The sequence below is a fragment of the Anser brachyrhynchus genome (assembly GCF_964034855.1).
Source record: "Anser brachyrhynchus genome assembly, chromosome: 2".
Lineage (NCBI taxonomy): Eukaryota > Metazoa > Chordata > Aves > Anseriformes > Anatidae > Anser > Anser brachyrhynchus.
This window is the reverse complement of record NC_137695.1, coordinates 69,574,793-69,696,688: the sequence shown is the minus strand read 5'-3', so window position 1 is coordinate 69,696,688 and position 121,896 is coordinate 69,574,793. Positions and strand designations below refer to the sequence as shown.

The 121,896-nt window shown below is 38.3% G+C and overlaps 2 protein-coding genes and 1 long non-coding RNA gene across 6 annotated transcripts in view; 1 reads left to right on the top strand and 2 right to left on the bottom strand.

Moving 5' to 3' along the window:
• The first annotated feature begins 699 nt into the window (after positions 1-699).
• On the top strand, positions 700-44,845 carry LOC308189334. The gene is made up of 3 exons (XR_013946299.1): positions 700-1,865; positions 5,262-5,300; positions 34,001-44,845. It is a non-coding gene; the product is annotated as an uncharacterized lncRNA (long non-coding RNA).
• Positions 44,846-44,994: 149 nt separating this feature from the next.
• LOC308189331 (uncharacterized protein) lies at positions 44,995-75,678 on the bottom strand. Of its 4 annotated transcripts, XM_080579263.1 has the most exons (3): positions 74,796-75,677; positions 65,178-65,304; positions 44,995-47,068 (listed from the first exon to the last, which is right to left on the bottom strand). In XM_080579263.1, the coding sequence occupies exon 3, from the start codon at positions 47,041-47,043 to the stop codon at positions 46,249-46,251; it is 795 nt and encodes a 264-aa protein (XP_080435389.1). In that variant the 5' UTR covers positions 47,044-47,068; positions 65,178-65,304; positions 74,796-75,677; the 3' UTR covers positions 44,995-46,248. The 4 variants fall into 4 exon arrangements, with proteins under 4 accessions (XP_080435389.1, XP_080435391.1, XP_080435392.1 ...); XM_080579265.1 differs by lacking the exon at positions 65,178-65,304 and having other exon boundaries at positions 74,796-75,678; XM_080579266.1 differs by lacking the exons at positions 65,178-65,304; positions 74,796-75,677 and adding an exon at positions 59,332-59,597.
• An 8,396-nt stretch (positions 75,679-84,074) lies between these two features.
• LOC308189328 (uncharacterized protein) overlaps positions 84,075-121,896 on the bottom strand; it is a 301,527-nt gene continuing 263,705 nt past the window's right edge. Inside the window, exons 21-23 of the mRNA XM_080579258.1 lie at positions 106,568-106,774; positions 96,735-96,879; positions 84,075-95,753 (exon numbers count right to left, since the gene is read on the bottom strand). Coding sequence (XP_080435384.1) covers positions 95,725-95,753; positions 96,735-96,879; positions 106,568-106,774 — 381 coding nt within the window. The 3' untranslated portion in view covers positions 84,075-95,724. The remainder of the gene's footprint in view (positions 95,754-96,734; positions 96,880-106,567; positions 106,775-121,896) is intronic.

Genomic DNA, 121,896 nt, shown 5'->3' with positions numbered 1-121,896 from the left:
CCTTTCTCAGATGTTTCTTTCTCAGAAGTTTGGAGATAAGAACATCCCCTAGTTTTGTACCCCTCTTTCCCTTCTGGCCAGCTGCTGTGCTGCAGGTATAATTTCTCTGGCAAGGAGCACAAGCCATATACAACAAGTATATAAACAAGTAATAAAGTTCAGCCCATGTTTGCTCTGGGGAACATAACGAGGCAATTGCTTCAATAGTCTAAATATGTAACCTGCAACATAGTGATGATGACTCATTTGGCATTTTCTTTTTACTAGAAACCCACCAATTCCAACTGCTAACTCACTGTCTGTGTTGCTGGGATCGAAACCTGTATGAATGAAACACAGTTCAGACCTCACAAAAGCCTTCAGTCAGGGGGGCAGCCTTGATAGCTGGTCTCACAATAGAAGAAATCTGTCTGGTTTTATTTCTGGTAAGTCACTTTTTGAGAAATTGGGTCTATAAAACTGCAGGGCATGAAACAATGATAATAAATGCATAGAAGCTTTCATATTTATTAATTGCACATATTATAAGATGGAAACCAGCCAGAGTAGTTTTCTAAATTGGGATCAAGATTTTTTAAAGCAGAAGCTCTTTTAGCTATAGATTCTCACACAAAGCCCACCAGTGAGGTTTCTGAGTATCGAGAGACTGTGAATTGTATTAGTATCTAAGATCAGTTAAACCAGACTATCATGTGAAGCACATAGCTCCTTAAAATTACCTTGTTCATATCTCCCAAGATAGATATTAAAAAACAAGAAGTGACACTTCCTAAAGTCTTGTCCCAAACTAGTCAGTGAGAAGTGACTTCTAGACATTACCTTCTCAGAAATTGCTTACATGTTCCTGTTTACTGATATAAAACCTGGATAATAGGTGGCAACAAGCTGCTGTTATTCCTAGCTCAAAAAAAGCAGAAACTCAGGTGCAGAAAGTTGATTTTTTTTTTCTTCAGACCTCACAAAGGACCTGGGAACAAAACCCCTATCTCTAGCCTCCATCCATTTTCCAGAAATGGGAGATGTTAATGTGATACCTGTGATGTTCTCCTTAGAGTGGGGAGAACCCACTCCCGCTCCCACCCTATTTTCTTGATATTTCTACTTTGATCTTTCTTGTCAAATCACCTCTTGGTGCTGTCAACAGTACATTGAAAAAACAAAATGTGTAAGATAGCCAGGCCATATAGCAGGTAAAATAAAACATAAAAAAATAAAAAAAGAACAGTTTAAGGATTCATGCAAATACTAAAACATACCTCATATATTTGACCTGGTGTTTTTGTGTTGCATTGTTCAGCAGTATTTCATTGTTTCCTACAAAACTATAAAGGATACCTAAAGGATACCTATTTTTTTTCCCCCCAGTAATCAGTCACGACAGACATTTAGACACATGCAGAGTAAGATCTCCCCACGTTTTCTTTTGACATTGCTTGAATCAGGCTCTATGCTAAAAGAAAACATTTTCCTACACTACTTCCCTGTATTTTAAAATGAATGTCATCCAAATGGCGTTGCCATTTGAACACTGCAATGAAAATTCATTGCATGTTCACAGAGCAGTGTGGGAATCTCTAAAATTGTCCCCCGCAGGTCTGAATGCAGCTCCCGCAGGTTCACTTGAGCTTCATTTCGCTAATCACACAGGGACAGTTATTTTTTGTTCTCACTCAGCTCCTCTTTCACATGCGGGCGCACACACGCCACACACTCTCAGGCTGAGTCTCTCCCACTCCGTGGCACTTAAGTCCAGATTAGCTCTGACCATTCCCGCACGCAAGCAGAGAGTGAGCGGCACAGCACCCCAGTGCCTAAGACCTTAGGTGTGTCGTTTGCTTCGAGCCAATTCACTCACGTTTGAAATGGTAAGATTGATTTTTATCCTGCATTTCTGAGTTTGTTTAACTGATTTCAGAAGCTGCCACAGAGGTGGGGGCAGAGATCGTCTTCAAGGTTGCTGTCATCTGGAATTTTATGTACTTCATTTTCTTTCACTCTGTATGCCTGTCACATCGGCTTAACTGTGAGTAGCGTACTAGCCAGTACCTCTGGCATACTGCTGTATATTAATAGAATATTGATATAGCCCAAATACTGTTGTGGGATTCATCATTTGGTAAATTCTCTGCCGTCTGCAGTTTTACAGAGCCATTTAATTAGCAATTTTACAACCTCCTATTCTCTCATTAAATTAATTAATAATTAAGTTCAAATATAGGCATCTTTAATGTCATAATTATATTTCAGTTTTATGGTCACCAGAGTTTAGCTCATTAGGCAAGGTAGTCATAAACCATAGCTCTATTTAGGGGCTGAGGCACTTCCATGCAGGTAGTCCACTTCTGCTGGGTATTGTTATCTTTCTCACTTGCTCCTCTCCCCCCACCTTTGCTTCTCCCGCTCCCCTCCCTCCCATTGCACTGTGCTAGCACTGGCGTTTTCCTGGGGCTGCCCTTTCTCATTCCTATGTAAGAATTAAAAAAATCCCTAGCACACACCCTTGTGGCCCCCCCATCACTATCTGCGGAGTGGCAACACTGGCCTGTTGTAGACACTGCTTCCTCGCAAGCCTCAGGGACCATCACCTTCAGCATTTGGCACCCAGCAGTGGTGCATTTTCCGTAGCATAGTGTCTGTGACATCGTACTCCTGCTTGACTGCATGATTTACCAAGGCACAGGACTTAGTAATGGCATTTCACACAGTCTGATATGTTGTGCATTGTTTTATATGGAGTGGATTTATTTCAGTCATTATCACTGATTAAACCAACTTAGTTGAAAAGGCAAAGCAAAACTTGACTTTGAAATTGTTCTTATTTAATTTTGTTTGTGCTCACATAACCCAGGACAGCACTAATTATCTCTTTAGTGTAGCTCATATTTCTAATGTAATTCATATGTAAAGTGTAATTTAATTCATATGGGAATGTTTGTGTTCCTTGCATATTCTCAGTAAAGAGCACAAACAGTGAATTAAAACTGTTTGGAAATGAAAACTTTATGTTGCCTTTTTTGAACTGTGTTTGATTTGTTTTGCCTTGTTGTTTCTCTCATGAATCTCAATTCAATTGGATGGCTACAGCCAATACACTCAGTCTGCTGTCTCCATATTCAAGCACCTTGCTCACTGGCCTGCTTTTCCTTCTCAGTTTGGGATAGGTGGGGTAGCTTTCTGCATGCTCACTACCTTTGGGGAAAGAAAAAAAAAAAAAAGAAAGGTTGTGCTATTACTATTATTAATAACGAATAATTATAGGGCAAGTCTGTATGACTACAGTGCCAACAACAATGGCATGGCACTATTTGTGCCACTTTGCTATGCAAACAAAATTGGAAGAGAGCACGGCAAGGCTTTAGGAGTGTTATTTCTGGTTCAACATATCTGACAATATTAGGTTAAAATTTTAAGGCCAAACTAATTTTTCCAGTATGAACTTTTTCTTTTTTATTGCCTTTTTTAAATCATCACATTGCTCAACGCAGTATCACTGCCATCTGCAAAGAAATTCTGCTGCTGAGTCAAAACTAATTGTTATTGGTAAAGTGTAGGAATGTAAAAGTTTTTCCTGGACTGCTGAGTTTTTAGGGCATGTTTGCCTGCTGTATGTGGAAATAATGCTAAAGTACAAAACAACAAAAGAAGAACTAAAAGTAACAGCAAGTGCAACAAGCTGGGTGTCACCTGGAAGGTGAACATGAGAGCACCTAGAACTACTGGGAGCAGTGCCAGCAGCACCAATCAGCTGGTGCAGCAGAAATTGGGAAGCAAAGGACCTGATGAAAACAAGAAGGGTATAAAGGTCAAATGAAAGGATAGGTAACACTGAAGAGTTGGCAAGTTACTAAATGATGATGCAAATTACAGCCCTCTGTATGCCCCTCATATTTCATAGCCTCAACTCTACATACAACATCAGGGAGATGATAACTGCCTATTTCTCAAAAAGATCTGTGGCTGGCCCATGGAAAAAGAAGCCACCTGTGTTGTAAGGACTGAAGTCAAGCCCTGAGTCACTGCTTCGCCCTGGCAAAACACAACACAGGAGTCAATGTGCAGTGGTGCTCCCAAGTTTGGTGGGCATGGTGCAGGAGATTTGTGACACAATGATCCCGAGAACCCCTTCCAGTGGGCAACTGCTGCTCAGGGTGGTATGGAAAGCCCTCTGGGGAAACATCCTGAATTCCCTGCCATCCCCTCTGTCCCTCCTAGGTACAGCTGTAACCAAGAGAGAGGCAGGATTTGAAGACTCGTATCTGTGCATTGGTCCCTGCTGCTCTGTTGCCAGCTCTGGGACAGGGCATCATGGCTTTCCAATGGAAAGTGTTGCATGTACCAAGAAAAGAGGCAGAGGGGTCAGAGCAGTGAATGGGCACATGTACCTCATACCATCTCTCTGCTGTCCTCAGCGTTACAAAAAGCGCTCACTGTTTTATAGCCATCTCATATTTCTCAAGCTTTTGGGACCTCCACCCCATCCAAAGAAGCTCCCTTTGGGAAGCCCCAGCACCATGGTGTTGTTTAGCAGAGCTGAGCAGAGGGCAGCCAAAGTGGGAAAGAGCCTTTGGCTGTGGCCACGCAGCCCCCTTCTTCCCTGCAGTGAGGTACCCTCTGGAGACGGATGCTGCCACATCTAGGGCATGCACTGGAGACATGCATGCACACACATCCACACTCCTACCTTATGACAGTACAAGAGCTGTCCAAAACTATTTTCAATAATTGATTTGCTGTTTAATTGAACATCATGACTGACTAACATAGCTCATTACTTTACTCATTAGTTAATTATCGGAGAAAGTAGGACAAGTCAATAAAATGGAAGGCTGTAAATTCCAATACTAATTAGCACCATTTCCTCAGAGACATATTTAAGGGCAGATTGGCTACCCGAACATCCCCGGACCTTGTAGATGAAGGAAAAGGGTAGACTTACCATAAATCTAGATTACCGGCAAGCAAGGCTCATCAGCAGTAAGTAGTCAAGTACACAGGTGCTGAGCTACTGCCAGGCACCCTGTTTGAACTGGCATATTGGAACGCAAGCAGCACTGGAATTCCTATTTTTACAAGAAAAGTGATGGGGGGGGTGGGGAGGAGGGAGGAGCAATGGAGGGAGCACTCACACACCAGAGAGGATGCATATTTGAAATAAATTATGCAAACCGAATTACTTTTGCAAAGCATGTTTGCTTTTCCTGAGCTCTCTCTGTTCCAGTCTCTCACATAAACTCACTTCCTCCTCTTTTTTTTTCCTCTAGTCCAAATCCAAGTCAAAAGTTCAGTGCATCTTTTCTGAGGTACGTACATTTTTTACACATGGATTCTAATTTATATGTGCTATTCTATGTTTTTTAAAAAAAAAAAAAACTCATTCAGTAATGGCAATTATATTCTCCTATTATTGTTAGTACATTCTGTATTATCTTAAAATAAGTTTGAAATACCATCTGAGGCAGAATTTAATAGCTCCAGCAGAGCTTTAATTAAGCCCCCCAAAAAGATTTAAAACAAATAAATATAAAGATAGACCCAAGGAAGTCTGGAGAAGAGGATGAACAAAGACTGTATATATGTTTCTTTTCATGGCCTATGATTTATATACACATGAACTTATATATATACAATTACATATACACTTAAATAAATGGCTATATATGTGTGTATATATAGAAATATATGCAGATGCATACATACATATCTACTGAAATATACAGACTTCTTGTTGCTCACTTAGAGGAAATCAGCAAACCTTGAGTGCTGCACTTTAAAAGCCTCTAGGTCTTACTGGCTTCCTTTTAAAAAACAACAAGAGGGCTCAGAGTATGAAAACGCTCTGGTGATATACTACTACTATGCTGTTAAACAATTTGCCTAAACTAATGACAAACAATTTCCCATCACTGAGGGATAAGGAATGATTTGCTTTTTGAGTTTCTTTTGTTGAGACACATCTTGTATGTCTTCCTCTCTACAGCTATACACATTTGAAAAACTAATTTCCAGTTATGTGAATGAAAATGGAGATCAAAAGCATTACCTAAGATCAACTACGCAAATAAATCACCTTAATAATAGCTCTCAGTCTGGAGCTTTAAATATTTAGCATTTCTAAAAATATATTAATAGATTAATGTAACAAAAAAAAAAATCTATTACTTGACCTACTATATATTGTGCTTGCAGTTCTGATTTTTAAGCCACAAGCTTTGATTTATTTTCACGTGTTTTAAAAAAGCACTCTGCAAAAGTATTCTAAAGATTGCATGGATTTATTTATTTTTTAATCAGCAGTTTTGAGAATCCGGCCTCTGGTGCTAATAAAGTAAGACTGAAATTTAGGGCAGAAGGGGGAAATATGGTTGTTTTGCTTCTTATGGCTGTCTTTGCTTTTCTGTTTTGCTTAACAGACAGCTCCTCATAGAAATAATGCAAAGAAAAATCTCTAATGGTTTCAGTAAAACAGAACAAACCAAACAACAACAACAACAAAATAACCCACCTGTTACACTGTCATATTTCATTATCCAATGTTTGGGAGGGCATATTGTGATGTGACGTTCTCTAGGCATTAGTGAAGGAACAAAAAAATACCCATTATGTAAAACTGACCTGGGACAGAACTGAGAGAAAGAAATGTTCTCAAAGTGGAGTTGGTTCAGCATAGGTGTAGGTAAAAGGTGCACGCACCATACATGAGAAAATCATGCTTGTTAGCTTTTGGAAGTTACAAACAAAAACAATCAGAACAGCAGATGTGATTTCTCTCTTCTTTCCAGACAGCACTAAGCACTTTTTGATAGTGAGATATTTTTTTTTTAAATGATTCTGGTTAGGTTTTCAGAACTGAGGCAGGCTGGATCACTAGCTAGGCTTGAGTGCCTTGGCTACATAAATATAGGTAAGAGCCCCCAAACTGAGCAGCCAGCATGCTCCATCCACAAAGGTTCAACCTATGTGCTCAGCCATCTAATGAAGTCAGCGCTCCCAGACAAGCACCCCACCATGGCTTGGGTGCAGACATGATGAGGTCTCAGCTCCTTCCAGGCAGTCACACAGCCCAGCCACAATGGGAGCAGAGCAGGAGTGGCGAGCAGGGTGACGGTGACAGGCTCCCAGCACTTACACTCAGCTGCCTTCATAGCACAGCATGAAAGGATTATTATGGTATAAATAAATTTTATGGAAACGGGGAGGAGGCTGGTAGAGGACCCAACCATAAGCTTTGAGCCACAAATGGCTCTAAACTTTACACTGAGGCTCAACATTTGCAGTGCTTACATCTTACACTACTGCTTGTCGTACACAATGCAATGTACATACATAACGTAATGCAATTCTCATTTGCATGTTTAACTTCTTGTTTGTTTCTGTTATCAAACACTCCAAAATCGGAGGCAGAAGTTGATTATTGAGTGTGATACCTAGAACACTCTGTGCCAGACAATGTAAAACACACAGGCTGCAAGAGCTCTGGTGAATTTGCAGTGGTCCTCTTTTAGAGATGGGGCCCCCAGGCCCCTGCAGCCTTTAATCAGCTGTAACTGGAGTGAAGCTGTCAGCTCCTGCTTGTATTCTGTCAGCTTTAGTACCACTTAGAGCATCCCTGACAAACACACAGCGCACATTTAACAGTCAATCTGTGAGTGAGCATTTCATTTTGGAAGAAACTTTCTCAGGTTCCACTTCCTACAAGGGAAAACTTGTAAATTATTAGGGAGGAAAGGGGAGCAAAACATCCTTCAATCACACTCGCTTGTTTTATGGAGAAACCCACTTCTTATTTTTCCCTTAGCAGAATGATAGATTGGCTCAGTCCAAGGTGAAATCCCAGGCAGTGCAGGAGAGAGCAAGGACTATCATCATATGACAGTGACACCTCTCCTGCTCCATCAGCCAAACTGCGCTAGCCAAATCGTGAATTGCAGCAGCTCACTGCTATTGGTAGTATTGTCATATAAAGTGTGAAATATTTGCTCTGCTCTGGTGTGTTCATAAGTTTCCCATTAAGAATTCAAATATAAAGATCTTTTCCAGCTGCACAAATTTCCCTTAATACCTTTCCCCCACTCACTTCCATCTGGTATTGCCTCAATTGCATGGAGGTGTAACTGGTTGCCTGGGATAAGCAACCTGGAGCAAAGCTGCTCCTATGTTTTGAACATAGTGCATTTTAAAATAAGGCAACCTCCCACCCACACCCAAGAATTCTTTCTTACATACCAATTTTTTTAAAACTTTTTTCTTATCCATTTCCTTCCTGATATGTGGCTGCTTTGCTGCCTTTTTTTTTTTAATTTTTTTTAATGGGCACTTTATGGGCTAGGCCTATTATTCACTAATTAAAGGTCCTTCCTTATCCCTCTGGGAGTTTATAAATCTGAATATTACGTCTTCACAGAGCTCATTCCTATGACACCCCTGCTTTAAAAGCAACTGAATCTCATCTAATGGTGATAAAAATAAGGCCAGGGCATGCCTGGGCAGATTGGAAGGATAGTAGAGGAGGAAGGGACAAACACAGCTTCTTCACAAGTCAGAATGGTCTGCAACATTCAGTTTTCCCCCAATCCCTAGGGTAATGTCATTGCAAGAGGGAAATTATTGTAACATTACGACACTGAGCTCCAATAACTGCTCTGACCCCTGGGGATTTTGCTGTTTGCTGTCCCACAACATGGAAAATTCCCCGAATAGGCTCCTTCCCTAACCCCATTACAAACACAGTTTTCCCAAGGAGAGGACAAACTTCCTTGAGGTCGCTCTAGGAGTTAGAGTCCTCAAATGACAGTATTTTGAGCCTTTTTATTCCATTTTCGTAAAATGGAAATTAAAACACTTCTGGTCTCTCACAGGTCTCTTAAAGGAAGCTTATGACAACTGCATTCAGACATAAATTAGGAAATTAATTCTAAATTAATTAGAAATTAAATTAAACATTGAAGTAATTAATATTTGTGTGGCACCAATATGTAACTATTTACTACTACTGGTGTTACTGGTTTTGGCATTACAATTATTGTTTTATTTTTTTATTTTATTTTTTCATTAACGTAGCACTTAGAGGCCCTAGCCGGAAACAAGAAGGCTGTGGCACCAGGTACTGTAGGATGCAGAACAAAACAAGGTCCTTCCTTCAAAGGTTTATGGGGCAGTGACAACATCTGTGGAGGCAATTCTGGTCCTAGCAATACAGAGAGTTACCTAGTAAAGTTTGGAAGATTTTTTAAAGGAAAAAGTATTAATTCATATTGATTTTAGTTGGAGTTAGATACCTAACTTGCATTACAATCCAGGCCTGGATTAGGCAATTGCAGTTAATGACAAAGAACATTTACTGGCAGGCTCAGCAAACTGAAGTGCAAAAAGCAGCTTTAGAAAAAAAAAAATAATAAAAAAAAGCAGCAAAACCTTCTGCAGACTTAAATGTGGGAATGTTTCCAGTCATACTTCTGAAGAGAAAATGTTTCACACAAAGCCAGGGCTGCCCATCTTGCACAAGTCCAAGGAAATAGACCATGCCAAAAGGAGTCAACATAAAACCACACATCTCCATTTCACATGAAGACAGACAAATGAGGAAAGAAATAAATATTTGTCCATATATTTGAAAGGCCCTTCTTTCCTGCAGTTAACATTCATCAAATCTCACTGCCTCTCCCAGTCAATTCTCTCCTTCAATTAACCAATAAGTCAATTTGTCCCTTCCCCATTGGAAAAAAATCCTCTCAGCAAAAACCCATCACTTCACTATCAGATTAATTAACCCTTCCTTCTTGCAGTGGAATCAATATACTCCTTCACTACATCTGTTTAACAACAAGCAGAACAGTGGAAAGAAACCTACCAAGGAAGCTTCTCTCCTTTTAATTGGCAGACTACATATGTATGGATGGCTCAACGGACATTTCTTCTGAGCATGCAAGCACAACAGCCACCTAAAACAATGCTGTAGAGAATCAGGTTTAAAGGTAACAAAGGATACAAACTGAGCTTTTATCAATACCATTACATCTGTTCTGATAATCACAGAAATAGTACTTTAAACCAGAAGGGCATGGAAAATTTCACTATACACAAGCTAACAGAAACTTGAGGATGCAGTAAGAGTGCACCATTTGTAGACAATATACAGATTATACAAAACATTCTATTCCACCAAGATATTCTGATTTAGTTAGGAAAAAATAAAAAAATTAAAAAATTAAAGTGCCCATACACAAAGCTCTAGACATCCTTATGTTGCAAATGAAGATGGTTATGCAGGGAAAAAAAAAAAAAATCAAACCCTGCACTCAAATAAAGAATGACTATAAAACAGGGTTAATTCATTCCACTTCAACAGAAACATTCAATAAAATTCAGTAAATTCAACATGTTTGCAAGTCAAAAATGTAATCAAATATGGTACTAAAAAACACAAGCTTAATAGGCGGTCACACCTGCTATTCAAAACATATACACAGGCAAACTCAAGAGACTGCCTCAGGATAGGCAAGCATCCATCCATCTGTGGGTGAAATGGTTACCATAAAACTAAGCAAAATGACAATGAACAGCAGATTAGGGCAAGAAATGAAAATTCTGAGTAGTTTAGATTACAAAAAATAATATAAATACCCAAACTGGTCAGGACACTGACTCCCGGAAAAGAAAGAACAAGGAGCAGAGCTGAGTTTCACCAGAAACTTTAGGAAAACTGCAGTAAGCACTCCACATGGTAATTAGGAAATGAGCTTTGCACAATTGTATTTTGGGGGTTTTACCAAACATCTAGGTGTGTAAAGACCTGAAAGAAGAACTGCTAAACACAATGAAACGTCCACTTAATTCTTCTAAAAAGTTCTGCCGAGTGCCTTTTCACTTTGGTGGTGCTGTTTGTTTTTGTTGTGTTGTTTTTTTTTCCCACTTCTACTACTTTCTGTGGCAATGAGACTGAACACCAATTTTGTTTGTTACACCTGGACTGCATGACCAGGGTTGACACCAAATGTGTATCAAAGCAAAAGTGAAAATTACACCACTTTCTCTGTGAAACATGCAGGAAAACTTAAGATTTGTGAACATTTTCTTAAGTAGAGCACTATTTGAATATTTATGATTATTCATCCATAGAGTACTGAAGAGTTTAACATTATTATTATTAACCAGTCTGTTTCTTAACCTGTTTTGCCATTAACTAGTAATCTCAATGTCCAAGTTAGTCTTGGGCAAAAAGCTTTGGCTGAATATTTTATTTAGGAAAGAATGAAAATTTGGGCCAAGGCAAACTATTCATAAACTTGTGCTGAGTTTTGTTACTAGGTCACCTGAAACTAAAAAGAAAGAAATTCACTCAAGTCAGGCTGCCCCTTTCCACTCATTTCAATACCATGATTCCAGTTATTGTCTTTAAATTCTCCTCTATTCCAGTGAGAACCAGGTCTCAGTTTAACCCACTTAACTACTTTTTGAGCATCTCCAAGTTTAGGTACCAGAATCTCCCTAAAAACACTAAGGGACCTGTGGTTTCCTTTGGGAGCCCAACTGCTTCAAGTGCCCCGTAGCTGAGCACATTGCTTGCGTCAAAGAACTCCTGGCATAAGGGCTCCTCCCTGCAAGGATGCTGCATCCCAGTTTAGGCACTGACAGCTCCATTGCAATGAGTCAGTCATACAGCACCTCCAATTTAACCCTCCACGGGATAAAAGAGACTGAGGTTGGAGCTCTAAAGAATGCTACAAGACCTACAAATACTAGTGGCCTTTTCTTCTGAAAAGCTAGAATATTATACAGCTTCTTTGAGACAATTTTTTTCCTTTTTTGAAACAGTTTAAATCTATAACGTATCATACATATGTATTTTGCATTATACATTCCATGCTATGAACATACACCTGATCATTTCTGATATAGCTTCTTTTGAAATCATCACACAGAACCAGAGACATACATGGACAGTGTCAGCACTGCAGCTCAGTTCACCACTGATTTTCTAAGCATCGCAAACAGACGTTTTGAAGACTGAAAACTCTGAGGCAGCTGAAAGTGCAGTTGCTCTAGCCTGATCTTCCATAATGTAAATGTATGTTTATTTTGAATCACAGCTGATATGTATGCACCATAGGACTCCTACATCACAAAACAGCTCCGATTGAAGTAAGCCCTCCTTGCTCTATTGAGCTGCCAAGATGGATCTTTTCACAGTGTTACCCCAGTGCCGTAAGAGCTGCATGGTGGGGAAGGAGTGGAGAGCTGATCTGTTTGCAAGAAGGTTCCAGAGGGAAGAGAAGGTGGCAGGACACACACTGCACCTACTGCACTCTTTGTGGTCATGATTCAATGGGTCTCCCTTAATCTGGGAAGGCAGAGAGAAAACTGAGAGGACACAAGGCCAAACAATTTACTTCCACATTGCATGGCAACAGGGAACAATACCGATGTGTAAGTTGACCAGAAAGATGTGTTCACACTGTTACCCTTGAAATCCTTGGTATTGTTGATCACAGCATTTGCAGCTTAGCTCCCGGTCCTCTCCACCCCCTTCCTTTCAGTTCCTCCTTACACGGAAGGCTGTGGACACCCTGCTCTCGGCCTTGGGGAGGAAGCAGCAGAAGGCTCTCCTTATTTACCTTAGCCATTTCCCCGTGTAATCTGGTTAATCATGTGGCTAATAGGCGGCGCAGACAAGCCCCTCACACTGTCATTCACAATGCCGACCCATTCATATTTCATACAATAGAGCATTTAAGTAACCCCATGCCTTGCCAAGATGATTGGACTCCCTTTTTTCCATCGTTTTGGGTAGGGGTCTCCTGCCCTACCCGCTCTTTGATACTGGCATATGTTCTAGCTCTTGCCTGCTGCAGCTGGGCAAGAGCTGTTAGTTTTGCTTTGTTCCCCGAAACCAATTAATCGATTGTGGTGGTGTGAAATGTGGGTTAAAACAGTCCCCACATATATGCATACATTAACCATTTGCTATGTTTCAACTTAACGGCAAGGTGACTGAGAAGGCAACAGTGTTCATGCCCTCACATTTAAAATGGGCAATCTGTTGAGCACAAACAAAATCATAAATAAAAGACTGACTGCATGCATTGTTTCAAAAATGTTTCGCTGTGCTATATCAAAGCAAAATACAAGTGTCTTTACCCTCAATGTACTGCAACCATAAAGAAAGCTGAAAACCTGGTCTGTAACACAAAATCACAGAAAGCTAAAATGCATTCACATGGCTATTAAATATTAAATATTCAGACTACATTCCTGCAATAAAGATTTCTATTGCGCACACATCTTTACTTGCTGTCCCTCTCACATTTGGGATATATTGAACTCAACAGCCTTACAGAAGCGACAGGATCTGATCCTGTCTTTATATAAATAAAGGCAAAATATCCCAAGTAAACAGTTGTGGTTTGGGATTTACATCTTATGTGTATTGACCTGTGGATCGGAACTGGCACAGGGATAGTGCCACCTTCTGCTAGACTAAACCATCAAATCTCTACCAACCCTGGGTGGCAGTGATAAAAAGTCAATTCTCTCCAAAAACTCTTTTGTATCTTGTGCAAAATGAATCTTGTGCCTCCGTTTCTCTCCAGAGGTGTAGAGAAATGACACTCAGAACAGTTTCCTCAAAATGAGTATTACAAGCCAAGGTTAAGACCTAGAACAGAAATGCCTTGTTTATTTTTATTTTTAAGAATAACCTTAAATGCGTTACAATGTAAGTCAGTTTATAAAAAAAATAAAAAATAAAAAATAAACGATTTAATGACAAGATAGAAAGCACCATTCATTCTTAGTTCAGGCTCACGCCACTCTGCACACTGATACTGAAACATGTCACTTGTGGCTTTTCTCCTAGAAATGCCTGAGACGTTCTTTGGCTTGAATTCAGAGTTTGGAAGTTCATACCCGTGCTATGTATTACAGATTTGTTTCATTTTTACTCTAGAACAGGAAAAAAAAAAAATGTTTTGAGCAGTCTTTCACAGCCTGGAGAGCCAATTTTCCACAGAAAGCTTAGCTTTCCATGGAGAGTTAATTAATTAGTGCACATGCAAGATTTTACAGACTTAATAATAGTACTGTATTGTTTGATGTAGTCAAAATGAAAAAAAAAAAAAAACTGTAGAGCAAGCTCACCCAGCTATTTGAGCGCTTTCCTGTAAAGCTGGAAGAGAAGACAGGAAATTCAAAATCTTGAGGGGAGCAGAGGATAACACAGATGTGTTTAAAAATTTTGTTTTGACTGATCAAAGAAGGCACAATATTTTGTTTCAAAATCCAACCTTTTGATATCAGTATTTTGAAACCTCTACTTTTTCCTCTTCTCAAAATCACAGAATAACAAAAACACAAACCTTCTCAAAGCTGATCTTTTAGGCCAGACTCCAATACTCTTGTGCACAGCAGCAAATCATCTATCTGTACATCTCCCACTGAAGTAAAGCAGATTTTCTTGAAATTGATATCAATAGAATTTATACCGCTGATTTATACTAATACAGCTAAATTTGTAAATGGTTACCTCCTCCAGCACCCAAGCAGTAGGGATGCAGCTAAAGCAATATAAATGTGCTAATCCCAGCACGGCGTATTCCCACATCTCCCTGTATCAAATCATTCTAAAGGGTTTTCAATATACAAGTTAATTAGCTACAATGAAGCAGCAGAGTAACATCTAATGAAGACCGGGGCTTAAAATACCAGAAGTGGCCTGTTATACTCTTTCCCCTTTTTTAATATTGACATATTATTTTGATTTGGTTATGGATATGGTACAAGTTTAGTTTAACATGAGATAGAAGTTAAAGGATTGTTTTTCTTACTTGGTAAACACACTGGACACATTTAACAGATACAGAATATAATCTCTGTGTCTCAAAATGCTGCTGTCATAAAGTATCTATCTATAAATATATTTATACTTGTAATGCTGAACAAGATGACACTTTTGATATTGAATGTGTATAACATTATCTTTTAATTACACACTCAATTTCTCATTTCTTAAAAAAAAATAGTGCACAGGAAAACAGTTATATACATTCTATTCAAAATAAATCTCTCTAAAACTTACTGTACAAAGTTAAAATAATACAAGCAATCAATGCTGGTAAAGTGAAACTTGCAGAGAGAAGATAGGAAACAGCAAAGTAGAGTAAACTACCTAAGAAATACCTGCTGCTTTCAGGAACTGAACCCCCCCCCCCCCCCCAAAGTAACCCATTTAGACATAGTATAATCACCAAGTTAAAGAAACTATTTATGCAAGTAAAAGCAAAAAGTTAGGGCCCTTTATCACTCACATATTTTTTTTTTTAATAGAGAATATTTTTCTGTTAAAAACCCCAAATATTTCTGATTGTTTCTTTTCCTCTGCAACAGCATGAATAAGATCATCTTTTTCCATTAAAAATCCCATTTTAGACATGACCATGCTTACTATTTGAATGGATTTCCCAGAGGATGTGCTGGCTCTCTAAATACCACATTGCATTTAAACTACACATTAAAACAAAGCAACAAAAAGAAAAAATTAAACTTGTGTGTCTTGCCCAAGTTCACATGTTTCAAGACTTAATAGCTGTTGACCACAAGAATGGAACATGGAGTCATACAGAGCACATCTGCCAGCAGTGAAGTACACTCAGTATTTGTGTTACACAACTCCCTATTTAAAGGGAGGAGGGAAAAAAAAAAAAAAAAAAACACTTTTCACAGTAGGTAGCAAAGACAGAAATATCTCAAAAGAGCACAAATGTGCTATTGTACTTATTTGATAGTGACATTCTTTGCATTGCTGGATTTTTGTATCATATTGGGTTAAATATATGCACAAGGAACATGCTCAGCACTAAAATAATATAAATGGTGATCTTTCTGTAAGCTGTCTATTCACTTTTGTTAATTCTGCTTCAAAAAATAAAAAGGACAACAAAAAGAAAACAACTCTCCTCTCCCTACTCTAAAACCCACATAAAAGTCAGTCTCTTGATTATACTTTCTTCCAAAACTAAGTGCTCTACCTTAATCAGCAAAAATTAAGAACTCTAACAAATGCCTAATCTTTAATTGTGTACTGGATACATTATAATATAAATCTAGGATGAATGTTTAACCTTCCTGTATTCATCAGGAGTGTTCAAGGTTATTTTACAGGACCAGTATTTCACATTTTAATTTTCAAGGATTACACATTTCCCATGAAGAAAAACTGCTGCAGAAAATTCAGTGATTGGCTCTTTGAATTTTACTGTGGTTGAAAGAACTTCAAACAGCTTGAGCAATATTCTGATTCTTCCCTTCCTTTTAACCATGCCTACATAGAACTTTTGTATGAGCATTTTGTTTGCTTGTTAAAAGAAGTCTGAAGATGATGTGAACCTTTAATTATTTTTTTATTATTGGATATCACTAGAAAAGGAAAAAAAAGCAAATACCTATGGAATTAGTTGTTCAAAAGTATGACCGCTTTTTATAGCATGCATAGTACATGCTTAGTTCATTTCCAGGAAAACACAGGTTCTTTCACTTTACCTCCACAGGTTAATACAAAGTACATCTGTTCCTTTCTAAGAACATTGTTTTGTCTTCTGCAAAAAGACATCCTGCTATTTGGATGGAAGTCTCTGTAGACCCTATTTTTAAAAGCTACTAAATTTATCTTCACTAGTTTGGGTTTTACAATGCTTTAAGTAAGGCAAGGCCCACATGTGGTCAACGTAATTTCAGTCTGATTGACTCACCTCAGTTTAGGTTAACCAGTACCTAAACAGCTTGGCTTACCTGAAACAAATTGGCCTATGTGGAATGCTCACACCAGCTGCAACAGGTAAGTTGATGAGCAAGACAGAACTGGTATCCCAAACATTCATTACCACTAGACTACTAGTGGTAGCTGGAGGTGGGAAGATGCATGCAAAGTCTTTGTTGACTGAGCAGTCACTTCTAAAATAAATGTCAATGCCTGCTTCAAATGGTCTGCTCGAACAAATACAGCCGTAAGAAATGTTATCTGGCAACATTTGCGGAACCAATCACACCTGGACATTAGAAGATGGGTACTAAGAAACAGAAGGCACCGTAAAGGCTTTGAGACATACTGGCGCAGTGAGATGTGGTTGGAGATGTTTCTCTCCCTTTGTCAATCTAATAATTCAAAATTTGGTTCCCACAACATATAATTGCCTTCCTACAATAGAAAACTATTGAATAGCCCATCCTGGAAAGAGACTGGCTGACTGCCCATAATCTACTGACTATGATTTAGGTAAATCATAAGGAGAGGTAGATTTTTGGTTAAAAAAACATAAAAAATAAAAAATAAACCAACAATCAATCAGTCAAACAAAAATGTTAAATTATCCCTGCTTGCCTGGGCAGCCTTTCCAATGATTTGAGATAATTTTATTTTACATCAGAAAACATGGACTCTCATGTTGGATGGCCTTTAAATTTCAGTAGAAGTAAATGTCAGACAAATTTTTATGGCTAAGACATTTCACGCTGTTGAGATCCAGGACTACTCACAGATCAGAATGGAATTGTCATCTAGTTTCCACGCCACTGAAATTTAAAAAGTATGGATTATCTTGCAAAAAACAATTCTGTGGAGACCCCAAAATTCACAAGAACAGCTTTGAGAAAAACTGTATCAAAGAGCATAGCCCTTATGCAAAATGTGAAACAGCACCTCAGAAGAAAGGACACTGAATGACTTGAGGAGGGGGATCTCAGTGTACTGTAGTGCCAAACTGGGCTAACTTGATGGTACAGACAGAAAAATATCCTGAAGAAGCAAGTAGGTCATATATGATGATGTCCATACGTAAAGGATGGGACAGATCATTTGAAAATTTTAAGAGAAAAATCACAAAATTAAAGAAATGAAAAAAAAGTTGGAAATTTTAAATTTCTCCTGGAGGTAAAAAATCAAGTGTGAAAAGGGAAATTAGAAATAGAATTAGCTGACAATAGTTAAACTTAGAGCTGAAGGAGGGCATATTTTTTAGTATGGACATACCTTTTCAACAACTACACAGAAAATGTTCAGTAACTGATCCATCTACACATATAGAGCGCTGCATGGTTTTCACAAAAGATTTGCTCTTTCCAAGAACAGCATCAGCAGAATCAGCTCCAGAGGTCATATCTGATGATGCCATCTGATGATGACAGTGACCAGCTGTAGGCTTCTCATCTCTCTAACAAGTATACCTGACCCTTCTGATTTTCTCCTACTACCTGAATAATTCCAGGATTTCTCCTCCTCCCAAAGTCTTGGCTTCACAGCCCATTGCTCTGGAGTATAACAACCAGGCATGACATGTCTGCTGTGCACCAAAGGCCCCTTCTCAAATAGCTGTAGTAAACTAGCCTGAGGATACCACAGCACAAGATCACAAAGAAATAAAGCTCGTCTTTTCCTAAAATATATGTTGATATAATGCATTGGTGTTAGCAGGACTTCCAGTTCAAGAGACAGCTGTTTGGATAGGCAAAGCTCCTGATGTTCTGATCAGATTGATAGCTTTGCTCAGAACTCTGGCATTTGGATTAAAGTAGTATAGAAATGAATCTTATATTTGACATTTAAAACACTTTCAAAGGGAACCTTTTCCACTGCCTGTAGTTTCTTAAATCATAGCAGTAAGAACTGCCATGGCAGAATGGTGTGAGAAATTACTCTCCAACTGCTTCACTGTTTTCCCACATCATGACTGAACACATTATTTCCTGAATCATTTTACATCCTGGCATTATGTGCAACAACACAGCAAGTATTAAACAGATGATGCAACAGAAAGAAAATTTGAAAATGTTTCTCCTTTCTTTTGGACAACATCTAGAATATAAATGTGGTTTGTAGCAGCTTCATTTGAAAGAAAAGAAAGGGCTGCTTTTGGAGGGCTAGCATGACTAAAAACTTTGGATTTATACAGTCTGACTCTCATTTCCTGAGCGACCTTGGCAAAGTCACTTATTGTAACATTTTCAGAAATGGATGCTATTTCCTCAGGCTTCCATTCTACTTCTCATCTCCTGAGTATCTGAGTCTTTTGCATGTATAACCAATAGCAAAAGTAAATGTCTCAATAGACTTTATGGAATCTCTGGTTTTTGACCCTTTCAGGGCTTCAGAGCTGTTTGATATAAGTTATATATGGCATGATTTGATAGCTTGTTCCAGAACTTAGTCCACAACACTTTAGGTTTTACAAAAAGTCTTTATGGACTGCCAGAGTTTTGCAAGCCCTGTTTGAGACCACTAAACTACACAGATGAAGTCAATGGGAGATAAAGTAATTCTGAAATATAACATCTTTTTCCAAATTAATTTCTTCCTGCATTAAAAGATGTATTTAACAACAGAAGGACACAAAATGAAAATTGTGTGTTTCATCTCTCCCATATTTCTCATCTCTCAATGGGGGAGTTTAGCTGTTTAGGAACAATGAGGCAGGAGACATCTTTCTAGGAGACAACCACCGAACAAGTGCAAGACCTTCATACTTTGAGGAAATGAAGTATTATATTTAACACATATGATTTACACATTTGGTAGCAACTTGCATTAATTCATAAAGAACATCCTCTCAAGCCCAGATAAGTTAAATGAGCATTTGCAATCTTACCTAGCTGCTGTGTTACATAAATATTACATACTTTATGACTGAAAGATTCAATCCAGCAAGGAATAACTACATGTCCAGGTTTCAGCTGCGATAGAGTTAATTTTCTTCCTAGTAGCTGGCATGGTGCTGTGTTTTGGATTTGGGATGAGAATAACAGTGATAACACACTGATGTTTTAGTTGTTGCTGAGCAGTTCTTACACTAAGTGAAGGACTTTTCAGCTTCCCACACCGCTCTGTCAGGAGACTGGGGTTGCACAAGATGCTGGGAGGGGACAGAACCAGACCAGCTGACCCAAACTGGACAAAGGGATGGATGTCCTGTACCATGTGGCATCATGCTGAACAATAAAATCAGGGGGAGTTGTCCAGGGGGTGGTCTGCCACTACTTGGGGACTGGCTGTGCATCAGTCAGCAGGTGGTGAGCAAGTGCATTGTGCATCACTTGTTTTCTATATCTTTTATTATTATTACTACTATTTTGCCTTCCTTTTCTATTCTATTAAACTGCCTTTATCTCAACGAGTGTTTTGTTTTGTTTTGTTTTGTTTTGTTTTATTTTCCCAATTCTCTCCCCCATCTCATTGTGGTGGGGGTGGGGGTGGGGGTGGGGGAGTGAGGGAATGTCTGTGTAGTGCTTAGCTGCCTGCTGGGTTAAACCACAACGCTATGTCTGATTATACATGCGAACAGACAGAAACCATGATAATCTGTCAAATTAACAAGTGTAGGAGGTTCAAATACACTGCATACTGCCTCTCTATCTTCACCAACCTTTTGCTTGCCAGTGTTCAGACTGAGGTAAGCCACAGACCCATGCAATCATCAGAAATCACATTCTGATGAATCTTCAGGCAAGTCTGGCAGAGCATGGAAATCCAAAGTGCTCTATCAAGGCTTGGAAAAAACATCAGGTTCTCTGCTAGCGTTCATCCCACCAGCCTCAGATATTCACTCTTTTTTTTTCCCTTTTTTTTTTTTGATCTCAGGACAATTTCAGTGTTGCCATCTTATGATTCTCACCGAATTTTTCCACGTATGTGCCTTACATTTTACAGTGCCATAGGAAATGTCATTTCACATTGCCATGGCTTGAACATTCATTTTCACTTTCCTCTCAACTACGTGCACAAGAAGCCTTCATTGGCTCATGTTTCTTCTTTTTTTTTTTTTCTCCAGAATATATGTAAGCATGACATCACTTACATGCTCTACATAGCCCTTTAAAGATGTTCCATTAAGTTTTCTATCAAAACCATGCCTAGATGAAGACATCTCTTGCCTTACATGCTATATCATAAAACAGTTTAGCCTTTCTTAAAATTTTGGACAAAAGATTTACTCGTAAAAATTGAGAACACTAACAAGCTTCTCATGAACCTATTCTTTACTTCCTTTGGGCAGCTCTAACAGCCAGCAGCAGCACTGCAGACAGTCGTTCCTCCTGCCCTTACCAACAAAACCTACACAGGGACAATAACCAGAAAAGTAATTAAAATACATGCATTTATCCCAGTAGTTCAACTAAAATTAAGTGGACTGAAAATCTTTTGTACAGGTGAATATAAAATTGCATATCCTTTGGTGAAATAAGGACAAGTGCATCAATAACTGTTCTTGTACTGACTGTCTTTTATACTGGCAAAATCCAGTTTTACTTAGGTTAGCCAATAACAGTAATGAAAACAAATGACTGAACTATGATGTGGGTCTCAAATACATAACTATAAACTAAACTATCAGGGAAAAAACAAAACAAAAACAAACAAACAAAAAAAAATAGAAACCTGAAAAAACAAGATCTGAATAAAATCAGATGAATTAGCTATGGCATTCATTTCAGATTTCCTCAAAAATAATGAAAGATATTATTTGTAAAAAATAGTGACTTGACTCCAACAGGTTACTTAACTTTCATTTCCTAATATTTTAGTAACAAAGCAACTGCAGTACAGAAGTTGTTTGAGCTGAATGGGAGCACAAACTTTCTAACACCCCAGTAAATACTTGAAAGAGAGCGTTACTCTAATACCTGTAAATCAGAGCACTTTGAATTAACCCCATGTTCATTAAAAAGGTTTCTGATTTTATGTTTTTGTTATCATTCTGATATAAGTCAGAAAACAAACGTGCTTAACAATTCCAGTCAAATCGGATAAGGGCATTAATTCTAGTTTGGATTCAAGAGCAACATAAATCAACTGTTCCAAGCTAACAATTTAAAGAGTGCACAGCACGTTATGTTAAATAAAGTATTAACACTGAGTTAAGAACACCTATTAAGGGACTTTGAGAGTTCTGGCTCACATTACCTTACACTGGTTTTGAAATTACCTTATTTCAGGTTTTTAATCCTATAATTATTCCACAACAGCATTGTCAGAAAACTCCATTACTTTTAACAATTTATAGCTCTAAGACGTTACGTGAACCACTTCAGTTAAGTTCTTGTACTTAATCATATTATCAGCCTTGCCCACATTAGCAACTTATCTTTTAAGTTTTAAGATATCTAAATTTGCAATTGCAAGATAGATTATCAAGTCCAGTTTATTTAACCAAGTCTGTGTTTTTTGAAACAAACAGCTGAAATACTGAAGAAAAAAAAAATCAAATATTATGTGTGCGTGCACATATGCACATACAGACATATTTAATTGTAATTGGCATTCTCTCATTTAGCAAAATGTTTTCTTCTCAGTATTTTCAAAGTTTATGGGTCAACTATTTGAGGCTGTTATTTTAGGACATCAGTTTGCTCTCAGAGTTGTTTTCTCCTGGTCTATTCCCAGTATCAAGGAATGTACTAGATCCACTACTGCACAGATACTCATATTAAAAGCAGAATTAATTCAGAGCCTTTCTTACTGACTGCAACAAGTGCCTGAGATGCCTAGAGGAAAGTGTAAAAATTCCTTAGCGGTGAGCCTGACCTGGCAGAAGAAAGGAACATTGGACAGCACCAGCATGTTCATGAAATCAGGTATTGGGCATGAAATTAGGTATTGGGCTGTATACCTGGTCAGAGATGCCATACCCATCTGTCATTTGTAGGGTGTTTTTTTGTTTGTTTTTCTTTTTACAATAAAGGTCACTACTATGAAACAAACCCAACAAACATATCTATGTTACAGCAGTTGTTGCAGCTAATAACTAATTACCTTGAAGCAGCAGGTCTCTTAATACATATGGTTTTTGGCCATAAGAAAGATGGAGACAAACTGGAGAGTGAAGACCATCCGGTTAGGCTGAGAGCTGGAGCTATATGTGGGAGTTGGACTAGATGACAACAATGTCCTTTCCAGCCTGAATTATTCTGACTCCTTCTGGGAATTCTTTTCACTAGAAATTTGGAATAACACCAGAATAATACAAAGAGAATGCAGGCCGTGAGGATCATCCTGGTCTGTTCCTTTTCAAACCCCACCTCAGCCAGATTTTCCATCTGACATAACTCACTGCAACTCCACCGACCTCCATAAAGCTTTAAGCTAGCTAATAATCCAGCACCCAACTCTATTGGATTTAAGCACATTTGTCACAAAAACTGACTGGAATAATTAACTGAATAAATAGACACAGCATATCTTTAAGTGCCATAAAAATGACATGACTGCAGGTAAATCATACGAATAATTACAACCAGGAGTCAGGTTTTCCAATCACTCTCTGTACACTTTGAATTGCTAGGCCTTCTGGTGACTAATTTGCCACTTTTTGCAGAGAAATTAAAGAACAGATTTGCTGTGATGGCCAAGCCATAAGGTAACAGTGAATAAACAGTAAAAATACTCAGATATTACACTTCCAAGAAAATGAGTTTATCTTCTTACTTCTCACAAATATGATAATGTGAGTACAGTGTCAAGACAATGAATATTTATTTCTTGAACCAAGATACATTTGTGATATGAAAATAATTTTGTGAAACAAATAATCCTTATTTCAAGCAGAAGTGAAAGAAGTTTATAAAAACCTTACCCATTCAGAGAAAATAAGAAACTGAATGATTTAGATAAAAACTTCATACAATCAGATTGGTTAATTCTCAAAGGAATGTTCCAAGCACAGAATCATTCCAAGAACAGAATCAGTGAGCAAAATCAAGTTAATACTCTTTGCATGATATGCAATTGATTTTTTTGACATTTTAGATAAAAATTCCATTCTGAAAAAAAAAAAAAACGATTTTATTGAAATTGTTCTTTGTCAGTTTAAAATAATAATAATAATAAAAAATCATAAAAAAATAAACAGAGAAAAATAACATAACATTTTCCCCCTTTTAGCAAGTAGTTTGGTTAGCTTTTGAAGTGGGAAAATTCTGAAAATCTCTGAATATAATTTTAACTACATGTAATTTGTTTAAAGAGAAATTTTTCAATGCCTGACCTCTGAACCAACTCTACTTTTCAACAAAATGTCTGTGTACAAAAATAATAAAATTTGCACTAAAGAGGTTACTTATCATTGAAAAAGAGAGGAAAACATTTTCTGTAAGTAATAAGTTGCTCTTACAGATAGATTATCCAGCACAAGACTTTACTGAAGACAGTATCTCTTACACCCTCCAATTATTTAATTTTATAGTTTGGATTTCTGATCTAAAATTCTTCTTTATATACATATGCAATGTGTGTATGTGTACATGCGTATAAATTGGATGAATAATCCTGAGACGAACTCCAACAGACAAGGAAACTTGATATGACAATATTGGCTAACCTCTTCTTTCTCCTCTTTTGGCTTGTTTTATTTCTGATTAACACAATTATTTCCCCACTGACTTTAATTATTTTTGATTTTCTGTTTTCTAACAATTTTAGTAAGACCTGAATTCTACAACAATCCATGACTGTAATGGAATGTGCCAGGATATCCTCTTGTAAAGGATATTGTAAAATAGAAGGCTTGGACTATTTGGGAGGAGGCTTTTTTTTTTGCACCTTCTCCATTTCTGCTGAAAATTACTGTTGTGAAATGTAGCTGAACCCATACTTTGAAGTGTCAAAGGGAGAAGATGCATGTTTATATTTCAGAACTGAGTCGCAGCTTGGCCAAGAAACCCAGAAACACGTCCCACCATTGTTGATTTTCTGTCCCTTTGAATGTGATCTTCCTCTAGACACGTTCACAGCCTCAGTTGTGAGCAAATCCATTTGAAAATGCCAGGGGACAAAAAAGAACAACAACAACAAAAAGCTTTCCATTTTAAATACATTTGTTTGGTCATTGTTACTTGTGGAAAATGGGTTATAAACTAATGTTAGTGATTCATAATGCATTCAGACATTCAGTTTATATAAACATGCAAAATCTGGAGGGTAACCCAGCGATTGTCAGCCTTGAAATCTGGCGAGAATTCACTTGCTGGGTCTAGCTTCCAACCACATTTGTGTCAGGCCCTCAGCTTCTGAATGAAATCAGAATGAGTTGCCAAAAACAACAGAAAGAGATAACTAGATGTTTTTCAGCCTCAGGAAAGAAAAATGTAGTTCAGATGGGTACATCCTGAAATTTGGACCACGCTTCAGATCTGTTATTTTATCTGGACTCTGCCTACCTGAGAGACATGAAGGATTCAGATTATTTCTTATATTTGCCAAAATAGTGCTAATATCAGGTCATCGAACATGAACAATTTAAAATAAGCCTCACTGAATCTTGGCCTAAACAGGAAAGAGAAAAATCTGTAAAACCTGCAAGGCTAGCAATAAAGCAGACTGCAGTTACTCTAGCAGAATAGTAACACTGATACTATACTAAGCACAAAGGTTATGGAACTCCTCAGGCTTCCAGAATTTATTCACTACATCCACCTATTCACTTTATTTTCATACATTAAATGCTAGCTTCTGGAGGCAGGGACCTTCTTTCCTCATACAGATTTTCAGTTCCTAATGCAGTGGAGTTCTGCTTCTCAGCCAAATCCCATGTTAGTTCAAGAGATCAAATACTCATGGACAATGTAATGAGTGAAGGAAGACAGGCTTCCCAGCCTCTTCCTTTCTTTTTTTTTTTTTTTTTTCACAGAGTTGCAACAGAACATCCAATGGCTTTAACTAGGATGAGGAGATATCAAGACAGCAATTAAGTTCCCTTTAGTTTGAAGCAGCATTTTAAACACCATTTAAGAAAATTAAAATAAAAATAAAAAATAAAATAAAAAAAAATAAAAAATAAAAAAGAGAGAGAGAGAAAAAAAAGGAACAAGTAAGGAATAAAGTAACAGCAATTTTAGTCCAAACATTTGCAATTCTGCCCATTTACAGCCATATCTGTGCCAGTTTCTTTCCATGTAAAATAATGTTATGCAATGTGCTTGGCTTGGGTCAAAGGCTAAAACAAAATAGGAGGGGCTTGGGCCTTTCTGAGAGTGTGTTCATTTGAAAAGGTATTTATTCAGTATATTAAATCAGTTTTCCCACTCAGGATGTTTTTGTTCTCAGTGTTCCTCTCACTTAACCGATTTGGAATTGATGCCTGATCTTGTGAGTCTCTTGCAGCTTGCCTTCAGTCTTCTCCTTAAGGAAATTATGCATGGAAATTCCTTTTTACGAGCTTTTACTGAAACCACAAGTCTGTATCTGAAATATATACTACTGCAAAATTTTGCCCAAAGCTTTGTCTTGGCTATATAAAGAAATTATAGGTGTGGACTAATTTTTGAATTAGCAAGAAAACTGCTTTTATGTGCATATGAGAAATGCCTTTGAAACATCTTGCCAAAGGCTTTTTTGTCTTCTGGTTGTTATAAGAAAACATGGTTGCCCAAAAGAAAAAAAAAAAATTGATCATGGTTCCACCTTAATCAGATTCACAATCATGTCCTAATGCAATTTGTCCTAATCCATTTGTAAGGAAGACAACCATTTATGATTTGGAAAGACATGTGGGAGTAAATGTGGCTATATGGAAATCCCCTGAGTCCTTTATGTACTATATTTTACCAGTTCATATAAAAAAAGACTAATTATATTTTAGAGAAGAAGGATTATAGATGCCTTATATAGATGCATTATAGACGCTATGTATATTCTAATACAAAAACCTTCTACCTGGGTGTCCTACAATCAAACTGTGCTCGGTTTGCAATAGTACGGTGCATTTTATATCTCTGTGGCTGGTTTTAGAATAACGATGCCATGCTTAACACATTTTAACACTGAACACACATGACTGAAAATGCTTCTATGCTTGTTTTGTCTGGTAAAAGAATGCATTCTGCTTAGTATGGCAGCAAATTGTCCTTGCAGCAAAACAGATAATTACTTGATGCCCACAGAATAAATTAAGTAATATTTGTGTAAACATCTGTAGATTCATCCATACACAAAACCCTATATCATTATATCATTAAAGTGACATGCAGCAGAGAATGAAGAGAGAGTTCAGTGCATGCAGGAATCTGCTTAGACACAACTGTCCTACCCTGCACTCTGGGAAGTGAAGAGTGGAAGAGGAAAGGGCAAAAGAAAATGCTTCAGAAAAGCTTTGGCTTTTTACATGAGTTGTCCCGTTGGAATTGTGTGAATAAAGTTAACCATAAGTGTTTTGAGAACTAGGGGCCTAAAATAATACAGCAGAGTTCCAAATGTAAAATGGACTAGGTTTATTTTGCACTGAAATTCTTTCATGTGCTATTCCCTTCCATACACACACATTAAAATATTATAAATGTTATTGTTAGGAAAAAATTTGCTGTAAACATTACTGACTCTAATGAATGGCATAAAACTGGGACAGGTCAGCAGTATAAATAATCAGAGTCTTTCTATTTACCCATTTGTAATAATTACAAGATCACGTAACTAATGAAATCATAATTATCCACATTTCATCATTTGTTTTTAACTTGGAAAGCTTGGGACGGAACGATTTTTCTTTTGCATGCATGCATCTGTGGATGATCATTTGTTCTTCATCTGCTGAAAACTGAGGTCCTAATTCAGAGTTTATCATCTGCCCTATCCTTCTTATCATGTGTTTGGTTTCATGTACTGGTAAAGCTGTTGTTGATGAAGAAACAATAGTTTTATTGGGTTTACCCAATAAAGGATATTTTTGGGGTGTTTGCCTGATGAAGTATACAGCTTCCCTGAAGTCAAAGTCTTTTCTATCCTACAATCCTGTATAAAACAAAATTGGTCCTTTTCCAAACTGGAGCAAAACCTAAAACAGTGGAGTTGTCTCTGAATGAAAATTCCATTATCTGTTCAAAACACATTGATCTTATTTTGTGCAGATATAAGCTACATCAAAACAAAATGAAGAGCTGTTGAAAATTAAAAAAAAAATGAATTGCAAAATACCAAAGCAATATTTCAATATCAAATTTCTATATTTTTTTAATAAATGCAACTTTGCAAAGCACCTCAGTTTATAAAAATATGCATATTCTGAAAAAAAGTCCTTAAAATGTCTTAAATTATCTTTAAAATTTATATAAAATTAAGTAATGTTTCATAGAAAGCTAGAATGTTATTATTTTTCTTTCATTTCTAATTATTTGCTTTTGAACAGGCAGCAGTGCAACATCCCTATTTGTTCTACTGATTCTCTGTGTAGTGCACCATATGAATGTAAAAGAATTGTTTTACCTCTTGAAACGCTATAGTCACTATCAGGGAGAATTCTGGTATTCAGAAAACTTCGTACCTTGACAGCACCACTGACAATCAAAGTTTCTGAATAATTCAGGGGGATGGGAAGGAGTGCATTATAAGAGCAAATTTACTAGTGTCTTCTAACAAGTCCCAAGATTAAAGGCCTTCCGATGCATTAACAAAACCTGAAGTAGTTAAGAATAACTGAGTGAAGTTTAGTTTCGGAGAAAATACAAAGTTTTCAACATATATAGCGATGAATGGAAAGTGAGAGACACTACATTTTTGTGTTGGTGTACTGCATGAGTACATCTCCAAACTCAAATCCTAAATAATGTAGGAATGAAACATTGCTTCAACTAATGGATTGCAAGTTACTATATGCATACACAGAATGGAACTGTAATAAAATCATAGAATGGCCTGGGTTGAAAAGGACCTTAAAGATCATCTAGTTTCAACCCCCCTGATATGGGCAGGGTTGCCAACCACTAGAGCAGGCTGCCCAGAGCCACATCCAGCCCGTTCTCCTTTTATTTTTATTATTTGCTTTTTGTCGTTGTTATATCAGATCTTGCTGTTATTTGAGTACCATTCCTCCCCACGTACTTGGTTTCAATGCACAGCATATATTTCTTATTCACATAGCACATAACATGTAGGCCTGCATCATTGTCCTAGACAATACCACTGGGCAAGTTTTGCAGAGTAAAAGAATATTAGAACTAATATAGAACTGATAGGTGGTGAGCTGATATGAAAAATACATATGAAAATAAACATACACAAAACATTTTGGAGAGGACAGTTGTCAAAGAATGGACATTCAACACTTTCTGAAATTTTGCTTTCTTTATGCTGGATGTCCAAAAATAAAGGTACCCAAAACTTACTTTTATTATTTTTTTAATTTAATTTTAGATCTATTAAATCTGAAATTTGCAGTTTTTGCAAGTTCAGCATGCTCAATATGCAACTTTGAGTACCTTTAACAAGACAAGACTGATTTTTCTATTGGGAAGATTAATTTCTCATTGCTGTTGTATAAGTACAGGCCTGTTTTCCTTTGTAATAAATAAACCTGAAGTCAGCACACATAACCACCAGTATAATACGTGCATGTTGTGAAACATGTATTGACTCAAATCTGTTTAATGGTTTTCCACTGAAAATTCAACATCTGCCAACACCACACAAATCTTGATAACTGATGTCATCATGAACCCATTAAGCCTTGGTTTTTAACATGTTAGGAAAACAAAGGGTTTATGGAAGACTGCTAACAGAGGGCTAAATCCTGGAGCCCTTATTCAACAGTAGAAATTGTTCCTTAAGTAAGGTGCAAGTTAAGAGCATCTTAAGCTTAGCATAATGTAAGCAAGCTCTTGTTCCACATTAAATTTAATTAGCCAAATCATTCATGAAAATGACACCATACAACATGAAACCTGTCACCACAAATCACCTATGTTTGTGCCTTTCGTCACTGAGGCTGATTTGGGAATGCATGTCCTGCCACACCAGCTACCAGCTTTGATGTGTCACAGCTGTGATACTGAAGCAAGGAAAAACAATTTAAATAAAGGGGGAGCTCTATAGGAGTTAGGCATTTCCCCCGGAGGATCTAAAACTTCTCAGCAGAGGCCATTCAGAGATACATATTGAATAAAAAGGTCCTCATACTAAAATCTCATAACATGCCTGCAGGATCTCTACAGCTGCAGCTGGGGGAAAAGCTGTGCAGTGCTGAAACAGTAAGGAGCATCCATCCAGATAAAGGAGGAATCCCATGTTATCTCTAACATCCACACACCTGCAAAACTGATAATGCCTTCCCAGCAGTTCGTTTCCTGGGCACATAAGTAGTTAATCAAAGTTACAACACAAGACCTGTGGGGGAGGGAGAGTCATTTAATTAATGTGCCAGATTTCCTTGCCAAAGCTTTTGCCAAGATTAGGTTCAGATTGTAAAGAAATTTCCAAGAGAAGGGTAATTCTCAACACCTGCGGGCACTTTTATTAGCTGCTTGCATAGAATAGGAAACCTTATGTTAAAGTATTTGTCTCTGCTCCATCAAACTGACCTCCCATGCTTTTATCTGTCCATAACCATAAGCAGATTTTAAAGCAGGCTGCAGAAAAGATTGCTAATGAGCAAGTGCTCTGTGGCAAATCCACTTGAATAAAAGTAACCTGTGGATAGAAGCATCACAAAGCTGTTCAAAAGGGACAACATCAAAATACTCTGTCAAGGATCAGTTCAAGTGCTCAGAGTAGGAAGAAAGTAAGAAAGATCAGTGGCATCTTTAACACACCCAGAAAAGGCATTTACCTAATGCAGTGTTATGCTAGATACAGGTCTGGGCTACCAGGGCAGAATCTTGCCCTTGTTAAGGTAAATAGTAAATATCAAAATTTCCCTTGAACCTCTACATTTCCCCCTACCTGGAAAAAAAATATATTTTTTTTTTATTCAGACGCAGTTGATTCTACAACCCTGTGCAAAATGAGGTTCAAAAGTTGAATGCATAGCCACAATGCTTTTAAGCAAACAAAACCTCTGCAAACACCTGTTATGTTTAGAAACAGATTACAATAAATCTAGAAAATGATTACATTTTGGTACTGCACAGTGTAACTTCACATTAAAAGAAACTAAAGTTAATTTAAGATTTATATATATTTTGTTGTGAAGTAATACGTTTGTATCTGAAATGAACAGTTACAACTGACTAGCAGAGTCTTATGGAGTTGTTACTTACCCTTCCAACAGCATGCACTTTTAGCATACTTATACACAAACACATGGAACTCAATTTCTGCAACCATTTGTGCCCATGGACCTGGAATTCTCAAATGTTCATTGGCCACTCTTATTGTTTTTATTCATTGAAATTACATTTTTTCTGGGATTCAGAAAACTATCTTTCTTCTTACTAAAATAACAGTAAAGAGACACTGTTTTCCATTCTTCTTGTGATAATGAAATAAAAATAACAAGTAATTTCCAATAAAACTAACAGCCACCCCCAGCTTTTCAAAGTACAGTATGAGTCTTCAGTTTGTTTGTTTGTTTGTTTTTCCAATAAGCGTTCTTGACAATTCACCCTGGGTTTTAGTGGTGTTATTGTTCTGGTTGCATATTCTTTTTCCTGTCTCAGGTATACAAGAATCGTTTTAAATAAAATGTTAATGAGAACTCACTGCTTAGAAATTTCAGGTCAGATTCCTCCTTCTTCACTCATGCTAACTCATTCTGCAAAAACGTAAGTCACTTGAATGAGTGATGGTGATAATGACTAAATGACCAGGAATTTGAGGAGAGCTGCAATGTCTGCTCAATGAAGCCGCAATGAAAAAATTCAACTGATCTGTCCTTCAATTTTTCCCAGTAAACACCACAAAAACAGTGAATCACACATTATTAATTGATAACCCTTTACATCGGGTAAGTTATGGCACCTATCACTTAGTGTGTTGGCAATGTTGCATGCTGTAAAGCACTACATGAGGTAATGAGAACAGACCTGTGATAGAGCCCTGCCACTTGCCATCATTTGCAGAGGAACTGAAGAATTGTTGGATACTGGTGTCATGCCCCTAAAATTCTGGGGACAAGGCCCTCCCATGGCATTTCTGAGAAGAAATACTGCAGCTGATCTAAAAGTGCACATACCAAAGCAACTCCTGAGCAAATATATTAGTCAATTCAGAACCGACGTTGTTTCTTAGTTTTCAGAAAGCTGAATATAATATGAATCATAGCTAACTTTGCACACTTCATACACTGTGGATCTATAACCATTATTAGTTTTGACAAAGTTGATCACTAAAAAAAGCGCATGAGTTAGGATATACCTAAGGATATTCAATTATACCCAAGAAGGTATAATTGCTGCTAAAGCTTTTATGTTATAGTTCCTAATTTTCTGAGTCACAAGAAAAAGAGCAATCTGGCACTTTCTGTTTACTGGTTCTCTGCACTCCAAATTGAAGGTGATGGCCTTCTCCTGTTATGTTACAGCTTACAGTCTGTATAAACCTATCTCTAGGAATTTACTTTGAAAATTCTTCTGAGTATATATTTTTGAAGAGCTATCCTTTAAAGGAACAAACAGCATTTAACACACCATTTTTCTGTACAGAAAAAATCACATCCAGCTATGCAGATATCCCTCCTAGGTAGCATTGCTGATACAGGTTGGTTTGGGTGACTATTCGACTTGCTACAAACAGTGGAGTAAGAAATACTGCAGACCTCTGCCAAACGTAACACACTTTCATATTCTGTGGAATTTGCTCAGGCCCCAGCCCTACAGACATTCATGTAACTGAGTTTTACACCTGACTAGTTCCGCCAGTTGAGAGATGTTTAGTCATGCGTATCAGGTTAAATGTGAAAAGACAACATAATGTTGATGAGCAAATAACAAACATGTTGCAGCACACAAGAAAAAGCAAACACCCAAGCCTGCCATAATAGCTTCATCAAAGCAAATTTGGCAAAAAGCACCATGGAGGCTGACTGCAATTTTTCCACTATAAGCCTGACCTGTAACTCATTAACCTACCACTAAAACAGCATTCACCTCTTGTTCAGTTCTTCAAAGCACTCAAAGGAAAAAGAAACCGGAATGCATTTTTATTCCTCTCCCCTGGAAAAAAGGCAAGGCATGCCACATTTGTAAAATTTCATAAACACTAGAATAAGACTATAAAAGAACCTATTACTGGCCTACTGAATATATTCATACTGCACTCAGAATGACTTTAGTGATTTTTTTCCCACATTAACACCATTAGACTGTAACTCTTCTTTGATGTTGCATTGCTCTCAGATAAAAATAAACAAACTCTTCTGTTACACCAAAATTGCAAAGGTCCCAAGACCAATGATAAAACTGCTTCTTGTTTATTTCCCTGGGTACTTGCCACCTGCCCCATGGCTAACACTGTACTCCATAACGCTTGTATTTCCACAAAGCCCACAATGCCACCAAAATGACTTCTAAATCTTTTCCTAGAATCTGAGGTCATGAATGACTATTAGTTTAGGAACTATTAAGGGGAGCCATTTGACCAAATACTAACACTGTTTTCTTTTTCACAGGATCGTGCAGAATTTAAGACAACCTATAACAGAGGGCACCATGGTTGTTTTTATATAGGTTTATCAGAGTGTGCCTAATGGAAGATAGGTCCATAAATAAAACATCAAGCATCAAGCTTTTTTTTTTAATCTGTTATTAGCCTCATTAAGACAAGATTAGATCACGCAAAAGGTCACAGTCTAAGACTGCAAAACATTAGAGTCAACCCCTTTAATTGGAGTTAAATCATTACTTCCCAAATTTTGTCAGGATTTGGAATTTCCTTGGAAATTTCCAAGCAGCTTTATGAAGAAGTTTACTCCAGCTTCTCACAACAATCACATGTTGAAGAATTTTAAGAGTTTTTTATTCCTTTAAGTATGCTTAAACCTGCCAACAGGAGCACTGCAACCTCTAGATAAAGGAGCATGGGTCCTTGCTATACTGGAATGATCATTTTTTACTTTTGTTGATAAATCTTAATTTTTCCTACTTTGAATCCCCCTATCTCACTGTTGACTTTTATATTAAGGTCAGTAACACCCAAATTTTAAAGTTGCATGCAGACTAACCAACCGCTTACCTTTCTCCTGCTCTGAAAATCATCTACCTCATTAATATATCACCAAACTCAGATTTCCAGACAGTACTTCAGTGTTTTCTGTTTTTATTTCAGACCAGAGATGACATCACTTGTCTTAAAGCTCACCTGGTTTAAAGAACGAAGATATGACTTCCTGAAGTTCTAGGCCATATTGTACAAGTCAGTTTGGAGACTGAAAATACTATGGAGCTCTTTGGGAAGAAACTTTTTTTTTTTTTTTTTTTGCTTCTGCTACCCAAGCAATGCAATTAATAAAGATATGCATAACTCTTACAAGTGACTGTTCTTCAGAATTGATGCCAAAAGTGAACCCTATTGTAATTTCTGTTCTTAAGCTGCGTAGCAAATGCTGGTCAGCCCAGTGCTCACAGACAGGTGAATTCCAGTACTAGATGAATAGTAAGAGCAAGCTCTCAATTCCTGCAGGATTCTCTCTGCTGCCAAGCCTGATTCTATAAAACATGACGTTCAAATGGAGAGTGGGCCTAATCCTATTCTGAGTTACACATGCATCATTTCAAAGCCTTGTGCTTTGGCACTAGCCACATTGAGGCAGATACTGTCTTTTGCTTACTATGCCTCCTCTTCACATACTTCTTTTCTCTCTGAGATGCAGTTGTACAACATCCCTTTGAGAAAGCACTAGTCTGAGAGAACATATTCCTGCTTGCTCCAGTAAAGCACAACCATAGAGACATTACAAACAGGATCGTTTCTTTTTGTCTTTCCTATTCTGAGAAATATTGGCTTACCATGGGTTAAAAGTCTGCTGTTAAGCACTGGCCATTTTAAGGTGTATTCTTCTCCCCTGCTGATTTGCCCTCTGACCTCTTGGGGGCCAGGGCAGTTGCAGACTTCATTTTTACTCTATTTCCTGGTCTCTCTCCTGGCTGTGCACTCAATGTTTCCACAGCAGATTAATGACAGCTAATAATATCTGATATATCTGGACATTGCCACATAATGAGTTGCAGTCCCACCGGGTGCCCGAAGTGTCACTACTAACAAATTCACCAGAGCTGCACGTAATTAGCATGTAAAGGGAGTGATCATGCAGTAAATCTGGAGGGGAAGATGGATAGCCCATGAGGAAAAAATATAAGGAAAAAAAATACTGTTCTTAACACTCATTGGTAAATGTATGTTTCTTGGCATGAATATTTTCTTGATAACAAACTGTGAACAGGTTACCTTTACAGTAACATTATTCCTTCCATGGCTGATAGGCAGAATTTCATTATGCCACTGCTAATGTTACAATATTTCTGCAAAATGTCACCATATGTAAATTAGAAGAGGTTAGGGTTTCCATTTTAGTTTTCTTTTGAGATGCACTGTCCCTTCCTGCTCTGGTTTTTAATTCTCCCTTCAACTACTTTACAGACATGCTAACATTGACCCAACCCTTGCAAAATAAAATTGGCACTGGAGGATCTTCTTTTTCAAATAGCACAGCCAAATAAGAATGAAGAAACTCAACACATGACAGAGAGCAAACATAGAAGAGTAGAACTTAGTTCCATTGATGAGATTGTATCCAAAGTACAATCTTCCCTGTCACATCAGCAAATACCCAACAAAGAAAAATGGGAAGCATACACAGTTTAAGTTACCTGATCTTAACACACATCTCCATCTCCACCTTGTGACCACCTAGCTGCCCATCATACACTAAGTACTGCCTGCAGACTGGACACATGCAGGCAAAAAGGCCTTCCCAGGAGAAAGAGGACAAGGAGCAGATGAATTGTCCTGATGGGCTGACTTCAGCCTGAAGAATCCTAAATGATGCAGCTCTAATCTAGTTTAAGTCATTCAAACCTTCCCATAGAATCCATTGACCGCCAGTGCTTAAGGCTTTGTTTTGTTTTAAAGTTTATTAGTTTTATTTGGGTTTATTTTGGCTTTTAGGTTTATTTGGGCAGTTGGCCAAAAAAATAGCTATTTCACAATACAAGTATTTTCAATCTATTTTTTACTGAACAGAGAGGTCTTTGGTCCTGAAGGCTTCAGCCTTTAAGTTGTTCTTGTGCATAACGTACTTCTGCTGTCATATGACAGGAGGGGAAAAAAAAGGAAGCCTCACTTAAAAAAAAAAAAATCCCATCAGTATAAAATATTTCTGTAACTCATATTTTTCCTGTGATAATTACTCGGAAACACGAAAGATCATAATGGCTTATTCTAATCTGTAACTTTCTGCAGAAAGAGATCTTGGCCATGAGAACCTCATGATCTGCAGGATAAGCAAACATGAGCTGACCTAAAACCATCTTCATATCAAAGGCAGAAGTTGTGAAGAAATCAAGTACCAGCCCTGGTTTGTGATGCTGATGAGCACTATCAATGAACCCATGCACTGCAAAGAGTGTGAAGGGTTGTTCAAGAGTGCAGGGAAGTGCAGGGAAATATCCTGGAAATAATAGTAGCTGCTGCTGTCCAGTACTACATTCCTGTTCCTGCCAGCATTAAGCAGCTAAGTGCACAAATCCCTAAGTTAGCTCATAAGCTGTGAAGTTTCTGACTTTGCAACTCACACCAAATTTCACCATGGTTAATGTTCTTTGGAATAATCACCTTTTGGAGTGCTTTAGCTTTTATCCCTTTTCTAAAGCTGAAGTTTCCAAACTGCATGCTGCACAGAAAAGTATAAACCCTGGAGGCTTGAAAAAAGCCCAGTTAATTAAGAAGTTAGAATTTATTAAAAAAAAAAATCGCAAGTTTTGAACCTTAGAAAGGACAGTGCTACTGGATGTTTTGTTGTTGTTTTTTAGTTAAAAAAAAATAATCTTTAAGCTTTCTGACAAACAACTACTTTAATTTTGAATCCTTTGTTCTATCACCCTGTCTGCAATGCATAATGGTAACTCCCAGCACAATTATGCATTTCAAGATTCACCTTCCTCACATCATCTCCTTGTATATAAAAAGGCTCAAATGAAAAAAATACCAAAGAAGGCGTGTATTGTTTTTCTTGTTTTTAATGAAAGAACGAACCTCACAGACTATCCAGTTCCCACAGGGGCCTTTTTTTATGCAATCTTAATGATAATTAACTGACAGTGATTGATGTCCAGTACTGAGGTAATAGAAGATATAACTATCCTCTTCTATCCAATTCACTTTTCTTACGAGTTCTTGTTTATTTCAGAATAACATCAAATAAGTTATTTGTACAATTTGAATTTTGCATTTAAAGTTCATCTAAAACACATTTGCTGAACTGCTTTGCCACCTTATTGACTGGGATTTCATAGCCTCAAATTTAATTCTGTTTTATGTTTACAGAAGGCAGCTACTTTTACATTAGAGACTAAAGAAAGCACTCACATACATTTAAATACATTTTGTGGCTAGAAGTATTTCTACTGGAATATGGGCCCAAAATTTTTGAATATGTCCACACGGAATTTTGTTGAAGAGAACATGGCTCTTTTTTAGCTTAATTTCAAAAGACTGTTATCACTGTAGACATCTTAGCGGTTTTGGTTTTTTTATTTGTTTGTTTTGGTTTTTGGTTTTTGTATGTTTGTTTTATATGAGTAATTAACATTTACAAAATCTATTATAAAATCACCATTGCTGAAAAATTCCCAGAGTTTCACAATTTTGATCTTGTAAAAATCTCACAGCATCTCATATATTGTAAAGAATGACTACATGACATAAGTACATTTTATGTTTTATCCTTCAAATCCACTGTTTTAAATAATTGTTTCCATTATGCTAGTTGTGTCAGCTTTAAAATTTTGTATATATATCAACTATTTTAAAAGCTTTTTGAAGAGGTCTCTTACTTTACTGGGAAAATGGTCCAATTTGAAATGTATGTTACACAGAACACCTCATGTTTTAAATTTCTTCATCTGACAGGTGAATTCTCTCTAGTATTTTATTCACTTGTTACATTTAAATGATATTATTTTAACTGCTTTTCTGAAAGACTCTCTCTCATTTATTGGTTAAAAGAAAAATAAGGTCTTTTTAGACATGCAGCATTCCCTTAACAGTTTCATTGCCCTTTCAGCTTGTCATCATATACAACAAAATGTACACAAAATGCATTCCTTGGGAGTTGGAGCTTATCACAGAGCAGTAGTTTCAAAGTGAGTCTTTTATGCCATTTGGCACCCTGAGGATGTGAAGTGACACCCCTGATCTCTCAGGAGACATATCACTGATTTCTTAAAGGTCTCAGTGATAAAGAAATTACTCAGTTATTGTATTTTGTAAATTCTAGCTCCCTTCTCCCCTCCAAGACAGAAGTTGTTGTAAATCTGCATCTGCCAGGGCATCAAGGCATGTTCAGTTTTTGCCTACCTTTATGCCCTCCTTGACAAGAGTAACAAATCAAGTTCAAACATCCTGCACAGAAGGGTCCTTCACTGAGTCAGACACTGCTAAACCCAGACCACTGGACAAGACTTCCATGGAGGTCTATCAACAAGTCTCAATCATCTGTACAGGTTATTGCTCAGGGACAAGGGACACTTCTTTCAGCCCAGGGGCTTCCTGCTGTCACTGAAGCATTCTTTTCCAATGCAATCAGTGGTCATTTGACACATGGGAGACCTCCAGGATTATGGACAATAAACCTTCCCCATTATGAGAAGAACAACTAATGGACATGAATCATGTATTTTCAAGCAGTAGAGACAATGGGCAATACATAAATACCTCCTCACTTAAATGATTTTTGAAGAATGCTTTCAATAAAATAGGTTGGAAAATGTCAGTCTGTGCACACAAGAGTATACCTTTGCCTCACGCAGAAGTGATATGGTCCCACTGCTTCAAAGACAACTACATATGGAAAAAACAGTTGCGGGAAAACCAAATATGATTTGTTGTTGTTCTCCTCAACTGAGGTAACAAAACAGAACCAAACAATTTTGTGTGAAAAGAAGCCTTCCAACTGACCTGACTCTAAACACTTCCTTCTCAAGTACTGAGACCAAAGCAAAGGAAACAACTGTACTCAAGTCACAATGTAGGAGCAGGGAGAGGCATTTTACCCTTCACCCTACTGACTGGCGCTTGGATGCAAAAACATCCTCTAGTGAATCCTGTTGAATTGAATGCCCCCTGCCCTCCTTAGGAAAGGATCCTGGCCATCAAGGAATTGCATATTTCAGTCTCTGGCCCAAATTCAGCTGCCTTTTTTTTTTTTTTTAATCTAATGAGAAACAAAACTAACAGAGGCTGGGGGACTTCACATTAAAGTTCAAAACCCAACAGGTAAAGGTAGGAAAAGAACTGAGCTCTGTCAAGTCCTAACCTCTGTGTAGCTGCTCTCTGTGCTGCCTAGGTATTCTTTTTTTTTTTATTATTATTTTTTTAATGTTAAAAACTTAAGTCCACAGAGTGAGGAAAAAAGAAAGGGAAGGGTCTTAATCTCATTGTGTCTCGTGTATTGCTAATTTAGAAGAATGCATCCAAAGTAGAAGTAGGCACCTCAGTACAATGAAACTAACAAAATCTGCATGCACTGAAGAATGATGCAAAAGGATAGCTGTAAATTATATTTTTCAGTCCATAGTTTCTGACCACCATGCCTGAAATTTTGGAACAAGTCTTCTTTCCAAGCTCCTATTGCATGTGCCTGCTGTGCAGGCAATGGAAAAACATCCTACCAGCTACTGATAACCTGGAGGAGACCAAGAACTCTGCCTCTGTTTTGACTCCAGGGTTCAGTTTGAGGAGCTGAGGTTTTACAGATGAAAAGCAGCAGAGATGTTCATTTCTGTTTTTTCTCAAGTACATGTAGTTGAAGGAACAACACACAAGCATCATTGCACTACCTCTGGAAAATTTATCTTCAAAACAGTAGTATTTTGCTAAAAAATAATTTTAGATATGACTGGAAAAGTTCTCTCTTATCTGAAGTAGGATGCTAACAGAATGATATGAGTGTCTGCTCCAATTAATGAGAATGGAGTTTGTTTCTTGGGAAAGGTCCATCTCCCTTTGCCCCACGGAGTCTCAGCAAGGATCTAATGCAGCTTGAAGGCTATTAGCAGGCAGGCAAACAGCCTCTTCCCAAAGCAGACAAAAAACAGTTAAAAGCACAGCTAGTGTCATGACTCCCTATATCCAATTCTATTCTTTCTGGGCATACTGCTTGCTAAAACAATACCTAGTTAGGTCCAGATATTCAGGCATCCCTGTTATGCCCACTCATACAAACACCCATAAATTCTGAGCCAATGTTACTTTGCCAATACCTTATATAGGGAAACTAGAAAAATGGAAAACAGCCCCTGTGAAACTTGGTGATTCATCTAAACAAGTTTCGCTTCAGAAAAGACAAATTTGTACCAGTCTGCAGCCCAATTACCTCAGACAAATCTGCCATGATTTGTAATTATATTATTATTTTAAATTAATCCATCCATGAATTACAGTTGTCTTTTTGTTTATTCACTTGTTTAGACTGGTCTAAAAAAATGAGCAAAGCTTTCAGCCATTTATAATAAAGGCAAAACAACTAAAAAGACCTTTCTTTCATTTGCATTAATGAGTTCATCCCAAAATATATATGCAATAATATAGGAAATTAAGTTATAAATGTAGGGATGTGCTCCAAGTCACCATAAAAATCTGCATGCAAATGCATAATAATCACAAATCTACATTATTACAATATTAAAAAATACCTACAATTAAATTATCATGTGGAAATAATCATAATGTTATTGGAAACTCAATTATTGTGGCAACCCTTGTCGGGGAATTAGCAGGCTATGGCAAAGGCAAGTCAGACCTGAATTCATCAAATATATATTATCACAATATTACATGTTCACTTCGATTCCATGCAAAGACAAACATCCTCACTCACCAGTATCTGCTCAATGCATTTGTATTATTCATGAACAACTCTGTGATCTATTATACATACAAAACTGATTGTATGCTGCTTGCCAGAGGCTACAATGCAGAGACACAGAATTAATTTTATTATATACACATGCATGATAATTGTGTAGAATTCGGTCAAATATCAAACTCTGCTCCTGTGCTGCATTATTTTACTTTCCAAAAAAGAGGTCTAAGGTCAGCAGCAATTTCTCTTTGGCGACAGTGAAACTTTGTCATTTAGAGCAGAAAGTTCCTGGGTACTAATAAGCCTGGAGCTGTGATGAATGGTCACACATTCCCTTTCCTCTCCAACCCCCACCCATCAAAGGGAGACTGTAACTTTTATTGAGATTCTCAAGAATTCATTGCCTCTCCTGCACACAGAAGTCACTTTGGGCTGCAGACTTAGAGACTTCATTTGTCAGAGATGAAGGCAACACTTTTGGCTTTGGAAACTTGACTAAAATTTTGTGAGAAGATGATCAGTGCAATTAGGGAAACTTGTTTTCAGATGTAGTTTTATTTCTGTAGGAGCTCCTGTTATTTTCCAAAAGTTTTGGTAAACTCTTCAGAAGTGTTTTCACAGGGCCATTTTCCCTGCTACAAGTTTTCATTAAGACTAAACAACTACCTGCAACTTTCTTCAACAGCGCAAGGAACTGATAGGAAGACCCTTTTCTTCTTCCAAATCTTTTGCCAGGATGACAAAGAAATCAAAAAAAAAAAAAAGTATAATGTTTTAAGACAAAAGGAGAGAAATGTATCAAACCTGAGAAGTGAGTTGAACACGGTGCACCACCTCAAAGATCTGGGCTGCATTCAACTGTTAGCGAAAGCCAGCAGGACACCTTACTTCAACACGTTTCAGATTAGGCAAAAGCTAGGTTGACTGGGGTAAGTGGCATATATGTGAATTTCAGAAACAGTAATTACTGTCAGTCATCTTCTGAGATGGGCATTGATTCCTGTGCACTGCAAGTACACAACTCACCATAGTACACATTTGGCTCCAAAATAGTTGTTTCAGGTATAAAAAAGAAAAAGCACTTCCTCAGAGCAAGAAACCTTCCAGTATACCATTCCCCATGCTGCACAAGAATCAAACTGAAATATTTTTCCTTGTAGTCCCATTCACTTCCATTCTCCATCCACCTTGCAGATATTTGGCTATCATATTTATCTGAATCTCTGAGCTTTGATGTTGAAGAAAATTTACTCCCCACCCCGTACATTCAGAGCAGGGTCCTATTCGCATATTCCAAATATACTATTATGTTACTGCACTGCTTTCAACAGTCATAAGCAGAATATGAACTCCACAACATTTATAATCTAGTTTCCCCTCCAGTCTACTCATCAGCCACATGGAGATTTAAACATCCTCATCTTTAAATCTTTTTATAGTTAATGCCATGCCCAGAGTCAATAATTTTCTCACTCCAAGAACAATACCAGATGATCTGGATTTAGTAATGCACAGCTCGCAAGTTCACGACAATATCATAAATTTGCTATAAATAGGTAAGATCATCACTGTTCTAATTAAGTAATCTGATAGATACAAAATCTCAGGAAGAAGGAAGTGAGCTAATCCTTCACACAACATGATGCTCCATCACAAGAGGTAACAAGTGAATAAAATTGGCTTTTTTATCTTGACAGATTCATAGCCATCAACAACAGAAACAGAAAAAGTCACAGCTCTGACCAGTCTCCAGGTCAGCACCCAAAATACCAGAGGTGCAAAGCAAAAGTCTTTGCATTAAAGAACTGTCAGTAATGCATTCTGCCACTAATTGTTTATAATTCCATTCTGTTCTTAAAGATCTAGTTTTTTTTGTTTGTTTTTGTTTTGTTTTTGTTTTGTTTTGTTTTTGCCAAAAGCTACATCTTCTTTAGTGATAGCAATGACTCTGAGGGTGCCAGCACCTTTTAAATATCTCATTCTTCCACAATAAACACACTTACTTTCTGCCATATGAGGCTTGCTAAGCAATTAGTTAATCAGTGGGACCTTATGGCTCAGGCAGTGTCATTTATATTCAACCTCTGCTGTAGAAGTAGGTAACAACCTGTTGGGTAATAGATTTTCTTTGAGATTGTTAGCTCAACATGCTCTGACACGCAGTAAGATAATGGGGAGAAAGACCCTACTGAAATTAATTAGTCACTATTACTTGAAACCTGCCAGTTCTTATGTACATATAAGAAATTCCAGTAGCTCAAGCTTATACCTCTGATCAGAACTAAATTCATGTGGTTTGGGTTCAGATAAAAATATAGTTTAAGAAATTTTAGTTGAACCTTATCCAAACTACCAAACCTCTTAACCATAAAAGGACATTTAAATAATTGAAAGGACATTTTTATTAAACCTGAGCTTGTAACTTTTTCTGGTCTGTCTGAGAACATCTCCATGGGTTACTCATGATGGCACTTTCCCATTTCATTCCAGCTGCTAACATATAGAAAAAATATAGACATAACATATAGAAATATAACATATAGAAAACATATAGAAGAGCATAGCTGTTAAGCCACATTTTCCAAGCTTGTAAAATATGCTTATTTAAAAATCACATAACTTTCAATTGGTTTGCCCAACCCCAATTATTAGTAGCCACACTAACACCACCAGCTAAACAGCAAATTGTTGCAAAGACAAGTGTTCTTATTTCATCGATTAACATTTATTTTGCACATATCCATAAAACACTACTTGAAAGACCATGCATACACAGAACAGATCTTGGCTTCATTTTCATGCCAGCTATCAGACAGCATTGCTCATGCACAGATCTCTTGGCATTTAGTATTCACAGTGCAGAAGCATCTACTGATTCTAATAAGGATCAAGAAATCTTATCAGAGGTGTTGTACAAAACAAAGATTGTCACAAAGCACTTACAGTTGTACAGGTTGACAACTCAACTATTGCTGCACTGTGTTTTGTGTGAGCAATATCTTTCAATGTTTTTCAAGTCACCTTTAAAACAATTGTCATTATAGGTATAGATAGCAGCATATAGCAATGGATAGGGCAATACTACAGCAGCTACTGAGGTAAAATAGCTACTTTATCTTTTGTTCTCATACAGAAAGTTCAATGACATGATAGTATTAGCCAAGTTGAATTTAATTCAGAAGAAATAAAATTTATTAATTCTTCTTCAGACACAATTTATGTCAAAATACATCTTTCAATCTTCTTCCTAATGGGAACAATCCGACACTTGATTTCAGAATTTAGTAGTTTTGCATTTATTTAGTTTTGAGAGATGTGCCCCTTCTCCAACACTTCTTTCCCCAGGAGACACAACCTAATAGTGGTCTGCTTGTGTTTGGTTTCTTTCACTCTTAACCAATGAATTTATTTATTTTTATTTTTTTTTTTAGTTCAAGCATTTAAAACAAAAAACCAAACAAAATCTTTGCACATCCCTCTTGGCCATGATCATCTTTCTTTCCTGGAGGGCAGAACAAATTACTTCTGAGCTGAATTTAGTATTTAAGTATTCTTTGGTAAACCTGCATTACTGACAGAGAACAGCCTTCCCAAGACTGAGCTGAGAGCTGGGCGGGTTCAGAACACAGGAGTAATGTCTCCCAGTCACATAGATCCCCAGCTTTCATTTTTGCAGCCCACTAAAGGTCCCTCGCAACCTAAATCCCCGAAATGAGGCAGTACAGAATGCTTCTTCAAATATCTCCTTGATGCCAACGATGTTTCTATGGTAATTCTGCATACAAAATTCCAGGCTCGTGCTGTGTAAGAGACTATGCAAAGGCCCAAGGAGATAAATAAGCCCATCTAATGTTGCACATACCCAGGGGGCTTCCATAATTTTGGGTGCAAGGAAATACAAAGATGGAACAATGACAATGTTGTGCTGTACTTCAATTGTTGAATTACTTCAATACCTTGCTCACAGATGTGCGCATGTGAATCTAATCAACCAGCTCCTCATAGACAGCAGAGATTATTTTGAGAGATTATTCCTGCTTCTACTACAGGAAATGAAGTGCCAACCTTTCACGACCACTTGTATATAGGTATATGTGCATACACAAACACACACACATCCTCCCCCTATTAGCACACAAAAAAGACAGGAAGAAAAAGTTTCCGATATATAGCATACTATTCACAGAAGAATATGACCTCTAATAATAGACTTGCCTTTTCATGTAAGGAATAGATTAAAAAAAAAAAAAAAAATTTGCTCACCTACCAAAACATTCCTAACAAACAACAGGGTAAAAGAAAAGGTGGCATCATCAGAATTGCATATGTGAAGAAAAAGAGAATTTTCCATACCACTTTAAGTCCCAGAAGAGGAAGTTTTTCCAATGTCTTTTGTTCTCAAAACATTTTTGCTTCAGATTCTAAACCAGCACATTCAACTATTCAATTTGCTGTTCAATAATAGGGACACAGATTGCCTTTTTAATGCATACAAACAAACAAACAAACAAGTTGTATCTTTCTTCTTTAATTTTCCCTGTGTGTGTTTGTTACTTACTGACATCAAATTTCCTGCAGGCATCCTAACCTTGCAATTGGAGAAACTGCTCTAGGGTTTTCCAAGTGTCTAATACACCTGGATAAAAAGTGCTAATTGTAACCAACTTCCATTAAATGACAGCAGTAAGGCACGAAATATGCTTGATTTGCAGACACTAGCGCCATTGGGAGTTAGCAGCAGATTACTAATTGTGCAGACCTTGAACATTCCCCTGGCACTGACAGTCTGGGCTTCTAACATAACGTCAGATTATAAAGCCTTTGTTTCTAGCTTGCTTTCCTAAGGAAATAAGGCTTAGGCAATTGTGCTGCTTCTCTGTACATGTATTTGAGTGTTCTACCTTCCTGCAATAATTTCTGGTCAAGATAAATTTTGTAGGAGGGTAGAGGTCAGAAGCATAAAATGGCCTTAGCAGTTTTGTGAAAAACAGGCAGCTGGGTAGATATCAAGCCTGAGCTTAAGTTCTTCAAATATCCTGGCTTTCTAGGCTTGGGTATCCTTGAGGAGACAAAAAAACAATTCTGCTGAAGTTCCTTTAATGCTGAAAGTCCAAGGGTGATTTGCCATATCACATATTTAACGGGCTGCAGCTTTGGCATCAGATCACCTTTACTGATCACGTGTCAGACTTGGTTCCCATTTTTTTTTTCTTTTTTAATACATTTATTTACTTTTTATATCCTGCTTCAGCTTAAGACCTCAAGTGTGCATCAGCCATCACCTTGCACGGATACAATCTTATTCCAGCTTCCTGCAGAAAAATTCAGGGGCCAATGCTTTACCTTCCCCTTTCTCTTGTTCTGCTGTTTCTGCTTCTGTTCTCCACACACGTGGGCACATACTCTTGGCTAGGAGGACACCACCTTATGGCATGCAAGCTTACTGATGGCTCCAGTGGCATTACAAAGCTCATTTCTACATGCAGCAACATGATTATGGAGAAGGTGAGGGCGAGGCTGAGTGAATGTGTTTCAACACTTCTTTCTTGATATTTATTACCATGCCATAACATTCCTGCAACCTGGCCTGCTGCTGCTCCAGCTGCTTGTGCAAGCTCCTGATCGAACGCAACAGTAGAAGTCTTCGGTACATAGCTAGCTGTAGCCAGTACTTCTCCTTTTCTTCCTTTTTCTTATTTTCTAAAGTCTTCGTTACTTTTGTGGTCTTCATCCAAATGGCCAGGCGCAGACTGCAAGGGGCCACAACGCCCTTAGTGCTGCTCCCCGCATACTGTGTGCTGGCACCCTGCATGTGGCAGCACCCAAGGTTCTTCACTGCCTTGGAGGGCTCACCAGCCACCTTGGACACCTCAGGGGGATGTGGTACCTCCAAATCCTGGTTGCAGTCGCAGCAGAGGCTTTTGGAGCACAGTAAAGTAATGTCCACAGGTTTACAGACTGCCAAGGGGTACGAGGAGCCCTCTGCTGGTGCATTTACAGCTGTCAGCTGGTACTTTGCCAACCCAGAGGCCCTGCTCTGTGCCTGGCTGCCACTGATGATCTCTGGGCCAGCAAGGGCTTTTGCTTGGGCCACAGCCTTGCTAGAGAGGACAGACAGTCTTTCTGGCACCACTGAACTTCCCTTGTCTTCATTAAGGCTGGCCAAAAACAGATTGGCAGGGCAACCAGGGGATGCTGTTACAACATCACAAGTGGGAAATGGGTCTTCCTCACTGTTATTTTGGATCTCCTTTTCATCTCTTGGTATTACATCTGCTTTCTCAGCCATTTATTGCATGAGCTACAGAAACTTTCTGTGAACAAAGTGAAAGCGAGAGGATTTCATTTCCACATACACACATGCATGCACACAGCAGCCCAGTGCAGAGTAACATTTGAAAAAAGAACCTGTCCTTGTATTTAACCAATGGACCTATTAGTTTTCTAATAAAGCACAACCCTTGAGTCACTTCAGGCCATTTCTTGTGATTTGCATTGGATGTTCTTCGAGACACAACATTAATCCAATAATAATTAAAATGATATACTGTACTATTAACATTCTCAAATCTTTAAAGCATAGTGATCTACCCCTGCAGCACTGGCTGTGCTGACTAATTAAAGAGAATACAGCTGTAAATGGGTATTGTAAGCACTTCTCCCATTTAAGAACACAGCTCTAGCAAGTGTAGTTTGTAGAGACGGGCAAGTTATCAGGATTGATCAGCTCTAAAGAGAGGTAGATGTACCACAAACAGCAGGTTGCATTTAAATGCCCTCTCTTAGATCAATCTGTCTGCTAGCAGTTTGTTTACAAGATTGCCTTTTCCCCTCCTATTAATTCTAACAGTAGAGCTATATTAGTACAATGCTAGCTATAGACAGGAAAAAAAAATACTCACCGAGGTTAGTGGGGGAAAGAATAAGAGTTACAGTGCATTGTGTCTGTGCATCGTGTTTTCTTGAATATGAGTCAGCAAAAACTGGAACAGAAACATCACTGTGCAGAAGCAGGAGCAACAACAGCATTACTCAGTTCCACCCAGCAACAACACAGTGAATCCCAATCACTGAGAAGTGCAGGGTTGGCTTTTTTTTTTTTTTCCTTCCTTACTAAGAAGATGTTCTTCCCTGGCATCCAGCTTTATGTCACCTTTGAGCATCAAAATGAAAATAAAGATTGGATGACACTACTTTTCAGATTCAAAAGCAAACACACCTGATCCGCTCAATCTACAGGGGGAAAATATATATGGCCCATCCTATTCCTGTCAGTCAGCAAGGAGCAAATAGAGCACCAAAAAGAGGGTGAGGCATTCTGGACTCCAGTGTATACATGTTTTTCTTCAGAGAGAACAAGCTTAGATAAACTTTAGATGTATGAAACAAAAGTGAAACAAACTTTCAGTGCCAACTGAATGCTAAGCATAAAGGCAGTCAGAAGCTGCAGATTTAACTGTCTAATGTACACCCGTATTTAACTACGCTTGCCTAATCTTTAAGAAAAAGCTCCGCATCCAACTCAAGTATCCAAGAGAACAGCAGACTTTATCCACACCTTTGATGTTTAGAAAAGCTACCTTCAGCATCCTCTCTCAGTTGTAATGCCAGAGAAAAAATTCAAAAATTGTCTATCTGCATCTACAGAGATGAAGTTGCTCCAAGGCTTTCTCTACTCCATTCTGATAATATGAATAAAAGAACCAATACAAAATACCACGCAAAATCTTCCCAGAGCTGGGAAAGAGTGAAGGTAGATATTGTCTCCACTGCTACGTATGCTACAATAAAGATGACCTTTTTTTTTTTTTTTTTTTTTAGTTTTTCATTTGTATTGGAGATCCTTCTTTCTGATTAATCTGTTAAATGGTAAATGGCATATAATTCTAATCTTGAACATCTGAACTCTAGCTAACAAATTCAGATTTATACCCCAAGGTCAAATTGAACACAGGTTCATTGTGAATTTATATATAGAGAGAGATATAGTATTGAATTGGTGAAATAACTAAACCTGCTGTGTTTATGTGCCAGATCATGCTGTAGATTATATAATTAATAATAGGAAGAGATTAATATACAGTGAGTCAATAAACTGCAAGGTTATATCTCACCAATTCTCATTTATCTGAATCATGAGTCGGGGTAATTGAAGAATATAGAATTAAGATACTAGGGATTTTACTTTATTATACTCCATGAAGGATCATTATAATACAGCATTGTACATGGTCTTTTAGCTTTGGGTGCTCTTCTCTCCAAAGCACTGCAAGCATATCTTCCATCTACAAAGAGGATAGCAGATGAGTGCTAGGTAGTACATTGTCTTCAGCTACATTTCTAACAGTGATAATATTGTTTTTCACTTCTAACTTTACAGCAGTTTGCTGCAAAAATAACTATTTTCTAATAGTCTAACGGGGCATGATAGAGCAGAGATTGTTTTTTCTTTTGTTTTTTAATTGCTGTACAGCTTAAATTTTTACAAGGCAAAAGTTTTACAGGTAGTGTTGATCTTTGAAGGGGGAGGAATGAAAAAGCCATTTTGCATAGCAAATTTGTTAAGTCAAAAATAACATTAATTTCTTATAGGTGTGGATCTGGACGGGATAAGTGACATTTGACACAATCAGCTAAATTTAGTTGACACAATCAACTAAATAAAACTACAAACAAAATCAAAACTCATTGAGCTAGATGACTTTTCATAGAATACAACTACTTCAGCTGAAATCTATGAAATTTAACATCAAGAAGTAGTCAGTCAATTGGATTACCAGCTTCAGAACAACAGAAATACAGTAAGATAATGTAATGCTAAAATGCCATAAAATGCAAATGGCATTTATAGCTAAGTGTGCATGCATGTTTTGTTTTTATCATTTCTTCCTTTGTTCAAAATTTTCTAAAATTTCACCTGCAGCATCAGATGGATTTTTTCTAGATTCAGTTCCTGCCTGAAAGTAAATATATATCGAACATTTTAGATTTCAGCCAAAGATTGAGATGTTTGAGCAGTCTTATGGGCTTTCCAAAAAAAATAATAATAATAAAAGGGGGGGGAATGAATGTGAGGAGGCTAGGGGACTAACAGATGCATTTGCCTTTTGTCCTATTGACGGACTGGGAAACAACGAACAAGAACACAGTACTTCAAATTGAAACATGTAAATTCTTGTTCTGAGATGATACAACAATCCCCTCCCCTCCCCCCCCCCCCTCCCCTCCCCCCCCCCCCCCGCCCATGACAGCTACCTTGACAAAATGACTCCTACAGGTCAGCTGTCTTATTTGCAATTCAGCAGTTTAATGGGAAACCTGAGAAGACCTGCCAGTACCTTCTGTGAGACACACATTGTGCCATTCCACTTGGTGATGAAACTTTTGGAAGTGTTTGCTGTTTTAACTGAGAATCTGTTGCAGGTAGATGTTGGATGTCTCTTGCTCAGTTCGGACTTGTTTTCCTAGGTAGTATCTGTGGGAACCTTTACAGGCAGAAGCTGCTTCACATTTCACAATGAATACATCTGTCAGCTGAGCACAATGAGCATTTCAGTTAAGTAAAATGAAAGCCAGAATGCCTCCAGTTGAGGTTCACTGCATTTTATTCCCACCCATTCAAAGGTAGATATGACCACAGAAGTTTCAAGATGTAAACCCTATGTATCTACATTCAAGCTGTCAGTCTTGCACACACCTACAAGGTTTATGCCAACAGAGGTTTTAATCCGTTGTCCTCCATCAAGTATCAGCTATGAGAGGTACTTGTCCACTTACAGGCGCAGGTCCATAAACATATGCCAAAGCGCTCTGTGCTTGCATGTTTGTGTGATCATGGCTTAGTTCTCACTGGCACATCTCAACATATCACACGGGGACAGGAAATAAATGGTCACAGGAGAATCTCTGCAGATAGTTGTGACAGTTAACCCTCCCTTTCTCTTTCCATTGTAAGGACATTCCCCAGCTTGGACAGTCATGAGGACAGGAAGATGCTTGGCCTTATAGCTAAACACAGTTATGAACAGCATCAAAAAGTGAGAAACATTGGTGGAGATATTTTATTGGAGTTACAAGACTGTGGCCTGGGAAGTTATGTTGTTATGTATTTGGGTTTGGGGAATACTTTTAACAAAGTAGTAAAAAATATCCTATTACACAATAGTGTAATTCCATATTTTATATTAATTGCTCTTAAAGATCAAAAGCCATATTCTGTCTGTTAATGTACAAACTCACGTGGTTTCCTATGAAATCGATGAGATCCACATGTGTATATCTGAGACCTAAATTTTTCTCCAAAGATTCTTTAAAATCCTTTTACAGGGCAGCAAATCATAGAAGAAAGTCATATGCTCCCTTTCTTCTGCCTCCATACCCAAACCAGACATGAGTTATTACAGGCTGCTCTGAATTACACTGGATGGTAACGGTACCCAGAGGGGCTGCTGGCCAGCCAGGGATTGCCATCGCTCAGCATGTGCCGCTCTCACCCTCATCCACACCTAGTCATTTCTGCAGTCCTCTCATACTAGCAAAGAAATGCAAAATAAATGCAGCCCAGCTTCACATGCAGTCCACTGATGATATCAGGAAGCACTCCACATATTTCAGTGGCAGGGACGATGGGACATCTCAATGGCCTTCTATGGCCTGACAGAAGGAAATTAGGTATCTGCACACATTTGCAATGCAATCATATGTGCAGATAATCTGGAAGTTTTGAAGACAAAAAGTGAAGTGAATACATGATTTTACCAGTGGGGAAATGTTCACTGGTTTCAAACATCAAAGTGCAGGAATTCCAGCTGACTATGTTAAAGACAGAAAACAGTGAAACAATCTGCCATGACTGGCAAAAATTAGCAAGTTTGCTGTCAGTCTCAGCAGAATTGACCACAAGAGGTGCAAATCTCTGAAAGAATAGCTCAAACTAAGGTTGAGTTGAGTTTGCAAGCTTGGAAATCTCATGAGAGCAGATGCCAAAATGACCTGAACACTAGGAAGGGCTTGATGACAATTTTCACCACAGTATTTCAGCAACTCAACTTCTAACCCTGCTTGAGTCTAAATATTCCCAGGGACACAAAATGAAAAATACACTCATATGGTTTCACAAAGATATCCTAAAAGCAGAATGTGTTGATTTTCAAGGCAGCAGCTGTTCTCCCTATTATCTGTGTGGAAAGCATTAGCTTGTGATTTGAATCCCTGTTAACTAAGAAAAACGGTGTCATTGCCTAAACCAGTTAACTGTGTAAGTCTACATTCCCACTATCTGATCCATGAAGCCATCTTTTTATGTTGAAGAAGCCACAAAGAAGTTTCTAAAGTCTTGTTGTGAACTCTGGGATCTACTTCAGCTAGCACAGTAAGCACTTACCATTGCACAGAGACTGAAGTGGAAAGGGACCATCAGCAGGCACACGTAGCTGACATGGTGCCTGATTTTCCCTCATCTCAGCAGACAGATGTGTATTGCACAGATAGAGTGGGCATCAATTTACCCACTGAAATGGGTGGACTTCTTTCAATGCAAAGCAAGCTCTTTGCATTTCTAGAGCAGGTTAAGAAAGTTACACAGTGGAAAAATAAAGGAGGAAGACTTAGATGTTCACGGCATCTGCAGCATATACTCATAATGGGGCTGGGAAATGAAAATCTTTATACTGAATTCAAAGAAACATGAATCTTGAAAACTGCCTGTTTACCCCAGTTACAATTTCTTTTTCTAATGGAGAGAATATGCTTGTCTATAATTCATTACAATTGTACTGAAAAGGTAAAACGGATTATATGCTGAAAAAATGGATTGTAAGCAATACCTTCCTTTAAAAGTTAGAGTGGAAAAGAAATTCCAAAGTATCAGTGAAAGTTTGATTTTTTTTAATTTTTTTTTCCACAATAATGAAAAGATTATGCTTTACGGTAGCAAAATTAAATATGACCTTCTTCAGTGTGATGGTGGTCTTGCCCCCCCCCCCCCCTTTTTTAAATCTTTATTTTGAGGGGGCCTATCATATTGTTCAGAAAAAAAGCCTAGGAGATGGAGAGAAAAAAAAAGTAGGAAGATCACGTAACCTGAAACACTGTTACAGCCTTCCTATGGAGGAAAGACTAAAAAATTCTTCCTGCAGAAAAGATGGTACTTGAAATATATTTGAATAACTTCCAGTATTAAAAGATTTAAAAGTATTGCTCATATATTGTAAGAACTTCATGCTTAGCAGGTAAGTAGTGGATTACCCAACCTTGCCATTAGATATCAAATGTGAAAATGAATATACAGACAACTCATGTGTCTAGTTAAAATTCACGTCCAGTACGCATTGAGGGAAAAATCCTTTCTGCTGAGGAATACATATACAGACTATGTCATTTTTGATAATTGATGCTTATGTTTGCTTTCATTTTGACATTTGATCATAACTGACAAACTGATGGCTAGTAAAGAAGAAAACTAAGCTGTAAGAATAATAAACAGAGCACTGAGAGAGATGGAAGAAAAACATGGGAGGAAAAATTGAGGAAGTGGGGCTAAGCTGCAAACAGGCAGACAAGTAATTGCTTGGTGTTTCACCACAATTTGAAATGAACTTACAGACCTTTTCAGAAGCCAATGCATTTAAAAAAAATAAATAACAGCAACATGGTTTTAAAAATGTGTGCGTTTTCTGCCTTGGCTGTTAAGCTAGGATAATAAGAAGAGAGAATATTACAAAAATTATACCTAAGGTAAATTTTTTGTTAAAAACTCTTTCAGACCAAGTGGCAGGGGGAAAAATAAAAAAAATAAAAAAAACATGCTGTTTCAGCCTAACCACTTCTGTGAATCTTAAGATCACTCAAGAGGACCTTAACTCTACAGAACAGTATCAAGAAGTGAAAACACTACATCTACAGACACCTTCTTAAAAATTCTGTTTTCTTACTTAGTATACCTTCCTACTAAGTCTACATGTCAACCCCCTAAGCAATCCAGTTTTACTCAGGAGTGCCTGCACATATGTACCTAACGTTTGTGTTGTTCGATACAAACAATCAAAAACTTTGCTCAAGCTCACTTAAGGTCAGGTTTGCTTACTTCTTAATACACCTGAAGTTGCTAGCATGGCTGAGATGGGTGAGACCAAGTATGCAGCTGTCACCAAAACCCACAAACTCAGCACTACATAGTGTCGTTGACCTACACTTCAGTGATAACAAAGTTAACAGATGACTGATGGGGAGAGAAGGCATATGGACCACAGGGTCCATAGTACTTGACTACGTCTTTATTTTGTGTTGTGCAGCAGCCTGGATTTTTGCACCCTGCTTCTAGGGGTTAGCCTAAGCATGGAAAATTCTTTCATACTGGCAATTTCACTTTTATACCCAGAGGCCCTTTGCTCAGCTTCTATCAGAGTTCAATCCATTGTCTGCAGAATTATTATCAGCTAAATCCCTATCCCCTAGAAGTAAAAGTTTTAAGAGTTTAGAAAGCAACAGAGAAAATATAGCCATATGCAGTTAATGAAAGACGAGTCTCCATGTTTGGTTATTTATTTTATAAATGTGTATCTACATACCCTTTTTTTAAACATAAGAACAGATACAGAGTCCAATTTTGACTTGCTTGAATAGAAGACAGGCTAAAAAAGAAGAATCTGAGACACTACCCCGCTGAAGTCTCAGGCTGAACAGAAGAAATCATGTATGACTACCAGAAACAACAACCATAGTTAGGTAGTGGATGTCAGAATTAGGTAATGTTTCCGCATACCATTGAGGTTTCCTGAAGCTCTGCCTGCTTGAACCCCCATTGAATGTCCCCAAACCCCTGCCCTGATCCCCAGGCAAAGGCCCTGCTAGAACCTCACTGACACATGTAGTCCCAAATCCTTGTCATACACAGAAGGTATTAGCAACCTGCCATTAACTCCAGTGACACCAGAACACAATTTTATCCTCAGTTATGCTCACAGAACTTTCTTTAGAGCTATCTGAACAGTATTAAAAAGCACAGAGCAAGAACATTGCCAACTATCCATGCATTATTTACCACCTTGAAAGCTTTCTCCCTATCATATCTAAAACTTCAGCTAAGGTACTACCAGCCACACTACATTATTTACTCCAAAAGAGATCCCAGCAGTTAGTGGAGGTGTTGTTCTAATTAAGATTTTAAAAGCAGAAAGCAAAAACAATGTTTGACCTCATGCTTGGAAAATTACTCACACTTCCTTGCTTTCCTACGCGAGATTGTCTTGATAACAATAATTGCCAGTAGGGATGTGAGACAGTGAATGAAGGAAATAAATAAATAAATGCCTCCATATGTGAACTCCACTTCCTTAGGCACAAATAATGAGTCAAATGAGCAAAATATCTGCAGCTCTCTCATGTTTTGTTGCTGTACATACACCAATGTGCAAGAAGCTTTCCAGAGACTTCTGTCATCAATAAGGTAAGTGATAATTCAAAATGCCAGACTACTGATTTAAGGAAGTTGCATTAATCTCAAGGGAAAGTTGTTTTGTCATTTTAAAAGGGTGGCACACCTCTACAGCTTCTTTTGGTACAGGTTGTAGGAATGAGTACATGACATGTGCCAGAAGGAAGTGGAATTGGCCAAACAGAGCAAGTTAAGGCAATCCAAAGCTTTGAGATGGGAAAAATAGATCCATTCAGAAAGACACATAGTACATGTATGAAGAACACCCATGCAAACCATCTGAGGACTTACTTTCTTGCTTGGAAGAACAAATTGCCCTTTCTGAACCCTGCTCATTTTGCAGACAAAGCCACCAAGCTCATTCAACAAAAATACACAAGTTATAAGAGACAGCACCTAATCTAGATAATTTATCTCATCCTAAAGTCAGTTTTTAACAAACAGGAGAAACTGGCATATGGAATAGGCCTCTCTTAACCTCAATTTGAAATGACTCAACTTTCAGATGACTGTCCACAGTAGTACACCTTAACCACAAGGCGCATTTGACTGGCAGACTGAAAGACCAGCCTTAGCACTGTTAAAGCAGGAACTCTTGCCCGTATATTTTAAGTCTTTGGATAAAGATGTAATGGATCAGATTTAGTTATTAGTCTCTTTAGTCATGCAGCTCACAAGAACAAAAGCTTACCATACAGACATGGCCAAAAGTGAATTTGGCTGGGTATCCCATCTCAGGAACTTGGTGAGTAACAGCAGATGATCTATACAGTAAAAGAGCAGATCACAGACAGTGTGATCCTTGCACTGGTATAGCCAAACACCTTCTGGCAAGCACTGCTTACAATGTTTCCTAAGCTTGATGGTACATCTAGATAACTGTTTAATACTCATGGACAGAATGATTTGCCAGTTGTGCCTTTTGGCTTCCATAACATCCCATGGCAATGAATTCTGCAATTGCATTCTACGTTACATGAATAGCATCATTACCAATAGCACAGACCACACCTTTCCAGGGATTCAGTAACATGCTGACACCGTCTAACTTTTGTCTCATTTAATCTCATGAATTATGAGCACTACAAAGATTTCCATGTCTTTTTTTTTTTTTCCTGAATATGAAAAAGTTTTTTTAAAGCAACAGCTATCAATGGACAAGCAATCTCGTATACTTCTGTGAAGAAATGTGTCTTTTTCACACAGCTCAGGCTACCATATACCCCAGGCTGGCTGATGCTATTCAGCAAAAATGGCAAAAAAAATAGCATAAATAATTATTTGCAGCAATAGAAAGAGATGTGAGTCTGGGAAAGGACAGTGAATCCCCTCACTCTTGGAACATCCTGAGTAGGAAGTAGTGGAGAGTTCAAGGAGAAGAAGAGACAGGGGAGACCAGCAGAAGTTTTAGAGTGAGGGTGAATGAGAAAGAGACAGAGAAGGCAAAAAGAGGTCTTTAAATTTCCACCAGCAATAAGCTGGAGAAAGGGGAGTGGGAGGGACAGTGGAGAGACAAGTTAAAGGGATTGTGCTTCTGTCTTTGCCAATACAGAGGGAGTAGGAAACCACCTGGACAGCTTCTCTCCCAAGTCTGTTGCCCTAGGCGACTGTTTACTTTTCCTTTGCCCAAGATAGCGTGAGATGTTATAAAATGAGTTTCTACAATGCTCTGAGTCACCAGAATATGGATGAGATACGTGGATTCAAGCCACCTTTCAAGATTGTTAATCTCTTCTGAATATCCATTATGCCAATGATACATAACAAAATCACTGCTGTAATATGATGCATATGTCAACTTTAAGGATACAGTCCCTGCTCAGATGACATCAGCACAGAGACACGTCAGCATGGTGGATTACCAGAGCAAATGCTTTAGCATGCAATGTGATACAATGCATTCTAACAATTGTTCCCTTATGTTTGTTTGTGTCAGGTTTGACGTGCCTATCTGCCAGGACAATGCTCAGGATCCTTTGCATTGCTTTGCAGAGGCTGATTATGTGATCAAATGCTTAAAGCACATAAAATCACTTCCAAGATTCAATGAGATAGATATGCCAGAAAAGTCAGTAGGTGCTTGAAATAATTGATGCTAACAGCTAGACCTGGATTTTTCAAAGGAATAAGTGGTTTTGTTTGTTTTTCCTAATGCACTATCATATAAACTGCCTAGAAGTTCATCCTTGGCATAATGTTCACATCAAATGAAATTCACCCTTTAAGAAAAAACATACAGAGGGTCCTCCCTGAAGTGGAAAAAACAGTCTCTGAGTAGAGCAGATACCCTGTGAGCCTTCTTACCCTGTGCACATGCCCAGAACGACACAGCTCTGACTCCAACTGAATGATAGAGCAAATGCTTGCAGGACTCAGAGGCTCAGCACTGAGCTGTACCTTTCAGCAGCCCTTCTCCCCCAGTCTGTGAAACGCAAATTCTTTTCCAGTGCAGGCAAAGACCCGCATAGAAAAATTGTACATGCGAATGGCCATACATGGAAGAAGACAGGTTACCTACTCTTAAGTTAATCACATTTATATTGCATTTTCAGTATACACTGAACCATCACACAGTCCCCAAAGTAAAGTGTGATTCCCATCCAGAAGATATGGGCAGAAGGCAAAACAACTGTGGCACTTGCCCCAAAGTCATGATCTTATATAAAGGCTTCATCCTGTGCTCCCAAGTTTTGGGTCTAGTCTAGTACTAATGGCTGACTACACATCTTTGAAAGATCTTCAGGCTCTCAGAGGTATTTAGGTACTGAAATCAATGAGAAGTGATACCTATACACTTCCAGAAATCTGTCTTTAATTTCAGCATCCCATAAATCTCTTTAATGGAGACATCCTTCATCCTTCCTGCTTCACAAGCCAGTTGTGAAGCTTAATTACATGATGATTGTGAAGTCCAGTAAATACAAGGTATATTAAGAGTAGTTAATGAGATTTCTGTCACAAGCAGACTCTCTCTTGTGAAATATTACTCACATGTTGCAGAAAAAAAAAAATCAAAAAGAAAAAAATACAGACATTCAATATAAAACAAATCCAGCCTGATTACTTATCAAGCTTACTTAACAGGTTATACAACTCAGTGACATTTACAAACACAGCATGGACAATAGCATAGACTTTTCTGGCCAGCACAGAAGTCTGTCAGCTCATATATGTGTCAGTTGTTATCTCGCAGTGCCTGGCCAAGACTGGGACCCCAGACCTACAAGGGCTCTGTGGAATCTAGGGGCTTAAATACCTCCAAAGACCTGACACAAAGTCCTGTCCCCCCAAATTTAATGTAAGTATATTGGAAAAAGATTGACTCAAATTTAATTATGCATACTCGGTAACGCAGTCATACCTTTGCACTGAGTCCCATGTATAAATAGCACACACATGGCATCATGGCCATTTGTAACATATCCAGCCAGTTCAGATTCCTCACACTGCTTGAACCTTTTGTCCATAGCCTTTGCATGACTAAACCACCTTGTATTGATAGAAGAAAAGAAAGAAATATTTCCCCAAAAGCTGCTAACATACTGACCTATGAATTCATTTCATAGCACAATGGAAAATGACTAGATGACTACGTGCACATCTAAGACTGTAGACAAAGTGTTGCTCGCTTATTCAGGCAATACCAAAGCATACAGACCAGCCAGGATAGAAAGACTCAGAAGAGGAAGACAATTCCTTAAGACAGAGCTCTTAATCACACTTTCTTCTGAGACAGAACAAGCATACACCCTACCTACACTGCTGCTGAGAAAATACATTTCCTGTTAACAGTTATGGTACAGAATTCATGGAGACTTTTACAGAGATTTTCAGGAGTAATTTTCAGCACACAATGCCTCTTGAAGCAAGTTCTATTAATATTCACTAAAGGAAAACTTGTTTGTTGACCTAAAGTGCAACTGTTTCCTGCTCTCTTATTGTGAAATTATTTAGGTCCTGTGGGAAAACTGTACTGAGCTTTTGACGCAAATATTAAATTTCTATTTAGATGTACAATGTTTTAATGCAAATTTTCACCATAAAACCAAATGCTCCATTCAGTTAAATTAATAGAATTACAAAAAGATGTAATGATAGCAATTAAGTCTTGAAAATGCAAATTTTATAGTCAAGGACAATTACCTCATTTATAGTATACTGGAAAGATGCCAGATGAAGGTAATTCAGATCCCTCTAGCTTACAGTTATATCATGAAGGATATCTTAATTTCATTAGTACAACAAAGATGGGTGAGCAGTTAATACAAAAAAAAAAAAAGAGAGAAAATTTGACCTTTCTCATTTCATTGCAGTTAGAATACATAGATCTCACTGAATTATTAGTAATATTTCTATCTACTCCCATCTCTGAAAGAAAAAAAAAAAAAGCCTTTTTTATTAGCAGCAATGGAACATTAGTATGTAAAAGGTCAGCTTCATTCAGATGCTTAGAGCCACCTGTACCGACATCACAACAGCTGTGGACCATTCCTTATTTCAATGTTAAGGGCGCATATAGCGTTAGATCTTGGCTTACAAGGTCTCAAGCCATGGTGTAGGGACACAACATTTTGACTCTGATATGATTCAAAACATGCCTGAAAATTTTTTTTTGCTATTACTAGTACACCCCTACCTCCCCCAAACAAGAAAGTCAAATATCATTAGTTTTTTCCATTAGCAATGAAAGAATGATAAAGTAGATGCAGAATACAGAGCATTATACCGTAGACTGTCTAGTGTGCTTTGAGGGAAACACAAAGCAACTGTTTCATACAGATTCTTTAGCATGTTATCAAGTTCAAATATGAGTTTGAAAGACTCTAGAGGTGCTTATTCCTTTCCTCCCTCTTTGCTGTAGTAGCTAGTCTTAAACCAAACAGGTATCCAGGGAAAATCATATTAAACAAGGTACAGCATAAAGCTTACATAACAAGTCTTTACCTTTCCCAGTTTTTCTTCCTGGCCTGCTGTAGTCACCACAGAGAAACAGAAGACCCAAAGGAATGGGCTCACTGAAGATCTCTATCTCCCTGAAATATTCTACTTACAGCAAATTCCCTTCCCAAAACCTGCCACATAGGCTCTGGAGAGAGCTGAAACCTCCAAAGACAAAGCAATGAACTTCACCTTTTTTCCTTTCCCTGAACACAACTAACAAAGACAACATGAAACATTTTGCCAAGAGAAGAAATAGCTGCTTACTCTCAAAATTTGGTAATTTTGCTGTTGATCATACACCCTGGAACCACCCACAAGCCTCCTGCTGGTAAATCTTGGCACCCTGTGTGGGCAGGTGGTGAGGGACCAGATTTATAGCTTTGAACACCACATACTGTGACAAGAATGCGACATTACAGGCCCCCTGGACACCCCTCAGAATGGGTCTCTTGCACCCAGCTTACTGCAGAGTAACAAACAACCTGTACATATAAGGGACACAGGAGTTTTCTTCATCCCAGTGTTACCATGACAGGGTAGACTAATAATTTTCAATGGCATAATGCATATGTGCAAGCCTTACTGGGAGGAGAGTCTGAAAAAGTGAAGCTGTTTTATTAATCTGACCTACAAATTCCCTAAATCAGTTCTTTGGTGATTTAAAGGCACCATTTACCATAAAATATAAAATATGTGAAAATAGAAAGACAACTATGACCTGAATTGAGTTCAGTATTGATTTTAATAACAGGGCTGCTGGCTATTTTGTTTTGAGGAGAACAAGCCTATTCTGAAGGACAAAGGTACTCTGAGCAGGGATTGTGCTCTACTGTATTCCTGAATTAAAATAAAGCTGACTGCACATGGTCACATGCTGCTTTTGCATTCTTGGTCATTGTCTTGTGAAAATAGGAACAGGTCTGGTGCTTTTTTCCCCCCCTCTAAGTAGAGAGTCAACATGTGCTCACGCATACCTGTAATGCCATCTTTATTTTGCACTACTCCCACAAATGAAATTCCAACCATGCTAAGGAGAGGTGAAGAGATACTTTGAGACCTTAACATGTCAAAGTTTCACTCCACATTTTTTCATGTCAAGGACGCTATCAGTTACCTCTCCTGCTTGAAACGAATGGATGACACCCTGGTTCAAGGAAAGTCATTGGCTCCCCATGGGGTTAAGATTTCCTTCAGTTAATTCCATCTCCTACCAAACAAGAGCAAAGTTAGACCTTGTGCCACTATTGACTTCATCCCATGCTTTTGATGATTATATTCCCTGTACACCTGACAAGTTAATCTGAGCTTGTTATTTATGTAGATGTATGGACTGATGTAGCATTCCCATTTCTCAGAAAATCTTTGTGTATGTTGTTTGGAGATTTGGCCTAAGTGCTTACGTGGGTGTAGATGTATGTTTTTGCCATATTATACAATACAGCTTAAATTTTCATGTCATTTTATTGAAAAGCATGGATTTACAAGCTAATAGTTTGTGAATCTGCTGAATCTCTGCTGTTGCAGGGACCAATGTTTTGTCCAGGCTATTCCCAGTATGTCTCAGCTTTAAAAATAACAGGCTATGATCATAATAGGATATTGATTAGTCTGGATCCTGTACAGAGCAGAACTGATTCTTTGGTGGACCACTAAAGTTCATATTGCTTGATTGCTCCATAGCACCTAAAATATAAGAAATATTGAACCAAAACTGCTTTCAGTTATCATCATCTTATCTGAGATCTGGGGATGTAACAGAGAGCAGGATTTGGCCCATTCTGTTAAATATTGGCTGATTCTCAGCATTTCATTTTGTCATTGGCAAAGCTGAATATCAGCTCTGCCTAGTCTAACCGATGTCCTGGGCTGAATTTCATTCTGAGGTATGTAGGTGCAAATATGTTTGATCTATAGACTTAGTTTTAGATGGATCTGGCATAATAATTTGCATTTACTGTTGTCTGAAAATTACGTTGGTTTTAGGAGTTACAGTTTACACTTACATCTTCATCCGTGTTTCTACAGGACAATATTTACAACTATTTATGTACCAAAGGTCTCCAAATTCCTCACTTGACCTGACAGTCACAATGATCTCAGGCTGGCAATAAGCTAATGATGCTGTGGTCAGCAAAATGAATTAGCATTTTTGTGCCAACAAAGATCTAGGCCTAAAATTATATAATGATGTTAAAATATATTGTGAAAAATACTATAGATTTAATTCTTCCTTTTATTACACTGACACAACAGACACTGTAACCACAGAAACGGGCCTCTGGAAACGTTATATGTGAAGGAAGAATTTGTCCCGTTCCATTTTCTTTCAAGAAATACAATTTTCTGCTCAGAACTCCAAAAGAGCAATTTCCCTTTGTAATCACACAGCCATTTCCATTTCAAGACAACTGTGGAGAAAAATTCTAGCAACAAGTCAATTATTTCCTTGATTTTATCATAAATGTGAGTTAGATTTAGCCTTATCCTAAATTCCACTAAATCCTAAAATGCAGTAGGGAAAGAAATAGTCATCCATGAATTTAAGTGAGTGCTGTTCCAAGTTGTCATGCCACTTGATAAGCTAAAAAACAACTTCCCTAGTGCATATTCATTCCAAATTAATACAGCAATTCTGCAAAATGGTGGGTTTTTTTCTTTTTTATGTACTTATTGCTTTATTTTTTTTACTGCTATTCCCAGTCTGTAGTGCAATGCTGCTTGTGGAATGCAATCCCCTTTTTTTCTCCTGATCTACCTCTACTCTGAATGCTGTATGTATGGGATCATTTCTTTTCTGTTTTTTAATATTTTTCTTCTCACTTTACGAATGCTTAAAAATGAGATTAATAATTTCTGTTTATTTTGCCTTTTCCCAACTTTATGAATATTGGATTGGATTTCTTTTGAGATGTGGTTTGGCCTGCATTTCAAAGTCCACATTTTCAGTAATTCCCTTTGATTTCTGGACACTTGGCAGTTTGTGGGTCCAATTTAGGCAACTGCTTGATTTTCAAATATACAGAGCATTCACAAAGCCTGTTGACGTGCAGACTATGCTTTCAGTGTCCTTTAGGTCCTTTAGGGTTATTTTCTTCATTAATTCAAAACTGAAGTATTTAGAAAAAGTCTGTGTTTTAAAACTCTTGCCTTCTGTGAATTCCACAATGCTGTGCAGAAAGGCAGTAGGAAGACCATGTTAAAGCCAGGATTCGAGTTTCTCTTATTATACAACTTGTCTACTGGACTCCACAGCTTCTCAGCAACTACAGCCATCTCTACAATTCAACTAGTAGTGGCAATGAATACTCTGTCCAGAAAATGGAAAGCACATAAAATGTTTTGGTTTGATTTTTTTTTTGTTTGCTTTGAAAAGAAGAATGGCTTGCTTAGATACTATACAAATATACTTGCCCTTTTTTTCTTTTTGAAAATGCTGTACTCTAAAAGTAAACTTGCATGACAGAAAAAGTAGGTATCAAATCCAGGAAAGAAAGGAAAAGAATAAAGTAATCTTTACAAATGCAGATTGCAGATCCACAGACACTATCTTGTTTACAACAACACATCAAGTAATTTCCTAAAAGGGAGCTTTTATCTTATTAATTTAAAATGTTCAAAAAAACCTATCTAGCTAGTAACATTACAGTACCCTTGAAGAGCTTTCACATGCTTTCTAATCTAGCTTCTGATTGGAAGTACTACTTAATGCATCAGGATAAATAAAGAAATGTATAGATCGATATGGTTCCCAAAGGTATTATTTATGAAAAAAAAAAGTCAGGAAATATGTTTCATTGAAATTAAAAGTAAAACCATATGAAGTTTAATTACATTGTTACTATAATGACATAAAATTCAGTGAGATGGTGTAGTGTTTAATATTTGACTGTCAAGTCTGCACAGTGAAAGTCTGGGGAATCGTTTAAACATTTAACACTGAATTTTCTTTCAGCGTCATTGCTGTTTCATTACCTGGTTCCCTTTTTTTTTTTTCTTTACCATAACACTCCTCGTTTCTTTGCTGAATCTGATATTGTCAGTAAAGTATAATAAAAATTTGTGGAGGGCCACATCTCTGTCCTTCGGAGACTCAGTGAGACTAGGCATTCCCTGATGAACAAAAGCTGTCTATGCCGGTTCACTTTCTCCATCGAGGAAGGACCCCAGCAATGTTTTAGGGCATGGCAAGAAGGGCACTGTCAGGGCAACACTGACCTATGGGTTTTCTCATCATTGGAGGTGGTTTAATATCAGAAGCTCTATCATCCCTCCACCATTCTGGGAAAGGTTTGGCATAATGCCACCTTTCCCAGATCTGCACTCACATACACAATTGTAAAGATGACTGAAGCCATCAGCTGTGAAGCCAGAGTGGTCTCTGGCTATGTATACCCTTTTGTTGGACATTGTGCTGAGTGCTAGGATCAGAAAACTGAAAAGTTTATAGTTTGTCACAGCTCTGTAAGATTTAGATTTTCAGATAAACAAACAAAGTCAAGTTGCCATCCCTGGGACCAAAACTATTCAATATACATAAATAACAATTAACAGTTTGGGATGAAATTCTTTCTTTAAAATGCAAGCTTCGTTTAGCATTTTCCCAGGATGGATTTCAACAGTTCAAGAGTTGTTTGATTTCATCAGTGTAAAAATCAGGTAGCTGTAAATGTTCTTGAAACATTTACTTCAAGTTTCTGATAAAGCAAAGATCTGATTGTCTTAGCTGCAAGAATTACTCTAGATGTTTCAGCAACTGTAAAATCCTCAATAGCACAATATATGGTGCCTTTATGACATTTTTTGGAGGCCTGTCTGTAAATGACTATATGAGTTGCACCCATATACTGACTTCTGTACTGGAGGTTCTTTTCCACTCTCCTGCTTAGCCACCTTTTGGCAGTAATCACAAGAGCACTTACATATATGAGCGTCAAAGAGCAAAAAGGGGAGATGACAATTACAAAATACCCATTGGTATGTCCTTACTTGTTTACTATAGTGACATCTAAATAGCATTGACAATTGTCAGCAGTGGCTCTACACTGTACCTGCTAAAGGCCATCTGCCAGGTGGGTTTCATCATAACACATGGTGCTGGGGCATCCCTCCTTTCTCCTCATCTCTTCTCAATGTCTCCTCAGGCTCACTTCACATGGAGAAGGCAGCACACCATAGCTTTAGAGGATACAGAGAGATGCTGTTATTAATCACTAGAAGGCTGAATTTTCAGGTAAGGTTACCCAGGTTAAAGGACTCAAGGAGGCTCTGTAAATGAGGTTTCAGAGATGAGAAAACTGAGGCACATGAATTACTGTCTCAGGACAACTTTGTATAGCCTTGGTTGTGGATGGAATATAGCAAAGTATTCTGGTGTTTTTGACTCATGCTTTTTCCATCAGCCTTGGTCACTGACGGATGATGCAAAGATTGAGGATTTAGGCTTCTTTATTTATTCTGTTTATTTGTCTTTTGGCCAGATGGGCTGTGATGAGCGGGTTATAACATCCTGAAGACTATTGTGTCATGGGAAAGAAGCAGCCCTGGAGAAATGAAAGATGAAGAGTGGGTGAAGGACTAATAATAGGATATATTGATTATCTACTCTTTCTCTACAGATGATCTGACTGTGTTGTGCGGAGCTGGAAGTTGAAAAAAAAGGCCAAGTCTCACACTAGCAATGAGTCCTCTAGCTGTTAAAAGTAAAAGTCATGCTGGGTGAGGTCAGTCTTTCGTGGTGACTCAAAGGGACAGTCTTGCTATTGTCAGTAGAAGCTTAGCTATGGTCACAGCTGCACAAGTGTGAGCACCACTACTCCAGTGAACCACCTAGAGACTTGACAGGTTGCTGCATGTTGGGAAAAGCACACAAGAAATCTGGGAGCATGGATGCAGGTTGTAGCATCAGCATGAACACCATGACCCCTTCCAGCCCAAGGTTAAAAGCAAAGGGGAAGCCACATTCTGAACTTGGCAGGGCCAGGCATGTAGTGGAAAAGCCTGGGCAGCAGTGGGTCTTCTTTTCCTAGTTCAAAGGCCTAACCCAAGTAATTCTGAGCACCACGAGCATGAGTAGGGACAGCCCAACAAGTCACTGCCGGTGCTCTGCTGCCCGGCACTGCTGCTGCTTACAGATGCTCTGTTGTTTCATGTTTTTATGACAGCACGGTACCCAGTCCTTGGCAGGTGCTCCTGGGAACTATTTTAAAGCAAATAAAAATGTTTCAGCTTTCAAAATATCCATGAGCACTCCAGAGAAAACATACTGAAGTTTTGGTTTCAAGTGACTCTCATGCAAGGTCTGAAAATTCAAAATGCTGAGAGAAATTTAGGTTCTGGGCTCCTGAAAGCAAGCAATCTTAGAGTGGTCCCAGCAATTAAACCACTGGCAGCCGATTTCCCATAGAAACAGAAATGCCAAATACCATGCCAGAGGTTCATTTACTGAGCCAATGCACAGTGGGCAAAAGCTCCATGTTCCTGCAATGGTCCTTAGGTCAAAAAAGTTTCCTCAAAAAAAAAAAAAAAAACATTATTCAGAGTTACGTCATGGAAAATGCGCCTGGTATTTTCTGGGTCTACTCTAGTGAGGAAACAAATCTACAAGAAAATAAGCATAAATCAATGGATAAGACACTGCTGAATGTTGGCTCCCATGGATGAGACACAAACCCTTGATATTGAATGAACTTTAAAGTTCTGTAATGCATTTGCTTTATTGTGTTTTGTTTTCCTAACAAAATGGAGCTGTTTGTCCTGAGAGGGAGCTACAGCAAGCTGACAGACCAACAGCCCTTCTTTGCACACTGGTCTACAGTAAATACTACAGTCAAAATGCTTGCCAAATCTCAGTTGCCAGAGGAAATTGTTGAATTTGCCAGTTTCCCTGTACTCTAAGGTAAAAATACTGTGATCGTTCAAATTACAGGGCAGTAACACCATTTAGCCATATACAACACTGATTTTGAAAAATCATGAATTGTGCTGGATTTATAACATGTAGGATTTAAAGGCAGGCAAGATTGCCAGTGTGCTTGCTATACACTGTCTGGATACCTGGTTCACCTGTGTCACTATTTAGTCAATACCTGAAGATAATTTATCAGGTAAGACTGAGGGCTCAGACAGGAAGTTGATGAGACATTACGGTATGAGGACGCCATTAGTTACCATGTCACATCCTCAGGAAGTGGTTTGGTGGGAATGGCCGCCTTTGCCCCATGGTGGGGGAGCTTTCAATCTGCAGCAGGATGGGCAGAGGAGTCCCACCCTTCAATCAGTACAGATCAAACAGAGCTATTTACCTTTTCAAGTGTTAACATACGTTGGTGGCATAGGCTGGCAATGTTTTTTTCTGCTTAGTTTTGTAGTACACATGTGGGTAATGCCAGATCGAATTCTGGAGCTAAAATCAAACATCTCGCTGATCTGTGCAATGGCATGTCAGCTGCTGGTGTCATATGAGGCAGTAAAAGAAGCTGTGTCTATCAGCGGGGAATTGCAAAATATGTCAGATTCTAGTAGTGCCAAACCAGAGTGCTCCCCTTTACATCTCATTTTGGTCTTTCCTTCTTTAATGGCCAGCAAATTACAGTCAATTAAAGGTGACTGATAGGAACTGCAGGGAATACATTCATAAACAAATATAAAAAATAGCTATATACCTTGTGATCAGGGTATACAAATTACATCATAAGCAGAAAGTAGTTATGGTTGATTGGAGCAATTAAATGTTTTCTTTAAGAAAAGAAAAAACCCTCCAGTGAGAATATTTTAGAAAATGACTTTTTAATCATCTGTAGAACTGCTAAAATGACTGTCTCCTAATAGTTTTAAAGTGTTCCTTAGTTAGAATTAGCCGTAATCCCTTTACAGAACATCCAAATACTACCCCAGGATCATGCTTACATGAAACTTTATTTTTAATCACAAGATCACATCATGCTTTTACATAGCCCAGAGAAGACCAAAGCACCTTTGAGCACCTTTCCCTGGTGTGCAAACAGTCACAAATTTGGGAGCCATTGCACAGGAGAGAACAAGTTCTACAACCAGTCAGGAGGCCATGGCACACAGCAAGATTCACCACTCAAGTAAGAAGCATGAACGCTGATTGAAAAATCAGGTGTTTCCAGTGCTATCAGCTGCATACTAACCAGCATCCTGCCACATTAATCAACTAGCTAATGCCTTCAGTCTTAGCTGGTTCCTCATCTACCATCATCCCTGTGGACACCAATAGTTCTGCATGGGTAAGGACATGTTTTGGGAGGGGGAGAACCATGGCCGCCCTGCTGTGGAAGAGCAGTCTCTGCCCAGCAGTGTGGTGAGCTGCACACATGCCACATGGGCAGATGGCAAGGGACAGCTTGGCAGTGCCCATGTGAGCCAACAGAGTTGCTCCTGGGCACAGTACACCCCAGTGCTCCACTTCTGCCTGCCCTCAGATGGGAATGCTGTCTGCCTGCACAGCCTGGGCATGGGCAGAGGCAGAGAGGGACCAGCCCTGCCAGTGGTGCCTACCTGCTCCCAGCACATAGCGAGAAAGAACACCAGATGGGAGCACACAAATAGGAAACTGACTCTTAGAAATGATAGCCTTAAAAATTATTTTCTCTGAACAGAGAGAACACAGGCTTGATATATATGCTCTACCAGTTGTCTAGTTCAACAGTGAGAATGCAGCTTAAGATGTTTTGCAGGTTCAAGCCTTGTCTCAGGGAGACTCAGGATGCTGGAGAAAATAAAGGAAAGGATAAAAATGCTGAAACAAGTCTGCTTTCATCAAAGAAGCCTAGTTTGTTTTTTTGTTGTTGTTGTGTTTTTTTTAAGTCAATGGAAAATTCACAATATTCTTCCTTAATTTTTTCCTCTAACTTTAACTGTACATCCCCTTTGTGTTTCCAAAGAAAGATAATTATTTTTTACTCACCTGCTTAAACTGCTTAAAGAACTACAGATGACTGAAGATATAAAACTGGAAAGGAAATCTGTGTATATGCATGTTACATATAATTGTTATTATTGTTACAGCCTGCCAGGAAAAGATTATTCCTAGCAAAGTTTTGGATTTATTCTCTCTCTTTTTTTTTAATATGTATAACTTTGGAAGCTGTTTAGTAACTAGTGATCAGGTGAAACTCAACTACCTTTGAAATTGACAAGAACTGAATTATGTGCTGGAGAGGAGGAAACTTTAGCAGAAAATGTTTATATTAGTGATTATTTGTTATCTTAGATAATCATCATTTGTTTATATCTTCCAAGAAACTCATTCTGTTGCTCTCAAAAATATATAATGATTTGAAGATAATTTTAGAAGCCAAACCCATCAAAAATTTAAACCTATGATCTAAATTCTTGCAAATAGTGTCACAGATCAGTAAAAGCGGGCTGAAGAGGATACTCTTTTTAATCATCTGACCATAGTACATTTATTCTGTTTTCTTCTTCTCTAGATGTACGACTTAAAATTACTTCTCTTTTACTGTGCATGATATAAAATCAGTCAATAATGTCAATAAAATTTATGCTAAACATAGCTTAAATCTGTCTCTGCTTCCTCCACTACAAAGGATAACAGCAACTGAGGCAATTTCCCCCACGATCCAAATCCCAATTACTGTCCAGTTCCAGGATACCTAGAACAGTTCCGCGCAGTTACCATGTTGTTCTACACAGATACCATAAGATGGACATACTATTAAAATGGACGCATATTTATATGGTCATACAGTTTGGTTCAATTGTGACCTCATCCTTGAATTGTGTACATCATACCAAAATCATACCTCATCCCTGCAATGTAAGTTACTCTGTGATGCCATCATTCTGTGATAGCTCTACTGTGCCCACCAGTGCTACACTGGACAAACTAACAGCTGAGATTGTCCATACCACTCTACAGTTTCATGAACTGCCTCACTGCTATACTTCACTGCAGAAATGTCTACAGCAGAGAGAAAAGTGGATGTTAGGCAGGGGCTAGGCTTGCAGTTTGAGCCCTCAGACATTGTTCTTCAAACCTTTTAGGACTTGTTGACACAAGTGACATTTTGATGTGGGGCACATTAGCCCACCAGTCTGAGCACAAGGCCTTGCTGGACCACGTGGATGTAGTCACTAACACTGTGGGAAAGATTTGTATCCACAAGACTGCAGTACCACCCTCAGAAGGAACGCATTGGGCTAATACTGAGGAATAAGAATCTGGAAGAGTGCCCAGGATCATAAGAAAGAAAAACAAAAAAAAAACAAAAAAAAAACAAAAAAAAACCAAACAAAAACCTTCCACTACAGCTTGTCAATGAATATGGAAAAAAGATGAGTGATGATTAAGAGTTTAAAATAATCTCCTTTCCACCCTTTCACCTGCCTCCAGTCAAATCCTAAAGCCAGCCATGGCCCTGGCTTCCATTATAATAGAATTATTGTTTGTAGAATTTTGACCAATCAGCAGCCAATAGTGAAGAAATGACAAATGTGTGCACACGGGAGGGCCTTTGGGAAGAAAAGAGAAAGGAGAAAAGAAAATTTATTATTACCAGTCTACTGATGAATGCAGGCATTAGAATAGCAGATGTAGAGTATATAAGGGTCTTGAGAGTGAAAAGCTAAGTGTTGCCTCAGAGCACCAGGAAATGGAGCCAGGATTGTGAAACCCATCAAGATGCCTGCGCTGTGCATTCTTTAATATACAATGAAATGCTTTAATAACTAAAACTAAAAGCACTAAAAACAGCAATTGCTTCCTGCAAGAGCCCTTGAAATGAGGTTTACTGTTTGTGTAGTGTAGTTGTCAGTGTAAAGGAGGAAGATGGAGGGAACTGGAATTCTGCTTGCTAGAATTCGCATGTTTGCCACAGCACATGGGACTACTGCTTGGAATACATACACACACACAAAAAAAAAAAAAAAAAAAAAAAGAGTAGGAAGGATGCAGCCTTAGCTCCAAGGTAATGGATAATCCAGAAACAGCTGTTTCTCTTCCTCAACCTTTTTTAAACTGCCACAGGAGACCTCTTTCCACTCAGAGCTCAGTTATTCTTCAGCATCGACTTCTCAACACACCACTTTGACTTTCACAAGTAATCTGTTGGACAGGCTAGGAAACCTGTGCTGAATTCCCTTGTCTCCAATGTTTGGCTTCAGTTAGGAGAAGATTTGCCCCAAGACTAAACATGTGTAATATCAAGCATAACCTTTCCTTAGCTTTATTGTACTTGCTCCTAAATCTAAATTATGTATACCTTGTGTGTGTTTATGTGTATCTGAGTGAGAGAGAGAAACTCGAACGGCAATGGAAAATGTGGACTCCATTCACCGTGCATCCACTGTAATATGAACAGACTCAGAGGTGTGGGGGCATACATAGACTTAACCACATCTACTGTAAAGAGGAAAAAAATGCTGAGAAGCATTTTGTCATGTTTTCCATTTGAAATGTGTGAGCTGTGGAAACTCAAAGCTATAACTTTAATGTTTCTTCTGGTAGGCTTTTTCCTGTGCTGTTTGTTTGCTATCATGTGTTGTGGGAACTTGACAAGTTTGTGACATGTTTTTTTCCCCCCTTTCCCCATATCTAGAAGATATGCACACATTTGAGTTATGACTTTCCTACAGGAACTAACAGCTGTATGTGCAAATCATGCATATAAATCAATTATCGAGGCCTATGTACTATAAATGCATCCATTAATTAAGCAATGTCAGATGCTATGAACCATGAAGTTCATTACATCTTTAGCATTCAAACCAAGGATTATTTGAAGAAGCAATACTATGTTTACCTAATAGCTAATGAAATTAAGCCAGGTTGTTGCCAACATTCTTATTTTATGCCTAATTCAGTGTTTAAATGTTTATGAATAAAACAGTAACTGCTGAAAGCAGAAATGTTGAAAAGTAATTACTAGTAAGTTATTACGCACTTGAGGACTCATTATACCAGACTTGGGAGTTTTAAGATCACCAGTGTAACACACTCTCCAAAAACACAGAATTTTTATGGGCTAAAAGCTGGAAAGACATAAATGCTGTTGAATTTGTCCTGGCTGAGTGAAAATTTTGATGATCGTGGTAGCATGATTTATGGGTATAACATTTTCCAGTCATTACGTGGTTACATTTCAACATTGTGACATGATTTGCATATGTGAATATCCCTGCAAATTAACTTCTGATGAGAGCTACATCTGCCTGGATTAAGAAACTCCTATCTTAAAACCAATTCAGCTGCTACCCTGAAGGACCTAGTTGGGAAAAAAAAAAATGCAATGTCATCACGTATATTTTTCCATATATATAGCTTGTGATATATTTAAATATTGCAGGGCAACACTAGTTACCCTGTTAGAGGTTATTCTAACAGTTGTTATTCTACCAACTAAGAGGCACTCAGTGATATCAGCATTCGGATTTTCTCTGCTGCATAGCACTCTGCTTCCCTCTGTTCCATTAACCTTTCTACAGATACAAGTGTCAAAAGTTAGAGTAGGATTAAGCACTGCTGTTCAAAGTCAATCTTGGCCATGTGAACAAATCAAAGCCAGATGAAAACAATGCAAAGGAAAGAAACAAAACAATAAGCCTCCCTAAAAATACCAGATGAGAACAGCAAAGACTTTAAGGCAAACACCACATCCTCCTGCTGGCTCAGCATTTCCCAGAAACAGGCATTTCTGGTACAGGACACATATCCACAGAAAAAATCGTACAGCCCCTACCACAGGCAACTTATATATGGGCTCTGAACGTAATCAGTAGGCACAAGAGTAGAATCAGGCAGGGGAACACATGATGAAGTAACATTTTTTGGCAAACTAACAGTAAATTCGTGTCAGACTCTTGCTGAGAACTTTGCAGACCATGTTGGGGAGTACGGGAGGGGGATTGTTTGTTTTTTTAAGAAGCCTAGTAAAGAGGAATTTCAGGGAAGAACGCAAAGGAGAATCAGGAGGAAGACTTGTGAAAAGAATAGAGAGAGAGAAGCAGCAGCATATTTGAGCATGGGGAAAACAAACAAACAAACTAGTGGGCTTCAAACTCCTGACTAGAAGTTGTATGTGATGGCTGGGAGGGGAGGCAGGAAAAGAGATTGTTGCTTATGGAGTCCAACAGAACTGCTCCATACAAAATATTGGGGAGAGCATGGAAGAGATGTCAAGGCAGCGTGTCTCTTTGGGCAGGCTCTGAGAAACTGTCCCTTTCTGAAAGAGGTAGAGTTGTAAAGGAATGGATGGGACTTCACTGGGAGGATTAGAGGGAGGAATATGTCACCCTGCCCTGGAGGCAAGGAACTCCTGGGAGCGGGAGGTTGTATAGGGAAAATGAAGAGACCTATGTGAGCCCTGAGGAGTTTTGAGGTGATCTTCTGAGTGGATCTGAAACACTTCAGAGATGGCAGAGAAGGACAAAAACTGGTATTTTAGGGTGAAAGAGAACAGGTCTAAAGAAACAAGGAAACTGTGGGAATCAGTCACAAAGCTGAGTTTGTGCTTGAGCTTAAAATATGCATATTAAGTGTAGAGAGCATCAAGGATAGGAGCATTTGTAAAGGTATTTCACACACTGAGAGTGTGAGTAGAGAGCGAGAACCATGAGAGAAAGTAAGAAGCACCAAACTGAGTGGGAAAAAAAAATATATATATATATATATATATAAAATCAGATTTGCCTGAACTTTTAGGAATAGAAGAAATCAGATATTTTGTTAGGAGCATTTTGATTTTTACCAATATAAATATTCTAAGTTCGGCTCAATAACCACTTCAAATCTTCTATTCCAGAAATTCATTAATATTGCTGCTGCTTGAACACACTGCTTTTGCTAAAAGACATTGCAATTCAGTTGAAATTTTAAAATTGCAATGATTTTATAAACTTGTAATGAAATTCACTATGCATGCAAGTTGAAAGCTTGACACACAAAAGACAATAGCCAAACCCCAAGGAACAACTAGAAACTGTTTCAGAAGCTCACATATACAGTCTTAACTGAGGCTTAAATGTACAGAAACTAAAAATGAGCAGAAATAACCATACCCAATTTTTAAATGCTTTTCATTCCAGTGTTGTAAATTAGAGCTACATTTCAACTAACATTTTAAAATCATTAAGAACAAAGTGTCCTCCCATAAGTCCAATAAGGGGTAGAAAATACCACTGTGCTAAGCAGCACAAAATCAATAGCTAAAGTAGCTTCTCAAAAAAAAAAAAATGTTGGCAAAGGCACAACTATGTCATATTGTTTGAGTTAAACATGTACAAGTAAATGATACCAACCATTCTTAGGCTGAGCAGTGGCTTACTATGAGAGCAGTCTTGATATAAAGTATAGCAGTAAACTGGGAAAGAACAATAGAGTCAACACCATCATATATTTATATATGTTGAACAGACATCTCTCCATGACCATAACACTGGCATATCTCTACAGCTTCCAGACTGGAACAGGGTTGCTCCTGCCAGGCAGGTGTGGAGGTAATAGAGCTTGCTTGCCTATACCCCCATGTGGAAACCTAAATCTACTGCTTGAAATCTCAGACTCTGTAGCTTGTTACTACCTCATATAACAAGTTACTTGATAGGCTACATCCAGCCATCTTCAGTATTGCTGAACACGGTCACATGAAAAGGTTAGTAAGCAGAACACATATATTTACTCTTACCAGCATTCACAGCAAAGGGATCCGTTCCAATGCTGGTAATTCTTAAGTGAATACCACTGGTATGAAATGTGAAAACAGTCTTTGGAAGACAGGAGGGATTCTCTCTCTAAAGTAAAGCTGGTCTCACATGCTAGGGAAGACCTTGTGATCTTTATCTAATACAGGCTTTACTTCCTGAAAGCAGCTCCTTTCAGATAGCAATTTAGAAATGCAGAGTCAGCAGCAATAAGTGAACTCATGACCTAAATGTAGACTTCTTATCATAAAGCATTTGTTTTATTTCATTTTGAAACAATTAGGGGGGAAATCCTTGATATGTCATGTTCCTAAGGAAGTTTCATTTACTAATTGTCTGCAATAAGAAATGTAAGAAATTTCTTCCAGTAAATAGAGTTCAAAGTGGCCATATTCACCCTGGTGTAATTCCCAAATGGTTTTGTGAAGGTCTGAAGAAGCAAAGGAGTAAGTAAACTCATTCTCTGTCAGATTTACAATTGGTTCTTCAAGTATGGCTGTCTTGATTGCTGTCTGTCTCTGTCAGTCCCAGGTGGGTTCACACAGAACTCCTTAAATGATGCCTAGAGCAGGGACACATATTGGCTCTCAAGTTATTGGAAGATGTCTTGATTTTATTTCTTCTGGCACCAGTAGTCACCCTTTGTTGTCCATTTAACATGGAGAAATACAGCATAATATGCCCTCACAAGGGAGGAGTGAAAAGGTACAACATTATCTTAAAGCATCAGGTGCTTGTTATAGGTACCAATTAACAAATCTCGGATGTTAGGATGCTTATTCAAGCCACCTGAGTGTATGCTATTAGACAGAAAATCCCTTGAAAACCACATGTGAGAATGCCAAGGCTTCTGCCTCTCAGATGAGCTCAAATAAAATAAAATACTATTTTCCCCTTGTGATGGTTTTACACAGCTGGGCAGGCGAGCTCCACCACAACTGCTGTCTCACTCCCCCTTCTCAAAGGGAAAAGGGGAGAAAATACGATGGAAAGGGGCTCAAGGATTGAGACAAGGACAGGCAGATCACTCAGCAATTATTGTCACGGGAAAAACAGACTCAGAACAGGGAGATTTATGTAATTTATTGCTTAATACTAACAAGCAGTGAGAAACTAAAAAGAAAAAAAAATACTAAAAACACCTTTCCTACCATCCACCCTCTTCCACCTCCTGCCACTGAGCAGTGCAGGGCAAAGGGAATGGGGGCTGCTGTCAATCCCTGACACTTCGTCTCCACCGCTCCTTCTTGGTCACCCTCTGTCCCTGCTCCACGTGGGGTCCCTCCCACGGGATGACATCCTTCCCGAATTGATCCTGCAGGGGCTGCCCACAGGCAGCAGCTCTTCAAGAACTGCTCCAATATGAGCTTGTACCACAGGGTCCATCCATCAGGAGCAAACTGCTCCAACATGGGTCATCCACGGGCAGCATCTCCCACCAGATCACCTCCTTCTTTGTGGGCTCCTCCATGGGCTGCAGCATGGAGATCTGCTCTGCTGTGGGACCCATGGGCTGCAGGGGGACAGCCTGCTGCACCAGGGGCCTCTCCACAGGCCACAGGGGAACTGCTGCTGTGTGCCTGGAGCATCTCATGCCCTCCTGCTGCACTAACCTTGGTGTCTGCAGGGCTGGTTCTCACTCCTCACTCTCCCAGCTGCTGTTGCACAGGAGGTTTTTTCCCCCCCTTCCTTACATCTGCTCTCACAGAGGTGCAACCAACATCACTCACTGGCTCAGCTCTAGGCAGCAGTGGGTCCCTTTGGAGCCAGCTGAAACTGTCCCTTGTCTGACATGGGGCAGCTGCTGGATTCTTCTCACAGAGGTCACCCCTGCAGCCCCCCGCTACCAAAACCTTGCCACTAAATTCCAATACATCTCTGTGCCCTGATACTTCTAAAATTGGAAAGAATGAAGTATTGGGTCATGTACGCGTTTGCTTTTAGAAAGGTTAATTTGGAATAATTTAATTGTAGGTATTTCTAAGGTTGGTTCACAATACTTAATCTAACAAGCTGTGCTTCAGTTCAATCCTGGCTATGAATACTTGGAAGTGTTTCCTAACAAGTACCGTGTTTTCAAAAGGTGCCAAGGAGTCTGGTTAACTCAGATTTTAAGCACCTTACAGTACTTTAAATAGAGCATCTCAAAGGCCAACCTCAGAAAGTGCCTTCCATGTTTGAAAACATAAAACAGTACTTTGCATACTATATATTTTAGCTCAGCTTTGAACATAGCAAATACCATCCTTAACAAATGGATTCAGTTACAGTTTTGTCACTTGAATGTGTATAGACTAGTTAACTTGGGGTAGTTGCTTCAGAAAAGATAGATACTTCCATGGTTTTCAATTGATAAAATATAGCCCAGGAAAACAAAGTGCCCAGCTGAAGTTAGCTGAAGTAGTCCCTTTGTTTTGTATGGACACTGAGTCAGGCTCTAGGTGCTGTCATTGTTGGATGTTTTCCCAGCAGCCAATGGCAAATATTGATATTTTTGACTCATTCCTCAGAAATAATATACACAGTCCTCTTCCCACTTAGTGTTGTGGTCCAGAATGCTCTAGGATAGAGAATGAATAGTCATCCCACCCTTAGAGGTGCACAGATTAGTAGGACAAGGCAGAAAAAGCCTGCCCTGGCAATGCTTCAGTTGTACTTGCACAGTGGATACAGACAGCCCTTTCATTTGTGGGTATGTGCCCGAGGGGCCAGATAGAGCAATGAAACCAACAACATTATAATGTAAAACCTTCAATAAGCATTATAGATAATCCCAGATGGGTATGTGGATTTACTTTAAAACTAGATACTCTGATTGTTTTTTCAGAATTCAGTTTAAGATCAGAATAAATTTTTTCATTATTTTAAAAAACTTAAGAAACAATTTGATTCATTTCTTCACTGCACTGACTTCCTCTGGGATCACTAGAGAATAAACAAAAATTTGCCTCTTGTTTTCCCAGTTCCTGCTCTGTAAACTCAAGAAGTTTGGACAAGATAGGTAGAATCTTTTTTCCTTTTTTTTTTTTTTTCCTTTTTTTTTTTTTCCTTTTTTTTTTTTAAACCAAGAACCCAGGTCTCCAGGGAACTGTCTGTCTGTCTCCTTGTCTCCTTTTTGCATGGAGCTGCTATCATAAATGGCTTTTCTCAGAGCATTACACCAGTAGCCATATCTTGTCTGTCTTAATTACTGAAGAAGTATAACTGCCTTAGTAGCCAGAGTAATTTATAATTAATCCTGAATGAAGTGCAGGGAATTAGATCATTCTCTTGTCATACTCTTTTTGTCCAACTGACTTAGGAGGGAGTGAGGTTTCATTCAAGGGAATATGGTCAAGCATTGTGTTTGAAATAACTTTGACATAACTGTTTTCACGCTTTGCACTCTGCAAACTTCAGCTTGGTCAAAGCCAGCTTTGTGTCAGGTTGCCAAACATTGAAGTCAACATGCTGTGCTTTATCCTGGAACCATGTTGGTGTGGCTGTGGTTATCAGACTTCTGTGTTTGTCTCTGAACGCTCCTAATTAAAGAGAGATCCTGGGAGCTGGAAAAGGAGACGACCTGACATAAAAGTTAATAGTAGAACTGGAAAAAAGGTAAAAGAATACTTTCCCAGTGAAATTTTCCCTTGTTACTGAAAACACGGTCTATAGGAGCAAAATGAAACTTTGGGTTTTCCTGGAGACTTCTGAAGGGCCATCATGTTGTTTTATTTGTGGAATGAGGCCTCAAGGCCAACAGCCAACCTGCTCATGCCTCTCTTGATCTTATTGCTGTTCTAATTATGTTCCTGGTGTTGTAGTCTGGATTGCATAGCATCTTTTTGGTTGGGTCCAGTGTCTGGAATGACGAAGGAAGAATGTGACTCATCTTTCTGTCAAGTTCTGGGGTACACAGGAGCCTGTTTGTTTTTTTCCCATGGAAAATGGAATTCTGTTCAGTGGTATCCTGGAGTAACAGATAAAACATAATTTGTTCCTGGAATACCTACAGTACAGAAGAAGCTCAAACCTAAGCAACGTTAGCATTTCTGAAAACAACAATATAAAATATCTTAACAGAAGTACTTCTTGTACTGTCATGAGCAGCCTCATTAGTTTTTCTTTGATAATTAGCTGTAACTGTGCAAAAATTATTAGCTATATTGAAACAAAGGGACTTTGAAAGAGAACCAGCATGAATACTTACTGTTAGTAAATTAATTTGGAAAAGCCTTGATTAAGCAATATATACCTAATTTCACATAAAAATGCTGATTGTGTTCCCTGAAGATTAACTGTGAATTCCATTAAGATGAAGAAAGTTCTGTCTGAATATCAATTAGAGCTTTGAAAAAGTGTACTTGTATACTGTATGGGAGAAAGTCTGAATTACATACACAGAAGACCAGAAAAGTGTGGCATAAGTGGCTTTACCTTTTCTTTATTTATGTAGGTGTCATCTGTGTAAAGTACAAGGAGCATCTGTGATCCCTCCTTAGGTCTGGATTTACTTCTGGTCTTGGAGCGTCATTTTGTGCTCAGCCACTGAAGCACAGGAGCAGCAGCAGAAAAATCTGCTACCCAAGTCAGCCACACTCATAGCTTGATTTTTCTAAGGTCTTGCACAGTGTGTGGGTGTTTGTATCCCAGATGCTCCAGAATTAGATTCTCCCTTGTGTACGTGTCTTTAATACCTTCATGAGCCACTGAATGTGGGAGCATGGAAGGGTGCATTTTTTGGCACAGGCCACTGGCACTCAAGGCACAGCCCATAGAATGGAGGCTGTAGAAGGCCACCTTCCTAGCAGTGGTCTGCCAGTTCTACAGCTGGGAACTCTACAGCCAGCTCTCAGAACACAACCACAACTGTCATTGCGGGAGCCACCACCACTGCTGTTGATGGCTGAACTACTGCCTTTACTCCCCAAAACAGGGGATGGGCAGTTAATTGCTTCCAAGTCTCCTCAGACACTTCCCATATTGCACTATCATCACCGGCTGTCCCTTGCTCTCCTAGTACCCTGACATTGATTTGGCTGTCTGACTTAATGCCCTTCATGAGGATTCCTTACAACAGACATGAGAAGTGCAAATCAGTGGGGATGCTAGCAGGTTAAAGACATCAGCTGTCTGTGGTACACATTGACAGCAGGGGATATTATCTCTGTGCTTCTTAACCAGGTAAAATAATGAGCAAACTTTACTTCCAATACAATGTTTGGCTGCCTAATAACCGAGGCTATTCAAAAGGCATATATAAGTCCATTTTTAATAAAACAAAATGAAATAAAACAAAATAAGAAAATTGTGGAAAGGACATGATACCTACAACATGTAAGGCAGACTTGCAATTAATTCTCCTTTTTCTTTGCTGGACTTCAAACATACCTCTTAGAACAAATGGGTTGAGGCTTGGGACAGTAATAAGTCTTTGATTTGAATATCATTTTGAAAGAATCACACATCTCTAAAAGATTAGGGAAATATAACTTTTATTTTAATGTGAGTAGTATTTTACCAGACCTTGGCAGGGTATTAGAGAAATTATCATTTTCTCATTAGTCTAACTGCCAACTAGCTCTTACTTTTCTTTTCTTCACAATGGAGGGTGTCTCAGACAAAACACTACTTAATCAAATTAATTAAGAAGGAGTAGATTTCTAAAGAATGAGGTTCAGAAGAAATCGGGCCAAGAACTTAACATGTTCAAGACTACAAATACTTTTTCAAGTTCCACAGACTTCAGTGGTATTTAATTGCTTTCTTGAGTCAGGTCCTAAGAGTGTGGCTTTGGGATTAAAGCAGGGAAAATTTTTGTTAGACAAAAAGGTGCCATTAAATGGATTTATGAATATGTGGAAGTGTTGCTGAGTTTTGTGTCAAAATAATTTCCCTCAAGAATATTCAGCTCTGTCAATGCCTACAATTTTTAATTAAACATTTTTTACAATTCAGGTTGAAACAACTACTGGTTTCAAAATTCCTTTTTGTTATTCTATTGTAAAGTCTAAAATCAAAACCCCATCTGACTTGATATTTTCCAGTCAATTGGCCAAAATAACTGAATTTTGTGCCAACATGATATAACTATTTTTTTAAACTGTCAGAACTAGTAACAAATGCAAAAAAGAAGCAATTGGAATAAAACCTGTCCATGTACAGGACTCAAAATTTGAGGACTATAAAGACGAAATCCTTCATGGGTATTTTATTTTAACTTAGCTTATTCAATTGTCATACACAGTTATATTAATTTCAGTGAATACAGAATAGCTTAAAAGGTTATCTTAGCATGTATATTGAAAACAACTCTTATTTCTTAAACTACTACATATTCATATGCATCCTATTGTAGAAAGAAATATCTAGTTGTTAGTCATCTGCTTGATATTTCATTATAATATAAAGCTTACTGTAAAAACTCACGCATACACCAAAGGTTGTGTCAGGCTCTTTATAAATCAGGATTGTGAAATATCTCCTCAAGATAAGCTGTCTGCTGGACCTCAGTTTGTTGGAAACGGATCCCATTGCTGCATCCATCACAATACAAAGGACTGGGGTAAAAACTAGATTGAGGTCGTTCAGGTGCCATCTCCAGAAACAGACCTTTATCTCCCCACAGAAAAGCTTTTGAGCATTAGGATTCTAGTAATGATCTAACCCAAAGCTTTGAGCCCAAAGCTTTTGGAGGCACAACAGCAACTGGGCTTCGTAACAGACAGCAACTAACCAAAATTGCAAGTGCAAGAGGTGCCTTCTCATAGAGCTCCTCAGCTGTGAGACCAGGCTTCATGCCACAACATTAATATCCAATGAAGGATGGGTAACCATTCCAGTTTAGTGACAGCACACTTGAAGGAGATGCTGCTGTGCTACCTACTATTTATACTGACACAGAGGAACTTCAGGCTGGATTCAGGGTTGCAGATCTCAGACCGTGTAAAATCTGACATGTGCCATACCAGAATCTTGCCAATCTCCATGTATGTTAAGAGAACCATCCCTCTTTGTCCTCCAGTTACATTTTTCAGGATTGGCATGGTAGTAAACACAAAGGTTTAGCAGAGGAATTTCCTAAGCACATATCTTCCTGTCTCCTCAAGGGAGGGAGGACTTTGTAGACTTCTGGTAAACATCATGCTACTTACTGGAGTTCCCCTCAGACTGATCTTGCTGCCCACACATTCAAGTCCTTGATGGAGAGTCAAGTCCTCACCTCCCAAGTTTAAGTCCTTTAAGGAGAACTAGTTTCATTTGCTCTTACTCAGGCATCTGACACTAGCAACAAAGACAATTTTGTTGTGTGAAGAAACACATCTGTCTGGAATGGTTTCCACCCCTTTTTTGCAAAGAGGTTAGCTGGAGATAACCAAAACTCTTCACCATGTGTATTCTCAGGTGGGACACCAGGGTGGGGGATGAGGCATGAAGGGGAGGAGGTATATCCACAGCTATTAGTCTCTTCCTCAGTCAGATTTCTTGAAGAGACCATTGAAACTAGTGAGAATTAAAGCTTTGTTTCGTTATTCTTTCACACTGCAGTGATTCAGAGTGTGTAATTTGAAAACCTGTCATTCTCTTCTGAAAGGATAGCTATGGTGTATGTGATATTCATGAAAACTACTGGAATCTATGACTTGCTACAAATTCTGAAAGCTCATCTCTCTCTCTCTCCATTTATCAGTTCTCTGCCTCCTTCCCTGCAGCACCATCTTGTTGCAAATCTCTAAAGGGATGCGCCAAATAGGTTGAAATAACTGAAGCATTTCCATAGAGGAAGAAGAGGTACCTCATTCAGAGGTCATGTTTTTAAAGACTTATATGAGAATGTTTTATTCTTTTTTGTTTTCTTTTCTTTTGTTTGTTTGTTTGTTGGTTTTTTAAAGTAAAATGAAAGCAATCCTGAACACTAAGTGGAGTTAGCTGAGATGATGAAGGAGAAACAGCCTGGTTAGGATGTTATGTACAACAAACAAATAAAAAAGAAAATGGACAACATTGTTTCTGAAACTGGTTATGCAGAAATGAAAAAGAAAGTCATGTAACTTAGTAAAGAGCAACATACTACAGATTTTTGTTTTAATTGTTCAGAAATGTTCTCCCACTCTCAGACCTTCTGTAAGTTTGAGCCTGAAGCAAATTTTTACAGTAGAGTTATAAACCCCTGAAAACAAAAATTTATAATGGAAACACTGGCACAATCCTAACTAATGGTGTTGTTCTATGGGGTGCCTCTCTAATAAAAAAGTCAGTGAGCCTGTATGCCAGCCAGAACAGCTATCAACACCACCATCACCACCCAACCCCTCACCCCAAAAAAGGAAAAAAAAAAAGAAAAAAAAAAGAAAAAAAAAAAACGCAACAGAAGTAGATGAAACATCAACAACCCTAGCTTTCTCAGATAAAACAGGTACAGGAAGTCCTACATTGTAAAGGATTACAAACAAATAATTTGTCAGAGCATTGAATAAATAAAGAATAGGAACCATTCTTTGGGAAAACGATGGGTTATTAAGGTATGGAATTTAATATCATTGTCAATCTATAAAACTTTTACAACCTAGTCTTATTTGCACAGAGATTACATCCCCAAAGCTCAGTGCCAAAGACACATGTTAATAAGCTCACAACTTTTAATTAAGCAATATGTATAAGTAGATTCCCATTAAGCTGTGATTTGTGGGCTAGTTCATTACAGTGGGTTCCAGCCACAAGACACATATTCAATACAAATCAAGCAGCCTGCATATTATCCAGCTTAATGTGAGCTTACTCAGGATATTTTATCACCAGTTCAGATTGGCAGTTCAGAGAACTATATTTTTTTTTCTAAGATTGGGGGCAGCAACCAGAACCTTGTAATGATCCCATGTTGTTTTCTTAATGAAACTATCCATCTGAATTGTTTAGTTGCCACTGGTAATTATTCATATAGTTAATCATAGTTCTATTATATACAATATATATATAACACATTTGATCTCATTTGAATTAAATACAAACAAATAAGGCATAAAAGAAGGAAATACAGACTTCAAAGACATGGAACAATAAAAATAATTCACACATTTTACTCCAAAGAGATTGATGACAATGTTTTCCAGATCTCTGAATAACTCTCATTTGAGTCCCTGAATTATGCTAAAATTTCTGCCCTCATTTTGTGACGCAGTGTGTCAAGTAGAATTTTTTCAATCAGCTTTACTCATGAATAAGTGTGGCACACCATTTCACATCTTTCTTAGACAGATTTCCATTGATTGCATCAGCAGTGAGGATTGTATAGCAATCTGATGCTCCATTCTTAAAAATAAGATGGATATTCTGCAATATTTAACTTTTTTTTTTTTTTTTTGTCTCCAGGAATTAGAAGATCGTTGTAGTCAAGGAGAAATTACTACAGTCAAATTGCTGGAAAATAATACTTCATCATAACATTTTCTTCTCCTGTTCCTTCCATAATAATGAGTTAGCGTATTAACTTTGCTACATATTTACAGTTATCAAAAGTGACAACTGATGTTTTTAACAACTCCTTCGGTTAGAATCCTTCTATATTTAACTGTAATGAAATATGCATTTTATTTACTGAGTGAACATTTCCACATAACCTCTCTTTAGCCCATATAAAACTACACAAAATCCCTAGGCTCTATTTTTTTTTTAATTTATATTTTCTATTTCACTGCTGAAATATTCACTAAGCTTCCAACCTTAGGCTAACATAATGATATTTTCAGAAGCACCCCAGTACCTATTAGGAAAGCAGAATTTGCTATCTGATCCCAGAGCAGTAGTCCATCTCATTTAGTGCCTTATTAAGAGCAGCACCTTAGACAAGAGGTGACAAGAACCTAGGGTGGGAATGTGTTCTAGTAAAGGAGATTCTGGTCTGAAACAGAAAGGACAGAGCTCCTCAGAAGGGGACCTGCACTACAAATCAAGAAGACGAGGAGAAAGATCATAATTAGCAATAGCTCTAAATGTAACAAGAAGAATTTTTTCAGTCAATATGGTAAGCTGCTTGTAGCCAATTAAAAGACAGTAAAGTAGGGACAATGCCATATGTAGATTAGGCTTGTCTCACAAAAAGAGCTTTAAAGCAGTGTTGCATAGTTCATGAATTGATTTTGCTTGAAGGCTGAAGGAAAAGAAACTGCAATAAGCCAGTCTTGTAGTAATAAAAGTGGTACCTCAGAGAACTCCATTAATGGCAAGCGATATGGTCAGATGAGTTTTACATACCTCTTTTTTACTAAAGTTTTGGCCCGCCTTAGCAAATTTCATACGATCACATTGAAGCAAAACTGTAATGAAGATTTTTTTTATTTTTTTTTAAGATTATACTATTTCTGAACTAATTAAAGCAATGCAAACCTAGGAAAAACTACACCTTTACCTTCAGCTTTAATTCACCACTGAATGCCAGCACTTTGCATGTGACAACTCCATGCAATACTGCAGCAATTGGAGCAATGAGGAAACTACCTCAGATGCCAGAAGCTGAAGAGTTAAAGAGTTAGTCTCCTGCAGCATGCAGAGAAAGCAGGGAATCAAGAAAACACCCAGACATATAGCTGTTAAGACAGGAGCAACATTACAGCCATTAAAATCAAATGTCAAAGAAGGAACAATGCCTATTAGCTTTTAGAAAACAAAAACAAACAGTTCAGCTTTATCAAACAAATGGGTTGCACTATCCAATTACTAACTTCTGATAAGCACCGTGTCAATTTTGAAATTGTTCTCATGAGCATTTTGAGAAGAAAAAATAAATATGAGCTATCCACGTAACAAGAATAAAAGAAAGCCAAACTATTACAGTCCAAACCTAATTACCCAGACATATCACTCCCCTTTCAGGAACATTGCAAAACAAGTAAAAACACTGTAACCTCTCTGAATCTGACCTTCTATGAGGCTCCTTTCCTCTCTCATTCAGGTCCCACCTGATCAGAAACCTTGAGAAGTCATAAGGTCAGGTCCTTCACTTGAACCTGTATCATTCGCAGCATCTTTTTGTTTCACCACACCCACAAATATAACAGCTAGGACTGCGTAAGCCCAGCTAAGTGTGCAACAAAGGGCTGCAGTATGGGGAGTGAATGGGACTCCCCATCATCCACTGCATGCAAGCAGGCACAGCTACAAAGATTGACCGGCAAGTATACTAGAAAAAGCCAAAAGCATAACCAATAGCATAGTTGCCTTTTTAGAGTCATTGTGTTCCCCATACATCCTGACACAGCTGAAAGAAGATACATATCACCAGTGATATTAGAGGGAAGACTAATAACTTAGGACTATTTACTAGTTTTAAAATATAGAGCTACTTAATGGCTTCGCTGACAACCCTAGCAGGACTGGGAGTACAAGCCACAATAGTGCTGATCAGGTTCCCTTAGTGGACAGCCATAAGCTCTGATCCATTAAATGGACATTTTGTGTCTTGCCTACCCAGGTGGCTTGGGTAGCTTTGAAGGGTCCTCCATTAGTGACTTAGAAGAGCTTTTGGGGGCAAATCTTCCAAGTTGTCCCCACTAACTGAGCTTTTTTCATACTGTGGCAGTCTTGGTGCACATTCACTGGGTTCCTTAGTTGCAATTAGGCTGGAAGTATATTATAATTTATTTCTGAAAGTTTATTCCAGGAATAAACCTAGCTCACTCCAACACCTAACAGGTCCATAGGACCAGGTTAGAATAGTCTGAAGTAAACTCCCATGATGTGTGGCATGGACACCAGACCTTCAACACCATTTTCCTCTCTGGATCCATTCCTGCTGTACTGTGCTACTGCTAATATAGATCGTACATCATCCCCAGTCATTTAACATCCCTTAAGAACTCCCACCTCAAAGATCTTTCTTTCCGTTCACAACATTTCAGTCAAATAAGAAACATAGGACTTCCAAATTAGCATTCTTAACACACAGAGAGACACACACAAAGCAGAAATCCATTTCAATTGCAGCTGTGCTGGATAAAGGAATAACAGCATCACCCTCAACAGTCCTCACTACCCTTCTCTCAAAGATTAATGCACTCAGATCTGCTGTTGGAGCTGCTCATGTGACTGTTCTCTCACCTGTCTTAGTTAAAATGGCTCTGCAAATCTTGAATGGTGTAACACAAGGTGTTTGCTCATCCTGAAACGGGTGAGGGAGAGTTCCCATGGGTGCAACTTCTGTGAGAAAAAGCAGTTGCAGATGATGTCTTTGGGTGGCACAGCTGTGCTCAGAGGAGATCTTGTGTCCACAGCAATAGTAAGGGCAGAAAAGGAAGGCTAAATATTAGAAATCTAAATGCAACAGCTCTAAATCTTATTTTATTAATATTTTAACCATTTTCTTTTTGGACCACATTGTGCCTGTAGTAGCCCTTTTGCATTCTCCGTAAAATCTCTCTGGCTGTCAGAGGAGTACAGTCAAGCCCTCCGCTTTTAAGTACAGCCCCAGACTAGGTAAAAACATCATGTTCCTGATTACAGAATCACACAGAATCACAGAATGTTAGGGATTGGAAGGGATCTTGAAAGATCACCTAGTCCAATCCCCATGCTGGAGCAGGAACACCTAGATCATGTCACACAGGAATGTGTCCAGGTGGGTTTTGAAAGTCTCCAGAGAAGGAGACTCTACAACCCCACTGGGCAGCCTGTTCCAGTGTTCTGTCACCCTCACTGTGAAAAAGTTTTGTCTCATATTTAAGCAGAACCTCCTATGTTCCAGTTTGCACCCATTGCCCCTTGTCCTATCATTAGATGTCACTGAGAAGAGCCTTGCTCCGTCCTCCTGACACTCACCCTTTCCATATTTACAAACATTAATAAGGTCACCCCTCAGTCTCCTCTTCTCCAAGCTAAAGAGACCCAGCTCCCTCAGCCTTTCCTCATAAGGGAGATGCTCCACTTCTTTAATCATCCTCATGGCTCTGCACTGGACTCTCTCAAGCGGTTCCCTGTCCTTCTTGAATTGAAGGGCCCAGAATGGGATGCAATATTCTAGATGTGATCTCACCAGGGCAGAGCAAAGGGGGAGGAGAACCTCGCTCGACCTACTAACCACAGCCCTGCTAATACACCCCAGGATGCCATTGGCCTTCTTGGCCACAAGGGCACAGTGCTGGCTCATGACCATTGCACTGTCCATCAGGACCCCCTGGTCCCTTTCCCCTTCGCTGCTCTCCAGCAGGGCAGTCCCCAAATTATACTGGTGTCTGGGGTTGTTCTTGCCCAGATGCAGGACTCTACACTTGCCCTCATTATATTTCATTAAACTTCTCCCCACCCAATTCTCCAACCTGTCTAGGTCCCACTGGATGGCAGCACAGCCTTCCGGCGTGTCAGCCACTCCTCATAGTTTAGTGTCATCAGCAAACCTGCTGATGGTGCACTCCATTCCCTCATCGAAGTCATCGATGAATATATTGAACAACACTGGTCCCAGTACCAATCCTTGAGGGACTCCACTAGATACAGGACTCCAACTTGACTCCGTCCCATTCCATCCTATGGGAATCTGTGTCAAAGGCTTTACTGAAATCAAGATACACCACGCCCACTGCCTTTCCATCATCTATCCACCCGGTTATATCCTCATAAAAGGCTATCAGGTTGTTCAAGCATGATTTCCCCTTGATGAAGCCATGTTGACTGCCCCTAATGACCCTTTTACCCTTGATACGCCTAGACACAATGCCAAGGATAAGTTGTCCCATCACCTTACCTCTTGTCAAGGCGATTGGCTCTGGGACAGACGCGTTTTGCAGCGGAGCAGGGGATCGAGGCAGGCAGGGTTTTTTTCCGCCATTGAGGCCACTCAAGGCAGCCAAGGGAGGCACCAGGGCCCGGCAGCCCTCGCGAGGAAGGCTGATGAGGCATGGGTGGAGCCAGCAGCGCCCCCTCCCAGGCTGTATAAAGACAGCCACTGGGGAGCTCGAGCGACCCAGAATGCAGCGACCATGACGTGGCACATCACTCAGCGCTGCAGTTTGCACAGGCAGGGTGAGCAGGGGGGTCTGTCAGTCTTACATCAGTGCCTGGTAAAATTATGGAGGAGATTATCCTTGATGTCATTGAAGTGCACCTGGGGGACAATGCAGTCATTGGTCCCAGCCAGCATGGGTTCAGGAGGGGTAGGTCCTGTTTGACTAACTTGATTTCTTTTTGTGATAGGATCACCCATCTAGTCAATCAAGGGAAACCAGCTGATGTGATCTTTTCGGATTTCAGTAAATCTATTGACACAGATTCCCATAGGATGGAATGCTACAAAAATACAAATACAATACAAAAAGCCCAGCATACAGAAAAAAAAAAAAAATATCATATGATGGGTGAGCAATTGGCTGACAGGTAGGGCTCAAAGGGTTGTGGTAAATGGGGCCACATCAGGCTGGTGGATGGTCACCAGTGGGGTCCCCCAAGGCTCCATTTTAGGGCCAGTCCTCTTCAATGTCTTTATAAATGATTTGGATGTAGGACTAGAAGGTGTTTTGAGCAAATTTGCTGACGACACCAAACTTGGAGGAGTTGTAGACTGTTGAGGGTGGAAAGGTCTTGCAGAGAGATCTGGACAGAATGGAGAGCTGGGCAATCACCAACTGCATGAAGCTGAACAAGAGCAAGTGCCGGGTCCTGCACCTGGGATGGGGCAACCCTGGCTATAAGTACAGACTGGGGGACGAGATGCTGGAGAGCAGCCCTGCAGAGAGGGATCTGGGGGTTGTGGTTGATAGCAAGCTGAATATGAGCCAGCAGTGTGCCCTGGCAGCCAGGAGGGCCAACCGTACCCTGGAGTGCATCAAGCACAGACAGCATTGCTAGTCAGTCGAGGGAAGTGATTATCCTGCTCTACTCTGCACTGGTGCGGCCTCACCTCTAGTACTGTGTGCAGTTCTGGGCACCACAGTACAAAAAGAATGTAAAACTGTTGGAGAGTGTCCAGAGGGCTACAAAGATGGTGAAGAGCCTAGAGGGGAAGAAGTATGAGGAGCAGCTGAGGTCACTTGGCCTGTTCAGCCTGGAAAAGAGGAGGCTGAGGGGAGACCTCATCATGGCCTACAGCTTCCTTATGATGGGGAGTGGAGGTGCAGGCACTAATCTATTCTCTTTAGTGACCAGTGATAGGACCAGAGGGAATGGTGTCAAGCTGAGGCAGGGAAGATTCAAGCTAGACATCAGGAAGAGGTTCTTCACTGAGAGGGTTGTTGTGCACTGGAACAGGCTTCCCAGGGAAGTAGTCACGGCACCAAGGCTGTCGAGTTTAAGACGTGTTTGGACTGTGCACTTAGTCACATGTTCTGAATTTTTGGGTAGACCTGTGTGGTGCCAGGAACTGGACTCGATGATCCTTGTGGGTCCCTTTCAACTCAGGATATTCTATGATTCTATGATTGTATGGAGGTGAGGCTGACCGGTCTATAGTTACCTGGGTCCTCCTTCTTGCCCATTTTGAAAACAGGAGTGACATTTGCTTTCCTCCAGTCCTCAGGCACCTCTCCTGATGCCCATGACTTACCAAAGATGATGGAGAGTGACCTAGAAATGACTTCTTCCAGCTCCCTCAGCACCCATGGGTGCATCCCATCAGGACCCATGGACTTATGGATGTCCAGCTTGCTTAATTAGTCCTTAACCCAGTCCTCATTAGCTGTGTTCGTGTGCATAAGGCCATTGATTCATAGGCATAAGGCAGCATTTAAGAGTCATTAAAAGATCAATGTAATATGGTAACCTTTCCAGTGTCAGCTGTCCACAAAATGTTTGGACACTAGATATGAGCAATTCAAAATGGAAACCTGGAAATAAAGGAAAAATAGCTGTCTGTAAGCCAGTTTCTATCCAAAACTTTAAAGATTTTAATATTTTCCACCTCTGGAAATATTCCATAAAAAAGGTAGTTCTCAGATAGTTTAAAATATATCTAATATTCACAGATAACATTCGTGGAAAATTGCAAAAGCCTTCAAAAACTGATTTTTAATTAAAAGATGGGAAATGAAGACTTGGCATGGACAGCAGACAAACCACTCAAAAAGGTCTGAAATACAGAGTCTTGCCACTGAAATCCGTCTTGCTTTCATTCTCTACACATTAGCCTACACATTTACACACTGGTTTTAGATGTAAAGATAACTGGTTTTTGCTCCAAATTCAATGTTGTTATATCTTCCGTTGCATGATGAAATTCTATAATGAATCTGAAACAATGCTGTTCAGGGGTCTTTTTTTTTTTTAATTTTTATTATTTTATTATGTAAGAACCCTGCACTTTTGAAGTACGAGGCTATTATAAATATGTCTTAGTGCAGATGAGGCACTTCACCAATTCCATTAACAAGCAGCAAGATCGATGCATATAACTTCCATACAGAATGTTTTAGAAATATGCCCTATTATGCCTAGTTAAGTCAACCTCGTGTCATTATTTCATATTAGTGTATATGACAGGATTGGCATACCCAGAAAAGATCCATCAGAACTACTACATGTCAGCCAAGAAAATGAAAAAAAGGGATTCTGTATTTTGAAAGCTAGGTTAAATATTATATATTATTAAATATTTTTATAAGGAAATGTTATATTGGTACCAAAAAGAAATAATGTTGTTTTAACACTTAAGCATTAAGAGGAACTTTGAATAAAGATCTTGTAAAACAAGAAAAACAAACTTATGAGTACATATCTAAGTAAAAGAAAATAGGCGAGTAACGATGAAAATCTGCTGCACCAAGAGAAGGAAGTACTGTTTACATGCCTTATTTTAGAACATATGTTGTAAAAGACTGACATATTTTTTCACAAGGAAACATTTTGAAATATGCCAAGATTTTATGAAATATTTCTTCCAAGTCAAATGTCATTATCCTACACTATCAATGGAAAAACTGCTGTATCAATCTACATTGATTTCACTCAAGTTAAGCACAAATGGAAAAGGTACTGGTTTTGGTTACAGATTTTTTACTGAACTCCAGAAACGTAGGGCCAGAAGAAAACTCAGTACATCTCCAGCTAGCCTTCTTACTCAAAATAGATAAACCATATCTAGCTTATTCCTTGGGTATGGTCAGTTGCCCTATCTCAAAAAAAAAAAAAAAAAGAAAGTATTTGCAATAATTTAAGTTGATTGTCCCATGTCCTTCCTCTCTTGACCAAAGGAAACGATTGTTTTTAAAATCAGTGCTGGAAAGGGTGGTGGTTTATTCCATGTATGAGCTCCTGCAATTATGTACTTAACGTACTTACATGAGATTCTTTGTTTTCTTCTTTGTTCTTTGTTTGTCCCATTTTGTACTCCTTTCTTTTTGAAAAGAAAACAACTTTCTAACCCAGTCATTGAAGAAAATTCAAAGTAAGAATCCTCCAGGAGTGACACCAAGGGGAAAATGAAGGACTCAAGCTAGTTTCATCCGTGCTCTCCCTAATCTCATAATTTTGAGACCTGCACTGTAAATTTCTCTCTTTTTAACATTTGATCTTGCTGGTGAAGATGCAGCTATGGGTCAGACCCTGAGCCATCTCCAGTGAGTGTCATTCCCAGGACCTTCGCTGCATGGCTCCTGCCAGATAAGACTGGAAGTAGTTTGAGGCTTAGAAATGGTCTAAAACTTGGTACTGCTCCCAGGTTCCATATATCCCAACAGCAGATGTTTTGCAAAAACTGATTCCCAACTGCTGTGGAGGAAATAATATTGTTGCATCATATAAAGGTAGCCCTCAGTGCCAAAACCTTTGCTGGTGTAAATTCTCAGATCTCCATCATCTTTGACTGAGCAGCCATAAAATACCTGTGCTGAGGATCAGGCTCCTCGTCTCTAGATTAGTGGTTAATAATATCCTATCAAGGAGGTATAAGAGGGGATCAGAAAAGCTCATCAAAGTGTTCAGTGACATGGGAGCAGATTTATGAGAAAAAATGATGTTATTAAAAAAAAAAAAAAAAAGGAAAGGTCGTATTCATTAGTAAGAAAGGAAGACCTGAAGAAGGTACAGGAGATGCAAATATTACAGATCCACAAGCACTTCAGACTTTTGTTGTTAAGAGATAGGGAGGTTTCCCTAGGACATTTAATTAAAATGAGGTACTGCTTCTCTTTATTTTTACATTTTAAATCTTTTTATTATCATAGCAATACATCTTCGACTGCTTCCTTAAGCATTAACAGCTGATTTATTTAATAAAACTGAGGACTGAGCATCAGTGGAAATACTGATTCCAATGGAATGCCCTCATGCTGTGATTGGTGAAGTGCTAAGTAATTTGCTTTTAATGCTAGCACATACCACTTAGCACTATATTTAACTGAATGATGAAAATCACTCATTTTTCATCCTCTTGCTTAACTGGTGCTTAATCTATCTACTGTACTGGGAGCCTAGCACCAGATATATTCTAATAGACCTTGTACTCCAATCTACAACAAGCATTTTAATTTTTAATTCATACTTACGTCTTTATCCTTTAATAGAACAGAACTACAGATGGGGAGGATGTTTTAGATAATAAGAGCACAGTAGGTACCTAGGGAAACTACACCACTAAAAGGATTCTTTATTTACACTTTTCAGTAATGACTACATATATATAGCTACACGGGAGAAAATTGTTGTAAAGGAACACTGCATAGGCAAGCAATTACTATCCAACTATTACTGAGCATTATGGATGATGTTGCTGATAAAAGCACTTCGGAAAACCACTTCAAAGTCAAGTAACAGCTGTTGTATACTGACCAACAACCACAGAAACTCACAGGATATGAATAAACAAAATTAATAGATAGGATGCTACATTTTCAGGGAAAAAAAAGAGAGAGAAAAAAAGATAAGATAAATTTAGTTAATATTTAAACCTACTTTAAATTCAGCTTTCAAGAATAGGTACTGTTGCAGAATTGTAGCTCCCAGATCAGACGAAAGCCAGTGGAAACATGTCAAGATAACTGAGGGGATAAAAATGGTGGACCAAGTCTTTCATGACAAATAGAGACTCAAGCCCAGTTCTACATTTGTTAAAAAATAAATATAGTCCTATCAGAATCTGAAGGAGAGGTCATCCACCTCCACAAATAAGATTCAGTATTTCTATAAAACTAAATACTGGCATAATACCTATAATGAAGTCAAAATCTTACAAATCCAGATTGAAGTGTCTTAAATCAGTGACGGGCAACCTAGGATATACTATTGCCCAAAGGGATTTTTACAATTATATTAATTCATGTTCAAAGATAAAACCTAAGCCAAGAAGATGGGCCAAGCACGATGCTGCCTACAGTAGTCTATCTACTTGGTACTGTTGCCCATAAGCAGCTGGAGGTTGAAGAGAACCACAACTCATAGCTGAAGACAGTCATGTACACAATGCTAGTGACCTCTACCACATTGTTTTTGTCACTTCTTGTCAGATGCTGGGGCAATTGGTAAAAAGTGAATTCCACTCAGGTAGAAAAATTCCACAGAAGAAAAACATCGGACTGGACAGCTTCTCTTCATTTAGCTTCCTTTTCAAAATTATATGCAATGGTTTGAAATGTCAACAGGCAAAGCAAAAATGAAGAAGGCAATTTTATTCCTGTATGATGGACAGAAGCTATCCAAGTGATACCTGATGCAACAGAACCCACAAAAATTAAATCACTGCTTATAGGTATTCAGAATAATTTTAACACCATTCTGTCGTAATGTAACACACACACATGTATGTTCACAAGTCAATTAGAAGTAGGAAAAAATGGAAACCAAATCATTATACTGCAAACCCAAAGAAAGAGCGTTTTCAGGATTGACATTTAAATCTCCAGGTTGCTACCTAACATCATTTAATTATTATTCAGATGGATAAGAACCAGAGATGTACATAAAATTAATCAACAATGTTCAAAACATCAGGATATATCTTACAAAGTTAAGTGCATCTGAAAAAGTTTTTACAAATCAGTGTAAACACACAGACACCAGAAAAACATACTAGTTGGAAAAATGTCACCAATACTTATGTTAATTGATTAACTGTTCTACATGAATGATTCAAAATTGCAGGAAGCTAAGACTCTTCCCTTTTCTGTCTGCATTTTTAGGACAAAAAGGATTCTAGCACAGGGAATACCAGGAGTCAGGGCATGGGCAGTCTGCCATCTAGTTCTTCATTTGCTGCTGACTTCCACAACCTTGACAGAATGACTTCACCTTTTTTGCTTCTGTTCCCCTTCCCACCATCTCCTTCTGCTGTCTTTTGTAGGCCTTGCCTTGGGGCATGGACTTCATTTTTTATGCACTTGTGTGAAGCCAAATAGAATAGGCACTGACTGGTTCAAACTAATGAGAAATACTTGAATACTTGTAAGAAAACATGAGGCTTTAAGTTGCTGTAGCTTCCAGAGAAGTAGGTTTGATCAACGTTAAGACCCCAGCAAAATGTTCTCCTCTGGGATCTCATAAAATTCGCAGCCTGTTGGGACGTGGCTTCAGAACTGGTGGTATTTCATGGCATGAAGCCATCATTGTTCCTCTTCTGGGCATCTTTGTAACCTTGCAATTACTATAGTGTTGTGCTTTTGAACAATAACTGAAAACACGGGCAATGTTTGATTCATGAAACTTGAAAGAAATCAGCAACATTTTCCCCACCACTACAGTGGAAAGCAGGTATAAGCAAACCTGAGCAGTGTGGGAATGTCCCACTAAATGGAAGGAAAAAAGTCTTATAAAATTACTATATATCAGATCTATGAACAGGTCCGATGAGCTCCCACACTGAAATGTCATTTGAAGCTACAGAAGAGTAATGAATGGTGCAGTTGCAGGACAATTCTGTAAACAGAAGTGTGGACATCAGAACCATAAATCCTGTCAGACAGTAATCATAGCATGGATGTAAATCTGGGTGTAAATAACTCTGTGAACTATGCAGTCCTCCAGGAATTAGCTCTTATTGGAAGCAACGTGATTTCCTGAAGATTAGAGAAAAAGATGTGGAGAAAGATGTTGTAAATACATGGATCACAGTGTACCAATAACCCCAACAAGAATGGCACATAAGCAAGAGTCCATACACTAAATTAACCTATTTTCATTTAAAAAACTATGCCTTCTGTACATATGTGAACTTTCCAAGGCTTCTCTGTCAGCAGACAAGATTACCATGGATTTTAAAGTAACACAATGCACTTTTATCCAACCTTTGCTCCTGAGAAGGCATTAGAAAACTCACACTGAGAAGACTCAGATAAGTGCATGGATCTGGTGAAGCCATACCTGGTACTGAGATCTTGCAAAAGAAACAAGAGGAAAGTGGTATCTTGCATTAATATGGACATCTATGGACACCCTGTGTGTTCTATAATTCTCTGTTATCAAACACCTTGACACTACCTTTGATAGGCAGCAACTTCACTTAATAATTTAACATACATGGGCATTTTTCATCAGTGTAATCAATGGAATTTTTCACATTGTATTTTTCACACAGTGAAAAATACAGTGCAAGTCTGAGAGATTGGAGCCATTACAGCAGATGCTTTTGGACTTTTGCACCCAGACGAGTACGTGTGGACATCTACCTAATTACAAATCAAGTTGCTGATTTACACCTGCCCTCAGCACACTTGCAATGCTAGCCCTTGCTCCAGATAGATTGCACTGGGGTTACTTTACTGCTATACTCAGCTGCAGAATGGAAAGTGTGACTGGGCCTGAGTAATGAATGCCAGCTCCTCAGCCTTCAGGACTCTTCTGACAGACCTTTGATACTACCTAAGGAGGAAGACTCGCTAGAAAACACCACTGTGAAATTTCCTCCCTAACCAATCATACCCTGGTCTTTCCAAGGGAAAACTTGTTTTCAAATGACCTGTTTCCTTTGTACCTCTTATAATTTTGTGTTTAGGTATCAGTATTGCTTTCCATCTAGGTACAGAAACTGAAAATAATACCTTTCCACCTAGCCACACTCCTCTTCCTCTTCTTCAACTTGATATTTGAAGATATATGCAGCATACTGTCCATTTTATTTACATGTTCCTGAGCTGTGCTCACTTCATTACACAAAAGACTTATTCCAGTAATATCACCAAATGCCTGAAAAACAGAACAGACAAACAACAAATTATTATGGCAGCGTACAGTGAAATATCAGTGAACAGATGACTTTGATTACACTTCCCCACCTCTCTCTTCTTACTTTCAAAATATTGTGGCTTAGAAGCTTTTTTGAGTGTGAAATTTTATTCTGTCATACTAATAACCCAGCTTTACAGCAGCTTACAATTTAGCGTTCGTGGTTCAGTTCCACTATTAGGCCTTATAACAATTTTTATAACAGTTCTGCCAAAATATTATAAAGTAAAAGTTACTGTAAATGTATTCAGTAATACAGATACAGCAGTGAGATTAGCAATTTAAACACATGTGAAATTGGAATTCACCTATTTTTTCTCACTCTAAACGCTTTAGTAAAACAGCGGAGTGGGGATTTTTTTTGCCCATTGCTTTTAATATTTTCTTCTTATGATGTTCTTGACACATGGAGAAGATTTGAGTGGATAAAGAATAGACCTTCAAAGAGGAAAATTGTGGCCATGAGGAGAAGATGATGTGTTATAGAACTGGAAATTGGTTAGAAAGCCTCAGCTCCAGCTCGGCTGGTTAGTAGTTACCACATCACGTTAGATCTTCTGCTTGTGTCATGTGGGTGGCATGTTGCACAAGAGTGCCCTGGCTCTGATTCTATTCACTTTCTGGAGGGCCCATGTAAGAGAGATTTTGCTTAGCTGAATGTGAGCAGAAATCAAATTTACAACAACAAGAAGTAACAGATCCTCAGCTCTGTCTAGCTGCTGTTACTCAAATACTAGCATGGACAAAAGTGGATTGCTCCAGTAAAAAAAAAATAATTTTGTAACGAATTTTGCTATTTTCAACCTGTTTTAGTACAGCTGTAATAAATTACACAAACATTAGTTTATGTACAGGTATAATCTCCAATTTCTATTGCAGTTTTGTATACTTTTATTATTCCTCTGACGAAGTATCTTATATCCTCTTATACCATCTTCTTGATGAAGCATCTTGTTGTACTTCTATATTTGTTACCTTGTGAAGTTGGGAAGTGCTGTTACCTCTGGAACTGGCATATACAGGTAAAGTAGGGGACATCCTCTGATCATGTTAAAATTCTGGCAGAATGTTGGAGTGATCTCGTGCATCCCACATCCTAGGCAAGTTTCCTCACAACAGGCTACACGGTCTTCTTACTTAGGTACTACTTACACAAAACACCTACTACTTTATTTTTAGTTTTCTTCTTTTACATAAAGAGGTAGTCCAGGTTTAGACTGTCATTACCTGTTTCACTCATGGTATAAATTATCTTCAAGGATATCAGATAGAGATATAACAGCCAGCAGGGCTTCACAACACTTTTGCAAAATACAGACTCAAGAAGACAGAAGAGAAATAGGGCTCATGAATCATCACTGAACTAACAGTAACAGCAGGGTTTGGGTTTTTTTTGTTTGTTTGGTTTTTTTTTTGTTTTTGTTTTTGTTTTGTTTTGTTTTTCTGTTGCAATAATCTGAAGAAATACCCCGTAAATATCATCACAGTACTTGTGGAGATTTTGTCCTAATTCCCCAGATGCTGGAACACTAATTTTTATGTTTCTATGAAAAAAAAAATACAGAAGGTGCACAGAGTTCACTGGTATAGCCTGTCTGTTGGTGTTGGTTAACATACCAAAACCTCCTACAGATCTGATCATTCCCATACCCACTGACTGATCAAAATGATGGAAACCCTTTGCTACACTTTAGGTGTTACTGTTTACTTGTTTACTTTAAATTGAAGTTTGTATGGATATGTCAGATTTTTAGACTTGATCAAATATTGTGCAGAGTTCTGTTATTAAAGTCCAAGTTGTTTCTGAAAGTAACTTAATAGCAGTAACCTTATGGTTAATCAACTGTATAGGAAAGTTCGCTGTGCACTTACTGCAATGTAATTATAAAGTGAGCAAAAACATAATTGATGCATTTTGTCAATCTCTGTAGCTGCAAGGTACTTTTTCAAAGTTTTTTTTTTGGGGGGGGGTAAAATAAGTTAGCGCTGTTTTGGCAATTATCCTTTGACTTCAGAGATTTTACTGCTGATTCAAGTACAACTACATTTTAAAACCACATGAAAGATTATAAGCATTTAAGAGTACAAAATACATTCTGCTGTAATCAGTGTCTGTACTCTCACAGCATAAAGCCATTCAGAAAATCACTGAAAGTACAGCAAATCTAGGTGTTTAAAGTGTTTTAGAACTAAAAGGGAAGAGTTTGGATACAAAATAACACTTTTAAAGTACCCTTTAATTACCAGCACTGATGTTTGTTATGCAGCACAACTACAGTGATATGACAACATTTTTCTCATGGGTGTTTCCTCAGACTGAATGGATGTGCTTTGGCAGAACATGCTCCCATCTCTTCTGTGAACATTTGAATAAGGCAGCTCTAACTCCACAGGTCCCAGTGGAAAAATAAATGTAAATAACCATGCCCATAAAATATCTGTGTGTATGTTGGCTGGGTATGTAACCCTTCCTCCTCACCCTGTTCTCTCTGCCAGTTATAAAGAAGCCAGCATGATTTAACATTGGGGATTACGTGTATGTAGAACAAGGCTATAATGCCACGGTGTAGGTATTTCTGTCATCTGCCCGTTATCTGAAAGCCTGCGCATCCTGCTGAGAGCCAGTGGTGGACCTGTCTCATCACTCTCCTGCTTGTTCTGAGACCATGGCCTCAACTGCAAATAGACAGGACTTGTTGGAAATACATCTTGTTTCCCATGGTTCTGTGGGTTTCTGAAGCAGGGAGTAGATCAAACCTGGGATTTGAAGAAAACTGGAGAGAGGGGAAATGGCCACATGCTGCCTCCTGCAATTCCGTCCTGCCGCATGCATCAGCATAACCTTGACAGCAGCTGATAATGTATTAAGCCACAGTTTCCATTTAAGACTATACCTCAATTTACTGGGAAATGAAAAAATAAAAAATAAAAGGACTCAGTCTTATACCTGAAAGAGTAAATGCACATATTCAGGCATAACTTCTCAGCTGAGATGCAGTGTGTGCATCCTTTTCCTCTTTAGCAATGGGTTAAGCTTAGCCACCACAAAGGCATGGAACAAAATACCGTGTCCATTTCAGGACAGAAATGACAGGTTATGTGCAAGATGAACTGGATCAATTTAAGAGAAGAGTATACAAATTCAAGGTTTCTCCAGGAAATTCTTTTGAATGCTCTCATCTTTTCATCGGGGTGAAAAGAGCCACCTGGACAACTATTTCATGTCTTAAACTGATTATCTTCAATTGAGTTACATCAGTAAAGGAAAAATATATACTGGTAAATATAGCTTTAAGTAGTCTGATTTAATTCTTACTTGCAGAGGAACTATACTTCCATGAACCTCAACTGAAGGTCTGTATGTTTGTAGGCTGTACTAATTTGACTGCTTATTCCAATGGGAGTATCCCTTAGCTGACTTTTATCATGTATGATTCCTAACTCAGCGTATATTGATATGAAACAATGGTGATCATCCTCCTGATGAACACAGTTGAAAAACATTACTTGGCTTCAACAAGGCAAGAATAGATCTCAGAGTCAGCAAGGCAGCACATGGTGAAGCCCATCCAACCCAGGAACGTGTGCACAAATGATGCATTTCTGTGGGTGGAATTGTTCTTGCTACACAGTCTGGGGTAAACCTTTGCCACTCTAATTTGCACTCTGTTGCACAGGGATTTCCAGGAAACCAACTCACTGTAAACTGGCTGTGATTGCAAATGATCTGGCATGATGCTGCTGAAGCCAACCAATATGAGGCAATTTATACCAAAAATCACCTTTGCCCAATCTCTTCCTCACCAGGAGGGCTTCACTACCCACCTCAGCTTATCCAATACACAGTGTGGAAAGGTCAGATCTTTCCTGCTCCCTCTGCAGGGTCTGTTGAGATGATGAAGCCATTTGACAATGATGCCATAAGGTAATACATCAATTTCAGTCACTGAACTAGAGCAATCCTCCTTCTTTCTCTTCTTCATAAATCTTTAGTGACCACTGCAGTGAGCACTCCTTATGCAAACAGTATGTGGGGATTTTGCATTCAATTTGGCCAATTTATTCCATTACCAAAGTTAGACCCAGACAAATCTGCACTCAGATACATGCAAAAATTCTACTGGTGTCAGCTGTATGGCTTACACACATATAGAAAAAAAAAAAAAACAGGCCCCAGTATTCATAGTAACACTGAATATATAAAAAGAATTTGTGGAATTAAGAATAAAACATGAGGCAATTTGTTGATTTGCCCAGGGAATATATTGGAGTGACAAATCTGTGGATTATTCTAAGGTTGTTTTTTAGTGTCATTATCAGATCCAAGAACTGTATATAAAAACACGCAGTCCTTCACATGCTAAAGATATAGTTTGCTTAAACAATTGTAAAATATTCAGTATTCTTAAGATTAAATATCTGAATATTGCTTCTGAAGGAACAGCTGTCAGCTTAAATCTAAAGTCTAGTTTGTTTACTGGCTGTATTTTATATCTGTTACAAAATGACACCAAATAGCAATAAAATTGTTGTAAGTATTCTACAGGGGAATATAAATGCCCTTTGGTTACAGTGTACATATCTTTATACATAATTCCAGTATATTTTCCCTAGAATTACGTTAAATATGTAAAAAGCCTTTTCTCATAAAGGTAAAAATGCTAGATGTTTCCAAGCTGTAATTTAGCATTAGTGTCAAGATTGCTTCAGAAAATAAGCTATGGTTACTGTTTCATTCTTTTTAAGTGTCACTCAGCATACCGTATCTGATCTTGTATTCAAAATAAACTTATATGATTTTATTCACTTTTCCAGAAATGCAAGAGATTTAGACATAATTTATAGCATATGGATTGATGTAAATAGCTTAAACTAAGTAATTGGCTAGTCACCTATGCTGTCTTATCCTATTACTACTAGGTACTACTCAGATAATTAGGGAAAACAGACTTCTTCTATCCAGGAAGTTTAAATTGGATGAATCCTTGACATTTGTGTAGATTTATTTGATAGATAAAATCATACTATACTAAAAGTTTTTCTACAATGCTGAACTTTACTAGGCCTTTAATAAGAAACTGATTTTTTGCTGAGTTAAAGTGACTTACCTTTAACCTTTTAATGAGAAATCAACTCCAGTCAGCAAAAGTTGAGATAAAAATCACTGAGTTGGTGTTATCACCATATAGACAGCTAAACAGTTATCACTATCATTAACTTTTCTGTGCATGGATTTCAAATACATTTAACATGCTAAAAATAATTTCCTGTATATTACAATAACATAAGATTAATGAATGAGGGAAAGCATGAAAAGTGATTTATTTTGGGAAGGTCATTTCTTGGTTAGCCAACACCTAAATTGAATACTATAAAGGAGAAATATATTATAGGTAAAATGGAAAATGGGTTTTACTACATGAGAATTCTTTGAGTTTTACAATGCTTATGATAAAAAGGACTACAGTTACAAGTTTAACCTCTATAATTTTTATGCTACACATTAAAAAAATCTTTTTATTTAACATTTCCATGGCAATTTATACATGTCACCTTGTACTTAATGTTCATTTTAAAACAGTTATTTTTGCTTTCTGCTTAGGAAACCTATAAAACTACTTCTCATACCAGACTATATATATGTGTGTGTGTATGTGTATATATATATATATATAAGTACACATATATTATCTACCAGCAAAGTTGGACCTTTAATGGGAATCCCATCCCTATAAAAATAAACATATTTTAAAGCAGTTATTACATAGGGAACCATTTATTCCTGCACAGTAGTAGGCCTCACTTACTGTAAAAAAGTAAAATAATAATGATAATATCAAAGTGAGTTTCGGCTCCTTGGCTTAAGAGAAATTCACACTGAGTTCCTTGCCGAACTAGGACTGTAAGAAAAACTTGCCTTTTTTTTTTTCTTCACTGAAGTAAAAATGATTAGTACTAGGTTGCTAATATAGTGTAAATTCCTTACAAGCAGCCAAGGACACTGAAGCAAAATTACACAGAATTCCTTTTATGTCTGTCAAAGAATATTTGCAGATAGAGAAAGATTGGTTTGAAGCACTGAGGTTGAAGTCACTAAGAGCTGGACACATGAAATTGAGGAAGAATTTGTCCTTGTGATTTAAATAACGTTCTCATATCTCATGTGTCCTTGATGAGGGACATACTGCCACCCCAATAACCAGAACTCACTAGCCTGCACATACATCTCAGTTAGTTAAATGCTAAGAAACTACATTTCACGCTCTCAACGATGTCTACATTTGCACACACTTTTAAAAGTTTCTGTGCTGTTTTCTGCCAAACTTCTCATTTTCTTGTAGTATTAAAATACACTTTGTTTCTGTGGAAGACTACCAATACCAAACAGCAAACATGCTGTAACGACAGTAAGCATTGCACATCTGATTGAAGTATATTAGTCCCCAAATGTCTGAATTAATGAGGTCCCATTCTAGTAATTAAGAAGAGGTGTTACAGCTCTTTCAGGTATGATTCCAGAAAGTCATTGAAATTAAAAAGCCAAAGCCTTTTCATTTTTCTGTCTTCAGAGTTACATGTCCTCAGAGCTTCTTAATAAAAGTGAACAAACAAACAAGAAGTTACACTGAAATAATTACATTTTCACCCTCAGTGGCTTACTGTAATAAAGGATGACTGTTTTGCGGGAAGAAGATGCATGCAACCCACAGTTCCTAGATGTTGTTGAATTACTTTTTGTATTCTGCAGTTATACGATAGTACAATATCTCAGTATAAAAAATAGAAAAAAGTGAAAATTGGTTGTTTCTTGCTCCACGGACTCTATAGATGAGGTAGATGTATGTGCAAAGGCAGGTCAAGTCGCAGTTGCCACATAGCACCCCTCTATTCTATAGGCCATGTCCCTACAGTCCCAAGAAGGTATTTTGCACAAGTATCTTATCTCTGATATGAAGAAAGAGACTTGCTGACCATGAAGAAAGAGGAAAGGCAACTGTCATTTCTCAAGCAGGGAGAGAATAGGTGACAATTTACGTCCTTGCCACTGTGGAAAAAGCCATCCCTCCTTATTGCTTCTGGTAGGGTAAGGAGGATAATAAAGAGTAAAAGGGGATCTCGTTTCTTCCGATAAAGTGTTGTATCCATTCTGGCAGAGAATAGATAAGATTATGCTCTGTAAATAGATTAAGTTAGGAAACTCCTGGAAAGTAGAAGTCTTGTTTACTCCAAAGGATGATGCAAATAAATAAATAGCAAATGACACCACATAATTTGAGGCTGGGGAATAGAAGGAAACCGAAATGGACATTAAGGATCTGGAAAATTTTTTCCTTGAGATCTCTGGGGACAAAATACCTAGCTAGCTATAAAGTTTCAGATTAAAAATGTTTATACATGGTGCAGTTGCCCACAAAATATGGCAGATCAGACTCTTTAACCCCAAAAGTCCATTTTAGCCTTCATTTCCTACACTCTTAAAAGCTATACTTAGGATTCCAAAATAACTTTTTACTTGTCAATAGATTTTCTACGCACCACTGCTTGTCTAGTCACAGCAGAGGAAAAATATATATATATTATTCCTGAGGGGCAGAAACAGCAGCAAGTGACAAAACCCCATAACAGACCCACAATGGGTTTTTCTCACTCTGTCCTTGCTAAGGCCCTGGTTCTTGTACCAGAGAGAAAATGGAACCTTTCCCACAGAGATTTCAAGGCAATATAGAAAATGGGAGACTTTTAAAATTTCCTCTCAGTGTACAAATGGAATATAACTTACCACTAGTGAGTGCATAGTCTTAAAACTCATTAACTTATAAAACATCCCTAATTAGGGACTGAATTAGAAAGCCATGACCCATAAAACACACAAATGTAACATTATATCCATTATCAGCTAAATGTAAGATCAGGATGTAAGTGTTACTGAAATTATTAGCTGAGCATGTTTCTGAATTGCAATTGTATTTAGGTCTACAAATATAAATGCAGCAAAGCATACACTGATCTCCTAAATTAGAGGCACATCTTTCAAGATGCTGACATAAGACACAGCCATGCAGATTTTAGGCAAAGACAGCGTTGTGGTATAATGTGGGAAACTATAAAGAAGTGGCTTGAGCCATTCATGCTGCACAGTGCTAACTTTGTCGATGCTGATCAGCATCAGTTTAGAAGCTGGAAGTTTCTGGGAAGCTCACTTGGGAAACCAAAATAAAATTATATGGAAAATAATAGAAATACATAAAAGAATGAATGAACAGAACCAGTACACCGAGTTAAGCTCGATGACACATGCCTGAAGACCTTCCTACTAGGGCCTTGTGGAAGGAGAATGAAACCTGATGTCCAAAAAGCTGAGAACTTAACTGGGACAAAATGTCCTGCACAGAGCTATCATTTGTAACAGGTGGGAAGTAGGCATGGGGCTGCATTGTTGATCTCAAAACAGGGAAAAGGACTTCTAGCAGAAATCTGGCAAATGATTTGTACAAGGAGCTTTGGTAACAAACTCAGGCACAGACCTGGACTTGCAGGTTTCTTTGTGTTAATAATTAATTTCTCCTTCATGTAGGCCACATGCCTTCTCTTGTTTTCTTTGGCCAGCTGCAAGACTCTGCTGTCTTCACTCTGGTGAATCACAAGTTCCTGGGGCACAGAATTATTCCTTGAGGACAGTTTCCTTTAAATTAAATTTTCTTTTAAAAGCCAAGTAGGGCAAAGACATTAAGAGTAAAATATTTTAATGAAGAAAGCAGCCTCGAAACATTAAACAGAGGAGCAGAAGCAACATTTTCCTCATTCTGGAGAGATATACTTGAACCTTCAATTTAGAAGTGAGCAACTGAAAAATTTGTATTTCAACACCGTTTGTGCTGGTTTCCTATAGTAAGCAGACCTCTAAAATGATGCTTCCACTTCTCTGGGTAGGTAAAGTAATATGCTTTCACTTTTCTTTCTCTTAGATGCCAGTGTTTTGTTTTGTTTTGTTTTTAAAGGTCTCCCAACTCAAGACCAAAGGCAACAAGGAAATGCACCTCTTCTAAGCACTTGGAACAAAATGTCAATTCAAGGAACAAAATGGAGTCTATGAAACAGGTAATAGACAATACTTTTTAAAATACCATCCTGCATTGCATTTTAGTGCACAAACTGCTTGCAGTGGGCCTAAAAATATGACAACATCCAGGATTCAATCAAAAACTTGCAAGAGGCCAGTAAGTCTCATGATTACTGTATGTCAGCTCTGTGTCTGAAGAAAAACTAAATAATTCTACCATACCTACTGTTGTATAATATTTGTGCACAATACTTACGTAGTATATTTATATATAATAATTCCTGTATAGAATAACCTTATGTGGTTCTTAGCAATATATATTTATAAAATAATTTTTGTGTGTAGTTTCAATATATATCTTCCATAATTTCACTTAAATTGCTCTATAAACTATACTAAATTATTACTTTGCATGGTAAATGCTTTAACTCATTAATTTTACAATACTGTTTAGGAGTGAAGTCTTCCTATAGAAGATCTCAGTGTATACTTCATGAAGCGTCTATTTCCTGCTTTGACCCTGACCTACTTCTTAAGTGCATGCCTTTGCCTTCAAAATCTGGATGTAAATAATCTGCTTGGACCTACCTCAACAATAGCCCCATCAGGCAGCTTGAGGAAGTGTCTGTAGAGTTGCTGGAAACCGCTGAGGTGTATGGTGAACACCGACACGTGAACAGTGGTACCTCTTGAGGTAGCTGCCGAGTCAAAGATTTCATCCTGGTGCTGGAGGTCACAGCTGGGGACATCAGACTTGCTGGCATGGTCCTTCCAGATGTAATCACACACTGCCACCTAGTGAGACAGAAGGCCCCCCCACACACACATGCGCACACACACGTACAGAGTCCTCCCATCCCCCCACCAAAGGAACATATTTAATTAACTTCTGACAAGAGCTTTACAGATTTAAAATGATTTTACAATAAATCTGCAAAGCCTGTACCATATGCAGTGCTTGCACACAGTTCTCTACTACACATTTTTTATGACATAGATCTAAATAGAGAAGCTAGACAAATCCCTGGTGTATATTCTATAAAGTTAATTCTGCACAGATGAAGCTGTAATTGACTCCTGTATTAACCAAAAGTAGGGAGATCAAGCAGGGTAGGTTAAACAATCAAATAGCAATGCTGATTAAAAATATATGTATATATACACATATAACTGATAATTTTGTGAATGTTTGTTTTTCTCTCTTTGAGAAGCCTTTGCTCCTTTACCCATAAGCACTTTTTAGTCTCTGATCTCTGAATAGTATTAAAATAACCTTGTGCTGCTAACTGAATTGTAGATGAGGCAGAGTAAATAAGGTGTATTTTAGTGTGTTGTATAAAGCAAATTTATTGACACAGTTACCTAGTTTCCTGTCTTGCTGTAAACACGTTTGCTTGGGTAGGTTTCGTACCTTCTTGTGTCAGTCAGAATTTCCATTTAAGCATTTCATTTAACCTGCTCTAAGGAACCTGCTTTGGCAGGGGGGTTGGACCCGATGATCTTCTGAGATCCCTTCCAACCCCTTCAATTTTGTGATTCTGTGATTTCCATGTTAATTCTGTACGCAGGCTGAGCATAATTCAAGATTTCAGCTTGAACACACCACACAGTTTAAGCACCTCATATCCTTAACTAGAACTGATAATGAGTGGCATTACCTTTTATACTCCCCCTCAAAAGTAAGTGTTTTAACCCTTCACTTTTGCAAGGGAAACCTTAGTATAACTGTATAACTCTTTTTTTTTTTTCCCCATGAGATACCACTCCTGTTTACAGTAGGAAAGGATTGGTCAGATATAGTTATACCCTCAGAATACACTGGCATGTTCTTCCTAAACACTTCTACTTAATGTGAAGGAAATAAGGAAAAAGCACGTGACTTTTCCTTCAACAAAATGTATTACACTGGCTGAAATCATTAGAACTCACCTATGAAACCAGCTATAAGAAATCTGTAGTTTACTCTAGTTTAAGGTAGCTGTGTCAAAACCTTCTTCTGCATAGTTTTGTTTGTTTTTCTGTTTTTGTTTTCTTTTCCTTTTTGCTGAAAGAGGGATCCCAAAATCACAAGACACATTTTATTTTTTTTTTCCTCACTTTGGATAACTTAGGTTTAGCTCAGTTTGCTTGTGTTCCAGGTCACATTTCCTCAGCTGTTCTTATACATTATGAGGAATCCTGTAACTAGCACCATGTGCCAACACCACAGTCCTGACATGCAGGCTGCTATTCTGAGCAACTGTCTTAGGAGACTATTGTTTTTAGGTGAGTTAAGGAAGTAAGAATATGCACTGGAAAGTATCTCCAGCTCTTTTCCAGGGATGACAGAACGTTAGAAAACTTCATTTTAGTCCCAGCTTTCATTTGCATCAGTCCCAAACAATTTTATACATCTTAAAACATGGAAAGGTCTTCTGAAATTTAAGGTAAAATATGCAGTCTGAATTTCCCACACCAAAACCTCTGGGGTTTAAAGGCTTTCATTCAAAACAACTAGTTAGGAACACACAGCAGCAACAAGAAATGGTCTTGATGGGACAAGCCCTGCATTTTCTCTGCCTAAAACACAAATGTGTCTTACATGCCTGACACATGCAATTGCTCCGTAAGAATCAAGCCGTTGGCCAACACTTTTAATACCAATGCTCTCATGAAAGCATCCAGGCACTTCTGTTGGGGATGGCTCCCAGAGAGTGTTGGCCACAGCAGGGATAAGATGCTTCAAGAACAGCCACACCACAGCCCTTGAAATGGGAAGAAAGACCTCACCACAGTCACCCTCCTCCTCCTCAGCATCCCAGTTTCTCACAACCAGGAGCTCTGTCCTGTGTAATCAAGCCCTTGTCCCTGATTCATGACTTGAGAGGAGAGAAATAGTTTGGAAGGACAGTTCAAGAACTCGTTCTGCAGAGGATCCACACAGCAACAGGGGTAATCTCTTGGCTGTGATGATTGCCCTTTTATGCTACATGCATTTTCCCCTGTGCAAACGGACTGCTTGCTTCCTTTCTTCGGAGTATTTTCAGCCCTTCTGAATCAATCCCACATGTTCCTCTGCTTCTTCTCAGACCTCCATCTTAGTCCACTTTCTTTAAATCTCCTTGCCTTTCTTTTGTGGTTGTCCCTACGAACGAGTAAGGTTGTGGTTATTTTGGTTGATTTTTGTTTGTTTTTGTTTTGTTTTTTGTGTGTTTTTTTTAATGTGTTCACATATCACTGTGAACTGTGTTCACTATGAACACTGCATCCTTCTCTGCAGCTCTGTTTTGTCCATTTCAGCTGCAATTAGGGGCCATGATTTTCATCAGCATGGACCTTTGACTACCTTCACTCAAATAAATAACGACAAGTATTTTCAATAAGTGTCAGAGCTGTGTGTAATTTACAGCATGTGATTACCATGTTAGAAGCCAACTCCAAGTTGCTCAAACCTTGCCCTTTGCTGGGGTGAGGATCTCCTTTATGAGTTCCCAGTTCTGGGTGCCAACCCTGTGGTACTATATCCATATGGGAGCAGGTACAGCATCAGGAACCTGTGCCTTGCCACCCACCTCGATAGCAGATGAATCTGTAGGGTAACAAGGAGTCAGACAAATCCCCCCGCCTCTTGACACATTTCAGGTCTGGTTAGCTCCCTCTAAGGACATTTATGTAATTAGCTAAGAGAACTTAACCATACTGATTTGCACACTCTCTTCTCCCTGAAAGCACAGCCTGATTGTCAGACAACTGAGACTGAAAAATCACCACCAAAACTGATGATGCCATGCTAAGTTTCATCACCCCAGTCCAGGCAAGGCATGGTGAGAATGGAGGGAAGTGGAACACTTGACTCATTGTCCCTTTCTTAAAGTTATCCAGTATCACGACTTTTTCTGATGGCAGGTTCAGTAATATGCAGGCACATACAATGACCAGAAATCAACCCCAGGAAAGGAAAGAGCAGCCACCATGATGTTGAACTTGGACTGGATTTAGACACCCCTGGTCTGAAGGACCATTTAAATTCCCTCCTTGCTAACACCGTCCTAAAGTATTCAGTAGAGAGCTGTCCACTGCCTTGAAAACATTCAAAATGCATTTCTGTGAAGTGATAGGTCACTAGAGAGCTGTGGTGGCCTACATAACCTGAAGTAAGCTCCAAAAGTAAACTCTGCTGTCATCTGAAATCTCTATCATTAAGTTTATCAAAAATGTCCATTCATTTCCACAGGAATACAATATGAGTTAATAAATTACTGACAGGCTAGTCAAGAGACTGTGCATATAGGACATGTCAGAGGAACTGAAGTTAGCTATGATCTAGATTCACAAGGGCTGACAAGAAACCACAAAATGCCAGAACAGTGTACAGTAATCCTTAAATGAAATTCATCTTTCAGCAGAAAAACACATTAAGGATGGTAATTCAATGATAAAAGAGGCAGGCCAGAACAGGTTCAAATGCTGACTATTACACAACATAACTTAATTAAAGCAGGAGTGTGAGGCTGTTAATCGCTTTATAATAGCTCAGCTTGAAATGAGGTCTGATGTGATTGCCCTTATAGTTTATTTGTTTATATTATATCTCAAAATGTTATGTAGACTTAAAGCAAATGTACAGTTTTCACTGGTCTTTATTGTATTTTTTTTCACCTTTCCATCCTCACGTCTTTGTGCAAGTATGCAAAGAAAAGAACTGGGAGGAAGGGTCATAAATTTAGGTCAGATCAGATGATTTAGTAAGTCTCATGTGGGTTTAAGTCTTATTAATAATTTTAATACATTCTTCTTTGACAACAATGATTTCAATCACTGCTCCTTTAATGTACAGTGTGACGTAAAAATACAAAGACTTTTAAAGGAACAGAACATGCTTCTCATACAAAGAAGGTAAATTATATCACCTTTTGGAAGTTACAGTATATAACCTAGAGCAAAAGCAAAAAATATATTTTTTCAGTATAAACACAAATTTATTTTGTTGCATATCATGCCATATTAAGTGTATAGATATAATGTTCCTGAAGTAGGATGTTATTTTAAATACAGATATATTAATAAATATATATTTATAACTATATTGCACACATGATACCCAACAAATTAGTACTAATATTTCCAGTCAGGGTGCAGAAAATGGCATGCTAAAGCTTTACAGTTATCATGAGCTTTTCTATTATAAAACAGCTTTTCCAAAAAAAAAAAAAAAAAGGAAAAAAATTTCTCAGATTACCTCAGCTACAGCAGAAATGTGAGGAAGACTGGAGTTCAATATCATAAAAAAAAAGACTTTAACATTCAAATAATTCTTAAAAATTTGAGAAATATACATGTCCATGAGTGTCTAAATGCTTTACTGTGATTGGTACTGATTCTTAACTGCTTACAGCACTAATATTAACAATATCATGTGAATCAATTCCAGCCTCATCCATTGTAAAATGTGTGAAGAATGCTTAAAAGCAGCATTCAAAGGCATAGAATGAGCAATACAGACCAAACCAACCAGCTGAGAATGGGCAGAACTGCAAGCTGGTCACGACAAATAATTAGCAAAAGTTACAAGCTGTTAACTTTAGGCAAAAGGGCAAAAGTGATGAAATTATAGGAAAAAAAAAAAAGACATCAAAAGTCAAGGGTGATGTATTTACTTCCAATAACTTTCATCAACATGGTAAGTACATTTTCTGTGCTAACAGTTGTAAATATGGGAATTGCTGTCCTGGAGGCAATCTTTGTTAACCCAGTGTAGTTCTACAACTTAAAAAAAAAAAAAAAAATGCTGGCTAGTATTAGCCTTCGAGGGAAGCTCAGCACCCCCTAAGTACTGCAAACCCTGTTGCGTTTTCTAAAAATCTTGTAACACTGTGAAAAGAAGAACTATTTTGTACATGCAAGTTTACATTGAAATGCCTAAAATACCCTTGCTGCCCATGTCAAAGGTATCTTGGCTGTATCCAGATCCGGGTCAGGCTACCTCTGAACTTTACACTTAACTGGCTGTACCAGTGGGGAAATTTTCCAAGCCATCATGGGAAGGATGTGGTGCTTACAAGAAGCAAAGAATAACTTGGTTCAAATAAATCACAAAAATGGAGAAATGGAAAGCACGAGGAGAAAGGCACAAACAATAGGAACTATTACAACTGCCAAGAAAGCATATCATCATGAAGAAGTCATGACCAGTTACACCAGTACATCTCCCCTATTTAATCCTTACATGTACAAATACATGCATGCACACGCTTATACATATACAGCGTATTTTGGTGGGGCAATATTATATGCTCTTGTGCCTGGAACTACAATGAAGTGTGCAGATATCTTGGGTTACTGAATGTCTTTAGTCTCCTGTTGGCAAAGGGTTTATGCCAGGCACAAGCACATCACTTAGCAGCCTTTCTCTTACCTCTGAGTCTAAAGAGCCAGATCTACAGCAAGTGCTTTTGAAGCAGTGCAATATCCCCACCTACAACCATCTGTAGTAACTCTCCAGACAGATAACTTGTTTCTAAATCTTTCTATCTGTGAACATAATGGACTGAAATAATGGACCAATAGTATCAGGGAATTGTTTATTTCAGTCAAATTATGAATGCCTGAAGCATTGTTGTTACAGTCTTCCCTGATTTATTTAATAAACTGACATGGACAGACCGAATGATGAAAATAACCATATACAGAGAATAACCTCTTTGTAAACGACTGACGAGAAATCCCAGAATAGATTTATGGCAAGCTGCTTAGCATTATAACACCAGGAAACAGCAAAGGATTTTTTTGTTTGTTTGTCTCTGAATTGTGATAGCATCATGTTTCTGGATATGTCCAAACGAACAGTGATACAGATCTTTTCTAGGGGACAATTTTGATCTCCTGTGTTTAGATAAGACAAAGCACAGTCACATACTTTTAGCCACAGTGCATCCACTGCTAATACAGCCTGCTGCTTACCATCCCATCATTTCAGATCTAAATCTTACATGGTTTTAAGTCTCCACACTTGAGTCATCTACAAATAATATACAAATGCAGAAACAGATTCTTCCAAACAACAATAAATTTGAAAAATGTAATCCCAAGACTTAAGTCAAAAACCGATGCTCAATTCAGCAAAAGCCTTGTCTGAGCAAAGGGTGAGTGAAAATTAAAGGCTGCAGCTTTTTTGTATTTCCTTGCGTACAGCAGTGCCTTTGTCCATTGATTTGCCCTAAGGAAAAAAGATAAAATACATTCCCTTTCTATTCCAGAGAATCCTACTCTATTCCAAGCCCAGAATAGGTTTGTTTCAGATGGGTAAGAGAAATCTCTCTCCATGCCTCATTTCCCAAATTTATAAGGGATGCTGGAATCAGTTACTTTAGAAAGCATCTTCAGTAACTTCAGACAGGATTTTATATACACCAGTGTTTAGGAAAAGCTATTTTCCCTATGGAAGTCAGAATTTAATGCATACAAGGGCATATCTGTGTAAATAAGAGTGTCTGTTGTTCATTATCTGTTCATCAACGTTTGCTATTCATTACTCATCTGTTTACAAATGTAATGCAGTCAAAAAGCAGAAATAATACTATATGACTTTGGTGACCAAACATACACCAGAAACAACAAATAGTAAATAGATTTACAGCGCAGTTCATCTTATGGGATAAAATAAGCCCACACAAGACATTCTGCAAAATTTTTTGAAAAACAAAAAACAAAAAAAAAAAACAACAACAACAGCAACAACAACAAAAAACCCACCCTGACAGATCTGTAGAAAAATAATGTGGTTCAAAAAGAATCTGTAAACAGAAAACAAAAGAGCTAAATTTGTCAAATAACTAGTTACAATGAACATTGTATGTTAAACATTTACTGTTTGGAATAGAATAAATATAGAGTAAGTAGTCTAACTTCTAAGGTAGTTGGAAGAAATAAAACTATGTTCACAGATTTCCTTCACCATGTCCAAGACCAGGTGCATGCAAGATGCATGTCTGGGTATAAGCATGCTTTTACTCACCTGTGAATTATTTCAGATGGACAGAACTGTTCCTGGCAGCTAAAGAACATTTTTAAATCTGGGACATTTCATGGGCAGCAAATTAGCTGAGAACTTACAATTTAAACACAACTTAGACTGTTGGCTTCTAGCTGCATCTTCTTCAGCTGCAGGAAATTTCCTCCTGTGAAGGCAGGATTGTGTGCCCTTGGGCCAGTGGGGTAGAACACAATGTAAAGTGCTCTCTTGTGCAGGGTGTGTTTTGTTGAATACCTAAGTCTGGATTTTAAATAGATTTTTTTTGTTGTTTATTTTTTTTAATATTCTTCTGACAATAACAAAATTGCTGTAAGTTTTTTGTAAGAATCAAAATAATTTTCTTAATTTGCCTTCTCAGAGCCAGCTATGTTTTCGGGCAGATGAAAGAGGATTAAGAAAAAGGTGAAAAAAGAAAGCAAATTTCAACACTTCCAGTAAAACATACATGCCTTCTGCTTAGAAATACTGTCATTTCTTTCTGACCTTTCAGTAGTTCTAATGAGTGTACTGACTACTCCAACATGGCTATTAATTATTAGCAAACAGATTTAGTACAGAGACATCTAGAAACTCTTGCTTGCACTGTGGCCCCATTGCTCTAGCTGCTGTACAAACAGGTAGAAGTGGACTGCCCCTGAGAACAAGGAGATAACATGCAGCAAGATCAAATCAGTAGCTGTATTTGCACATGTATGTAGCTATTTGCTTTAACTGTCCCTAAATCATCTGTATTTCCAAATAATCACCAGTAATTAGCTGCTTTCTTGCAGGCATCACTGCAGAGGCAAGTCTTGGAAGGAAAACTGGAGGAAAACAATTTTGCAACTTTCTTCCAGGCAGCAGGGACACTACATTAGAAGGGCCTGGCATATTTCTCTAAGAATTTGATGTACTATGCCAATAAAACAAATGCTGGTTTCATTGTAGACAAGAAGGGAAACAAAATAATGAAAAAGAGAAGAAGGTCAGGTACAAGGAAGGAGCTTGGTCTTCCTTTGTGGTCCATACTGGCATTCCCCACTAACCCCAACTCATCCTCTCCCCAAGGCTCTTTTTTCTGCCTCCATAGGGCCAGCACCCTAATTGCAAGCTTAAGCAAATCTAGTCCAAAAGTGCCTCAGTTGCAAAGGCATTTTCTTATTGTGAGCTTACTCTTTCTTTTTTCTGCAGTAGGGTTTTATTTTTTGAATCTCACAAATATTTTAACCATGCCTGGCACTGATGCTTCTCTGGAAATACAGAAACCCACTGTGGCAAGCAGACAAAGGGTCAAAGGTTCACGGCGGTTTGCATAAGCCTTCAACGGGGTATGCAAACCACTTGGGTCTGCAAAACTTGTCAGAAAACTTGCAAGATCAGGCTGCCTCCTGGGGCTCTGTGAGCATACCAAGGACCTCTAAGCAATGTCTTTTTCCCTGCCTGAGTTGAGAAACCAGATAACAAAAATACTTCTGACAATAATATTTCCCACTTGTAGCACAGTCACAAGTGTTGCTAGAACAGCCCCCTTTCTGATTTTTCAGGAGTTCTGCCTTCATTTAAGCAGAGCCCATGAAGTACACATAAAACAAATAAATTATTACCAATAATAATAAAAAAAAACAACTGCTTGGAACCCTAACAAACAGTTTATGGTTCAGGTTCAAGTCTTGGGCAAAAGTGTGGTGGGATTGCACATTTGGAAGAAAGACTCTATTCACATTTGATTTCACCTCAGCTGGTTTGCCCTTCCTGAATCAGAAGTAACCATGCAACTTATGCAGAAATAATTGCATCGTAGTATTGAATTTGATGTGCTTGGTTTGGAAAAAAATGGTTTAGTGTACTGTGACCAATTGTCTATTATAATGAATCTTATTATTAATGGAGTGTACTTTTATATCCTTATTTTTTCCTCCTTGGAAGATAGCAGAGTTTAGCATCCGATAAACATGTAAATTGCATTTTCCTTTTCACACAGGACAGATTTTAACTTCTGAACCAGCAGTCAACAAAGATTCCCCTAGCTGCTGGGAAAAAAAAAAAGTAAGTATTTATGAAGAAAGGCATAATAAGATCAGAGCGAAGCCTGTCATAAAAATGCACATTGCATAATACATGATGGATCAGTTCTATTATTTAACTTTTGCATAGATATAACAATAAAGAGATATGCTAACCATCATAGTCAGCATTAATTTACAGTGGGAAAAATAATTAGAATCTCACTTTTTCTGAAGAATGGAGTGAAAATGTAAACAATGCTTCCCTCCAGGCAAGTGCTTTATCAATTTGACAGGCGCATTTGAATTTCCATGGGTGGGGGACATAATAGGTTATTTATGTGTCATTTTAATAGAAAGGCCCAACCATCAAGATGGACAGGAGACTTTATCAGTACTGCTGTTTGCAACTAATCCACCAGTTTAATACCCCATGAAAATACCTGCAACAAAACTTGGACATTTTTCTTTTCCACTCCATTATAGGCAAATCAATATGGATGCTATTCATCTCAAATCTTTGGCTCAGCAGGTGCCCACTACACGAGCTCCTCACAATATTGGTACATTGGCATAGCTGCATAAACATACAGATGTTGATGTCTGGTTCAATCAGTGAATCCAGGGCAAGATCACATGGACCTCTAATTCACCCCCAAATGCTAGTAAGTGGGAAAAAAAAGTGCTTGTTGCATTTTTTTTATTATTATTTTTTGAGAGGAAGGAGACGGCAACCTACAATGTTGTGGCATGTGCCCTTTGACGGATGTTTCTCTCAGTCAAGACTTCTGCACTGTCTGCTTTACCTTCTTCTCAGAGCGTGAAGCTTCCTATAGCAATGACAGTTGTTGTACAGCCCAAAGCCATGAACATCCTGCACCTAATATTGTGTTTTCTGTTTACTCTGCAGTAGTGTTCCCACGTCACAGCTGTGGGCTGAGACCTGGCTTGTGCTAGGTACTGTGAGAACCACCACGTGGAACAAAAAGACAACTCTACTGCAATTCAAGAACAAACAAACCTGATCTTGCCAGACACTTCAATAGCCCATCGATTAGATGGACATGAAAGATTAGTCTTGGAAATCTCCACTTTTGGTCAAAATGACCAAATTTACTAGTCATATTAGAATCTTTTTTTTTTTTCTTGTGTCAATGTAACATGCAAACATATACGTACATTATTGTTAATATTTATTGAAAAACTTATTTATCATATTCAGGATGCTATCAGACAGCAGCTGATTTTATTTTTAACACTGAAAAAATCCAGCACAACTTTTAAAAGTTTTCAATTATTGTAAATGTATTTAGATTAGACACTCTCTAGGTCACACAATGACTAGCATATTTTTGGTGGTGAATTAGGCACAAGCCAGAAGAACATTATCCAACTCCCAGATGTAATGGGGCTATTTATGTAGATTTGCCATGAACAAAATGCATACTAGACACACCCTGTCATGTATTATCTCTGCTTAATGCTGCTCTTTCTTGTCTTGTGTTGGACTTGTCTGTGAGGTCCATTGACACATAGCCTTCATTTGACCCAAAATAATTTGGTAGCCACAAAGCAATTCTTGTTCCCTCCTTGATACTTTCAACTGTACTAGCACACAGCTTGCCCTGTTCTTGTCTACACTACTATTCCTGCAACATTCAACACCCAGAGCATACTGTGACAGCTCCCACGTTCTTCACTGGTGTGCTTGTGTATGTCTACACAGCAACAGCCTAGCCTGATCCACACAAGAAAGAAGTATTTTCCATTAGGGAGTATTTCGCAAAACTTTTTTCAAGAGCTGAAGGTTTTCATTATTACAAATCCATTCTCAACTGCATGCAAGTTCAGTTTCCAGATTCATGACCCACCAGGGTCTACATGGACTGGAAGGACAGTCCCCAACGAGCTTAAAAAGCCTAAGAGGAGATCTAAAGCAGTAATGAAATCATCCACCATTCCCTTGTCCACTCAGAAGCATGCTCTAATTATGTAAAATCTTTTCCTAAGAAACACAGGTACAGCTCCAGAGATGTTACATGGACATGACTTGAAGTATCTTCATGCCCCCTGAGAAACTCTTAAGACTGGCTACCCCTGTAACGTTTCTGAAAAAGCAAGCAATTCACAACAACATAAATTTGATTAAAACTAGACCTGGGACATTTCCTATGCTCAGTCTGCAAAGCTCATGCATCCCCGTGGTTAATTAGGAAGTATTACTCATAGTAAGATCCACTTATAAAATGTATGTTCCCTGAACACAGCATCTTAATAACCTTCAGGAACAGTCACTGTCCTAGTTTCCTCCCATTACTTTGAATTTGGTGACCATGCTTTCTGGTAGGAGGACAATGTTACTTTTGGCACAGACAAAGAAGTACTATATACTATCTTCCCTCCCAGGGCATTTGGTTGAACCTCAGACCCAACTTAAAAAAGGAAGTCCAATTCCATGAAGCAGAAAGTATTTTTGCTGCACACTTCTGTCCTCCTAGGCTGAGAACAAGTGACAGGAGATCCGCAATGCATATACATTGCATTCCTACAGATACTCTCCACAGCACCAGCTTGGAGTACCTTTGAACAACCCAGAACTGCAGCTGAAAGCACAGGAGCTGAGCTAAGTTTGCTACTGCTGGGGCAATTCATCCATGATACTCCTCTCCTTTGGGAGTCATTCAAGAACTTACAGGAGTCAGGCTATAGGCCAGATGAAATTCCCTGGGAGTACTGATGAGCAGTCACACGTGGGGCAGGAGAAGGGAGCCCCAGGAGTGACATGAACTGGGATAGCACAACTGGCGCCACTTGAGCAATTCACAAAAGCCCTCCGCCCATGACCTAGGGAAAGGTATTCTCATTTCCTTATGTGAAAACACCTTACAGACCACTCATACATTGCCACAAGAAGTAAATCATGAGCTATGAATGGTAAAGCGTGGGAAAGAAACACAAATAAATTACTTTGCCTAGTCTTTAATTAATCTATTAAATAGCGGCTCAGTCTGTAGAAGACTACAATAGCAAAGACACACCACGGCAGGATGTTGGGTTGGCAACATGAGCAAAACGAAGTCTGAATTTTAACAAAGTCTTATACCAGTGTTTAGTTTTTGCTCTGCTTGGGCAGTTACTCCTTCTGTAAATCGTGTAAACAATGTGAGCAGTATGTCAGCACACCATCCTCATTACATCAGAGAGCAGATACTGAAAAGGAAGATGACTGTTTACTCCCTAATGATTTAGTTTCAATTCTGATAGCTTAATAGGTGACAGGTTCCTCCTCCACTCACAGAACTAATGAGAGGTGTTGCTGTTTCCTACTATTGTACTGTTTTTTATTACATAGTGAAGGCATTATAAGAAAGCTGACCACTGAAAATTATTTGGCCTGAGTGAATGTAAGCTGATTCAGCTTATGATAAATGGAAGAAAAAAAAAATAAAAATAGGCAGCTGTAACAGAGATGTTTCTTTTCAAAAGGGCAAACTTTCAGAAACTGACTAGTAAAATCAACAATACAGCTTTAAAATATAGGCAGAATTTTTTTAAAGCATTTGCTTTAAGTAAGTATTATGCCTCTTACAGTGTGATTTCTATCATTATATAAATTCTATTAAGATATATACTCCATATTAATTTAGATAATACGTAAAGCAATTTCATATTTCATTAAAAACTACTATATTTTCTGCTTTGCATATCTGTTTGATTTATGGAAACTTTTCTGCTTTTATGCTAGTCTAGTTTCTTTTATGGATTTGCACCAACGTAAAATTAGAGTAAAAGTGAAAGCACCACAGAAACGAATCATATCCACATATTCAGTGTTATTTAACTGTAAACAGAAAATTTCCTTAACATATCAGAACAACGTATCAATCAAAAGAACACTAAGCATAGAAAAACACCAATAAAATGTTTTAGTATTCAAGAAGAAAAGGTGCAAGTGTAACCAAAAATAGTGTAATACCTTCTCAAGTCAGCAGTTACCAAAAACAGCTGATACTCTTCAAGGACTGCAAGCACCAAAGAAAAGTCTGATTTCTGTATACTGATTGCCTAACCTTGATTCAGCTGACAGCCCCAGGTTTTTTTTGATATATGTAAAAATATGAGTTCCCAACCAGAAAGAACATTCTGTACTATTTCTCAGCACTTTGCTGGTTTCTTTCTCATTACATGGCTTATGGGGATGGTCAGACCAATTCAAAGAAAATCAGAAAACACCCAGCACGCATCTGCAATTTCAAGCACATTTTGATGGTTTGGTTTTAAAGAGGCATTAGCACATTTATGGAATTACTGCCAAAAGACACTTGGTTTCAAAAGCCATAATACACAGAGAATGTGAATGCTTTGTTGTTTTTTGTTGTTGTTGGTTTTGTTTTCAAAGTTAAAATATACTTTGAGAAAAAGTATTTTGGGAACACTCCTGCATAGTAAGGTGAGGAAGTGATATTTATGAATCATTGTTCATTCATATTAAGGATTCATTTCCCATGGTTATGGGAGGATCAGCAATCTTTCTTAGCTCATTCTTTTATTTAAGCAGTTTCCATCTGACTGTACCTTGCATTTCTAGTTAAAATTAAACATTAAAGATCAGGCTATGTTAGTAAGCAATCAACAATCAGAAGTCCCATTCTGTCTTCCCAGACTGTTTGCCTTCTTGAAGCAAGACCAGATCTAGGTATAAGCAAAGCAGGCAGGTGCCTGGGAGATCAAGACACATTTTCCTTCTCTACTTCATCTACAGCAGTGCCCGAGCTGCTGCAGCCAGCAAGAGCAGAGGTGGCTTGGGAATCTCCATCATAACTACAGCCCAGCAGCATAAACCACCCAATCCAGACCCCATTCCTGTGGCAGCACCATCCCATTTTACCAGTACTGCAAGGAAATATTGACTTTGACATGCTGTGAACATGGACTGAAGACAACAGAGTTTGTTGCCCAAGATGTAGTGGAAAGCAGCCCACTGCTATAGTGTCCTGTTTGGCACGAGCCACTTCAACAGAACCTAGTTTGCCTCCCAGAGGTAGGCCATGGTTGGTCCCTAGGAACTGGAGCTATCTTGAAACCTGAAGTGTGATGTTTAATAATCATTTCCACAATCCTGTTTTCATTTCCTGGGATAGCACGAGTATTTGTGAAATAAATGGTCTCTCTAACTTCCAGTGCAACTGGATTTATATGCACAATAATTTATACAAATAGAATGGCTGGAAATACTACTTTAATCTTCTATGCTTTGAGATATTACAGTACTTTTTTCTAAAAAATCAACCTTCCTATTCTCGTGTTTTCTTCACAGCTCGTTTGTACCTCACAAATATAGTCTGCATGTAATATACGACTCTCTTCTGATCCACTTATCTACCTACAAATAGATAGAATTATCTCTGAAAGTTACATTCAAAGCTTTCACCTGCATACCAAGATCTTGTTTCTATTTCTCAGACAGGTGACATTAGAAAAATGTTTCCGAAAGTCCCCAAACATACAGTGTACTAGGGAGAAGAAATTTGATTAAGTTCTGGCACACCAAGCTGCCTCATGTCTTTACATTTCTATTGGTGATTTGGGAATTTGGAGAGTGGCTGCTGATAGATTCATTATTTTGGCTGGGAAAAAAAAAAAAAGGAAAAAAAAGAAGCACTGAGCATCATTATAGCACAGCACAGTCAGTTGTTTTCAAGCAGGTGGGAAGGCTTGCAATGGGCTGACACCTCAAAAAATGCCATATAAGACACTCAATCTAAGAGCAACTTCATATAGCAAGTGGACAAGAACTGAACTGCAAAACTATAGCTATACAGCAGAAGATTCATAAAACTGTGTTTTGAGATTAGTATTTATATGCTTCAAGCTTATTATGGCCAATACCTGGTAAGTAAAAAAAAATGATGTTTCTTTCATGG

What these genes read in the sequence shown, in the direction of transcription:
- LOC308189331 (XM_080579265.1), bottom strand. Translation starts at nt 47,043, where the DNA reads ATGGCTGAGAAAGCAGATGTAATACCAAGAGATGAAAAGGAGATCCAA.